Source organism: Prionailurus bengalensis, chromosome B1 (genome assembly GCF_016509475.1).
Source record: "Prionailurus bengalensis isolate Pbe53 chromosome B1, Fcat_Pben_1.1_paternal_pri, whole genome shotgun sequence".
Classification (NCBI taxonomy): Eukaryota; Metazoa; Chordata; class Mammalia; order Carnivora; family Felidae; genus Prionailurus; species Prionailurus bengalensis.
Genome location: NC_057344.1, coordinates 206179864 through 206287812, shown reverse-complemented (window position 1 = coordinate 206287812; position 107949 = coordinate 206179864). Strand labels below are relative to the sequence as shown.

The window sequence follows — 107949 nt, the reverse complement described above, 5'->3', positions numbered from 1 at the left end:
CTCAAGTTCCAGAGACAAGGGGGACCCCTGCCAGGAACACCGGGGACCCACTTTCCTGAGGAGTTGGCCCAGGGTCTGGGCTCGGAGCACCGTGATGGCTCCTGCCCCATCTGCCTACACTCTGCTCCGCTTCACACCCCAGCCCCCTGATGCTGTCCGCCTTCCCCGACAGGGCCCCAACCCCCGCCCGGGTTGCCTCCCTCCCCAGCTCCGTGCCCATGTGGCCTTGACCAGCACCTTCCCTTCCAGGCTCCTGTCATTACTCCAACAGCCCCGGCACAGGGGTCCGGCAGATTGGGGGGGGGGGGGCTTTGAGTCACCTGCAGGGTATCGTGTCAGAGAGGGGAAGGCATGCCTTTCAGAGATGCTCAGAGAAGTGGGCAGTGCAGGGGCGGAGGGAAAGCAAGGAGGGGTCAGCAGCGGCTGTGAGGCACCCCCCACCCCGCTCCTCGCCTTGAGCAGCCCCTCTGTGCTCCAGTGTAAAAATACACGGGCTTGGAGATGGGGTTTCAGCCTCTCACTGGCTGCTGTGGCGCAGCGGCTGCACGGAGGTGCTGGGACAGCCCCGAGGGGGTGTAGGCAGGCGTGAGGGACGGGAGGCATGGGGGAAGATGAGGCAGGGGTGAGTTTGCTCTCAGGGAGGCTGTGCTTCAGAAGCACAGCCTCCCTGAGAGCTCTGTCCTCTGGACACCCAGGCCTCCAGCAGGGCCCCTGTGGGCTGGGCCCAGGCACTCTCGGGTGGCCCTGGGTTAAGCTTGTCTGTGCCTGTCACACCGGGGTCTCTTCCACAGTCATGAGCAAGATGGACCCTGAAACAAAAGGAATGTCCAGGCTGGGTGAATGCCCTGGGGCATCTCTATGTCTTGGGGGACATCTGGCCACATCCACTGCAGTGTAGTGTAACATCCATGCGAGTGCCCACCCGGCGCTCGGAGCCCGACTTTCTCTCTGATGCATGGTCACTCCCCAGAACCTGTCATGTGACCCTGAGCTGCAGACCAGACATCCTTGCTCTGGGAATGTCCCCACCCCCACCCCCACCCCCGCCCCACCAGCCAGGTGCTCCTGCCCACCCCCTCCCCACCTCAGTCACTCTGTTCCACCCCAGTGGCCTCCTCCACCTTCCAAGAAGCCACTGCACTTGCCTTGGGGACCAAGCTCACTGGGTCCCCCCTTTTTTTAATAGTTATTTTTGACAGAGAGAGTTAGGGAGGAGCAGAGAGAGAGGGAAAGAGAGAATCCCAAGCAGACTCCACGCTGTCAGTGCAGAGCCGGACTGTGTCACGAATTGTGACATCATGACCTGAGCCGAAGTCAAGAGTTGGGTACTTAGCTGACTGAGCCACCGAGGTGCCCCCCCCCCCCAGCGGGTCCCTTTAACAGAATCTTCTGCCGCACTGCATTCCCAGCCCTGCCCTGAGGCCAGATTCAGCACCTAGACACAGGACGCCAGGCTGTGCAGGCACAGGAGTGAGCCACAACGCGGGGGTGCTGAGAGGGCCCGGGGGTGTTCCCAGGGCCCCCTGGAGTCTTGGTGGGGCAGCTCGAGAGGCCTGGATTCCTTCAGACAGTGACCCTGATCCAGCCAGGACTCAGTCAGCCAACAACATTGCTGACCCTTGGAGGAGGGCTTCAGGGTGGAGATTCAGGTGCCAGAGGGAAGCTCTGTGTCACTGGCGGGGCTGCCCAGGGACTGAGGGACCCAGATGCTGTGGTCACCACCCAGGAGTGATTCCCCCTCTTCCCAGGAACACCCACAGTAAGGTGAGGCCTGTGTGGGTACCGCTGGGATGCTTCGTGCCGAGGACACACTTACTGGCTCACTTGGGGAGAGGTACGGGTCTTATCTGGATCCTCCTTGCCTCCTGGGCCTTGACCTTCTGGCTGTGCTTTGGTCCAGGAGGTGGGAAGGTCAGGTGGCTAATTCAGTCCCGGCAGGGCCCCTGTGGGCCCCGCTCTAGGGTGTGGCCCAAGGCCCTGGGGGGTGGGGTGCAGGGGCAGCTCCTTCTTAGCCAGGGTTGGAGGCCTGCCCCAGGGCACCCAGAGGTCTCTGCAGCCAGGCCTGTGCACAGCGAGTGCACCCCACTGAAGACGGGGGTTCGGCATTCCGTAACTTCACGTCGGCGGCTGGCAGCCAGCCTGAGTTGGGAGCACATCCACCACAGCGAGCGCCAAAACCAGGCTTTCTTTCCTTTGTTGTTTTTCTCCCCTGTCAGCTCACCGCTGCTTCCAAGGGCTCCCGCTTGGGCTGGGAGTGAACACAGAGGCTCTTGCAGAGGACAGCCTGGGTCATATCCACGGCCTGCAGGAACCTTGGACCCGCCAGCGAGGGGATGAGGACGAGGACCGCCCCTCGACGGCAGAGGCCAAGCCATCCTCTGCCCCTCCGTCTGGCCACGGGACCAGCCCCAGGCAGGCCAGCCCTGCCTGCGCACCCACGCGCTAGCTGAAGTTGTTTCCAGCCTCGGTTCTGGGCGTCACGACAGGTGCTGAGAGGAAGGACGCAAGGCTGCGTGCTCACCCAGCTTCTGCTCCAGGAGGGAGCCGATGCCCAGGAGACAGCAGATGGCAGCAAGTGCTGTGCGGAGACCAGCACACAGACAAGTGACAGAGACCCAAGGGTTTCGTTAGCGGATGTCTAAGCCAGGCCTCCGGGGGTATGTGGGCTTCGGGCTGAATTGGCCCCGTGTCATCCTGACGAGTGCTGGGAAAGCTGGGTGGGGGGCTGCATCCCCAGCAGAATGGAAATACTCCCGAGTCCAGTGTGGGGGAGGGCCGGGCGCACCAGCGCACCTGTCGGGGCAGCATGACGCACACAGTGGCCACGTTACTAGTGGGTGAGTGTGGGGCGGGCCCGTGTGCTGAGGTCAGGAGATTTGGGGAGGACTCAGGCTGGGGGCCTGTAGGAGCCTCACCTGGGGGAGGCTATGACCTGGTGGGGAGCCAGAGTTTGGACAGGGTGGGGCACACTGGGCAGCTAAGGGGCCGCTGGACGAGAGTCCTGTTTATGGGGGCCACCTGCCCCGGCCCCAGGCCCTGACCTACGCTCGCGTCTGCTGGCCACTTGGGGTTGGGGCAGGGCCTGTGTAGGCTCATCTTCCTGGATGGTAGGAGGAGTAGATGGTTCCAGATCCTCAGCCAGGCCCAGGGCGGTGGTTCTGAGCCCCCCCCCCCCCCCCCCCGCCACTGCCAGCAGCAGGGACGGCACCAAGGTTTCCAGGCCATCCCATCACCTAAGGCAAGGCACTGTCCACCTGGACCAGGTGCCACCTGGACCAGGGCAGACCCCTTGGTTGGCTCTTCCACGGGGTCCCAGTGGATACAGCCCCGCCCTCCCCCATGTGGCCTGCCCGCTGGTCTGGGAAGGCACCAGCCCCTGGGCGGCTGAGGGTGATGGGTTACTTGATTCAGGTTCCTCTCTGGAGGCGGAGCCTGCTCCCCTTGGTTCAGGACGCCTTCAGATTTTACTGCCATTTTCTTTCCTGCATACAATGCTGCAATTATGATGTGATTTCTGGAACTGCTTCCCTCCCCAGGTCTGAAATCAGGGCTTTGCCAGTCTCCTCCTCCTTCTGGAGAGGGGTGTCCGGGTCCCTAGGTCTCCCGCCTACGCGCAGACCTAAGCGTGCACGATCCTGACCTGCCCAGGGCCCGTCTGCTTAGAAGCCCTAGGTTTAGGGCCAGGGCTGTGAGGTTGTGTGTGGGGGTCTCCCTCTCTGGGCCACACCACGCTCACCTGGAGCACAGGGAGGGAGTCACAGCTTCCAGATGCTCACCGGGCACCTGATGGGTGGTACGGGGACGCGAGGACGTGTGCTGGTGCGCCCAGCCCTCCCCCACGCTGGACTCGGGAGTATTTCCATTCTGCTGGGAATGCAGCCCCCCACCCAGCACCTGTCAGGATGACACTGGATCAATTCAGCCTGAAGCCCACATACCCCCTGAGGTCTGGCTTAGACATCCGCTAACGAAACCCTTGGGTCTCTGTCGGCCGGAGCAGGTCAAACAGTGGACATGACCGTGTCCCCAAACAGCTCCTTCCTCGTGTCTTTGCCCCCATCTCCCTTCTCCCCACCCTGGCAGACCCTAGGCCTTCTCCCGCTGCTGGGAAGGGGTGAGCGGTGCCCAAGAGGCACGTGTGATCCGCCTGCTCGCACAGAGAGGCCTGGCCAGCGCTGGCCAGGAGGCGGGTGTGGGTGGGGACGTGTGTGGCCTCACCTTGCTGCCAGTGTTGATGAGCTTGTTGTGGAAGGGGCTAACCCCCACCCCATCTCCTTGGGGCGGCCAGGTGCCTGCTGGCTTGGGGACTGTCAGTTGGGAGTCTGCTCTTCAGAGAACAGCCGATGGAGACTTCACACAGACATCCGTTTTGGATTTCTGGCCTGAGACCAAAGTGGCCAAATGTGTGAGCGGTGGCAGGGGCCGCTGGGCTGCACCTGGCTCAGCCTCCAGCCGGTGACAACCTCGTACAGCAGAGCCACTGCCCTTCAGGACAGGCATCTACTTTGCACTGACTGTCGGCCCCTGGCCGGCGCTGGCCCCGAAGCCCCTGCAGGGGAGCCCAGAGTGGAGGTGTGTGGCTCACACAGGGTGTGGTGGGCAGGGAGCCCGTAGTGCAGTTGGGGCAGGGGACTGAACGGAGGGCCAGACTCTGACGCTGATCTCTGCCCTTGTGGGCAGCTGATGGGCAGCCATCCACTTGGCCCCCTGCCCTGACCCTGTGCCCTCGACACCCTAGAGGACCCTTGTCAGCCCTCACCGATTCCCCAGGGCAGGCGGCACAGGGGCCGTGGCTGGACCAGTGTCCACTAGGGTCAGCCCCACCTGGACATGGGTGTGGACGCTGTGCCCTGGCTATGGGCCAGGCAGAACCAGGGCTGATGGTGCAGCTCAGGGCTGGGGGACAACAGAGCCAAGGGACCCTGCTTGTGGAGCCTGGGAAGCAGACAGAGGCCCCAGGGAGGCAGCCCAGCTGAAGCCGAAGGTGTGGACGGGTCAACCCAGAGGGAAAGAGGCCAAGAGAGGCTGGTGGGGCCGTCAGAAGTGCTGTGCTGGCCATGGCTGGACACCCCCTCCCCACCAGCCTGGGGCCCAGGACAGCTTGCCCAGAGCTGGGTGGCAGGGTGGGGGGGGGGGGAAGGGGGGGCTTCTGAAGAAAGTCCTTGGGACCATGGCAGCAGGGGCAGTCCCTCTGTTTCCGAGGCTGCTGTCTGGGCCAAGCCTGAGCAGGAGGAGGGTCTGCGTGTGGACCAGCTCTCTGCTCCGATGGTGCCTCTGAAGGTCTGCATGTGTGAAGGGCGCAGCAGAGCCTGGGGACTCAGCACCAGAGCCCTCCTGCCGTCCAAGGAGCAGTGGCACCAAATGCTCTGAGCGCGCCCTCAGGAGCCCCAATCCCCAAGGAAAGGCCTCTGTCCCGCTCTCATGTGGGTGCCCAGCAGAACGTGTTGGGTGGGCGGATGGCACGTGAACGCATGTGTGAGCCCACCTGCACCCTGGCAAGGAGCCCGTGTTCAAACCAACAGGGTACACGGGCCACAGAGAGGCTGGCGACTCCTCGGGGGGTGACTCCAGGGGGCCCAGAACCCTGCTCCCAGGGACATATCCAAAGCCTGAAAAACGTGTCCAAACATGAACGTGTGCCCACATCCGGGGCAACGGCATCACAACAGCCACAGAGCCAAGCAGCCCGACTCCCCTTGATGATGAATAAAGGTGTTTGTCCAAACAACGGTATCATCAGCCCTAAAAAGGAGCCAAGTCCTGGTACTCCTACAACGTGGATCAGCCTGACGTCCTCCTGACCAGAAGACACCTTCTCCTGCACTGAGGGGTGGTGCTGTGCACCCCTGCCCTGGGGGTCACCGGTGAGCTCGGTCCGGACAACTGGACCTGGTTCCTCCCGGAGAGAGTCCAGTCTGTCCACCTCCAAGACCACGTCCGACCTGGAGAAACCCGTGTTGCACCCTGACTCGTGCAATAAACAAAGGAGTTACTTGTGAGAGCTGAGAAGCCCCGACGCGCCAACTACAAGCTGTCAGAGGCTCTCAGCGTTTCCGCACAGCTGGGTCGAGCTGGGCTGTGGCCACACCTCAGGCCACCTCCTGGGGCCCCCATGCCACCTGACCCAGCCACGCTGAAAAAGGCCTCCCACCGCTTGGGGGGTCGGGGAGTCTTCCTCCCCAAGGGGCCCCATCCAGCAGGGGTGGACAGGGCGGGTGCCAGGCAGCAGGATGGGATCCTGTCCAGGCCTTACTCACCACCCAGGAGATGCTCCTGGCCTGAGTGCGTGGGCCACAGAGCTTGGCTGGACACCACGTGGTAACAGAGCCAACACCAGACACGCGTGTACAAGAGTCCTTGTGTGTACACGTCTTTGCTCTGCCCTCCTGGTGGCCAAGGTACTCCCCTTCCAGCCTGCCTGCCCCGGAAGCTGCCTTGTGCAGGGAAGACAACTTGACCACTGGTCACAGCTTAGCCAGCCACGGTCACCAAGACCAGCAGCACGGTCTGGGCGGTTCCTGGGGTTAGGGGGCTGCAGAGCAACCCTGCTGGGCTCCAAGCTGGCAGTAGTGACAGGACGGAAGGGGTTCTCAAGCCCACGGTCCTGGGTGGGGGTGCATCCACAGACCCAGGGACACAGGCCCGAGGCTCCGACGGTCACCCTGTGGGCTGCAGGGACAGGGTGGCATCTCAGAAGGTCTTTGAGGGAGACCCTAGAATGAGTGGACTTGGCCTCGTGGCAGCCGGGCCAGGAAGGTGAGGCTGAGCCTTGGGGATCCACAGCAAAGCAGGGACCCCTTGTCACTCGAGGGCCCTATAAGCCCCGTGGGATCTACCCTACAACCCCCACAAGGCTTGAACTGGGCCTTTGTTTCAGGGGCCCCAGGCAGAGAGGCCAGGGCAGGTGGGAAAGCTGGAGGCGGCACGCGGCTGAGCTAGACGCCCCCCTCGTTAAAGCCCCCAACTCGGCCACACAGCGGTGGGCTCTAAGTATTCGCTGAACAAATGAGTATTTATTTCTCACAAATAGGCATTTGCCAGGAATCAGGCTGGGGCAGGATTTAAGGCTGCTGGGAGCCAAGAACATAGGCCACGCTGCCAGAGGGTGTGCCCAGCCTTGGAAAGGGCCCCGTGGCCACCTGTACTGCTGGGAACCGCAGAGACACCAACCGCAAAAAAGATACAGCAGGTGCTGGCAGGAACAAGAACGTGTCACTAGGCACAGAAATGAAATTACTTTCTCAAGACGCTGCACCTGCCACACTGGCCAGGACCCCAGAGACGGGCAATGCCTGGTGTCAGGGAGCAGGCAGGGAGGGGCGAGGCGGCTGGGGCCGGCGTGGGGATGTACTGTGTGGGTCACGTACCCAGCAGTCATGTCCCTCCATGACCCCTGAGGACGCTGGTCACTGAGGCCATCATAGGCATGCTGGGTGTGGAGGCGTCCTCTGTAGACCCTGGAGAGTGCGATGGGGTCCTGGGTTTGCAGATGGGGGCAGCCTGGGAACCCTGTGGCAGCGGCCAGAGTGGCTCCCCCGCCCCGCCCCTGGGGCCCACAGAGGTCTGGCTCCCGACTATACTCATCACTGCGGCCCCACAGTCAGCAGACACGCCAGGTCACTGGAGCAGGCCCCACACTGGGCCCACGGCCTGTAGGGTCAGAGCTTTGTGGCCAGGCCACGTGGGAACCTCTGGAATGTCACCCCAAGACAGTAAATTAGGGCCGGTGCCAAAGGCAGAGGGGGCGTCAGCCCGGAGGCCGGGGGGGTGGGGGGTGGGGGCTCTGGATCCAAAGCAACTCTGATGTGAAATCTCTAAAGCTATTTAGGGAGCTCGTTATTTAAGGGAGTCGGAGGCTGAAAATAGCAGCAAACGCATAACAACGGCGGACCCCTTATTCTCCAAACACCGGGACGCTGTCTGCACAGGCCTGCAGCAGTCAATCAGCGCTGAGGGCTCCATGCTCCGTGGCAGACGGTCACCTCCACAGACGGACGGCGGCCGAGCCCGGGGGTCAGAGGGCAGGGCGGATCACAGCTCCTGGTGAGGTCCTGCTGGCTGCAGGGTCGAAGGCCAGAGCCTCCCCCCCCTGCACCCTCAGAGCCCGGCCCTCCCAGCCCCCTGGGCCCCACGCTCCGCCCACGCCCACAGGGGCTCCCAGCCGCAGTGACAACAGTGGTGGCCAGTTTAGGACAACATGGTCACGGGCAGTCGAAGGTGGGCTCTGAGCTTCAGGGCAGAGCATCCAACTATCTGAGGACATTGGGGCTGGGCTCCCAGCAGCCCCAACGCGGCCCCTCCAGTGGTGTTTACAGGCTCACACGGAGGCCTCTGTGACCAGGAAGCCAAGTCCACACCAACTCGCACGTCCCATCCAAGAGACGGGTGTGGGACAGGGGCTGCCCCCTCTCCGGTCCACACCCCTCCCATGACAGGTCCTGCAACGGTCCTCAATTCTACCCAGCATCACACTGGACTCCGGAACTCACGTCAGGTAAAGAAGGGGGTGCACACAAACTCCGAGGCCTGCGGTGCTGACCTGGATGGAGGGGCGCCGCGGCAGGAGCAGGATGACCCCGGGAGCCTGGAAAGTCTCTTCTGACCAAAGCTTCATGCTGATGTGCGCCACCCCCTAAGACCGCACGCCACGGCGACCGGCCTGTGCGGTCGTGGCAGCCACGTCTCTGCCACGTGACACTGGGCACCTGGCTCTTCTCCAACAGGCTTTTCGTGAAAAGAGAGCGATGGTTCTCAATTCCCTACGCGACGGCATCCGAAGGCCCCATGCCCGTCCCACTGCGAGAAGGGAGCCAGCAGGACACGGCGGATGGGGGTGGGGTCACACGCCAGGGCTGACGCATCCGCACCACGGCCTTCTGTCTTGGCCCCGAGCCGTGCCCAGGGCGAGGCCCGCCGGGCGGGGTTCCCGCACTCCATCTCTGGGGTCAGAGCTGAGACCGACCGGAGGCGGCACAGCTGCAGAGGGGTCACGAGGCGCCAAGACAAGCGTCATCAGAAAATAGTTTAATTATGTACAAGCGGCTGCCGGGCTGGTCACGCACAGGAGGAGTCAGCGTCCACGAGTGGGATTCGGGGCGGGCCAGCTGAGCAGCGCGCTCTCGAGGCAACGGCCGCTGGACAAAATGAAACAAATCACAAACCGTGACAACCGCTGGGGGAATGTCATCAACACGTTTCCTTCGGGACCAGAAAACGAAAAGGAGACTCGGAGGCTCTGGAATGCTTTCTCTCCTCGCGCCGCGGAGTGGGGAGCGGCGTCTGCTACGCACCCTCCGGGGGTGGTGCCCACAACGGTGCGGGTGCGGCCACGTGAGCCCACGCCACGACGGCCACAGACAGGCCCCTCCAGGTGGAGCCCAGCAGTTTCTGGCTCCACGAGCCACACGCGGAGCCTCAACCGCCGTGGGCTTAGAAGAGGGGCCGGGAGCCCTGGCTCTCGAACTCGGCCCAAGCGTCACTCAGCTCCATGAAGATCATCCTGGCGAGCTGCTCGTATGGCTGGCCTGCGGCCTGAAGGACCGGACCAGGGGGTGAGGGGGCCTTGAACCTGCTCCCAGCCGCCCCCCCACCGCCGACCTGCTCACGTGCCCCCCGCCCGGCGCTCACCTTGTCCGGGTGGACCGCCAGCACAGCACGGCGGTACTGTTTTTTCACCTGCCCGGGGGTCACCAGGTCGGCCATGCCCACAGGGGTCCAGCGGCTCTCCCCGTCCCATAGCACGGTGTGGAGGGTGGACAGCAGTGCACGGATGTTCCTCTCCTTGCCCTCCGTCCACTCCAGGAGCTGCGGGGCGGGATGCTCAGGTGCTGCCAAGCACAGGTCGGGGCCTCTGCCCTCTCTGCCCGCCAAGCCACTGGCCATCATCCCCGGGGCTCCATGCACGATCCACCGCATGGGGCAAGGCTCTACCGTGAGTTGTTAGGACCAGACGCTGACCCAATGCCCCAGGACGATCAACAGTACTCCAGGGGCCTGACTACACATCACACAGAGACCAGGGGCCTGGCTGTCAGCGGGACATTCAGAGACACCCTCCCACCGTGGCCCTGCCTGCCCCAGGATCCCAATGTCCAATGAGGACAAGAGGCCTGGCTCCTGGGCAGGGGGGGGGGGGGGGTTTCAGATGACCCCCAAGGCCACATCAGCCCTGGCGGGGGGGGCTTTCAGAGCTGCCCAGTGAACTGTCCTGCACAGAGAACACGCCCTGACCTGCCCCCCCCACCCCCCCGCCCCGTCCCCTCAGCAGCGCTGCATCTCACAGCCAGCCATGCCCGGCAGATGGCCCTTGTCACCCCAGGTGCCCTGAGCGGCTCTCCCCTGGGCCAGGCTTGGCGCTGGGCCGGCTCACTGGCCTGATGGCACCGGGGACGGGTCCCACTGGTCAGGTCTCCAGAGGGGTGAGGCACAAAATCATCACCCCAAAACGCTTCTGGCACGTCAACCAGGCCGAAACAGCAGCTGCCAGCTCTGCGAGCACCTTGGACCAAAGACCTTTTGCGTCCGAGAGGCTCAGGGTGAAGGCCAATCACGTCCGCAGCCCTGGGGTGCCCAGGCCGCCCTCACCTTCAGCTTGAGTGGGTCTGCGTCTCTGGCCTGCTCCTGCCTCCGCATCTCTGCCATGGTCCTGGGCCCCTTCCTGTCAGACTTGGAGGAGAACCCCTGATCGGACAGCAGGTCCTCAAAGTCGCTCTCGGACACTCTCGGCTTCTGACCTAGGGGAGAACAGAGGCTTGGCAGACGGATGCAGCGCCGCGGGCCCTGGCCGTGCGTGCACACCGGGGGAGACCCTCCGTGGAGGGCGCGGTGCTGCCCCCACACTTCGGGAGAAGCGCAGCGAAGACGGTTCTGTCCCTCAGGAACGGGCCCCACATACAGAGCCCGCAGCCTGCACCACCATTTCTGGCTCAACGACCCTGAGGGCTCCAAGGACAGCCACCTCCGTCACCTCCTGGAGTCAACGTGGATGTGCCGTCTCCACGACAGACATGGCAGCCAGGCCCAGGCTAGAAGGCTCCCGGACAGCGTGGGCCTGGCCGCTGCGTCCTGGCCCTGTGACCATGGCCTCCCCGAAGGCTGCCTGGCCCATGCCGGCCCGGGAACGAGAGGAACACACCGTGGACACGGTCCCCCCACAGCAGCCGCCCCCCCACGTCCCCCTCCCCCGAACACTCTTTCCCGGGACGAGCTGTTAGTTGGAGAAAACAAAGCAGATTTTGCTGTAACTACTTCCCAGCAAACCAGGCAAAGCCTCACATGGGAGGGGGAGCGCAAACTCACCAAAGCTAGGGGTGCGGAAACCCCTCTCCTCTCGGCCGCCGATCACACTTAGGTTGGCGGTGTAGTTAGGCCTTGGCTGTGCACAGGCTTTGGGGGGTGGCTTGGCCTGCGGGGGCCATGGGGCGCTCTGGGCCGGGGGCCGACTGGTCTGCTGCCAGGAGCTGCCGCCTGAGGGAGGGGGGGCGGTTTTAGGGCCGAAACCTCCAGGAGCAAATCCAGCAGGCGAGCCTGGGGAGACAGTTCACAGTGGGCGAGTGTCAGACGCGACAGCTGCTCAGTCCCCGAAGTTCCCAGCACTCAAGCCCGCACACATGCTGGAAACGGACACTCAGCTCAGAGGCCAGGACGGGGCAGGCGTCAAGGTGGCCCCCGCAGCTGGACGGTCCCCAAGGGCTAGGGGACAGTGGGGACAAGTGCTGCTTCTTTAACTTTTGACTTGGAACCAGGTGGAACCAGACTGCCGGGAGGCCGCACGACGGGCTCCAGGGCCCCCAGGCCCGGCTCACGCAACGCGGGCTGTGCCAGACCAGCCACCCAGCACCTGCCAGCTGGAGGACACACCGGCGTGTGCGCGTGGTTAGCACGTGCACGCATCAGGACGCTCCTCTGCTCTCCATCTCCGGGACTGTCAGTTCAAGAATGTTCTAGAAATGGAATCAGAGAGCAGGTGAGCTCTGCAGTGGGTGCCCTGTGCTCAGGACCTGTTCCTGCTCATTGCTGAGGAGCGTCCCATAGTAGTGATACCCGGCGGGAGGTCTGTTCGATCACTGGCCCTTGGGAGGGCCTCACTGCTGGCTCCGGTTTTCGGCAGTTCCGAACGAGGCTGCTTCGAACCCTGTGCACAAAATCCTGTCCTTTCTCTGGGATGAATGGTGGCCACACATCTACTTTCTTGAGAAACCGACGGACTCTTTTCTGGAGCGGCCGTGTTGTTTCACGTTCCCACCAGCCACACGGGTGAGACTGTTCCCCCCGATCCCCATCAGCGCCTCGTGCTGCTAGTGATTTCACCGTGGCCACGTGCTCGGGGCACCCCCGCAGCCTTCCAGTGGCTACCGCGTCACGACCCACCCATTTTTCTAAGTGGGTTTTTGTTTTCACCGTTCTCGTGTACCCTCGCTGTGAGTTCTAGGTCAGACACACGGCCCAAGAATGCTCCTCCTACGTCTGCAGTTCATCTTTCTTTCAGCAAAGACTTCGTTCTGATGAAGTCCAAGGTTATTTTCTATGTCGCGGTTCATGGCCTAGGGGACAGGTAAACTGAGCTCTAGGCCCCAGAGATATTCCCCTACGTTTTCTCCTACGGGCTCTGTCATCTCTCACATTCACGCTTAAATCTATGACCGGCTCTGAGCCCCCTGGCACGGGGACGTGAGGTTTAGGGTGTGTTTCTGCCTGCGGGTGGCCGGGCACCTCTGTCGAAAACCGGCTGGGCCCGCACGTGTGGGTCCACGTGTGGGTCCCGCTGCGTTCGGCTGACACCAGGCGGTGCCGACTTCAGCAGCTACAGACTAAGCCTGAAGCCGGGGGGAGGGACGCCTCCCACACCATCCTTCCATTACAGAAATACTCCCGTCACCCAGGGCCTCCGACTCTCCACACAAGTGTTACTACGAGCTCGCCCGTGGCTCCAGAAACCCTCACTGGGCTTCCTGGTAGGAAAGCTTGTGCTCAAGCCACAGGCCCGTGAGCGCTGTCTGCCCCTCCCCGTGCCCCCGCCAGCCCCGGAACACAAGCCCACGACGTTTACCACCAATAGCCTCTCCTACACCGTTGACGGGGTCGAGGACGGCTCCTGCCTGGCCCGGGACAGGGTGGACTCTGTTAACTAGCCGTGGAATGGGGAACAGCCTCGCGTTCCTGGAACAAACCCTCCACGGTTGTGGGGCACAGCTCGTTCTGAGCGACGACAAATTCTCTTTGCCTCAGCTGTGCTGCAGATGTCTGCATCTGCATTCATGAGGGACACTGGCCCCACGGGCGTCTTTTCTCGTACGGACCCTCGATTTGGGGGTCAGGGTAACACCGGCTCCCCAAGACCACTTGGAAGGCATCTGTCCTCTTCCCGTTTCCTGGAAGACGCCATGTGGACCGGTTCGAATTCTTTAAGCATTTGGTAAAACACCCCTTGTGGGGTCCTGTCGACTCTGAACTCGTTCCCGTCACGGTCACGGGGCTGCCCCAGGGATGGACTCTGCGCCGGCTGGGTTCTGCTGGTGGCCGGCGCCCAGGAGTCCGGGTGTCCCTCGTCACCCTCCAGAGCCTCTAGGTCTGCAGGCACCCCCCCCCCCCCCCCGCCGCCACCTCACTCCCGATGTTGTCCTTCCCAAGTGGTTTTAATAGAGCTTCGTCTTTTTGTCTATTTTACGGGTTTCTGACTTCTCTTCGTCCTTTCAAAGAATGAGGTTTTGTTTCTGTTTCACAGATCCAGGCGCTTTTCCCATCTCCCTTCTTTTTGCTTGGGGTTTATCTTGCTGTCTTTCCAAACACCCGTGGGGTGGGTCACGACACGGCTCAGAGGGTCCCTGGTGCCTGGAGCCCACGTGCTGCCCTGTGCCCGCTCAGCCCCGCCAGGGCCGCGGCCCCTCACTTCGGGATCCCACGCCGCTTCCTTCTGCCCCGCACGCTGCCCCATCTCCTAACGGCCTGTGTGTGCCCGGCGTGTAAGCGTCTGAAGACCGAACGCTCCCCTTGCTGTTGCCGGTTTCCGGTCCGTGTGGTCAGGGAACCACCACGGTCTTGGTGATGTCGCCCCTTCAAACGTGCCGAGCTTTGCTTACCAAGGCCCAGATGCGCCTGGGGAGAGTGTGTGCTCTGTGCTGTTGGAGCCGAGCACCGGGAGCGTCACGGGGCCCTCCCGGCCAGGGACGCCTCCAGCTGTGCTGACCTCACGTCCTGCGCCTCTGTCATTTGTCGAGAGGGATTTGATGGCTGCAACTAGAGTCTGACTTCGCCGGTTTCTCCTTTCCATCTGTCAGCTCTCCCAGGACTCCCTGCTTCCTGAGCGTGTGTGACGAAGGATCTGGGGTCACAGTGCAGACCTGAACGCCAGCCTCCATCCCAAGAATGGGTCACTCGGGACCCGAGACCAAGAGGTCCTTCCCCCCAGCACCCCAACAGGACTTGGGGCCAACAGCCTGGCACCACACAGGAGGCTCTGGGCAGCCCACCCCTCGCGTGAGTGGCCTGGGACACAGGCCACACAGGGGGAGACGGCCAAGGGCAAACTCAAACTCCCAGGAATGCCCTCAGAGAGACAACGCAACCTGGAACACAGGAACATACGAGAACAAAACTACTCAAAGAAGAAGAGCCACAGGGACCCAACAAGACAGACGCAGAATGAGCCCCAATATGGCAGAGACGTGGGCGGCGGGGGTGGGGGGCGTCCAGTAGACCCAACGGGCGTCACAAGAAGGGAGCAAGGAAGTACAAGCGCGTCAGAGGCACAGCGGTTTGTCCGGCACCGAGGAACATCAGGCCCCAAACCACACCGATGCTGTGCCAGGCGCCATGCGGGCTGCAGGGAACACCCACTATGCTCCAGGAGGAGGACGGCACGGTCCTGAGGCCCCACTGCCAAGCAGACATTATCTCCAGTGCCAGCCAACCGGCAAGGGATAAGGACCGCTCACTCATGGTCCCAATGCCCCCACACATCTGGAGGAGCCAGAGGGACCCCGAGGACACGCGTCCCTGGGACAGATGCTGGGGGGGGGGGGGCGTCTTGTGCACACATCCACTGCTCCCAGCCAAGTCCCTGCTCCCTAGATGGCCCACCCGTGTCAGTGGGTTAGCTTGGTTCACAAGCAGCTGCTACGAGAGCACGGCCAGGGACAGACGGCCTGCGCCCTCCTGGGAGAGGTGCTCCTCCAGCGCCCCAGCCCCCTCACACCCAATGGGGCGGGCACGTCACCTTGGAGGCCAGAACTGAGGTCACCGAGGTCTGCAAACGGGTCCAGGCTCTGAGACTTGGTCCAGCTGGCCGAGGGGCCGGGAGGGGCGGGCTGCCCTCCAGCAGAGAAGAAAGGACCTGGAGAAGGGCAGAGAGAGCATGAGAAGGTGCACCCACGGGGTGCTCCTGAGGCCACGCCCAGCCAGTGGCAGCACCCACGCCAGCTCAAGACACAGCCCTGCGCGCAGCCACAGCTGCTCCTTAAGCAGCTAAGGAGATTCCTACCACTCTGACCCTGTAACCCCACTTCCCAGAACGCACGTGAAGTGTGACCGTGCTGGACGACAACCCTCACAACAGTCACAGCGGAAGATGTTCTACCTGAGACGCTGCGGTATCTGAAGCAGTTACCCCCATAAACCCCACAAGGGAATGTCACACGGTCATTACGAATGACGGCTGTTCGTATACAAAGAGTTCGTACAAATTAAAAAAAAAAAAACACCACTAAAAACATGCAAAATAACAGTCGATTTCCTTCAAAATGAAAAAATGCAAATTAAGAGAACTATGTATCAAATTAGCAACCCTGGTGAGAACCTCAGGCTTGGGACTGCTCCCAGGTGAACAGATGGCCCCCGAAAGGGGACACGGGGCACAGGCTCTCGACAGCAACTCGCTACTGGAACGTTCCCAACAAGACAGGATCCCAGACATACAAAAAGAAAGATGCACAGAAAGGGTGGGGCACCGCCCCTGCGCTGGCCACGCGCCTTCAGGAGGCAAAGGAGCCACGCAGACAGGACGCCACCAGGAAGCGCTACAGGGACTCCTCGCAGCACGAGCCGTGAGCAGGCAGAGCCTCCCGCAAGCCCACCCCCCCGCCCCAGCCCACAGGCGTGGGGGAGCGGGGTCCCAGTCCCATCCCATACCAGACACAGAGATACCAGAGCCTGGCGGGGGCCCGCCTGAGAACTGGTCTCCACAGGGCTGGGCTCGTACCTTCACTAGCAGGAGCAGGGGCCGGAGCCTCGGCCCAGGCCTCCCACCCTCCCAGCAGATCCGGGTGGCTGGCCGAGGCGGTCATCTTGCTGGGCTCTGCTGGTATATCCCCTGGAAAGATAGCAACGCTGTCTGGGGCGCCCCCTGGTCGGGGCAGGCAGTCACAAGCCCCCTCTCTGGGAGGCTGGGAGGGCACCCTCTGTCCCCCCTCACGTGTGAGCAGCAGGCTGGGAACAGAGCAGCCCCCGAGGCACTCCTGGCCGACCCCCAGGGTCCCCGGGGAGCCGCACTGGGCTCGGTCCACACCGACCGGCTTCTTGCTTCTCCGGAGTCTCGAGGACACATCATGTGGTCACTGAACTTGCCAACTGGACAACGGGGTCAGCAGCTCACAGAGCAACGACAGTAGGTCTTCAAAGGCCTCCCCACCCTGTGGCCATGTGTCCTCCCAGATGTGTGCTGATGCCCCCAGAATATGCCTTCACCAGTCCCCTGAGGCCCTGCCCCGTGCACGGGCTGGACACCCGCAGGCTGTCACCTTTCCAGGGGAGAGGGGAGCTGTGGCAACTCAGGGACCACAGCAAGGGACGTCGCTGCCCACCCTCCAGGCCTCGACCTTGGCACTTACCCAGGTGCAGGAAGTCGGTGTTGCAGGCTGGGGGCGGGGCGCTGTGGGTGGAGGGGAAAGAGGTGGAAGCAGCAGGAGGTTCTGGATTAAGAAATTCGCCAAAGAGGTCAGGCTTGGAGCAGGGCTGGGTGTCTGGACCAGATGGCAGGAGGAGAGGATCAAATGGGTCGGCTGCAGAAGGACACCCAAAAAGCAGGTGGAGGTGAGGCTGTGCGTGAGTGCCTTTGGCCCAAAACATCAGGCACGAGGCTAAGTCCCAGCCAGCGCAATGGCCCCTCAGACCCAGGCTGAGGCCACAGCATCCTCTGTAAGAAGGCACCGAACAGCCTGATGCCCTCGCCTTAGACTTTTCGTGGAGAGGCAGCCCGTGGGGGAAGGGCTGGCAGTTCCTGGGATGGACGGGAGTGTCAGGGGGGCCTCGGGAATCTGACCCTCAGAGCAGCCGCCTCGGGGCATCGCGCCCTGGGCTGCCCTGCCCACCCCCCCAACCCCCAAGTGGGTGGCCGAAGGGCAGGGCACTGAGCTCCTCCCAGGTAATTTTGATGGCGAGGCCAGACAACTAAAGCCTTAGTATCCTCTACTCCCCACGGGACGGATCCACGTACCGGCCACGGCCGGCCCTTCTCGGGGTGGGCTCTGTGCACTCAGGGGCGGAGCCGGGCTTGTGAAGAGCAGGGGGGCATCGCCGCCCAGCAGGTCGCCCGGGGGGACTTCCGGGGCAGTGTCAGGCGCCCCCAGGAGGCGGCTGAGCAGGTCGGTGTTACTGGGGACCACCCCGCAGGCCTGCACTGGGGGTGCCGGCCCCGTCCCAGAGTGCAGCCCCAGGAGGTCGACGCTGTCCTCCTGCGACGCAGGCTCGCGTGGCGTGGCCGGTGTGGCCGTGTCAAAATCGACTCTTGCTCTTGCGCCCTCCCCGCTGGGCCCGGTGTGTCCTCCTCAGCTGCGTCCCTGCTCTCGGCTGACAGCGTGGCCACCTCCTCGTCGGACAGCTCACTCCCGCCCGCATCCGCGGCCGGGGCTGGCACACTCTCCTTGGCGACATTGCTTTCTGGGCCCGTCTCTGTGTCTTTCTCCTCTGAAAAGAAAACCACAGGCTGCCGTGGCCGGAAGGCAGGGCACACGTGACGGCAGGGTGAGGCCACGTCAGAAGCCCAGGAGCGAGGCGGGGGGGGGGGGTCTGGAAATAGCCGCGTGCACCCTGCCAGATGCCTCTGGGTGCCCCGCACCCACCGTGCCAGTCCAGCGTGTGGAGGAAGTGGCTGGTGTCTGTGCCGCTGCTCTGTGGTGAATCAGACTCCGTGGGCTCGGCATCGGGAGACCCCGCCTCGGCGTCGTACTGAGCGGTGGAGCCGGGCTGCCTGGGGAGCTCTGGCTTCCCTGCCGGGGCGGAGGTGCGTCAGGAACCCCGCCCACAGGGTCGGCCGCCCAATTCCAAACCCCTGGGAGCCCTGCACCGACGAACCACGGAGGGCCCGGTCGGCTCAGACGCGCACACCACACGTGCAGACACCCCCGCCTCTCAGGGACACAGCTGTCCTCGTCAGGAGGACGGAAAGCACGCGGCACGGGGACCGAAGACCACCGTGCTGGAGTCAGCAGCCGAGACCACGGGCCCGGCCGCTGGAGGACCGCCTGTACCCGTACCGCCCGCGGGTGCTGAGCACAGCCTGGACTTTTTCCAGGTACATTTAAAACGATGCACGTCCAGAAAACTAACCCTCCCTCAACGAGCAAGCGACTCAAACCTGCCCCTCCCAGCGGGGCCGTGATGACTCCTCGGGCAGGGCTGCCTAGGGCCCCGGGGGGGGTCTGGGAGCAGCCGTGGCTGCGTGAGTCCCCCCATGTCGGACGTTCAGGCTGCCGTCGGGGAGGGTCTCAGGTGGGGGCTCTGGGCCTCCCTACGCCGTGCCCACAGCCTGACACGGGGATGGGGCAGGCCCGGCCCCTCAGGGTTTCTCGAGGCTGCAGGTGTCAAAACGGCATCACTGACCGTGTGTTTGGAAAACAAGGATCTCACCAAATTTAGACAGAATATCTTGCTGCTCCTCTCGGCTGGAAAACAGGATTTTGGGGTTTAGCCCCCTCATGCTGGTGCTCTCCCAGGGGGGGGCCTCCCGGTTGGGCCTGTCTCTGGGCTCCACCTCCACCTCCAGGTTCACTTGGAATAAATCCGGGTACTTCTCCTGAATGTCACACGCGTCCAGGTCATACCTGCAGTTGGAAGGCCAGATGCCAGTTTAAGAAGACCTTCATGGGTCAGTCGCTCCACATTCACCAGAAAGTGAGCACAGAAAGGCCCGTGTGCTCACCCCTCAGGTCCCGGGGTCCAGCTCGCGCACTACAGGGATCTTAAACGCGTGTTTCCGTAACACAAGGCCGTCCACCCTGGCAAAAGCCCCCAACAGTTAACAGGTGCCAGTAAACAAGCCCTCAGGAGTGCCTGCAGAGTGGGGAGGGTGGCAAGGGAAAGGCACACAGGGCTCACGGCCAGTGGGAGGGGTGCTCCCGTGGGGTCTGTGGCTGCCAGGTCACTGAACTCCCGTGGGCTCTGTGTCTCCCTAGGGAACTCCGGCATCTCTCTCCGTATTCCAAGAGACTGTGACTGACCACATTTCCACAGACTGCGTGGGGAAGCCCTGGTCTCCAGCTGGGCAGCAGGCTCCCAGCTCCGTCTGACCTCACCGGGCACCCACGTGCACGGCCGACGGTCCAACTTTATCAAAACAACACAATGACAAACACCCCACGGAACACAGAAGAGGGCAGAGGTTCCCGGCCCATGCTGTGGAGGGAGGGGCCCTGTGGTCCTCTGCGGCATCCGTGTGACACCTACGGCCCCAAACGAAACACAGCCACCGGGCAGAAGGACTGGGGACACGAGGGCAATGTGGTCGGTTTGGGTGCAAAACCCGTGGCAGACTTTAAGTCTTACTCCCATGGAATAAACTAAGTAAGCAGGTGGGACGCTGACCCTTCCCACCTTGGCGTGAGGGGAGGCAGCACAGTGGCGTGGCAGTGCTGGCGGGGACAGCCCTGCCCTGAAGACACCACTCCTCCTGCAGGAGCCACGTGGGCACAGGAGACTGGCCGCAGCACCCTCTGTCCACTCGTCCGCTTGTCCTGGCCCGGGCCCCCCACACGCACGCTTCCTTCCTCTGTAAGTCGGGCCACGACAAGGAGACGTGGGCCACCGTGCGGCCAGGCAGGACCAGCTAGTGTGGGGACCGCAGTGGTGAGCCCGAAGCAGTGAAGCCAGCAAGGACCAGGGGAGACCTAGACCCCCAGCCACAAGGAAGGGAGGAAGGAGCGAGGTGGGGGCCCCACAAAGAAGAACACGACTTCTGCAGGCTCAGCTCCTGGGGTAACAGGGCCTTGCAGGCAGCTCTGGGTGCCACACTGTGGCCACCCCATCTCCCCACCTCCCCACCCTGGCGGGCCCCCGGAGACGACCTCAGGGCCGGGGCCTGCCCTGCCCACACAGCAGGCCAGTGAGGGAACAATGAGGGTCTGTGAGCAGGGCCACGACCCCCAGGGGCCCTGCTCTTCAGGAGGCACGGGTCAGCCCCGGGGCCCGACGTGCTCGCTGACTCGTGTCCTGCCCCCTCAAGCACACTGGGGACCCTCCGTTAGTCACAGGGGCCTCCTCGAGGACAGACCCAGACCCAGTCAGGCGTTATCTGACAGTGGGTCCACTAACACCAGTCCAAATTCTTTCCCCAAACGGTCCTGCTTCAGCCAGCCTCTCTGCAAAATGAACGCTACCACAGAAGACACACGCCTTCCTGCACCAACCGGACGACTTGAGAATTCTCTCCTTATTTATTTTTGGAAGCACGACACACACAGTGAGGCACAGATCTGAGTGCAGCTCAGTGAAGCTCTGTGCCCAAATACCAGGACTGTCCAGTCTCCAAGGAGGTCCCTACGCCTCTCCACCCTCAGAGGGAGCCACTCTCTGGTCCCCCGGCACCCAGAGCGGCACCCAGAGTGTCAGAGCCGACTCCTCCCCAGAGGGGGGGGGGGGGCAGGTCCTAGTACTCCCCTGTTCGCTGGGTAGGAAACAGGCACAGGACGTGGGCTGCGGCAGGCGGAGGTTTCCAGAGACCCCCTCCGCTCCCCTCACCCTGGAGTGGCACCTGTGTGTGCGTGTGGGCGTGCCTCCGTGCGAGACAAAGGGGAAAACACGAGCTGCAACCAAGATGCCCACCGTGCAGACCGTCCAACTGCCTGAACGCCCCTGCCCCCAATAGAAGCCCTGACGCCCGCCGCGCGCTGGGGGCAGGTCAGAAAGCACAACGAACTATGTAGAGCCCCGGATGAGGCAAGAGAATCATCCCCGACTGTACGTGCTTCTGTTCTCGTCTCTCACCCCAGACGACGACCTTCTCTCAACGCCCTCTGCCCTCCGTGCGGATCACAGCGTCAGGGACCCCACGTGTGGAAGAGCAACACACACCTGTTCACCTGGCTGTCCCACATCCGGTGCGCGAACGGCTGCGTTCTAACAGGAACTGCACCGGGCTAGTCCCCAGCCAGAGGCGCACAGCGGCAGCCACCGTGGCCCCCAAATGAGGGGCCACACACCGGACGCCGGGCCACGCTCAGAGTGGGGGCGAGACCCGAGACTGGAGCTCAGTGCAGCGACCCGGCCACGCACGAACCACGTCACTCTGCCCGTGTCCAGTGCGTGGAGTTCACTGCTGTGGGGCGCAAAGCGGGGCGGGGAGGCACCGTGCACGTGACTGTCCTGACCCCTCCCCACGTGAGACACCACATACTTTGCAAATTTCACGGTAGCTGCGTTCCGAGGCACAAACCCGGTGTGGAACTGGACCTGGAACATCTTCATGGACGCCACCTGCAGAAGGGACACAGACAGGGGACCCTGGAGCTGGGAAGGGGACCCAGACAGGGGACCCTGGAGCTGGGGAGGGGACACCAGACCCTCAGGTTGCAGACGGACATTTCACAGTTCCTGGGCTCTGAGAATCCGGTGCACGCCTCCAGGTGCTGTGGCCACACGGACGGTGGGACAGCAGCCTCTCAAGTGGCTCCTCGGGTCTGTGACGGGGCAGCCCCAAAGCCGCAGCCCAGACTCCCCGCGCAGACGGCGCCCCGCAATGGGGCACTCGGGGAACTCGGGTGTTCCGAGCTCACGGCCCCTCTGCCTCGTGCCCCACAGGCTGACGGCCCAGGGGGCCCGAGCCCCCGCGCACCTTGGCCTGAAGTCTTCCACCCAGCGTGGACCTCGCGTGGTAGATTACGATGAGCACGTCTCCCTGCACGGTTATGCCCAGGGGAATGACTGCCTTGCCATCCTCGATTTTAAAATCCCTGAAGAACAGGACGAGAAAAGGTTCACTTCCGCCAAAAAGACAGCTTGCCAGCCAAGAACAGCCAAGGGAGCGTGGGGCGCGAGCCCCGGGCTCTCCTAAAGCACCAACACTTCGAGCCACACCTTCTTCTGCTACTGGGCGCTTCTGGGAGGGGGCAGCGCCGAAATGGACTTCCGGGGAGCTGGCCCTCAGCGCGCTGGCCCGGACCCGCCCACCCCCGGCCGCCGCCCGCGCCCGCTCCCGGGGGTTCCCAGAGGAAGGAGGGGCCGGGAGAGCCCCGCGCTCACCGCATCTTGTCGTACTCCTGAGACGTGGTGGTGACTCGCTCGTCCCCCACATACACCTCGCAGAAGGGCCTACAGCCGTTTCTCTGCTTGCTGAACAGAGGCACGGGCGTCATGACCACGGCTTTCACCAGGATGGGCTTGCTGTGGGGCGTGATGGGTTCCTCGGCCACCATGTCACACACGTACTCGATGTACCTGCGGGGGCCGGAGGCACACCTCGTCCCACACGTGCTCGCCACACGTGCTGCACCCCCGGGGCTCTGGTCTGCTCGCCACACTTTTTTCCAACAGATACGAGTATTTAATGCTATGTTCGACTTTATCTCATAAATCTGATATATTTTCATTTGTTTTAAAATATTTTTAAACTCTCCCTGAGATTTTTTTTTGACTCACGGGTAATTTACCAGTGGGTTAATTTCAAAACATTTAGGGATTCTTCCAGTTTTCTTTGCTATCAATTTCTTTCTTTTTTCTTTTCTCTTTTTCTCTTTAAGATTTCTTTGATTTCTTACGGTAACGCCTAAACCCCCAACGGGGCTCAAACTCACGACCCCAAGCAAGAGTTGTGTGCTCACGACTGAGCCAGCCAAGTGCCCCCATCTGTTACCAATACCTAGCGTAATTCTATTATAAACACAGTTTGTGTGAGTTTGCCGCAGTTTAATGGCCAGAACATCTTTCCCACTGAATGGCCCATGACCACTCAAAAGACCTTGTCTTTTCCAGTTGCTGGGTAGAAGGTTCTCGAGAGATCATCCAGCTGGTTGCCGGCGACGTTCCGTTCCAAACCGACCATCCGTGTGCTAGTTCCATCCGCTGCCGAGGTGGGAACGCCGACGCCACGGTGAACACCCATCTCCGCCAACGGGTTTTCGGCTCTGCAAGCTTGATTTCTGCTCTCGGGACACTCACGCCTCCAACTCTCCCGGATGGTTTTCTCGGTGCCCCCGAGGTGCACACACCAGGCGCGTGTCCCTGCCCTTGTGTGACCCCGTCCCCTCGAGATGGGGAAGGAGTGGTGACTGGCTTCCCAGCAGAGGGAGAGAAGGGAGGCCGCTTCTGAACGTGAGGCTCACACTGCATTGCGCTAGCATATCTGTGCAGGGGACTCGTCCCCATGCCACAGGAGACCCGGACGCCCACACCACATCTCCCATCCACACGAGTGAGTCCCGTCAACACCCTGAGCGAGCTTGGACATGGGCTGGAGGAGGAAGCAGCAGACGTTCTCTGCGAGGTTCGTGCCACAGCACAGCCTGGCCGCACCCCGACGGCAGACTTGGGAGGTGCAAGCCGGGCCGGGACCCCCTGACCTGCAGAGGCAGAGGGCGCGTGCGGACGGCTGAAGCCACCGGGCCGGTGGCGAGGAATCAGGCGGCAGCTGTACGGCCACCCTTCCCTGTCCTGACGGCAGAGGCGGGGCCCCCGCAGCCAGCGCATCGCTGGTCCCGCTTGTATCCGGTCAGACAGTCCCCGAGGCTGGCACACGCAGACCCTTCACGCTCGGCTCCTGCTGCGGCCGTGTTCCAGTCACCATCTTGCTGGCTGTTCTCTGTTCTTGACTTCTTCTTCGTTGGTCTTTTCTTGAGGCGAGTGAGCATTTTTTCTAATCCGTTTATTCCCTCTGCTGACCTGCTGACTCCAGTTTGTGAAACCGTCTGTCCCGGCTGCCCCGGGCGTCCGACGAGGACAGCAGCGTGGTCTGTGCCTTCTCCCTCTGGTGACCTCGAGACCTCGAGACCTCTGCGTGTGGTCTCCAGCGGACGGGGCGTGCTGAGCCTGAGTCGGCTTCCCGCCTGCCTGTTTTGCATCCTCTGACCTCTGGACATTTGGCGACTCATTAATTCGGGGAACTTCTCGGCTACTGCTTCTGCACGTTGCCTTCCTGCTCTGCCTCCCGCAGCCACTCGACACGGCCTGGCAGGCCCGGCTGCTCAGCCCCTCATCCGTGGTCTGTCTTTGGGCTCTGGCCTCCGTGACGCCACCTGTCCTGCCTTCCAGAGGCCGAGGCTCCTCCCTCAGCTGCCAGGACGCAGCCTTCCTCAGGTCCAGAACTTGCGTTCGACTTCTTCTCACAGTTCCCATCTCTGAAGTGACCACGTACTCCTGTGTCTTACCCATCTCCTTCCTCGGTACTCTCAACACATTAAACACTTGCTTTAAATTCCCGTCAGATACTTTCGGGCCTTGTCCCGAAGCCACTCAGACTCCCGCCTGTCCCACAGGGGGACACCCTGTGTCCCTGCGGAAGCCAGCCAAGATTCAGGAGGGCACAGGCTCCCCCAGCTTGCGTGGCCTTGCCCACTCCTGCACAAGGGCCCTCAAGTCTCCCCACCTCTCAACACCCTCGGCTACGACCTGCCCGAGGGTGACACCTGTACGACACCCCCAAGGTGGGACACCGGTACCTTTTGTGAGACGGCCAGATGCCTGGCGGGCAGCGCTTCATGCTGAACATGTACACGGCGGCCTCTGCGGTGCTGAAGAGCCGGCAGAAGCACAGGAAGGAGCAGACGGCCACAGCAGAGGCAGCTCTCCCGTCCTAGGACAAGCGGCACAGGCCGGGCTCGTGCGGCCGCAGCTGCAGGAAGGCAGGCTCCCTAATCCCACACTTCCCCGCAGAACCACCACAGGGCCTCCCCCTGGCTGGGGACGTAGGAAGACACCCCTGCCGGGGCAAGAACTCAGAATCCAGAAAGATAGGGGCTCTTTAACAAGAAGCACATGATGGCCTGCCCCTCCAGCTGGACACTGCTCACCACCGCGGTCCCCAAGCGGGCCTCACGCTCACCGCCACCCCTCTGTACTCGCTCTCTTCATCATGCCTCCCGGGAGGACCTTTATCAACACCAGAATCGCAGCACTAACCTCTGGGGCCCATTGTGGCAAGCATCCCGCTTTCTGTGACACCCAGAAACCTAACCCCCACTGTGCAGGTGGGAAACTGGAAATTACTGTCCTCAGCCACGGTAAGGAGGGGCAGAGACGGGGGTCCTATGAAGCAGAGTGGCCTCAGGGCACAGGGAGATGACAGAGTGACACACGGAGAGACCCCTCATGTTCTGTAAAGAAGGGTATGGGGACCACCTGTGTGGGCTCGCTGCCCACGTGCGACAGTCGGCCACCGCTCCCTCCAGGGTCTACCTTGAAACGACAGGGACCGTGCCAGGGCACCCGGGCCTGGGGCCACCGGCTGCAGACACCAGGACAGAACCCGCTCCTCACACGACCTGCCCCAAGTCCCAGTGCTAGCCCAGGACGTCCCAAACAGACCCTGGCTTTCAGGAAGCCAACAGGCAGCTGACGTTTGGTAGCACACTCGACACTGGACAAGGAGGCTTCCCCCCGCGAGTGGTCACTGCAGGTGACCCACGTCCTGCCAGGGCTGGGCCGTTACTGGTTAAGGCCTGTAACTGTGCAGCGGAAAACAGCGCCCTGCCTGGACCTCAGCTCAGCTCATCTTCACCGGCATTCAGGACACCCAGCCGCCCCACCGGCCCCCCCTGCTCAGCATTCTGGACTTCACTCCTGCTCTCTGTCCCCTCAACGGGTCATGAGCTTCCCCGAAGTAGGGATTACTCCCCCTGGTTTATGTTTTCTTCCCAGGTGCGCCCCCAACATCAAGGGCAGGGATGAGGCAGCCTCCCACTCACCACACAGTGCACAACACAGACGTTCTTGTGGTCCTGCCTGAGCCACGAGTGCATGTTCCTGCAAACGCTGTACAGGCTGCGAAGGTTCGGGGCCCGCCGGGCCGCCCAGCCACACTCGGAAACCTATGGGCAGAGGGCTCGGTTCGGCCTGGGTTCCCCGCACCAGTTGGGGGCACAAGCACAGGGAGCCCCACCACGGGTGCCCACTCTGGACAAACGCTGCCTCACGCACACCTCCCTCCCTCCCTTGCCCACGGACGTCTGCAGGCCTCCTGCCCCTGAGTTCTGTGCTCCAGAATATGTACCAAGCTTTGCAGACTTGGCAAAAAAGAACGGAGAACCTGTCCTTTCCCATGCTCGGGTCAGGAAGCCGCACCTGTGTCCCATGTGTGGCCTCACATGTGCCTCACTGGCAAGGAACAGTGAGGCATCGCTGATTTTTAGCCATCCTTTGGTGACCGTCACAGTTCACGTTCTGGAGTCTTCTGCGAGAATAGCCCTGCCCCCGCAGCCTACTGCACATGGGCCCCGAGTCACCGTACCCCAGCCCCCCAGCGCCAGGGACCTGGGCTCCGCTGGCTGCCACGGCTGCCGCTGGGGACTGTCAGAGGCCAGCCCGCTGCCACAGCTGGGTGTGAGGGCCGACAGTAAGAGAACCGCACGCAGTGGAGGCAAGCGCCCAGGCCACCCACCCGGTTATGAAACTTGGAGGGCCGATACGTCCTTGGGGAGAGGTTGTAGACCGCATAATGTCCTGGGTGCTTGGAGTCCAAAAACAACCGGACGTCTTCTATGTTGTTCTTGATAGCCGACTCCACACCTTCTGCTGGGAATGACATCACTGAAAGAGAGCAGCCCACGTCAGCCACAACGGGGCGGGACACGTGGCCTGTGTGTGGCAGCCTCACCGGCCAGTGGCAAGACAGCCGGCCACCCAGGCCCCTGCTCCTCACCCGCCGCCCCCCCCCGCCTCCAGCTGCTGACTGAGGAGTACAGGGCATGTCAAGAACGGAGGGAGCACAGACCCCCACCCCCTCCAATGCCTGCCATTTACAAGCAAGACCCTCTGGGATCTCCAGACAGTGCCTCTGGGACAGAAGTTCAGTCAGAGGGCCTGCCACAGAGCAGCGTCTCCAAGGGTCGAGATTTGGGTGTGGGTTTGGTCGGGAGACCCAAGTTTCAAATGTGCCTTGCATCATTCCCCTTATGACCTCAGAGTTCCAGGAAGTTCCAGACCAGGGGGAGAAACTGGATCGACACTGGCACTGTCCACTGCAGGTGCCCCAGACCACATCCTGCACGTTCTGCCTGACACTGAAGCAAGGGATATGCTGGAGGCCAGCGTCCCACGAGTTGTCCTCAGGAGGGAATGAGAAGCACGTCCTATGGTCAACAGTGACAAACATACCAGCAATTCTGGATGTGATGTAAGATATGTCCAAGTCTCCCTTCGCATAACTGGAATTAGAAAGAAGAGCGCTTGGTTAATCCCAGAAATTTCTACAGTTAAGTCACAAGAGCTTAAACTGGAGCAGGTCCTGGAGAGGCTGTGGGGGATCTCGCCGTCCAGGCCGCAGCGCACGGGAAACGTTGTGTGCGCATGGGTGCATGTATACGTGTGAGTGTGCTCCAGCCGTGTGCATGGAGCTGACGTCTAAGAGACGGAGAGGCAGAGACCCGGTAGAAACCTACTGCGCTTCTATTCTGAAGAGGCGTGACTGCAGAGGCTGGCTTTAAAAGGAGACAGTAACAAAAACGGAAGAGAGTTTTTTTGGCCCAGCACATCATGTCTGGCTCACGAGAAAAGTTACAAGGCCCACAGTTTCAAGAGACAGAGAAAACATCAGAACCAGACATGGCAGGGACACTGGAACTGTCAGACCAGGAACTTAACCAACTATGACTAATATGCTAAGGGCTCTAACTGATAAAGTAGACAGCACGTAAGAACAGAGATAAAAATTCTAAGAAAGAACCAAAAAGAAATGCCGGAGATACGAAACGCGGTGGCAGAAATAACACAGGCCTTTGATGGGCTGATTAGGCTGAACATGGCCGAGGAAAAAGTCTCTGAGCTAGAGGATCTATCAATAGAATCCTTAAAAAATGAAAAGCAAAGGGAACAAAGACTGAAAAAACCCAGAACAAAATCACCGGCAACGTGGAACCACAAAAGGTGTATCGTACATTTAACGGGAACACCAGAAGGAGAAAAGAGAGCAGGTACAGAAGAAAGGTCTGAAACACCAAGGACTGAGAATTTCCCTCAAATCATGTCAGACGCGAAACCACGATCCAGGAAGCTCAGAGAACACGAGGCAGGATAAATACCGAGTCGCCTACACTCAGGCATCTCATCTTCAAACTGCAGAAAACCAAAGGAAAAAAACGTGGAAAGGGGACAGAGGGATAAAACACCTTACCTGCACAGAAACAAAGACAGGAAGTGCACCTGTCCGCTCTCCAGAAGCCACGTGAGCAAGGACACAGTGAAATATTTAGTATTGAGAGAAACACCCACCAGCCCAGACCTCCATCCCCTGGGAATCACCCTCCAGAGGTGACCCAAACACTGGGAGAAAATGCTGCCAGGAGACCTGCCTGGAAGGAAATGCTCTTCAGAGAGAAGGAGAATGATTCGGTCGGAAACGGGGTCTACACAAAAGAACTCCAAAGAAGCGACAGTGAAATGAACACTTTTATGTTTCTTGCTCTTGATGGAGTCAGGAGAAAACTGCTTGTTCAAACTCGCCACGGCAACGACACGCCCACCTGTGCACTTGCCGCATCAACGACTCGCATACTCGCGTGCGTTTGTGCGGGTAAAGCGAATGCTAGCACGAGCACAGCGATGGGGCGCAGTGCCATCGTGGGGTGACAGAGGGTTGGGGGGCTGGTGCGGGCTGCCTGTGTAGACGTGGGTCAGCTGTAAACATGTACTGCGAACTCCAGAGCAACTAGTAAAAAAGCTGTTACTTTTTTTAAAAATAGGGATAACCGATATGATAAGAAAGGAAAAAGGGACCCTATGAAATGCCCAGTTAAAGCCACAGAAGGCCGGGCAACGAGCAGGAAATGGAGCAGACGTGGTAGGCGCCCACCCAGGACACCAAGAATCCACGTGACTATCAGTCAGAAGACACAGACGGTCACAGTGGACCAGACAAGACTCCTGTACGTGATGCCTACAAAATAATAATGCAGCTGAGCATCTCCTAAGAGTTTATTCATGGTTTGGCCACTGCTAGTCGCCTCTGTGCCTTTTTTTTTTTTTTTTTTGCCTACTAGTTTGCATAACTCACTGCACGTAATAGGTACCATTCTTTTGTCAGTTATGTGGTTTAAACGTATTTACTCCCAGTCACTGCCATAGCTTTTTGGAAATTTATTTTTTACTTTTTTTTTTTTTAACGTTTAATTTTTGAGAGAGAGAGAGAGAGATAGAGCATGAACGGGGTGGGTCAGAGAGAGAGGGAGACACAGAATCTGAAACAGGCTCCGGGCTCCGAGCTGTCAGCACAGAGCCCGACGCGGGGCTCGAACCCACAAACCACGAGATCGTGACCTGAGCCGAAGTCGGACGCTTAGCCGACTGAGCCACCCAGGCGCCCCTATTTTTACTTTTTACAAAAATGTTTATGTTTTGAGAAGGAGGGAGAGAGCACGTGCACGTGCAAGCAAGCGAGCAAGGGAAGGACAGAGGGAGGCAGACAGAGAATCCGAAGCAGGCGCTGTACTCAGAGCCCAACGCGGGGCCCAATCCCACAAACCGTGATATGACCTGAGCTGAAATCAAGAGCCGGATATTTAACCGGATGACCCACCCAGGTGAAACTCTTTTTGGAAATTTAAAAGAAATGTGATTTTGAGGAACATTAGATTTTTATTTTAAGTTTATAATCATTCTTTCCACGGCTGCATATTATGCAATTTTTGTTAGAGTTAAGAAATCTACCTTACTCCACTGTTATAAAAACGCTCCCTCTGTATTTTTATTTTCCCTAAAAAATTGCTATTGACAATTAGACCTTCTAATTAATCAGGATTAATGTATTTAGCTGTTACTGGATAAAGATCCAATTTTTTCATAGATACCTATGGTCTCAGCACCACTCGATAAGTATCCCGTGACTTTCTTCCAGACTTCTGGGTTTCATTAGTTTTACATGAGTCCCACATAGCTGGGTACTAGTTAGTGGTCTGCTCACTTCACCTACACCAGCACAGTACCCGTGTTTGAAGAAAAGTGACACAGAATGGGTTTGTCCCCTATTCTCATTAAAAAAAATATATTGCTGGCAATTCTGGGTAACTTACATACAAATTTTAAGATCAAAATCTGTAAAAACACCAGGATTTTTTATTTATAGTGCAATGAATTTACAGACTGAGCGATACCATCTAAAAATTAGCTCTCCTGGAGCACGTGGGTGGCTCAGTTGAGTGTCCGACTTTGGCTCAGGTCATGATCTCACAGTTCATGGGTTCAAGCCCTGCATCAGTCTCTACACTGACAGCTCAGAGCCTGCAGCCTACTTCGGATTCTGTATGTCCCTCTGTCTTTGCCCCTCTCCCCACTCGTGCCCTGTCTCTCAAAAATAAACATTAGAAAACATTAAAAAAAAAAAAAACCTCTCTCAGGGGCGCCTGGGTGGCTCAGTCAGTTGAGCACCGATTTCTGATTTCGGCTCAGGTCATGATCTTGAGGTTCGTGGCACAGAGCCCTGCGTCGAGCTCTGTGCCAACAGTGCAGAGCCTGCTTGGGACTCTCTTCCTCCTTCTCTGTCCCTCCCCCACTCGTGCGTGTGCACTCTCTCCCTCAAAATAAACACTTAAAAACAGAACGTACAATACCAATAAAACAAAAACTTCAATCAGGCAGGTCACAGAAATAGAAACACGTGCGAGCAGACGTGCACATCCACGGGCCCACGGGCCACACACACTCTGGGACACGGAGCGGCCGTGGGCACACGCTTGCTGCGTGTGCTGGGTCTGCGTGCACAGGGAGGCCCTCCTCCAGGGAGAGGCCTCCCAGGACTCCGGGGCCCACGCGCCCTATGAAAGGGCTCCGGCTGTACCAGAGAGGGGCTGGGCTGCTCAATGGCCCCGGAGAGTCAGTTAATGCCCGATGCCACCTGCACCAAGGCCTTACTTAACTGGGCCCTCCTGTGGCACGTGGAGCCGTGCGGTGGCCACAGAACCCACAGGGGACCCAAACGGAGAACTCTTGGTGGACACGGCTGGCGGGCCCGGTGAGGGACAGAGCATGGCTGCCGGGCCCTGGTGGTCACGCGCACAGACGTCACCGCTACTGGTCACATCTGAGGAAAGGGCCAGCACCAGCGTCTTCTGCCATTCCCCCGTCCGAGGCTCTGGCTGTCTGCGTGCTGGCTAGACAGATGGCCCGTCAGGGTCAGCCCCGGGTTTGTCTGCTTCACCGTAAGCTCCCGAGTCTGTCGGTATCCGAGGCGTCTGCAGCCCGGGAGGAAGACAGTTACGCAGGCCGAGCCGCTCACCCTGAGAGGCCTGCTTGCAAGTTGGTCCTCGGCTGCGGCTGCCGGTTCAGGAGGGTCCTCGCTGCTCCCAGACCTGGCAGGAGTGGCCCCTGTGCCCAGACTGCTTGCACCAAGACGTGCTTATGCTCACACCTGCTTTCCCTCTAGAGTCCGGAGGCTGGTGTGTGCTCAGCGGAGGGTGCCCGAGAGCAGCCGCAACCCACACCCTGGGTGACAACGCTTCTTCACCTGTGCTGCAGCGGCTCGGGCGGGGAATCAAGCACCTCCCACGTGACGCCACGGCCGAGGACTCGGGAAGCCCCGCCTGTTCCCTCACACTTCGTGCCGGGAGCCTTTTCCCAGCGCTGATCTGCTGACCCGCGTCCTATCTCTGAGGAAAATCCCAGCTGTGAGGACGACTCCGCGCCCAGTCTCGGGTGTCCTTCGGCAAACCTTCCACCCTGGGGATGGTCCCGGGACCCTGACACGTATCCTCTTTCTCTTGTTCTAGAAACCTTTGACCCTGAGGACACCGGGTGATACCCTGTTTCATCCTCGTCTGCGCTCCGATTTCACCATCGCGCCGGGATGACCCCGAGCAGCCTCCCAGACTTGTGCGCCCGCGCCCCGAGGCACATCTGCTAACATCCCCAGGCCGCCACCCGAGGCACAGACCGCATTCTGCTCGTGCCGCCCGGCGGAGGTGCGCTGTTAGGGTTATTACTTTTCGTTAATATTCCACTTGAGGGTGGAAGAGAGCTGCACAAACCCAGAGTCAGTCGCAACAGCAGCTAAATCCGGAAGCGAACCACCACCACCTCTAGCCTGACACGCAACGGGGGCCCCTGGGGTGCAGCCGGTGGAGCGTGCGACTCTCGGTTTCAGCTCAAGTCGCGATCGCACGGTTCGTGAGTTCAAGCCCCATGTGGGCCGATAGCAGGGAGCCTGCCTGGGCTTCTCTCCCTCTCTGCCCCTTCCCTGCTCACACGCTTACTCTCAAAATTAAAAAAACGTTAAAAGAGAAACACACACACAAGCAACGATTTTACGTTCCTTCGTTTCTCAAAGCTGCTTTCGAGAGCAGTGCACGAGTGCACGAGCACGTGGCACCAAGCCCTCCCCCTCCGGCCGCACTGCCTCCCAGCCCTGGCTTCTCGGGGCGCCGGCATCCTGGTCGCACGGCAGGCCACGGGCACCCAGCCCCCGCACCCACCCTGGAGAGGCTGGCAGCCGAGGCCTGTCTGCTCTCTCCCTGCACCTCAGCGGAGAGGCCGGGAAATGCCGGACCCGCCTCACGCCTGAGGCCCAGCAAGAAACAGGGCTTCCGCACAGCTGGTGCGCCTTTTTCAGAGAGACTCGAGTAGTTTCTCCCGCGTTCGGGAACCTCCCGCTCATCGTCGTCAGGGGCTATGGCTCCAGAGCCCTCCGGTCCCAGAAGCCAGCCCCAAGACCCCTGCAACGTCACCTGCCGGGATGAGACCTGCCGCCCGCCCTGCCGGTGCCGCGGCCGCACGACACGCAGAGGATGACGGCCCGCGAGGCGAGCCACGTGGAGGGGCCCACGACACGGCAGCACCGTGTGAGGTCGCCCCTCATTGGAGGCGCGAGCGGAGAAGCGCCGGCAGACAGCAGGCGAGCCTGCAGGCCACAGGCGGCCCCGCCTGTCCTGTCTGGGCCCCCCAACCAGAACGTGAGCCACAGCAGCCGGACGGCTCCCGACCCCAGGGACAGACCCGGAGAGCTCCTTCGACAAGGCGTGGCCTGGGACACTGATCCACAGCCAGTAGAAATCAAGTCTCTCGTCGTTACATAAAGTCACATCGGAGACTGCGTGCGCGCTGCTATATAACACAGTGCTCACACATGCACCACTCACACAGGTGTGCGCGTGCTCACGCAACGTGTGTGCGACTTTACCCGTGTCGTCCGCGGCTGGTGTGCGCACGCACAAGAACAGGGAAAGCCGAGGAGCCTCCACGCAATCAGACACACGTGGTAACTACAGAGAACAAGGGTCCCGACCCCCTGCCTGAGAACCAGCTCCCACGGATCATCCCCTGAAACCATCGGCACAGAGAAGCAGAGCCTCACGTGGACGCTGACACCCCTCAGCTGGCCTGCGGGGGGCAGCGTGCCGGAGACCCGGGCCTGTGAGGCTCCCGGGGAGCTCCCTAGGCATAGTGGAGATGCCTCCGGAGGACCTGGCAAACGCAGGCCATGTGTGCTGGCCACGAGGGCCTCGGGCCGGTGTCCAGGATGAGAGGGTAGCCCCCAATTGTGCACATGTGCACTCCCCTCAACAACCTGCTCACAAAGCGACTTGATTTACCCACACGCTCAAACCCAAGCAGCCCAGGTGGGCCTGCGGTCGTGAGGTGTCCTGGGCCCCTCCACTGTCCCCCTGGCTCCACGCCACGGAGGAGAAACCACACAAATGCGAGGGGCACTGTCCCGGAGCAAGGGAGGCGCTGAGGCTGGCGGCTCAGGTTCTCCATGGAAAAGACCTCCCGGGGGCGAGAGTGGCAGGGCCCCGTGGCTTCGGGCACTCCCATGTGCCCCTCCGCGGCAGGGGTGGGAACGGGTGGCCGAGGCACCCCCATCGGGCAGCGCCACCCCCCCTGCCTGGGCCCACGAGGCTGATGGCACAGCCAGTGCCGATGGCATCACACGCTCACCAGCAGCCTCAAGTGCAGGTCCTGCCAGGTTTGGAGGCGGGACAGAGCCCAAAGGTCGGGAAACCCCTACTACAAAGAGATCACGTGCTGTCACTGTCATCTAGACGCCGTGCCCACGTGCCCTCACTCACTTGGCAACGGACTGGATGACCTTGGAGGAGGTGTCCTTGATGTTTATGAAGAGGCGCTCGGTGCCCCCCCGCAGGATATCCAGGAGCCCGCCATAGGGCTGGTCGTACTCGGCAAGCGCCAGGCCTGGAAGCAAAGACAAGTCGGCTCAAGTCACAGCACGGCCTGGGGCTGGAGGCGGGGCCGCGAGAGGCGTAGGTGGGAGCCAGCTCCTGGGGAGACGGGAGAACCAGAACGGGCAGGGAGCCCTGCTTCCTGTCAAGCCCGACCATCAGCGCACAGTATCCGGGCACAGGAACGAAACCAGCCAAATGCTGCCTGAGCCTGGGGGGGAGCCCCGCCCTGCCCGGCACCCACAAAGTGCCGAGCCAGCTGCTCTGTCCCCAGGGCAGGAGCTGGGCCCCGTGAAGAGGAGCTGGTCCCTCTGGGCACACGTGGCCCTCCATTCCCGTCTCGGTGATGTCCCACCAGACCATTCCCAGCATGCACTGGATGCCAGCTGGGACTCTCCGGTGCACTAACTCGCGCTGAGGGGACCAGCGAAGGGGAGGCAGCCTGGTGGACACAGACACCACAGACGCTTAGCGGGGGAAAGGGTGGGGAAGGATGAGGGGGGAGAACGCGGGGTGGGCCGGACAGGGGGGAGGCCCGGTCACCCCAAGCCAGGCCACAGGCCACATGGTAGACCTTGGGCATGCCTGGGGCACGATTCTATCTTTTGCAGGGACAGGGCTGCTGGCATAGAGCCCAGGCTCCTGACCACAGCTCCAAACGGGGGGCACCTGCAGGACACGGCGGCCTGGATGAGAACAGGGTGGTAGCAAAAGAAGGCAGTCCCTGAAACCCCAGGGCCTCAACGGTGGGGTCATCAAAGGGGGCTCGGCGGGAGACGCCGGTGCGAAGAGACGAGCACGATCTACGACTGCATCTGTGCCGCGGGGGCCTCTCCGGCAGCCTCTGGGCGTGAAGCAGCAGCACCAGCTGCCAGACGGCCGGCCCGCGGCTGGGACGAGGCTGGACGACATGGCCCACACGTGAGATGTTCCTGTTGGTTTGTCACTAGGCAGTAGCTGGCCCAGCCCTGGCCAGGCACCACCGCTCGTGTGGTGTGAGCACATGTGCGGCCGGGTCGTCCCTTGGGGCCTTGAGAACCACCCCCCCCCCCCCCCCCCGCCGCCCCCCACCATGGCAGATGAGGCAGCCCCACACACGGGACACTCAGGGAGGCACCCGGGGCCCAATGTGCACGGATATGGAGCGCCTAGGGCACGGGCCCTGTTGGCTGGCGGGGACAGCTGAAGGACCCAGGACTCCACGCCCCGAAGAATGAGAGGTGGGGGATGAGCACGGGGGCCCGTGGCAGAGAAGCACGTCCTGGCATGGCCTTCCAGAGCTTTCCAAGGCATGGCCACACAGAGCTCAGGCTGAGGGCTTCTGTGGGGACACAGTTATGCCACTGCTGGGTACCCAACCCATCCTGATACACACTGGCCGAGGGGAGTAGAGGTCGCTCACCACACGTGACCTGAGCTATAGAAGGCCGCCGGCCTCACCTCCACTGCTGCCAGAGCCGACCCTCCGCCACCCCCGTCTGAGTCCCCACTTGGAGCCCTCCAGCCCCCCAGATCCTACCACGGCCGCTCTATTCCCCACACCCTCCTTCTGACGTACTTGTCCTCCTCGCTACTCTCTGCCCTTCAAGGCACGCCCTCCTCTACACGCCAAGAAGTGACTTACAGAGCGGCTGTGGGCCTCCGAGGCGGAGTGAGCCACGCGGGTGGGTGGCAGTGCCCGTGTGGCCACCGCCAGTTGTCACTCCATGCTACAGAGGACCGGTACCGCCCTGATGGTGTCGGGAGAGGACAGCTGATGCTCACGCCTCTTCCCCTGTCCCCTGTGGTCCTGAGTGTGTCAGTTCCATTGAGTCCTGGCGGTTCCGGGGAATCTGAACCTGAGGGTGGTCCTGGGGGCCCTGAACACATAGCCTGTGTTTTGCTGTCAGGTGCGCTGCACACAGCGGGAGCATGGTAACCCCAGGGGCAAACGGGGGGGGGGGCACAAGGCAGGGGGCACTCACCTCCACTGTAGCCACTGCTGCTGGAGCCCCCGAGGTGGGGAGGCCCTCGAGACGGGACAGCATTCCCATAGCCCCCATTCTGCTCTAGGAGCTGCAATGATTCCAAATGCAAATAATCAATCTCCAGAGGCCGGGGCCAGGGTTCAGGTGGCTCCTCCCCAAACAGAAAACCTTCAGATGCTGGCACAAGGTGCCTGTGGGCCCCAGGTACGCTGGCCACCCAGTTAACCTAGCTCTCTCTACCTGACTTACTAAAACATCCAAGAGAACTTCCCGGACTCTGAACAGCCCAGCTGAACCAAAAGGCAGACCACACTGACAAGTGACCTGCCCATGTGCTGTTCTGGAGCCGACGTGCTCGGGCACACACCTAACACAGAGGAGGCAGCCGTGAACCTGCCCAGCTCTGCAAGTGCTCCCTGCACGCCCACCGCACGCCAAGGCTCCACGGCGACGCAGGGCAGACGGCAGACCCTCGGGGCTGAGGCATCTTGTGTGGGGAGGTGCACCCAGACTCAGTCGGCTCGCGCCCTCTGGCTGCCACAGGAGCGGGGCAGCGGGCTGTGCACAGTGAGGCTCTTTCGCGAGCTGAGCCCGAGGCCAGTGTGGGGCTGGAGCCTCGAAGAGATTCGTGCAGCCCGGAGGCAAGGCGCTCGGCGCAGGCCTCCTGCCCAGCCCCCTTGGGGCGGCCTCAGCCTTGCTCAGCCTTCCTCAGTCTCAGGGAAGATGCAGTTTCTGCCGGTTACTTGTTTTATAAGTCACTCGGTAGTGTGCTTTAGGGTTTTTGGTGAAGCTTTACAAAATACGACCATCGAGGTGGAGTTTTACCACGTTAAACTCAGGAAATGAGGTACACGTGCTATCGTTTCTACTGAACGTGACGCCATCTTGTCTTTCTTAGTGACCTAGGAGGGAATCGGTATTAACATCCTACAAGTTCCTGAAAACAACACACGTGCCGCCAAGTGGTAGGCAACTACCACTGTTAGGCCACGTCTCCTCTTCGCAAATTCTCTATTTGCTTCATCAATTTCTGGAAGAAACAGAACATCCCCTACCGTGACGACTCCCTGTAAACTAACGAATGCTGCTCGGTATCTCAGACACTGTGTTGTTACAGGCAGGTGAATGATACCCGCTTTCCTTTTAAAGTTCCTTTTCACAGCATCCTATTAAACCACACAGCCGAACACTTCGCAAGCCTCCACTCTTGGGTTTCAGACTCGATTCCTACTCCCCCTCTCGAGGGGCTCTGTCTGCTGCGTGCGGCCCTGTGTGGCGGGCTGCCTTCCCGTGGGGAGGACGGCCTCGCTGCACACTCGGCCCCTACATAAGAGATTTAAGGTTTGCACGCGTGGGGCACAGGTCTCAGAAGCACTAGCATCAGGACACGCGCAGCAGTGGACCCACCAGGAGCTGCGTCTGTCCACGGGGAGCTCCCCAGGGGTGCGCACGCAGGCAGGCCTGCCCACCGATCAGACACCTCCCCATGCCGCCCGGGGCCCCTGCTCGCCTTTGGGGACGAGCACGTTTTCTGCGGGGCTACGTGGGCACTCTGGGCCGACTTGCTTTAGCGCCAGACTGCTCCCAGGCTCTCTCTGGACCGAACCCACTGCCCCCCCCCCCACCCCCGACGTTCCGTGGCCTTCTCCCCCTCACCCCGCTGTGACCTTCCGTGGCCTCCTCCTCACCTGTGCTCCTCACCACCTCTCGCCCTGGCCCCTGGGATGCAGGGAACCAGCCCAGGAGGTTAAGCACTGAGCACCAGGGCCCCACGCCCGGTTTACTCCCCCGGCTCCTATGATCAGGTGGGACGTTTCCCCTGTCACCCCGGCCTGTGGAGGCTCCATGGCACTCGTGAGCCCCCTCGGGGAGCCGTGTCTCTTGCCCTAGAGCAGGTGCGGCCTCTCACGGAAACGTCCTGAAAACACCCGTCAAGGCCCCTACCTCAGTGATGGGCGACTTGGGGTTCACATTCCTGGCGGCTGCAATCTCCTGGAGCTGGTTGACCAGTTCTGTGATGGACAGCCGCTCCTCGGGGTTGACCTTGAGCGTAGCGCCTAGGGCAGAGGCAGCTGAGCTCAGGTCACGGTCTGAGGTCAGCAGTGCCCACCCTCCCCGAGATCACAGACCCGAGGCCCCTCATTCCACTTACAGCACTGATTTCGCTTACAAGCGCGAGAGGGAAACATGACGAGAGAGCCACAGCGAAAACGGCACAAAGTTACCAGAACCGGCCACTCAAAGCACCGAGAATTCACAAGGGGCTGAGCGCTAAGAAAAGCCCTGAGCAGAGCGGCTGCCACACAGCCATGAGGGGCAGGGGACAGCCGGGGCCCTGGATGTGACACAGGTCCCCGCACGCGGGACTTACGGATGAGGTCATGGAACACAGAGTACTGGGTGTCATCAGGAGGGATTGAGAACTTCCCGTTGACTATTCTAAGCTTTGCTCCGTCTTCAAATGGGTGCTGCCTGAAGCACAGCAGGTACAAGATGCAGCCCAGGGCCTGCAGGGGACAGGGGGCGTGGTGGGGGTGGGGGCTAGGAGGGGGTGTGGGGGAGGGGGCTGAGAAGCTAGGGGAGGGGGTTGGAGGGAGGGGTTGAGAGGGTGGGGGAGGGGGCTGAGGGGGGAGGGGGCTGAGGAGGTGGGGGCTGAGAGGGTGGGGGAGGGGGCGGGGCCCATCCAGCCAAAGGTCAAGGAGCTGGAGCCACACCCTGGTCTGAGTTCCAGGCACACCCAGCCCACTCTCTGCCCTCATCAGGCACAAACTATGGAGATCAGAGGAAGAACAAACAACAACAATCTTATTTTCTCAGCAAGAGGTCCTTTCAAAGGGAAAAGTTCCCACATTCAGTCACTTGGGACCCAGCAGGGCAGCTCTAGAGACCACTAGGGCAGAAAGGCAGGGAGCAGGCCTGCGGGTCCTGAGGGTCTGCCACTGCCGGCTAGCCCTGTGGCCTCCGATGCGGGCACACTCGTGGCCCAGACCGAGCAGGGCACTCAGGACCCAGGGGAGGCCACGCCCTCGGCACCCAACGTCAGTCCCCCCATCAACCAACCGCCTGTGTGTGCGTACGAGTGTCCCCCAGCCGACCGTGCTGAGGAGCACCTACTGGGGTGGAAAGGAGATGCGCGGTGAGTTTGACACCACAGGCTGCCACCATCCCAAGAAAAGGCTCCAGCGTGCAAATCCTACCGATTCACACGTTTTAGACGGGGTGGAGCCCGTCACACCCACGGCAAGGTCAGCACTGGAGGCGGCCTGGGAGGTCTGGGGCTGTCCCTGCTCGGAGAGGCCAGGGAAGGGGCAGGGTGCCTCCGCACTGGCGAGCGCAGCCCCGGGCCGCTCAGAGCTGCGCTCCCCAAGTTCCACACCCTGATGCTGGACGAAGGGGTCAGCGGACCCCAGGAGGAGCGCTACACCAGGCAGGAATGGCCACAGGGTTTCAGAAAGGTGAAGGGAGCGGGGTCGCCTAGGCGTCGGGGCCCGGCCCTCACTCTGGCCATGGCCAGACCGGCAAAAAGACCCAAGGCTGGGACTGGTCAGGCCGCACGAAGCCCCGGCTTCTCTGAAGGGGCTCTGCGCAGGGGGAGCTCAGGCCCAGGCCTGCAGGCGGCAGACGGGTCCGGGCACAAGGTGCCACCCCGGGACTCTGCAGCACGTGGACACTCCACCCAACTTACGCTTGGTTCCGCTCCACTAAGGGCAATCACGGTGGTTCTTGTGACAAGGAAAGGAGAAGAAAAAGAAGAAGGGTGGCCAGAGGGACGGGGAGCGGAGTGGGCAGGCCAGAACCCCCGCCCAGAGGCACGGCTGCCCGGGCACACAGCCGTGCCGCCTCACCCAAATGTCTTGCTTTTCGCCGATGGGGAAGTTCGAGTACAAGTCCACGATCTCTGGCGTCCTATACATGGGTGTGGTGTTCCTGGTGATCTGAAGGACAGACACAGACGTCTCAAAGGAAAGGCCACTCGTGAGCACCACTCGTCCTGCGTCGATGTCGTGCTACTTCCCCAAATACCCCGCAGGACGTCTGTGAACGACGCTCACTCACACCCCGTTGTGTCCCACACAGGCGGCAGGCTGTTCAACTCCCTCCTCACCCCCACTGCCGCCCGTCTCCCGAGCGCCTCTGGTGCTCCTGATGCAGCCACGCACGCCAAGCGTTCACTGCGGGCACCCTAGCTCGTGTGGGTGTGAGGAGAAGCAGGTGTCACCCCCAGGAAGTCTGTCCAGAGCCGTGAACTGGGTCGCTCGTGTCTCCGAGAGGAAGTGCTATTCTGAAAGAAGCCTCCTGACGGGATCTTGTGGACAAAGAACCTTCTCCAACGGGAGAGAGAACTAAACCAAATTTAGCTGGTTGGTTCAGGTTTTCACACGCAAGATCCTGAGACCCACGTATACAGGGCAGGACACGGGACCGAGGACGGGCTGGCAGCACAGCCCGGGGGGAGAGCCACAGCCCACGGCGTGCGTCGCCGCACACGGCACACATGAACACCAGCCACGGGGCTACAGATTCCGCTGCCACGACCTCAGCCGGACAAGGAAACACAAACACGTGGCAAGTGTGACGGGCTGTTCTCCACCTGAAGCTGTTACTCCACGGCAACCCTCTGAAGAGGCCACGGGAGGGGTTTAGGTGAGGCCCGGGGTCAGAGCGCGTAAATCCTCGGGCGGACGCACCCGGCATGCCGCGAGGGAGGTGAAGCTGGGGGCACCACGCAGCCCAGACGTGGGGCGACAGGGACACCCACGCGGGACAAGTCGCCAAGCCGCACACTTAGGGTTCTGCGCCGCGGTGCCCGTCCGGCAAGCTCCCGTGGAAAGCCCTATTCTACGCCGGATTTGTTCACAGACCGGCCGCTGCGATCCAAGCTCACACCCTGAGGAGACACGAGAACCCACGTGCGGGCCGCTCGGCATGCTGCCGCCTGTAAGCGTGCAGACGACAGGACACCGGACACGGCCTGACCGTGAGTACGCGGCACTGGCCAAAGAGACCCAGGTGCAGAGGGACCCATGCTCCTGACCCAGCACAGCCCACAAAGCATGAAAAGCAAACAGAAGCCAGGAGAGCGTGTGCAGCGTGAGGGGCGGGGAGCTGGGAGACGCGCGTCCGCGGGCCTATCCCTTCAGAAGAGACACGGCACCGCTTGCAGCTCAATTCTCCCGGAAGCCGGCAACCGCTCAAAAAGTCAAGTCAAGTCATTAAAAAGTAAGATGCAATCAAACGAGTAACTAAACCCCTTGGAAGGAGAGAGCGCAGATGCGAGGACTCGTCTACACAGCATCTGGGAGCACGTGCCTGGTCTGGGCTGTAGATCGGGGGAGGGGGACACCCGAGGGCCACAGATCCACCCTGACTTCCTTCTGGGACATTCACGCTCTCTGGTGACACCAGAACTCTCGGACGTGCGCTGGAGTGGAGCGCAGGTGCACGTGGTGACGCTACTGGGCCCCTCGCTGGGAGAGGGGGACACACAGATGTGGGGTGGGGGGGCAAGAAGCCCACCGGACACACCAGAGCGGAGGCACTGGCACAGACGCGCGACTTGCCACAGGACATGCGTGGAGGTGTGCCCACACAGGCACGCACGCCCCGAGTGGTCTCCGGTGCCTCCCCCTCCCCCCGACCCCGAGCCGGCGGCTCTCCTCCAAGGTGGGCACGCACACGGCAGGGTCGGCCGGGCAGGCACCTGCTCAGCCCAGAACGCCCTCCTGCCCCGGCAAGTGGGCAGGGCTCCCAAGGGATGGGAGCCCGACAAAGAACGTAGGGTCAAGTGGGAAGCGAATCTGGGGCATTTGAGGACACACCACGAACCCTGAAAAAGACGGCACCCACAAGTTCTCATAAAGAATAATCACAGGAGGTGCGGGGGGGCTCCTGCCAGGGTAGTGGGGCACACATGCCACCAGGGCACACAGCAGAGGCGGGAGGAGGCACAGGACAGGAAGCCAGAGCAAGCAGCTCGCCCCCCCATGCCCCCGCCCGGGAGACGGAGGCAACCAAGCAACCATCACCCAAAAACAGGTGTGCGTGAGACACAGTGGGTGTTCGCACACCTCCAAGGACCCACTGAGACCAGTGATGGAGACAGGACTCAGAGCCCATGAGGCGGTTACAAAACCACCCACCACACAGGACCGAGGGGCCCCCTCCCACGCTGCTATGCTGTTCCGTTCTGCCAGCCGAGCAACTGAAGGAGAGCGTTAAACGTATTCTTTTTGCCGGGAATGACTTCCTTAGGAACGCTCTCACGCACAAGCAGGAATGTGCTGGGTTGGGGTGATCCGACGTGCGTCCGATTCAGTAATGGAGCACAGTCAGTTCTAGGAACAGCCAGCAAGTCAGGAGCACCTGTGCTTTGACCCATGACACCCGGCCCAGGGACGGACTCCGTCCAGACAAGAGGTGCCCCGCTGGCCCACATCCCGTCCCCGACTCCTTCACGGCAGGCTTCCTCAGTGTCCCCGGCAGAGCACGGATGCAGCACCTGCCCTCCCCCGTCATTCTGTGTGGCTTCCTGTCTCCTGTGTTTGGCTTGTGTGGTTTCTGTGAGCTGCTTATCTAAGTACGAGCCCCTAGGGGAACGGCTCGGGGTGTCCAGCGGAGGGCGCACCAAAGAGCGCCCCAGGCCCCTCCCCCAGGCTGCACAGTCACATGTGCACGGGCTCTGTCCTGCTCTGGGCTGCCTGCTACCCACACGTGCTCAGGACAAACCTACCAATCTCCTGTGGGGTCTCCTGTGGGACCCGTGAGGGAGAGTTTTCAGTGATTTTTGATTTTTTTTTTTAATAACCACATTTGGGACGGTGAGAAAGTTCTGTGGATGGACAGTGGGGATGGCTGACCGATGACGAATGTAGTTAATGCCACTGGAACGTGCACTTAAAAATGGTTAAATTAAATAAGATGGTAAATTTTATGTTGCGTGTTTTTTATCACAATACAAAAAAAACCCGCAATTAACAAAGGCCGTAAGAAGGTCTGGGATGAAGTGAGGGACGGAGACATGAGTAAGCCTCAAATTCGGCGTCTCCCGGCCCACACACGAGCCCGGGAGGCGAACGCCGGGATGTGGGACGGGCAGGCCGCGCGGCCGCAGCCAGAGCATCGGCGACTGCGGAGACCCAGGCCAAGCAGACCACAAAGGGCACCACGTGCCACACGACTCACCTCTTCTTCCACCAGGGCCCGCCTCTGGGCGCTCCAGCTGTAGTCCGGGTAATGCGAGATGGTCGTAGCACTGCCAAAGTCACACAGCTTGATGGTCCCCTGGTTACTGAGCAACAAGTTCTCCACCTGCAGAATCCCAGAGGGCAGTCAGGGGCTCGGGTGCTGAGACCCAGGCCTGGGGGCGCCTTCCTCCCGCAAAGGGGAAGAAACAGTATTTTAACCTCTCTCTGATCGAAGTCAGCACGTGTACCTTTGAAAACGGGGAACTCAGAAAAATAAAGTCACGACCAACCATAAATCAAAGACAACTCTAATCGATCATGTAAGGTATACAAACACACAAAAAACCTTTATAAAAGTCAGTTAGGGGCGCCTGGGGGGGCTCAGTCGGCTGAGTGAGCAACTCTTCATCTTGGCTCAGGTCTTGATCTCACAGTTCATGGTATCGAGCCCCGACAAGTCAGGCGCTGTGCTGATGGCACAAGGCCTGCTTTGGATTCTCCCTCTCTCTCCCTCTCTCTCTCTCTCTCTCTGCCCCTCCTGGCTTGCACATGCATGCTCTCTCAAAATAAAGAAACTACAAAAAAAAAAAAAAAAAGAGGTGCCTGGGTGGTTTAGTTGGTTAAGCATCTGACTTCGGCTCAGCATGATCTCTCACAGTCTGTGAGTTCGAGCCCCACATCAGCTCTCCGCTTGTCGGCACAGAGCCCACTTCAGATCCTCCGTCCCCTACCTCTCTGTGCCTCTCTGCCACTTGCACACATTCTCAAGAAAAAAATTTAAATAAATTTAAAAAGTCAGTTAATTGGGTGCCTGGGTGGCTCAGTCAGTTGAGCCTCCGACTTCAGCTCAGGTCATGATCTCGTGGTTCATGAGTTCAAGCCCTATGTCGGGCTCTGTGCTGACAGCTCAGAGCCTGGAGCCTGTTTCAGATTCTGTGTCTCCCTCTCTGTCTGCCCCTTCTGTTCATGCTGTTTCTCTCAAAAATAAATAAACACTAAAAAACATTTTAAAGATAATAAATCAGTTAAAAAATGAAAAAACTTAACACACCACTTCAAAATTACCAAATACATCAAGAACCTAGGAAAAAATTGAACAAAAGACACACAAAACACTTCCTATTCAAAAAACTCTAATTTTAAAGATTTCTTTTCTTATTTTAGAGAGAGAACCTGTGTGTATACACGAGAGTGGCAGGGGAGGGGGCCGAGGGAGGGGAAGGGTGGGGAGAGAGAGAAGAATCTTAGCAGGCTCCAAGATCAGCCCACAGCCCAGCCCGGGGCTCGATCCCACAACCCTGGGATCACGACCTGGGCAGAAATCGAGAGTCAGACACTTGACTGACTGAGCCACCCAGACACCCCTGGAAAATTATAAAAATTTAGACAAACTCTTAAAATCCAAACAGACAAGGGATCAGACCACACTCCTGACACGAAAGGCACGGGTGTGCGCAGCCACTCTAGAGCAGGCTCCCCAGCCATGGTCCAGCCCCGCCTACCTCGACACAGCCCGCAAACTAAGAAAGGCTCTTACATATTTAAACGGTTGGTGGAAGAATCGAAAAAGACTGACATCTCCTAACACGGGTCCAGAAGCAGCTTTAGGGGCGTGGCCGCGCCTGGCTGTCCGTAGGGCTGCCTGCGCTGTTCAGGAAGGTTGGTGTGCAAAGCTGAAATGTTTGAAGTCGGGCCTTTTATAGGAAGTCTGTCAACTCACGCTCTGGGGGTGAGGTGGGGTGGGGGTGGGGAACAGTCAAGGCAACTCACCAAATTCCAGAAAGTTTTTTGGGAGGAACCTAATTCAAAAAGTCACGTGGAGACGCAAAGAGCCAAAAAGAGCCACATGATCCCTAAGAAGTCAGGCCTTACCGTTAAGCTCTGTTAAAGAAGGCAAAGGAGCACAGGGTCCAGGACCAACCAACAGCCCCACAGGACACCCGGCGAGTGCCAGGCCCGTGGCAAGGCGGCGCTGAGGGAACAGGACGGCCATCCAGGCAAGGTGTTGGGAGAGCCAGGGGGCCACCCACGATGCGCCGAGGAAGACCCGCCCCTACGGGCAAAGGTGGACGCCAGGTCCCCCGGACAGCAAGCCTGGCAAGACGCCTCGGCAAGACACGGAAGCTCCACTGAAACCAGAGCATCCCATCGGAGACGCTGTGCAGAGGGTGATGGTGCGAGCCACAGCGTGACCAGCGCGGGCTCTGATGAGCCAAAGTGAAAGGGACCCTTCCACAGGCGCCCCCACGGAGAACGTCCAAAGTACAACACGCTTGAAAAGATGCTCAACTTTGTTAGCAGAAGGAAAATCCAACTAGGACCACTTAAGCCACATCCACATGACCTGGGTCACGTAGCAAAGTGCGGGCACAGGGGCCGCCATGCGCTGCTGGTGAGGACTTCCAACAGAGGTGCAAGCGTCCACGGGCCAAAGCACAGACAAGGGCATCGGGGTTCAGAACAGCTCAGGAAGCGGACATCAGCCAAGTGCACAAGCACGAGCACACGCGTCCCCACGTGAGACGGACGGACCTGCAAACCATAATGCGAGCGAACAGCCCGGCACCGGCTACACTCCACAGCCCGCAGGCTTGGAAGGAGCCATGCACAGGAGCAGAACAAGAAGGGCACGCGTCCCCATGGTCTCTGCCATCCCCCGTGTCCCGCCTGCCCCTCCGCAGGGCGCCACACGGTGAGGTCCACGCACCGGCCACAGGGACACCTGCAGGGGGTCCCAGCACTGGGCGAACAGAGGGCGCTGAGAAGACAAGGGACGTCCAACCCGGGTTAAGCTCACAAGCGCTGATCCTTTACTGATTCTACCCTTCTAGATATCCCTTCCCTTAAAACAACTACGGACACACAAGCACCCGCATTAACACACAAAGCATGGGTCTTGATGCCCCGAAACAATCCACCAGCCCCCAGTCAGCTGAGGAAGGCCCATGCAGACAGCAGGGAAGGGCCGGCTGGTGTGCAGGGCAGCCGCGGCCCAGGCCCCTCCAGACACACCCCTGCAGCCCTGTGAGCGGGGTCCAGGGCGGTGGCCCCCACCTCACAGACCTTCTGTAACGGGGGCGCACGTGCCGACCACTCGGGCTGAGGGACAAAAGGAAAAGGTCAGGCTCGCCCAAGGTCAAATCTAAACAGAGACATCATTGCACAGACAGGGCGCCAGGGCCTCCGTGGGCACACGGCCCTGAGGAGGAGAGGGCGCTGTCCCAGACCAGCCGGGTCGGAGGCACGCTTTCCTCATACCTGAAAGCTGGCCACAGACAAGAGAGAACGCTAAGGGACTGTAAGGTTCTCCGGCAAAAACAACCTGTGCCAGCAAATAGGACACAGCGGGGGCCACCGCTCCCCCAAGAAGCGGTCGGAGTCAGGGTGTGAGCTTCGTGGACGTCAGGCAAATCTCACAAAGTCTTGAGTTTCCAAAGACACAACAGGGGAAATAGAAACTAGGCCATTAAGCAGGAGAAGGCATTCGCAGCACAGACAACATGAAAAAGGCCGCCGTAAGAACAGAGGGAGGAGCTCCCGCTAACCAACAACCTGATGGACAGAAAACAGGAAAAAAAGCAAAAAGCAAGTTAACTGAAGAATAAGGCACTGACTGCAAACACCGCAAAAACCGTCTATCTCACGAGTCACCAGGAAAAGGGAGAATCGGGACCGCGGTGCCCCTCGTCCCCAGCAGGCGGGCGGCGGCGAGTACGGCAGCCCCACGGTGCCCGGCCAAGGCACGTCCGCACTCCTCATGGTCCCGCGGCGGCACCGGCTGCCGCGGGACAGCGAGCCCTGTGGTGTCACGCCTGGGGACGGATGACCACAGGGCGAGGGCACGGACGACCCCGAGGGGCGGCAGCCTCCTCCCGGCTCCTGGGGGCGGACGGAAGGGAGCCTCAGCCGAGAGCATCCCCGGGCCGGCCGAAGGGCCGGCAGGGGGCATGATGGCCAAGCAGGTGGCATGAAACCACAGGACCAGGCCGCAGGAGGCCACAAAGCCAAATGACACAGAGAGAGGGCTCGGCGCCGCTTCAGGGGAGAAACTTCCAGAAACCCAGTTTGGCGTTAAGAAGCTCCTCCTTCTCTGGAAAAGCCATCGCACACTTCACTGCTGGCAAGCTGGCCATCCTGACCGGGGGCAGCGGGGCAGGCCCGCGAGACGGACCGGAGGCGGTACCTTGAGGTCTCTGTGGATGATGGGCGGCTTTTGTCTGTGCATGTGCTGCACGGCTCTGCACGTCTGATAGAATATCTTCAGAACAGTATCGCACGAGAGCGGACCTCTAGATTCAATTTTCTTTAAAAATTCCACCAGCTGCCCTAAAAGAGACAATTAAATTCACATCACCATGGAGCCAGAAACGCTACACCCACCCCGGGCGGCCCCCCGGAGCCCACCGTGGCACTCGCGGGCGAGCGTCCGCCGCTCGGGCCCGGACACCGGGAAATCCCGCGGAGGGACGTGAGGTTCAGGGACCGCCACCGGGATGCAACGAACTTACAGAGCCTCCGTGGGAACACCGCCGGCCGCGGCCACGTGGAACAACGGCCAGCGGTGCGCGCGGTACAAGGCAGCCCCCAAATTCACCACGGACCGCGTACCCCGCGCAGCCGGGCGCCGAGCGGCAGCTACAAGAGGAACGGCCCCAAACGTGTACGCGGAGCTCTCTCAACCACATCTAGCGAAGCGGCCACCCCGCTTCCTCAGGCAACAGGTCACCTGTCTGTGAGCACCACGTCCCAGTAAACGCACAGACTGCGTGTGGACGGCGGGTGGGGGGGGGGGGGGAGGAGAAGGAGGCCACAGGCAGGCACGAGGTACTGGGCCGCACCCCAGTCCCAGACAGAGCCCTCCCTGGGCCGTTCCTCCCCGTCTCTGTAGCCCAGACACCTGCAGTCCTTGGACCCGGCACAGTGAAGCCGGGAAACTCCGGTGCGGGGCCAGCCGGCTCAGTCGCACGCGGGGTGAGAGCTTTCTCCGTGAGCACAGGCCATCTCCTCCCCGTCCCGCACGGAGCACCCACGTTCATGCCTCTGGCGCCTGCCTCCACAAGCTGCCCACACACCACATGCCTCGTATCCTACCCCTCCAACCCCATTCCCACCTGTGGCCCCTTCCCTGGAGCCTCTTCCGGAAGCCCACCCTCTCCTGGGCCCTGCACTGCTCCCTCCCTGCTCCAGGCCCCAGGCTGTCTCTCAGCCTTGTAGCTCCTTCAGTCTGCCGGCACACTGTTGAAGCAGAAGCAAGGTCGTTACCACCCCTATAGGCCTTACCTCTTGTGACATCCCCACACAGACTCCCCTCCAGCCACATGCCTCCTTTCTGTCCTGCCCCAGGACCTTCGCACATGCTGCACCCTCAGCTGGGACGGTTTTCCCGTCTCACCTCCTTTAGCTCCCGGTCTGCGCCATCACACCCTTTCCCTGGCCTCTTTCCTCAGTTTCACACGGGACTACCCAACCATCACTGAGGACTTTGGTTAGGGTCTATTTGCTTTATCTGCTTGAGTCACTGAACCCCCGTGCCTGCATACAGTAGTGCCAACAGACACGATTCTCAACATGAACTAGATTCTAACTGCTCTGAACAGGCACAGCGCCTGGGGAGAAGTGTGGACTTCGTACACTCCCAAGGGGTTTGGATTCTTTTCATAACTGCATCACCTTTGCAACTTTCAGAACAGGGAATCACGGCTCAGGACCCGCACGTTCTTGCCCACTGACCCATCTGCCGTGGAGCCTCCACTCTGGTGATCCAGCCACGATTCCCCACACACGTCTGACCCTGCCCTGCCGGGGCCACCTCTGCTGTGGCTCTGCAAGGATCTGCCCTCTTTCCAGACCTGCACACCAGCCCGCCTGGCCCTCACTCCACCAGACCACCCCAGCATTCCCCTCTCCCCCTGCCACACCTGCCTCCCACCCGCACCCTCAGGAGGGATGGGGTGCCCTCCCTGTGATGCAGACAGGGCAGGCAGGGCACGGGCCCCACGAGGCATCGCAGAGGGTCCAAAGCAAGGGTGACACGTTGACCACCAAGCCGCCTGGAGTTATGGGAATGAGCCAGCCTGTGGCGGTGGGGATGGTGGGGGGGGGGAGGGTGTCACAACGTCAGTTCACAGTTCACTGGCCTCTGGGACCAGCAAGAATTTAAAGGAAACTTTTTAAAAGTAACAATCCCCAATGTGGCAGGACAGCTGGAGAGGACACAGTGGAGGACGAGCGTGGGGAGCGAGGACCAGCGATGGGTGGGGGCTCGGTGAGCACGCATCCATGCCCTCCCTCAGTGGGGCTGGCACCCACACCCCTCCCTGAGATCCCCTCCGCCCTCCGCCCCACCCTGCAAGCACCCCCAGCCTCTCACACTGCTCCCAGGCTGGCGGCCCATGCAGCACCACACCGAGGGCTGCACTCTGTGGGTTTGCCCCATCTTGGAACCACGCTGCCACCACCAGGCCCCACACCTGCTGCCTCTCATGGGAGGGACACTGGCGCTGGTGAACCCACAGCCTTCTAACACCCAGAATGAAAGTGACCCAGAAGCACTGAGCGCCCTGAAGATGAACAGAGGACTCGGTAAGCGAACCAGACGTGCCAGCTGTGGAACGCAGGACGAGGCACGGCCAGCATCAGCAGCGGGGCCCCCGGGGCAGAGGGAAGCTGCGTGCAGCCTCACGCGTACTGACTGGGGGTTCCACGTGGCACCCCCTACTCCACAACCCCGACCACAGGATCGCCGAGCTCGCAGCAGCTCCGTGCACCAACATCTGTGGTCAAGAAACGGTATGTATCACAAAGGGGGTGCTGGTTGGGACGTTGCGGGATGGACCCAGGAGGCCCAGCAGAGCCTTCAGGAGAGAACAAGTAGGTGTTTGGGCGCGAGAAGATGCCCGATGCAGGAAGCCGCAAACCGCCATTTTTAGGAAAACCTCACTCCCCTACGCTTGAACAGGGACGTCCTGCCCCCGGATGGTTCCTCACCCTGGCTCCTGGCCACTGCTGGCCGTGCACACCGCGCTCAACGCCTCTGCCCTCACGCCAGCTACAGCGCCCGCCTTCTCCTCTTGCATCTCCACTCCTCCCCGCGCCTATGCTCACAGCCCCCGCCGTTCCCTTCCGTGAGTGCTCCTCTCGGCGCTCCTCTCGTGGGCACGGCGCTCGGCTGGGCCGCTTGCTCCCCTTGGCCTGTGGCCACGGGGCTGAGGCCTCTTGTCTCCCAGCACGCACTAGCGGTGACTAACAGGCAAGCGCACCCTGCTTATGACAGCCCATGGCTCCCGCCTCTGGCTCCAGACAGTCCTGGCCAGGCGTCCGCACCCACCCGGCCCCACAAGTCCCGCCTCCACTCTTCTCGGACAACTTGTGCTGTCTGGCGTCGCACATCAAGACCGTGAGCTCCACCGGGCAGGCACTCGCCGGGCTCACTGCCGCCTCACCCACAGAGCAGACGCTCCACGAGGGCGGGAGTCCTGACCCTCCCCGGGGCAGAGAGACTGCGCCCTGCCTGGGGGATCAGGCACGCCCCTCGCCCGCGCTCCCTTGGCACCATCCGCACACACTCACACGGCCACTCTGCCCCTACAGCTCTCTGGAAGGCGCCTGGGTCCCTCCTACTCCTGTGACGGAACTCAGGAGTCTAAGAACACGAGGAGTGCTTGACCTAGCAGGTCACGTGCCCTCAAAGGCCACGGCCGCAACCCCACCCTGTCCGTTACACCTGACCGCTCAACCATGTGACAATACTGCAGTCCAGACTCCAAGGAAACGTTACCTTTGCAGAGCTCGGTGAGCAGCAGGAACTCGGCCTGCCCCGTGTCCGACTCCTCCTTTCCTATGGATGCTGCAGAACAAAACTGGACAATATTGGGGTGGCCAGAAAGTTTTTTCTGCAGGTGTCTTGTTAAAGGAGAATGCGTAAGTCTGCACGTTTAAAAACAAATATACATGTGACATTAAGACACTAAAGTCAAAGTGTGGAATGAAATTACCTTACAGTCCCAGCACATCGGAGCAGAAAGACGGAGGGCAGTGGGGGGGGGGGGGGGGTGGCGAGAAAGGCAGGCGGCAGGGAGGAGGGAACGGAGAGGGAAGGTGGGGGTGAAAACCGCCACCACGCTGGCCACACGCACCTGACCACGGGCCAGGCAGGACAGCAGACAGAGGGCACGTGCGGGTGCAGGAGGCCACGGGTGTGAATGAGCCCGCCAAACCTCTGCAAGGCGAGAGCCCGCAGGCTCACGGTACACAGAGCTTCGAGAGAGAAAAGAGAACACATTCTGACAGCAGAGGGCAAGAGCCCAGCTGAGGGAGAACATGTGCCAGAGCTGAGAGCCCGCAAGAGAAGCGCCACAGACCCACGAGCCGTGCACAGAAACCTGACAGCCTGACTGCCGGGGGGAGGGGGAGGGACAGAGGGGCTGCTGACCAGGAGGGACACGGAGGCCCACTAGAACCAGGCCCAGCAAGGGTCCTGGCAAGAGCCGGAGCAGCGGGGCACGCCACGCTCACTAAGGGGAAGACGGAAGGGCGGAGAGCAGGAAACAAATCCTGCGTGAGCACGGAGACCTCCCGGGCCGCAAAGCCACTGAACCTCTGACTGTTACCCTGGGAGCGAAGGAGGAGGAAGGAAACCTCCTACCAATACTCTACAGGCAGGTCCAGTGAAGGCGGGAGGCCAATTTTAGCGTGTCCGAAAGAGCAAGAGAGCGGCCCGGCGGCGGCGGGCGGCCACAACTCGACGCAGGCCTCCCCGCGTGACCGCACGTGCTCTCGTCCCGGGAAAAGGATACCATGAAACAAACTTCCTGAATGATGGCTCTGTTCTTTTCCTCTTCGTTAGACAATAACCTCTGTATCGGGAAATAAACACAAAGATTAAGGAGTGTTTATCTTTCTATTCTACACCCAGGAGAATAAATGCAACGCATCTAAAAGCTTAACCTGCTTACCTGTATTTTAACATCTGGCCTGTGTAAAAATTTGACAGAAGGTTAAGACCCTTGAAAATGGTCTTTTATGACCCAAGGACACAAGAAAAATGAAAAATAGGAGGCTTTCTCCAAAGAGGCTACGGCAAAGTTAGAAAATCAAGGAAAATGGGAGAAGACGCCGGCAGAGAAGCGGGCCTCTGTTCCGAACCTCCAAAGTCAGGCAGCCCCTCAGCAGCAGCCCTGGCACCGGCACCTGCATGGCCCCAGGAGGCCCCCGCCCCCCAAGCTGTGGACACAGAGTTCACAGCAGTGACTTTCAACCCCCTGCTATCTGTGGAACCCTCCTTCTGGCAGTCGGCACCGAGGTCGCCCCTCGCCACGAAGTCGGAAGCCACAGCTTAAAGTGTTCTGCAGCTGCTGATGGCCTCACCCTCAGAGGGAAAAAACAGGACAGACTATTTAAAAAAAAAAAAGCAAACTAAATACTAGGGATGAATCTCCGGAAACTTAGAGATCTACTTAAAATGGCCCAAACCCCACACAAATGCCGCCCTCGTTACCTTCAAGGCGTACTCTCTGCCACTTCCCAGGTCTTGAGCCTCATACACAAACGCAAACCCTCCTGAAAATTAGAAAGACGTACAGGTCAGTTCAGTGCTCTGACTTCCCTTGACATTAAGCTTCAAAAATACGTTCACTAAGTGAAATACAAACCGGGCTTGTGGCCAGCAATTTGCTGCAGAAACGACCCTCATTTATATGACGCTGTCTTTTAAATATCCCGCTTCGGGGACAGGAAGGAAATCAACACAGGAACAGAGATCAGTGGGGGAAAGAATGGAGAAAATCAACAACACCAAAGCTTCTGAAAGCCCACATTCTCTGAAAACAAGAAAATGAAACTGATAAATTCTAGATAAACTGATCACCGAGAGAGTGAGAGCAAGAAAGGAAAAATTAACACAGGAGCAACTACCCCCAGAACAGAAGGCCAGCACTGCCTTAATGCCCCAAAACGACTTTAAAGCACATCCGATATCACATGAACACAAAAAGTCCTTTTTTAAAATGTTTATTTATTTGGGGGGTGGGGGGTAAACGAGCAGGAAGGGGCAGAGAAGGGGACAGAGAATCCAAAGTGGGCTCCGTGCTGACAGCGCAGAGCCCGACGTGGGGCTCGAACTCAAACCAGGAGATCGTGACCTGAGCTAAAGTCAGAGGCTTAACCAACTGAGCCACCCAGACGTCCCAACAAATTTTTAATTCTGGGTAAAGTAAAATTTCAGCGTATCAAACCCAACGATATATGAAGATAACACACTGCGACTAAGTAAGAGTTGATTAAACATTTGAAAATCCCTGTAGTTCTCTTGTTTTTAGGTTTCATTTGCTTAGCTTCTTCTAGCTCCCCACGGTGGAAAATTACATCATGACACTAAGAGCTATGAGCAGACACCCTATGATGCAGCAACTGCACTACAAGGTATTTATCCAAGGGATACAGGGATGCTGTTCCGAAGGGACACATGCACCCCAAGGTTTATAGCAGCACTACCGGCAATAGCCAAAGTATAGAAAGAGCCCAAGTGTCCATCGATGGATGAACGGATAAAGAAGATGTGGTATATATACATACATATATATATATATATATATATATATACACACACACACAACGGAGTATTACTAGGCAATCAAAAAGAATGAAATCTTGCCATTTCCAACTACGTGGATGGAACGGGAGGGCATCGTGCTAAGTGAAATTAGTCAAAGAAGGACACAAATAGTGACATCACTCATATGAGGACTTTAAGAGACAAAACAGATGAACATAAGGGAAGGGAAGCAAAAATCACATAAAAACACGGAGGGGAACAAAACAGAAGAGACTCATAAATATGGAGAAGAAACTGAGACTTGCTGGAGGGGTTGTGGGTGGGGGGATGGGCTAAATGGGGGATGGGCATTAAGGAGGGCACTTGCTGGGATGAGCACTGGGTGTTATATGTAGGGGATGAATCACTGGAATCTACTCCTGAAATCAATGTCGCACTATACGCTAACTAACTTGGATGTAAATTAAAAAATTTTTTTTAAATTTTTTAAATAATAAAATAAAATAAGCAAAAGACACACAGAGACATTCCGCCCATGCAGGTGCATGGTCATCCTCCAGGAAGGTGCACCTGAAGGCACAATAAGGTATCAGTACACACCTGCTCGAATGATCAAATCAGAACACAGCACAAAACATTGGCAAGGCCACGGAGACACTGGGTGACTCTTTGTGGCCACAGACTCCACACGTTGAGCCCTAGCTCCCAGTGTCACTGGATGAGCAGACAGGGCGTTCAGGGACGCAATTAAAGAAATGAGGTCATCATAGTGGGGCCCTGACCCAGCAGGACTGGGGTCTCTCTCCACCCACGTGCACAGACAAGGTGCCATCTGCCGGCCAAGGGGACAGGCTGCCCGGGAAACCAACGCTGCCAGTGCCATGATCTGGGACAGGAGCCTCCGGAACTGAAACATAAATTCTTGTCGTTTATGCCTTGAAACTGTGCTGCTGTGCCATGGCGGCCTGAGCAGACTACCACACTCGTCTGCTGCTGGTCAGAAGTGTAAGAGGACACAGCCGCTCTGGAAACAGGCTGGCAGGTCTAGACAACAAGGTCTGCAGCTACCGCACAAGTTGGTCATCTGCACTCTTAGCCACTCACTCCAGAAAAATAAGAACCTGAACACAAGTGTTTACAGCATCTTTATTTCTAACAGCCAAAACACATCTGGAAACAACCCAGACGTCCTTCAGTGGGGGAACGGTTAAAGAGACGGAGCCACCCACACCACGAATACCCTTCACCAATAAAAATGAGATCATGGACACAACCACCTGGGTGGATCTCCAGACACTAATAGCGAAAAGGGCCAATTCCGAAAGGATACACACACAATGTCAAAACTGTAGAGACAGAGACCTGATTAGTGGCTCCCAGCGTTAAGAACATAGGTTTTAAGGGGATGGAAACTTCTGTGTTTTTGACTCTACTGATGTCAAGACGCTGGTGGAGACACTGACTAGTTTTTCAAGTTGTTACCACTGAGGGAAATGGGCAAAATATGCTGGTGCCATTTCCTAAAACTACAAATAAATAAACCCACACTTTTCTCAAAATTGAAAGTTTTCATAAAAATATTACTGCTGAATAAAACATCTCGAGAAACGAAAGGGCAGGCATTGCTAAGACGCTGCTGTATGCATTCATTCTGAGTATGTTCTGGAATTGAGAGACAGGCACAGGTACCTCAACTGTCAGGGCCAGACCCTTGCCCCTCGAAGGCAGGCTGGCCAGGGACGGCAGCGACCCCATCCATGGCTTCCCTCCTCCTCCCCACATGCGTGCACGCATGTCTGTTATATAAAATGCACGACTTGCATCTGGAATAAAAAGCTCCCACAACTCCTGCCTGATGGAAAATGGACAAGACTTAGGCATTTCACACACACACACACACACACACACACACACACACACACAGATGTGTGACTGGTTAACAAGCAGGAGAAAAGTGTTCACACTATCATCAGATAAGTGTAAATCCCGTGCCAAGTAGACACCAGTGCACACACCTGTGGACACACACCAGTGCGCGCAGAGCTGAGGACAGGCACGCACACCCGAGGACACGCACCAGTGCGCACACACCCGAGGACGGGCACCAGCGCACGCACAGCCGAGGACGGGCACGCACACCCGAGGACACGCACCAGCGCGCACACACCCGAGGACGGGCACCAGCACGCGCACAGCCGAGGACAGGCACGCACACCCGAGGACACGCACCAGCCCGTGCACACCCGAGGACGGGCACCAGAGCGCACATCGAGAACAGACAGAAAGAACTGAAATGACGTTAAAGAACACTGGCGAGGGTGTGGAGACGGGAGCCCGGGGCCTGCCGGCCAGAGTGCAAATTGGCGCAGCCCTGCTGGAAAGCGTTAGCCGTGTGCACGTAAAGTTCATCCTACATCCAACCCATACCCAAAGATCCCCCTCCTGGGCACTTTACACACTGCAGGCGAGTCAACAAACCTCAGAACCACACAGCTGGCCCAGAGGGGGCGCTCGAGGTGTGACGCCATGTGCATGACACTCTGGCAGAGAGGGGACTTGGAGCCAGTGGCTGGCTGGAGGCGGGGAAGGGGGCTGGGGGCCATGAGAGGCTTCCTGGGGTCACTCAGCTCTTCTCTATCTCTTCAGGTGGCTGGCTACACGGGTGTAAGCCTTCACCAAAGCAGTTCCATTCTGTAGATTTTTCTGCATGCCAATAATTTAAGTCGTTAGTTAAAAGAAACATAGGCATAGGACATCGATGCACCATTCCAGAAGAGGAACCCGAGTAAGCTAATAAGCACCGAAAAATGCACCAACTCGTAAATCAGAGAAAGGCAAATCCACACAAGCCCACACGGTGTCTGCCCATCACCATGAGGATGGTGTGGGGACACTGGGGTGTGGCAGGCCTCCATGTAAGGTGGCGAACTGGCGGGGAAGACCGTGAGCACCAGGAAAAGATACGACGGCACGAGGAACAATCCGGGAGATTCACCACGTTTTGTCAGCACTGTTTCTAAGAAACACTTTCACAAAAGGAACAGAATCCTGTTACCCACGTCACATCCTCACATCGGCACCACACATCTTCGGGGTACGTGACTATGCAGAAATGACCGTGCAGACGGCGGGAGTCCACAGAGAGGAAGAGGCCGAGCCATGGAGAGACAGACAGCAGCCTTTCCCAAGGCAACCTCCCCTCCCCGGGTGACCTTCGGGGAGGGTGACCTCCTCCCACAATAGCCCCCCCCCGCCGTGACCCCTCCACCATGACTTCCCCCCAAGGTAACCCCTCCCACAGTGACCGCCCCCATGATGTCCCACTCCAGCCACCTGCACCTCAACAGAAAGAAACTGGAGAAGTTACACACGTCTGCTGCTGCAGTCGCCCGAGACACGGAGCAAAGGGCCTTGGCACTCGGCTCCCATCCTGGCTCCACAGCACCGCCCACTTCCATCTGCCTCAGACAGGTGCACTGCCCTTGCTTCCTTGACCTTGACGTCCTCCACGCCTCTCTCCCTTCAGGATGCACTCCACAGGCTGACCTGGGCCAACATGCAGGTGACCAGACACACTCGAGCAGATGCCAAGGAGGCCAGCCTCCCAGGGGCTCCCGGGCCCAAGTCCACCACTCACTGGCCAGAGGCTCTGGGAAGCTACTCCGGCCTTAGCTCAGCCACTGTCAGGCTCGCAGTCCATGTGAAGCACCGGGCACGGTGTCCACCAAATAGAGCTCCGTAAACAGTGTTACGCTGGTTATTATCATTTCACACTAGGTGTTCGTCACCATGGCTAAGGGGCTGATGACAAAGTCACGAAGTCGCAGGTGAGGAGGGTGCGGTAAGGGGAGCTGGGAGAGGGCGACTGATCAGACGCAAAATCGGACGACACCACCCTGAATACTAGCATCAGTGCCCAAGCTCTCACGGCAAAGACCTGGCCCCTCAGCACCCCTCCCCGGGTGAGAGTAGCCGTGGTGGGCGATGGAGAAGATGACCTGGAAGAAGGCCACCAAGCCGCAGGGCTCGGGGATCAGGCACGCTTCCTATGTGAAAAGAGCGACGAGCGATAAATGAATGTGCTGTGACCACTGATCGTCTTTTAAGGTCAAGGAAAACGTCTTCTGCCGTGGACGCCTGTAGAGCGTGTCCTGACCCAACAAGCGCTCCTCTCCCTCCATCACGCCAACCTCAGTGGTTCCTGACACCCCCAACCAAGAGTCCTGTCGCACAGCCCCATGACCGTCCCTGTGCCCTGCCGGTCCCCACACCGGCTGCAGACAAGGAGGCAGAGGAGTGGAGGGCTCACGGTGAGCGCGCACTGTGCCCTCACGGCTTCTCAAGCCAGCACTGACCCCAGAGAACACAAGGGACCCACGTTAGGTTTATCAAAGACCACTGATACCACGCGTGGCACACAGCGTTCCAGCAAACAGATGCTGACTGAAATTTCACGTAACATCCAACCAAACACACGTGACTAATTACGCATAAATGGCGGGGCGGCTCTGTGGCCTGGTTTCATCTTCAGAAGAGAAGCCCACACACCACCTCGTGTACCTCACTAGCAGTGCAGCCAGAGTGAAGCAGTCACGGGAGAGGTGGGCTCACCTTGCATGACAAAACCCTTGTCTTGGCTGTAGCCATCACCTCTGTTACCTCTCTTTTTTAAATTCAATTTTTAATTTTTAGAGACAGAAAGAGAGAAAGCAAAAAGAGGGTACGTGAGCAGGGGAGAGAGAGGGAGAGGGCGGGAGAGAGGGGGAAGAGGGGGGGCAGGGGGGAGGGGGAGAGAGAGGGAGGGGGGAGAGAGGGAGGGAGGGAGAAAGGGAGGGAGGGGGAGAGAGAGGGAGGGAGGGGGAGAGAGAGGGAGGGAGGGAGAGAGAGGGGAGGGGGAGAGAGGGGAGGGGGAGAGAGAGGGAGGGGGGGAGAGAGAGGGAGGGGGGGAGAGAGAGGGAGGGGGGGAGAGAGAGGAGGGAGACAATCTCAAGCAGACTCCTCACTCAGCACAGAGCCCAACACAGGGCTTGATCCCATGGCCCCTAGAGTCAAAATCAAGAGTTGGATGCTCAACCGACTGAGACACCCAGGTGCCCCGTTACCTCTTCTAACCGCAGGAAGCAAGCAAGAATGTGCAAAATCCAAAACAGGAGAACATAAAGATTGTATTCTAGAATCTGCTTGGACTCAGCATCTCTGACGCGGGTGTCATTCCCACTAACTTGTTTTATTGTTTTTTTTAAATGAAAACTTAAAACCAACTTTCGAAAGGTTAGGAAGCTATCTGGCTCCAAGTTCTGTCCACAACCCATTTCATATCACAGATGCAAAAAACAATGCTTTCTTCCTAAACCATTGACAGCAAAATGTGATGTACCGTAAATTCACCTGGGCAACACCTGACACGAACTGATATAGGGCTATTTAAAGACTTAATCCCCCACAGTGAGGATACTTATCTAAGTACAAACATCTGATTTGATTATTATTAAACACATTCCCAACTCCTGTAGAAATATACAGGATATACAGGATGTCTATTATCTTCTGAACCCTAAACAATTCTAAAGTTGTCAACATCTGTACCCAAGGGACTGAGTTTGGAACTCCCCACGTTTACACAGGACAGCAAGAACTCCCGTGTTCCAAGGCTGATGTTTTACATGAAAGACTTGACACGAGTTTCTCAACATTTCAGTTCCGAAAGAGGCTTCACAACTTTAAAGGCTACACGCCAGCTGTTACATGTATAAAAAGGAAATCTACAGCTCGTAATTGTACTGGTTATGTTTATCTCCCGACTTGTCTAGATAGCAAAGGGAGTGCGTTCTTTTGCACAACCACATCGGCTGGTCCCATTTCCTTATTCTGCGTCCCGGTGTTAAACAACTTAAATGGTGACAGCTTCCTGCTCCACAAGACCCACCTCCCAGCTCTGATTACCCCTCCCCCTCCCCCACCTCCACCCCCACGGCACATTCTCTCCCCTCTCACCTCAGTTTGGCCCTCTGGACCCCTCACCACTGCCTGTCCTGTCCCAACAATCCTCCAGGGCTCTGCGGTCCTGTCATTAGAGGGTGTGTCTAATTTTAAGTTCCAGGAGGCAAAAACCACCTACTGTCCACTATGGATTTCTTAAAAAACAAGACAATTGTCTGGTATTTTCAGAATAAATGAATGGATGTGAGGGAACTCTCATTCTAACAGATAGCACCCCTCAGAATGTTAATAGAGGTTCTGGCCTCATCTCTGAAGACCTCGGGTTGCTGTTTTTTTTGTTTGCTTTTTTTTTTTTTTTTTTACCAAATCACACCCAAAATCTGTTGCTTTTTTTACCCACGTGGAAAAACAGCGTGTGCTGATGCTGCAGCCAGAACATCCCCTCAGGCCTTTAGGAATAAGGTGAACGGTCAGCTGGTGTGGTTTCCTACCTCAAACTGAGCATAAACGGAAGTAGGGGTGGCCACGTGACAAGCTGAACCTGAGGTCCCGAGAGCTACCGGACAGGTGGGCTCTCTCACCCTGTACCACTCCCTCGCCCCGTGTTAATTCAGGGAAATGCCGTTCTGTTTCAGTACCAGCCCCAAAGACAACTGTGTTTAGCCATTAAGCATCCCAGCTAGCAAAATGTGACATACCCCTGTGGGCGCCCCCGACAAAATGTAAGGAAAATCCAGAAGAGAGAATGGGATCACATCGACGTTGGCAATAGTCTCTGTGTGAGGAAGAGAAAGGACATCAGGAAGCTGGAAACCGCAGGCAGAAACAAAGATGACTAAAGAATGGCCCGGAAATCTCTCCGTGCCTGACGAGTCCAGCCTGCAAGGTTCCATACAGCTCACAACTGCTGGCATGCCCGAGTTTACACGGACTCACAAACAGAGATCAGGGCAAAGTGAAGCTCAGGTGGCAAGAGGAGGGAGCTAGGCTGTGGGTCACAGCACCGTCTACGCCAACATCCAAGGAAGTCAGGACTGCAGCCATCCTCACCAAGCTGCACGAGCACCCACGCCCAGGACCCTGAGAATCGAGGGGAGCTGGCCCGATGTCCGGAGATCCAGTGCTGTTCCGCCGCCCCCCGCCCAATGGCCCAAGATGTGGAGGGAAGGGCCATGACTCCCATGGGTTCCCTTCCTTCTGCCTCCACTGTGGCCCCTCACCTGCTCACCACCCCCTCCCCGCTGCCACGGCCTTAACTCGGGCCGCAGGCCAGCCCCACACCTGCTCTGACTGCCACGCCTCCCACAAGGAAGTGCCCGGCCCTACGCCGGGCCTCACTCACCTTCCGCAGTTGCTCCGGGTCGGCCTCACCCTCTCCCCCCGCGGCGACCCTCCCCCATCCCCCGCCGCGCCGGGCCGACCCGCACCGGAATCAGCCTGACCCCGCCCCCTCCGGGCCGGCCCCGCGCCCGTCCGCCCCCACGCTGCCCCCCCCCCGCCCCGGCGCCGGGCGCCCGCGCCCCCCGGCCCGGGCCTCACCCTCGGCCAGGACCCGCCGCACCCGCAGCCGCAGTTCGCCCAGCTCCACCGTCTGCCCCACGAAGTCGGTCTGGTCGCGGCCGGCAGCACCGCCCAGAGAGCCCGGGCCCGCCAGGAAGTCCAGCGCAGACTGCAGCAGCGACATGGCTACGGCCCCGCGGCGGGCGCCGGAGCGGGGAGCTCGGGGTGCAGCTGCGTCCGGGTCCGCTCAGCAACCGCCGGCCCCGAGCCGCACCATCTTCCGCCCCGACGCCGTGACGTAGGCCCGCGGGGGGGCGCGTCGCGGCCCGGAAAGACGCCAGCGCCTCACTTCCGCCGCGCCGGGCGCCGGCGCGCGCGCGCGCGGAGCGCTGGTGGCAGAGCGCGCCTGCGCGGCGCCGCGGGTCTCGTGAGGGGCCGGCGGCCGTCCGGCTCGGGCGCCTCGCCGACCGGAGCGCAGACGCGCGTGACCGTGGCCGCGGCGACCGAGCGCAGGTAGTCCGGCTGCGGGCCCGGGCCCTGACGGTTCCCCACTCCCACGCGGTCGTTTCTGCGGAGGCTGCTTCTCAGGGCGCCCTGGCTTGAGTGAGCGCGGCCGCCCCCTGGGTGGCCAGTCCCGTGGGGGTGCGCGGCGCGCGCGAGGGGCTTGCGGGCCGCGGGCGGGTGTCGGGAACGCTCGAGCGACGTTTCGTTCTGCCTCTTGGAGGTGGAAATCTCCCGCGGCGTGTCGTGAGTACGATTGCGAGCCCCGGGCACGCTCCCGGCTGGCCGTGGCGGGGAGTCCACAGTAAGTGTCTTTTTTTTTTTAAATGAGGTGGTTGCTACCAGAAGACTGAAAAACTTAAGTTAAACACACGCACACGCGCGCGCGCAACAGTTTGCCAGCTTCTGTAGGCAAATCCGGTCTGGCAGCCTTGGACCCAGACCCCGAGTGTCACCACTCACCCAGAGCTGCCCCCTGAGGTAAGACACCAGCGTTTGCCTGGCCCGCTTGGCTCTTTGTGTCACCTGGCTGGTTCGTGGAGGCGTTGAAGGTTGCAGCCCCCTCTGTGTTCATCGTCAGCCTGGAAGCCGCGTCTCCGTTCTCTGCGATTTCAAGTTACTAAAATTGTGTTTCCAGACGAACGGGGCTCAGGGGCTTAGTTCACACCGTGCCGGCCTGTACGTAGTGGCTTATTTTTTGTTTGTTTGTTTGTTTTTTTAATGTTTACTTGTTTTTGAGACAGAGACAGAGCATGAGCAGGGAAGGGGCAGAGAGAGAGAGAGAGAGAGACAGAATGTGAAGCAGGCTCCAGGCCCCGAGCTGTCAGCACAGAGCCCGACGTGGGGCTCGAACTCACGAACTGTGAGATCACGACCTGAGCCGAAGTCGGCCGCTTAACCGACTGAGCCACCCAGGCGCCCCTGTAGTGGCTTATTTTAACGCTCCTGCGGGACCTCGGACAAGAAGGCACCACATGGTCGCTCCCCGCCCTGCGGCCTGTTTCTGGGCACGGGAAACATGCCCGACGGTATCGTTACTTGGCCAAGGCCGACGGGTGTTGCCGCTAGGATTCCACCCACGTCGTGGCTTTTCCACCCAGGGCGTTTGTCTGGTGGCGGATCGCGAGGGTCGGGCTCAGGAAAGCAACCTCGCGAGGGACAGGTGCTGGGACGTCCTCGGCTCGTCGCTGGCAGTTGGCGGTCTTAAGAGCTGAAGGGAGCAGAGCCGTAGGCAGGGAGAAAGGTGTTAGAACATTCAGAGCACAGACCAGCCTGTGGGCAAGGAGCCGCCAGGGACGCGGGGAGAAAACCGCAGGCAGGAGCGTTGTGTCATGGGAGTCACGGAAAGACGTCTCCAGGGGCAAAAAGCCATTTAAAAGTCAAATAGAAAAACACAAGACTTCCACCGGGTTTAGCAACGATGAGGTGATCTTGGTGATGGTGTCAGGAATGGCTTCGGTGGACTGTTGGGGTGGAAGCTGCAGGTCACGATAGGTGCAGGAAAAAAGAAACGAGCGAGGTGAAGAGGGGTGGAGAGTGGAGGCGACTCCAGAAGTGGGGGTGGGGGGCCTTCAGATGGGAGACCCTCGAGCTGCTGGAAGCTGGCGGGAGGGAGTCAGCGGAGGAAGTTTGCTGGTGCAGAGGAAGGGGAATAATGAAGAAAGCCCTCCGGAAGGTAGGAGGGGAAGGACGTCCGGAACGTAGGGCCGTAAGAAGACACTTTGCATTGTGGACACAGGTGACGGCGTAGGTGATAAACGCTACGTGTTTGTCGCCAGTGAAGGGATTCTCCGATGGCTTCTGTTCTCATGAACGAGGAAGACTAGACGCCTACGGAAAAGGAGAAGGGAGGTGAGAGAGCTGAGGTTTGAGCAGCGTGGAAAAGATCCAGCAGAGCTGCTGGGGTAACCCTAGGACACAAGTCACTGGAAAGCTGAGAGTTCGAGGGTTCCTTTGAATTTGGAGGCCATGAGTCGATCCTCACGTGACCTAGGATCAGGTGGAGATTTCTAGATGATGGAATTGCCCTGGAGACCACCGTTTGCTCAGACTGGTTATTTCGGGATTTCTTGCAGAGCACCTCGATACACTGACACTGCACAGGCACTGTAGTGACAACAGTTAACCTGTCTCCACGCCACGCTTCCCTCCTGGGCTCTCAGGCACCTGTCGCTCCACATCTCCCCTCACACCCGTGTCTAAAACTGAATTTGTGTCTTCATCTGCAAGCCTATTTCTCTGTAGATTTCACAACAAAGAATACTGTCCGAAATCAAGAGGATCATTTCATGGGGCTCCTGGGTGTCTCAGTCAGTTGAGCGTCCGACTTTGGCTCAGGTCAGGGTCTTACGGTTTGTGGGTTTGAGTCCCGCGTCGGGCTCTGTGCTGACAGCTCAGAGCCTGGAGTCTGCTTCCGATTCTGTGTCTCCCTCTCTCTCGGCCCCCTCCCCCACTCACTCTCTGTCTCTCTCTCAAAAATAAACATTAAAAAAAGAACTCTTTTGGGGCTCCTGGGTGGCTCAGTCGGTTGAGCGTCCGACTTCAGCTCAGGTCATGATCTCACGGTTTGTGAGTTCGGGCCCCTCCTCAAGCTCGCTGCTGTCAGCTTGTCAGCACAGAGCCCGCCTCGGATCCTCTGTCCCCCTCTCTCTGCCCCTTCCCTGCTTGCGCTGTCCCAGACTAAATAAATATTAAGAAAAAAAAACTCTTTAAAAAAAGAGGATCGTGTCATAATGATGAACTGGTACATTCATCAAAAAGACATAATAACCCTAAACAGTTCTGCATCTAATAATAAAACTTTACTTGAAGCAAAACCAGATTTTTTTTTTAACAAAACCCAACTGTAAATTTAAGTTGTAGATTGTAGCTGGCGATTTCAATACCCTTATCTTAATAAATGATAGAACAAGTACCAGAAAATCACCAAGGATATAGTTGAATGATACCATCAGCCAACTCGACCTAATGGACATTTGTAGAACACTTTACACAATACCAGCAAAATATACATTTTCAAGTGTGTATGTGAAGAACATTTACCAAGATGGATAATATTCTGGGCTACAAAACAAGTATGTTCTGGGGCACCTGGGTGGCTCAGTCGGTTCAGCATCTGACTTCAGCTCAGGTCATGATCTCACAGTTTGTGAGTTCAAGCCTCACATCGGGCTCGCTGCTGTCAGCCTGTCAGCTCAGAGCCCACTTCAGATCCTCTGTCCCCGCCCCCCACTTGTACTCTCCTCCAAAATACTTTAAAAAAGAAATTATGTTCTATGACCACAATGAAATTAAGTTAGACATCAGTAATAGATATCTGGAAAACCTGAATATTTAGAAGCTAATAACTCATTTCTAAATTACCCATGGGTCAAAGGAGAAATCAGAAGGAAAATTAGAATTTTGAAGTGAATGAAAATAAACGTGCAGCATTTTAAAATTTGTGGAATGTGGCCAAACCGCGACTAGAAGATAGTTCTCAAACCAATACTTTCAGCATTCATCTTAAAAAACAGGAATAATAAGCAAACGAAATCCAAAGCAAGTACAAAAAGGGAAATAATAAATGTCAGAGTGGAAACCAATGAAATAGAAAACAAAAACAGAGAAAATCACTGAAAGCAAAAGCTGATTATTTGAGAAGATCAACACAATAGAGAAATCCCTGGTCATATGGAACCAGAAAAAGAACAGACAAATATTAATAGCGTGAATAAGAGAAACGATGACAGAGGAGCTCCTGGGTGGCTGAGCTCCTGGGTGGCTCAGTTGCTTAAGCATCTGACTTCAGCTCAGGTCATGATCTCACGCTTTATGACTTCGAGCCCCTGCTTCGGGGAGTAACAGAAAGACGGAGAGGGAATCCCAAGCGGGCTCTGCACTGTCAGTGCGGACGCCGATGTGGGGCTCAAACTCACAAACATGACCCGAGCCAAAACCAAGAGTCAGACGCTTAACTGACTGAGCTGCCCAGGTGCCCCTTAAAACACTTTGTAGCACTGGGTCATGATCTCACCATTTGTGAGACTGAGCCCCACATCAGACTCTGAGCTGACAGAGTGGAACCTGCTTGGGATTCTCTCTCTCCCTTTCTGCCCTTCCCTGCTTGTGTGTATACTCTCTTGAGCAGGTGTTCTATCTCAAACTTAATAAAACATTTTTTAGCAAGTTGAATCCCAACACTATGAAAAGAATATTGCATCGTGACTAAGTGAGGTTTTTCCCAGGAATGCAAAGTTAGCTTAGCATTTGGAGATTGATCAATATAATTTACACTATGAACAGTTAAAAAGACTACATGGATCATCTTAATAGACACAGAATAAAACATGATAAAACCCAACATCCATTCCGGTTTAAAAAAAAAAAAAACCTGCTAGCATACTAGGAATGAAATGAAACTTCCTCAACGTAATAAAAGCAGTTATGAAAAACCTACGGCTGGTGTATAGAATGATGGAAGACTGGACCCGAACAAGCCAAAGTTCTCAGGTCTCACCACTTCTGTTCAATATCGTGCTAGATATTCTAGCCAGCGTATTGGAGCAAGAAAAAGCTTCCAGACTGAAAATAATGAGTAAGTTTATTTAGGAAGGTGACACGATCATTCACATTCACTTGCCAACCTTGGTACTATTGACAGATGATTCCTTGTTGGGGTGAAGATGTGCCATTGTCTAGTGCATTGTTGGACATTTAGCAGCACCCTATCTCTATCCCCTAGATACCATTAATACACGGCACTCGTCACAACCAGAGATGCTTCCAGACATTGCCAAATGTTCCTTGAGGGGCACTGTCACCCTCAGGAGGGTGGGATCTACAGAAAGCTACTAGAACTAGTGAGTTCAGCAAGGTTGCAGGGTGCAAGATTAATATGCAAAAGATAAGTCACGTTATTTCTAGATAACTGGCAACAAATATGGGAAGTTGAAGTTAGGGGGAAATGCCATTTACAACAGCATCAAAAAATACTAAATGCTGGGGTTCCTGGCTGGCTCAGTCAGAAGAGAGTGCGACTCTTCATCTCAGGGTCATGGGTTTGAGCCCAATTTTGAGTATAGAGATTACTTAAGTAAATAATATTAAAAGTATATTAAACTTTAGAAAATGTATTAAATGCTTGGGATAAATCTGAAAAAAGATACACAAGACTTGTGCACTGAAAACTAAAAAACTTGACTGAGAAAGACCTTAATAAATGGAGAGTATACCATATTCATAAACTGGGAGATTCAGTATTGTTCAGACTGATTCTTCTCAGATTGATTATAGATTCAGTGTAATTGCTGTCGGAATCCCATCAGACTTCTTGTAAAGATTGGCACACTGCTTCTAAAATTCATTTGGAACTGCAGAGGAGGGAGAATAGTCAAGTTTGAACCTTTGTTCAAATCTTGTGACTTTTTTTTTTAATGTTTTTATTTTTGAGAGACAGAGCATGAGCAGGGGAGGGGCAGAGAGAGAGAGGGAGACACAGAATCCGAAGCAGGCTCCAGGCTCTCAGCTGGCAGCACAGAGCCCGATGCGGGGCTTTGAAACCCATGAACCACGAGATCATGACCTGAGCCAAAGTCAGATGCTTTAACCGACTGAGCCACCCAAGCGCCCCTCAAATCATGTGACTTTCATTGCCTAACTTCAATACTGTTTATAAAGCCACAGTAATCAAAGTAGTGTGGTGTTAAGATACGTAAGTAGGTCAGGGGCGCCTGGGTGGCTCAGTCGGTTGAGCGTCCGACTTCGGCTCAGGTCACGATCTCGCGGTCCGCAAGTTCGAGCCCCGCGTCGGGCTCTGGGCTGATGGCTCAGAGCCTGGAGCTTGCTTCCGATTCTGTGTCTCCCTCTCTCTCTGCCCCTCCCCCGTTCACGCTGTCTCTCTCTCTGTCTCAAAAATAAATAAACGTTAAAAAAAAAAAATTAAAAAAAAAAAGATACGTAAGTAGGTCAATGCAACAGAATAGTCAGAAATTGGCCCACAAGTGTATATAAGGTCGATTGATTTTTTAAGATGTTTATTTATTTTGAAGGGAGAGGGGCAGAGAGCAAATCTCAAGGAGGCTTCCTGCTCCACGCAGGGCTCCACACGGGGCTCGATCTCATGACTACGAGATGACAACCTGAGCCAATATCAAGTTGGATGCTCAACTGACAAAGCCCCCCAGGTGCCCCAAGGTCAATTGATTTTTGATAAAGGAATAAAAGTAATTGAAGGAAAGGGAGTCTTTTCAAAAAATGATGCTGAAAAACTTGGATATTGTATGTTAAAAATTGTTAATCCGTTATCTTGCATTATGCAAAAATTAACTCAAAGCGTCATAAATCTAAATGTAAAACCTGAAACCATGAAATTTCTAAAAAGATGTATGAGAATTTTTATACGATACTAAAGCACAGTTGAAACAGTTAACCTGGACTTAATCAAAATTAAAAAGTTCAAAATATAGTGAAGACGTTCTTAAGTAGGTGAACGCAGTCAGACTGAGAAGGCCCCACAGTGTATGGTTCCAACTACAGGACACTCTGGAAAAGGGAAAACTATGGGGACAAAAAAGATGAGTGGTTGCCAGGGGCTTCTGGGGCAGGGAGGGATGACTGGGGCAGGACAGGATTTCCAGGGCAGTGAAGCTTCTGAATGGTGCTATAATGGTGGATACAAGTCCTATGTGGTCAAAACCCGTAGAACTGCGACCCGAAGTGAGCCCCATTGTGAGGGATGCACTTAGGCTGCTGGGGTGTCAGTATCGGCTCATCAGCTGCACCAGCTGCACCGCGCGAATGGGAGATGTTAATAACGGGAAACTGGAGGGGGGGTGATGAGGGCATATATGGGAACTCTGCTCTCCGCTCAGCTTCTCTACAAATCTAAAACTACTCAAAAACACAGCCCATGAGGAGCACCCAGCTGGCTCAGTCTGTGGAGCCTGTGACTCTTGATCTTAGGGTCGTGAGTTCAAGCCCCACATTGCATGTGGAGTGTACTTAAATATGTTTTTAAGTAACCTATAAATTTAATACATATATGTAAACATATATAAATACATGTATGTGTGGATAGTGTCATGAGAGTGAAAAGACCACCCAGAACGGAGAAAGTATTTACAAATCACAGAATGGACTTGCATCCGGAATGCATAAACTTTACCTACATCTTGCATACGTGCGTGCATACGTGTGGATATACCCAGAGCGTATATATACAGCAGACATATAAGGAAAGCACATATTCTGTGCATAATCTTCACGGTAATTTCTGCACTCCTGAACAGGCACACACGAGTCTGGGATTTAGTCCTAACGTACTTCAGGTGCTTCTTCTAGTTTGAGTTTGGTGCTCCAACCTTACCAAACTCTGCACTTGGCTGCACACCAAGCTGTCCCCCGTTCCTTTTTGTCTTTCAATAATTCTTACAGCATTGTTTGAGGATTAAAAGCTTCTACATACAAAGTACATGGGACAAGTCTTGGCACATAGTAATTGATAAATGTCACTTACTCTCATTGTTGTCATTTGTCATCAATATTTGCAGACTCAGCTCTAGCATGTCCCATTCTGCGAGCTTTCCCAGACTTCATGCTCCCATGGCACCCTAATGTGCTCGTCTCCTGCCCTGTTGGCTGATTGTCCTTTTTATCTCTGCCTGCAGCGCTTAGCACAGTGCATAATGCCCTACAGGGCTGTAAGCCTTCAGTTACCTCCTATCACATGAAATTTCAGCTTCTCCTCCTATTCCCATAGGATTTTAAAATTCTTTAGTCTTTTCTGTCTTAAAAAAAAATTCATGGGGGCGCCTGGGTGGCTCAGTCAGTTGATCTCAGGATCATGAGTTCAAGCCTCACGTTGGGCTCCACACTGGGAGTGAAGCCTACTTAAAAAAAAAAATCCCTCAACTCCATGCTCCTCTGCTTTGTCTTGTATTTTTTCTTTTATTATCAGGAGTCTTAAAAACTTGCGTGTGACGAAAGTAACATGTTTTGAGCACTTATGCTAGGCACTAGTTTTTTTTTTTAACCTTGGTAAAATACACATGATAAAATTTACCATCTTAACCATTTGTAAGTGTACAGTTCAGTGAAATTAAGTACATCCACATGGTTGTGCAACTATCCCCACCATCCATGCATAGAATTCTTCATCTTGCCAAACAGAAACTGTTCCTATTAAACGGTAACTATCTTCCTCCTGCCCCACCCAGCCTCTGGCAATCACCATTCCACTTTGTCTCTATGAATCTGACTACTCTAGACTTTGTGTAAGCAGGATCTCACATCCTTTTGTGAGTGACTTATTTCTCTTAGCATAATGTCAAGCCTCATCCATATTGTAAGATGAGAATTTCTTTCATTTTTAAGGCTGAGTAATATTGTGTTGTATGTGCGGATATACCACATTGCGTTTAGATGCTCATTGTAGATAAGCACTTGGGTTGCTTCTGCCTTTTGACTGTTGCAAATACACTGCTATAAACGTTGGTGTACAAACGTATGTTCAAGTCTCTGCCTTTAATTCTTTTGAGCATATACTCAGAAGTGGAATCACTGAATCATATGCTAATTCTATGTTTAAGTTTTGGAGGAACCAGACTATTTTCCATAGCGGCTGCACCATTTTACATTCCCAACACAAGTATGCAGAGGTTCCAGTGTCACCACATCCTCCCAGCCCTTCTTAACTTTCATTATTTATTTTTATTATAGCCATCCTAGAGGATGATTATCTCATGACTTTGATTTACTTTTCTCTACTACAACCTACTAATGTTGAACATCTTTTCATGTTCTTATTGGCTAGTATATCCTCTTTGGAGAAATGTGTATTCACATCCTTTGCCCATTTTTTGAATTGGGTTGTCTTTTTTTTTTTTAATTTTTTTTTTTCAACGTTTATTTATTTTTGGGACAGAGAGAGACAGAGCATGAACGGGGGAGGGGCAGAGAGAGAGGGAGACACAGAATCGGAAACAGGCTCCAGGCTCTGAGCCATCAGCCCAGAGCCTGACGCGGGGCTCGAACTCGCGGACCGCGAGATCGTGACCTGGCTGAAGTCGGACGCTTAACCGACTGCGCCACCCAGGCGCCCCTTGGGTTGTCTTTTTACTGTTGAAATTTAAGGGTTCTTTATATATTTTAGATGCTAAACTTTTATCAAATATATGATTTGTAAATATTTTTTCCCATTCTGTGGATCATCTTTTCAATTTATTTTTTGGGTTTTTTTTTTTAACGTTTATTTATTTTTGAGAGAGAGAGACAGAGTGTGAGCAGGGAGGGGCAGAGAGAGAGGGAGACAAAGAATCCGAAGCAGGCTCCAGGCTCTGAGCTGTCAGCACAGAGCCCGATGCGGGGCTCAAACTCACAGACCGCGAGATCATGACCTGAGTGGAAGTTGGACGCTTAACCAACTGAGCCACCCAGGCGCCACTCATCTTTTTGATTTCTTAATAGTGTCCTTTGAGGCAGAAAAGTAAAAATTTTGATGAACTCCAATTTCTATTTTTCTTGTTGTTTGTACTTTTTGTGTCATATTTAAGAGTCCTTTGCCAAGTGCAAGGCCATGAAGATTTTCTCTCCAGGTTTTAGCTCTTATATTAAGGTCTTTGATTCATTTTTAATTAATTTGTGTGTGTGGTATGAGGTAGGATCCAAATTCATTCTTTCACATGTGGATATCCAGTTATCCCAGCACTGTTTGTTGAAAAGATTGTTCTTTCCCCATTGAGTGGTCTTGACAGCCTTATCAAACACCAGTTGACCATAAATGGAGTGGTTTATTTCTGAACTCTCAGCTCTGCCCATTAATCTGTGTTCTATGCCGGTTCTGCCCCGTGTTGATTACCAGAGCTTTGTACTAAGTTTTGAAATTGAGAATGGGAGCCCTCCAACTTTATTCTTCTTGTTTTGGCTATTCCATAAATAGCTAAAGGTTCCTCAAATTTCCATGTGAATTTTAAGGTCAGCTTGTCAATTCCGTGTAGAAGGTAGTTGGAATTTTGGTAGGGACTGCAATTAATCTGTATATCAATTTGAGATGTATTGCCATCTTAACAATATTAAGTCTTCCAGTCCATGAACAGAGGATCTATTTCTATTTATTTAAGTTTTCTTTAATCTCTTTCAACAATATTCTGTGCTTCCTTTGTTCATTTCTTTACTATTTTTGATGCTATTATAAATGTAATTGTTTTCTTAAGTTTATTCTCAGACTGGTTGTATACATTTCTAGTGTGTAGAAATGCAGTTGGTATTTGTATATTGTTTGCTGTAACCTTGCTGAAGCCATTTATTTGATCTAATAGTTTTCTTGTAGGGATTCCTTAGGATTTTCTTTGTGCAAAATCATACCCTCTGCAAATAGAGATAGTTTTGCTTCTTCCTTCCCAGTGTATATGCCTTCTATTTCATTTTCTTGCCTAAGAAATGGCTCGAACCTTGGCAGCATTCTGTTGAACCATGTTGTCTCGTCCCTGATTGCGGGCAGGCCGTGGTCAGTCTTCCGCTGTTGAGTGTGATGTTAACTGCGGGTTTTCTGGAGATGCCATCTATTAGGTTGACAGAGTTTACTTCCATTCCTAATTTGTTGAATGTTTTTATCATGAAGAGGTGTTGGATTTTGTCAAATGCTTTTTCTGCATCTATTGAGATGATTGTGTAGTTTTTGTCTTTGGTTCCTTTGGTGCAGTCATTAATTTTATATTGTAAACCAACCTTGCATTCTTGGAATAAATCCCACTTGGTCATGGTACATAATCCTTTTAATACATTGCTGGGTTCCATTTGTTCACATTTTGTTGAGAATTTTTGTGTCTATATTCAATATTTACTGGTTTTTAAAAAAATATTTGAGAAAATTTAAACATACAAAAATATCTAAAAAACAATGTAATGGACATGTTTCCCAAAATTAGTGCCTAAAGAAACACATGTTACTTTTTCTCTTATTTTTTCAGCACAGATTTTTCTCCTTGCCAACCCCCCTTCCTCTGCCCTCTCCTCTTTCTTCCCCCTCCCTTTTGAAAAGTAAGGTGTTAAGAGTTCAGTGCTGGCCGTGACAGAATAAGCCACCTACAGGCTTTCTCTCCTGCTGATTACAGGTAAAAACCTGGACAAAATACTAAAAGAAAAACTATGGAGTGCAGATAGATTGGTGAGGGTAGTTGAAACTTGGAGCAGTGACCCACACAAGTGTGAGTTTTCTACTTTTCAGTCTCTTTTCCCCATGGCTTTGGCCCTAGGCCGGCCACCCGCTGTTGGGCTGTGCTGTGAGAGTTGCTGCTGCTGCATAGACAGCAAACACTCGGAGAAACTGCCATCTTTTTGCCTAGAGGAACCGTGAAAAGGGGCCCAGTGAGCAGAAGCATGTGAACGAAAGAGAACTAAAATATCAGAACAATTTTGAAAAAGAAGACCAAAGCTGGAAGACTCACTCTACCAGATTTGAAGATTTAATATGAAGCTGGGGGCTCCTGGGGGGCTCAGTCGGTTAAGCATCTGACTTCGGCCCAGGTCATGATCTCATGGTTTGTGAGTTCAAGGTCTGCTTGGGATCTTCTCCCTCCTTCTCTCTCTCTGCCCCTGCCCCACTCGTGCTTTCTCTCTGTCTCAAAATATATAATTAAACTTGAAAAATATTAACCCCAAATCTGTCGTACACTGAAATTAAAACCTAAAACACTAAAACTTCTAGAAGAAATAAGGAAATCTTTGTCATCTTGAGTTAAGCAAAGCATTATTAGATATGACATCAAAAGAATGATCCATGAAACAATTGATGAATTGGACTTTATCAAAATACAAAAATTCTGTTTTAAAAATTGGTAAGGGAATGGAAGACAAGCCACAGGCCGTGAACAAATATTTGCCAATTACATATCTAACAAAGAACTTTTAACCAGAATGTATAAAGAACTCTCGGGGCGCCTGGGTGGCTCAGTCGGTTAAGCGTCCGACTTCAGCTCAGGTCACGATCTCGCGGTCCGTGAGTTCGAGCCCCGCATCAGGCTCTGGGCTGATGGCTCAGAGCCTGGAGCCCGCTTCCGATTCTGTGTCTCCCTCTCTCTCTGCCCCTCCCCCATTCATGCTCTGTCTCTCTCTGTCCCCAAAATAAATAAACGTTAAAAAAAAAAAAATTAAAAAAAAAAGAACTCTCAAAACTCAATACTAACACAAATAACTTCCCCCAAAAATGAACAAAAGATTCTAACAAAATATATACAGATAAAAGGCACATGAAAATGCCCAATTAGTAGGAAAATGCCACACAAGGTATAATACACATTTTTAGTACAACTAAAATAAAAGGTTTTAAAATTTTTTAATGTTTATTTTTGAGAGAGAGCATGGGAGCGCACGTGAGTGGGGGAGGGGTGGAGAGAGGGAAAGGGAAACACAGAATCCAAAGCAGTCTCCAGGCATAGAGCCCGACATGGGGCTGGAGCTCGGGAATGACAAGATCATGACCTAGGCCGAAGTCGGACGCCCAACCAACTGAGCCACCCAAGAGCTTAATTTTTTTTTAATCCTACCAAACTAGGGGTGCTTGGGTGGCTTAGTTGAGTGTCCAACTCTTGATTTCGGCTCAGGTCATGATCCCAGGGTCGTGGGATCGAGCTCTGTGTCAGGCTCTGCGCTGAGTGTAGCCTGCTTGGGATTTTGGCTCCTCTGCCTCTCTCCCCCATGCTCGCGTGTGCTGGCTCTCTCTTTCTCTCTCTAATTTAAAAAAAAAAAAAAAAAAAAAGTTAAAAAAATAATGAAATAAAAACTACCAAACTAAGCGCTGGGGAGAATGAGGACAAGTTGCAGTTTCATGTGCTGCCAGTAGGGGTGCAAATGGTACAGCCTCTCGGTTTACCCAGCAGACACATTCTGAGGTGCTTACTCAAGAGAAATAAAAACATGTTTCGCAAATGGCTCTGTGCAAATATTTACAGTGCCTTTGTGCATAGCCACCCCAAACTGGAAATAACCCACGTTTCTAGCTAGTGATTGGATGAACAGAGGGGTCTATCCATACAGTAGCATTAACTACACAGCAATAAAAAAAATGTCAGTGCTCCCCCAAAACGGGTGAATCCCAAGTGCATCATGCTAAGTGAAAGAAGCCAGACTCCCAAGATTCCGTGGATTGTGAGTCTGTTTATGGGACAGTCTGGAAAGGGCAGATTATTGTCCCATTACTGGGTCACTACTGCTGACGGTAGCAGGAAGCACAGTGGTGGCCGGGGTTTGGGGTGGAGGAAAGGAAGGCTGGACCGCAGAAGGCCTGCTTGGGGACAGAGCTGCTTTGTGATTGAGGCCCTGGTTACACACCTGTGTGCAGTTGTCAACGGTTGGTAGAACTGCACCCCAGAAGGGGTGCCCTCGACTGTGTGTAAGCTGTAAGCAGCGAGTAAAGCGACAGATGCCTTCCTGATGCGGCTGCGGCCCCGTTCCCAGCCCAGCCCCCCGCGATCCCACCCCCCACCCCCGCCCAGGTGACCACAGGGCTGTCCTGAGCTGGTGAGTGCTGTTATTGCGTATGTTTTCATCGTCTTACTGTGCGTGTGCGTGATCACAAGGGGAGCAGATGGTCTGTGTGTTTTAAACGTTTACATAAGTGGTATAATAGTAAGTGTGTCTTCTTGCGGCATCATTTATTCCTCTCAACATCGTGTTTCTGAGTTTTATACACGTAGCTTTGTTTCACTTCACTTCCTGTGTCGGTCGCTCGGGCCGCCCTCACAAAAGCCCACGGGCTGGGGCCTTACACGACGGACATTTCGTTCTCACGGTTCTGGAGGCTGGAAGTCTGAGGTCAAGGTGGCTGCCTGCAGACGGCCGCCTTCTCGCTGTGTCCTCACAGAAGACAGAGACACCTGTCCCCTCTCCCCCACATCTGTGAGGACACCCGTGGCATCTCGGGGCCCCACCCTCATGACCTCATCTAACCTCATCCCCGCCAAAGGCCCCCCTGCTGGCGCCACCCCATGGGGTGGGTAGGGCTTCCACATAGGGCTTTGGGGGACACAAACGTTCAGTTCGTAGCACTTTTTAACAATTCGTTTAGCGTTCAATAATAGGCTGGGTGACACATTAAACTACACACCGGCACACTCGTGTGCATCCGTTTCCTAGAGGCTACACCTAGAAATGCAGCTGCCACCTTGTGGGTGTACATGTCGCGGTGTGGTCTCCACCCCTGCCCAAGCCTGTGTCCCCATGGCCTCGCCACTCTTGGTGGACTTCTGCGGACCTTAGTGGTACCTCATTGTTCTCACTTGCCTTTCCCCGGTTGATAATGAAGCTGAATATCCTTTCTGTTTATTCACACTTTGTTTCTCCTGCCCAGAAATTGCCAGTGAGCCTTCTTTATCTGGTTCTGGGGGTGGGGTGTGTTTTTGTTCTGTCTTGTCATGGTGAGGGCTGGCACTTTGTCTCAGTGCAAGCCTCAGGGACTTGGTCCCATAGAACATCCTGCGTTTGGCCTACGGCCATACCACCCCGAACGTACCCAGTCTCGCCTGGTCTCGGAAGCTAAGCAGGGTTGGGTCTGGTTGGTACTTAGATGGGAGAACAGCCCATGTTTAGGACGAAAGTGTCTAACGGCACGGTGTCTGGTGTTGGGTCAGGGGTTTCAGGCGGGGACACAGCGGATGGAACACCCATCGTGTGTGTGTGCCTTCTCGTTTCTCCCACTTCCGGGGGGGGGGGGGGGACAGGCACAGAGCATGGCTCCCAGATGACAGTGCTCAGCAGTGAGGAGGTGCTCTTCCTGCCAGCTGGAAATACCGGGGTTCCTGGGAGAGGACAGCATGGCAGGGACCCTTCCTGCCCCTCGGGGTGGGTCCTTCCGGCCACGGGTCCGCCCTGTGTCTGCCACCACTGAAGCTGGCAGGGGTAGGCCCCCCAGGAGCACTCTGGCCTGCTCAGACCTGTGCTTCTTCCCAGGCCCCACCATGTCCGGGCCGCAGACCCCAGAGCCGGCCCGCCGCACGCAGGGAGACTCCCCCACAGGCACAGGGGGCGAGGACACCGCCGACGGGATCCAGCACTCACAACGCATGCTCAGCTTCAGTGATGCGCTGCTGTCCATCATCGCCACTGTGATGGTCCGTGTGCCGCGCCCCCCCACCCCCAAGCCTCCTCTCCCATCAGGGCCCCTGACCACACCCTCTCCAGACAGCCTTCTGGTAGAGCTCAGCCCAGCATAGACCCTGCCCTGTCTTGGCAGTGTCCTGGGGTCCGTCAGCCATTTGGGCAGCTGGACGGGTGGGGGAAGCAGTCCAGCACTGGCCCGAGTCCCCGACACCACGTCATTCAAGGGGTGGTCTCTGCACAGCCCAAGCAATGTCCCATGGCCCTTTTTGTGTGTTTGCTCTCGTAGATCCTGCCTGTGACCCACACGGAGATCTCCCCAGAACAGGTACTTGGGAACGGTGGTCTGCGGCATCGAGGGTGAGCTTACAGAAGACTCGGTCCACGAGCCCGCTTCTAGGCTCCACCCAAGATGTGCCTGGCTGGGAGGGGTGGGACCAGGTCTTCTTCCCTCAGCAGCCCTGGTTGGCCCCAACCTTGGCCTGCAGACAGAGGCAGTGCCCTTGAAGTGAGCTTAGGGGTCGGCTGAGGACGGAAGGTCCGGCAGCCCAACAAGCTTCTGGTTGGCATGGAGACCTGTACCCTGTCACCCCCGGAGCGTCCCTCCTACACGTTCAGGGGGCAAGGGGAGATGCTCCCAGCCGGGCCTCCCTGAAGCACAGGGACACGGGGTTTTTCTCATGAAGTAAGTGGGAAACAGGTTCTCTGAAGCAGTTTCCCCTTTATAGCCAACTTGGAACATCTCTGTCCTGTAAGTTAGGTGGTGGCGTATTCCCTCAGATTTGGGAAGATGCCTGAAAGTCCCTGGGCATCATGCGTGCGCCAGTGTGCCTCGCTCAGCCCCTCAGTGGACGGGGGTGTTGTTCAGTCTCAGGGGACGGAGGATGTGAGGTGCTGGGTCTGTCAGGCCCCGCACCACAGCTGGGCGCTGGACTCCGGGGTTGGCCCGCTTAGCCGGGGTGCTGTTGGGAGTCAAAAGAGCCGCATCATGTGTGGGAAGGCGACGGCACCCCTGGTAGGGTCTTGAGGAGAAGGAAATGGGAATGCGGGTCTAGCCTGGAACCAGCAGCCAGCACCCAGCCAGCAGCTGGGGGGAGGGAGGGCCGGGGCACCCGCCTGACTGCACCAGCTCCAGAACCCCTCTGGAGGACACTCGTGCCAGGTCGGAGACCTCAGTGCTGCCACTGTCACAAAGGGTATGGCTGTGCGAGCAGGAGATGCCGGGAGGTGACACGGGGAGGTGTCTGGACAAACTGTCCCCAGTTGTCTGCACTGGGCCTGTCTTCTTGGAGAGCGGCACCTTGTTGTGAGGTCTGCGTGTGCACGAATCGAGCCAGAAGGTGGTGCGGTGGTCCGGGGACTCCTTCTGGGAGCCCAGGGCTGTAAGGAGGTGTCAGCCAGCAGGCGCTCCTCCCCATGTGGAGGGAAAGACTAGTCAAGGGCGGGAAACCCAGCAAGTCAAAAGCTGTGAGTCCTTGGTGAGATAGTGGGGTCCTGGGTGAGACCCCCTGATGCAAGTAGAAAACCAGCGAAAGTGGTGACACGGTCAGTTTTCCACTTTGAGCTTTTGCTGACAAAGCATCGCATCCCATCTTGCGATTCCAAGGGTCCCAGCTTTGTGTTGAGCCCGGTTCTGTTTCCCCACTGCACCTGCGAGTCCCTTCTGACCAGGGCGAGGCGCACCGTGACCTCACCAGGCTTCACAGCTGTTTCAGAATTGGTTACCTGCAGTGCGCTTGGCGCCCTGTGCTGGCCCGGGAGTGCCCGGCAAAGACTCTCTGCCCCAAGAGCTGGTGCGTCGGAAGCTCCACACCAGGTCCCCAGATACGCACAGCGGGATGCGGGGCATCCCCCGATACGCACGACGGGACACGGGGCATTGGTGCTGTGCAGCGGGGAGGCGGGGAGGCTACCCAGAAGAGGAACCTCAGGGTGGGCTGGGGTAGAGGCTGAACCAGAAGGGGAGGTGGGAACCGCCAGACCCTTCAGAGGCCCTGGGGACTCGGCACCTTGGACGCGGCCGCCGGCTGCCATGGACTGAAGTGGTCTCTGATGGTGATGCTTTTCTGTTCCTCCAGTTTGACAAAAGTATACAGAGACTTCTAGCAACCAGGATTGCTGTCTACCTGATGACGTTTCTCATTGTGACTGTGGCCTGGGCAGCACATACAAGGTACAGAGTCAGGCTGGGGGCTTTTTCTGGGCTGAGGTCCACATGTCTGTGGCTCACTCAGTGCGTGTGCCCAGAGGGTGCAGGCCCCAACCTGTCCGGGGTCAGCATGGCAGCAGGCGTGTGCTCAGGGCACCAATAAGACGCCCATTCTCAGGGTGTCTGATGGCCCCTCCCTCATTTCCTGGGTCAGCAGGCCCCACTTCACCCCAGATTCTGGCTGCAGGCCTCTGCACCCTCCTCTCCACGTGACAACAGGGACTGGGATGATGACACAGGATAACACACTTGCGTGGGCACGCACACAGGACCGGGCAGGGAAACGACTGCAAGCTGACTGCCCCGTGCACCCCTGCAACGCCGCAGCACTGTGCTCAGGTCCCTCTGCCTGGTCCTGGGGCTCTGGCAAGGAGGAAGAGGCTGCAGGGTGCACACTCCCAAGCCAGAGCTTTCTCTTAAGAAGGAGAAGGTTCCAGGGGCGCCTGGGTGGCGCAGTCGGTTAAGCGTCCGACTTCAGCCAGGTCACGATCTCACGGTCCGTGAGTTCGAGCCCCGCGTCGGGCTCTGGGCTGACGGCTCAGAGCCTGGAGCCTGTTTCCGATTCTGTGTCTCCCTCTCTCTCTGCCCCTCCCCCGTTCATGCTCTGTCTCTCTCTGTCCCAAAAATAAATAAATGTTGAAAAAAAAATTAAAAAAAAAAAAAAAAAAGGAGAAGGTTCCTGAGGGTCTGACAGGAACAGGGCCCCAAGCTGCAGGGGACCCCTGACCCCCAACCCAGGCAGGCAGGCAGGCTCCCGGGGAGAGGGTTGGGGTACGGTGCGAGCCCTTGCTGAGGAAATGCCCCTGCTTGGGGGACGGTGGGTACACAGGGAGAGCTGGGAGCTGTCCACACACTGGCGCTGGCAGTAAAAACGTCTGACATTTTAGGGGCGCCTGGACGGCTCAGTCGGTTGAGCGTCTAGCTCTTGATTTCAGCTCAGGTCACGATCTCACGGTTCATGAGTTTGAGCCCCGAGTCACGCTCACGCTGACAGCACAGAGTCTGCTTGGGATTCTCTGTGCCTCTCCCTCTCTGTCTGCCCTTCCCCTGCTCATGTTCTCTCAAAATAAATAAACGTTTAAAAAACATTTTTTTTAATGTTACGTTACACACCTGCTTTTAGCAAAATGACCGTTTCTGGTAGGGACGGTTGGCCCTTTGTAAAGGCTTAGGGGCTCCCCTGTCCACGCAGAGTGAAGAGGGGGGCCACGGCCACTCTCTGCCTGGTCCTGCTTGTGGCCGATATGGCTGAGCTCCCTGTCACTCCAGCGGCACACACAGGGCCACACAGCACCTTGTTTGTGCACTGGCTCGTCAAAGGCCACATCCTGCTGCCAGAGTTCCCAGAGTGGGCACAGATCCACCTAGGACCCTGGTGGCTGGGCCCATCTCCCCCAGGCTCAGTGGGTTGCCGGCGGGGCTGCTGTCCATGGGGGATATGACCCCTTTCTCTGACTGTAGGGGAGTGCAGGACCCCAGAGCCAGCCCTGGCCAGATGCAGATCTCCCATGTGGGGGGAATGAGGCCCACTGAGCCCTGCCCAGGAGAAGGCCTTGTCCTCTGACCCCTCGGAGGGGGACTCCACGGAGGGCAAGGAGAGCAGGGAAAAAGATTTTTGTTTCTAGCTCCTGCATTGACCCTTGGTGAGCTCTGCTCATGTTCTCTGTGTTTAGTTTTCTGCTCATGATTTCCTGCCTTGAAATAAGAACCATCTGTCTGTTAATTAGGCTGTTTCAGTAGGTTAAGTGTATAACATCCTTGGAAGGATTTCCTTTTTTAAAAGTGGCCTTTGGGCACAAGACCAGAAGAAGGACTCCCCTGCCGGTTTCCAGTCTCCCAGGCAGCCAAGGGACACCCCAGAGCACTTGGGACACCTCCTGGGGGGGGGGGTGCGTCCTCTGCTCCACAGGCTCCGAAGACACTGTCCCCAGAGCCACCACGTGCCTCGTTGGTTTCTACACAGTGATCCCAGCTCTGAAGCCATGCGCGTCGACTCAGAAGAGTTCGTGGAAATGCGAACAGTGTGATTTCTAGGGGACTTGGGTTTTCTTCTTTGTATTTTCAGTCTCTTCCAAACTTTGTACGCTGGATAGTATCTTAAATTCGATTAAAAATGACATTTTTAATGATGTTTCTAATCCTCAAATGCTGGAACGTGTGATGCTATTAGAGCCACCTGATTGATGGCCCGTCTTTCTGTTTTCCTTACGTTGTTTAGATTGTTCCAGGTTGTTGGGAAGATAGACGACACACTTGCCTTGCTCAACCTGGTGAGTCGTTTTCATTTCTTGAGAAACGATTATGTTTGTAATCCTGTGTTCCCCGGAGAAGGGAAAGAAGTGCTCAGCCTCTGGAGCCTCTGGTGTTGAGAGCCTGGGCACCCCCCCGCCCCCCACTCCTGGACTCCTCACACATCCTCCCACAGACACTGCCGACAGATGGGCCCCCTCCCCTCTTGGTTCCGCCGTGAGGGCATGAGCTGAGCTTCCTTGGGGCCTAGGAGTCGTACAGTGATCCGCCTCTGGGGCGGCAGCACTGCCAGAGGTCCCCCTGGGCGGCAGGGCCTGCAGGACACCTGGGGCGGCCTGCCTGCCTTCCCTCCTCAACCCTCAGCTCTCTCCTTCCTCCTCCTTCCTAGGCCTGCATGATGACCATCACTTTCCTACCTTTCACTGTAAGTACCTGCAGTCGCCCCCTGGGTCCGGCCTGCCCTCCCCTGGCCAAGGGGACTCAACCCGGGATGCTCCCTCCTCAGAAACTCTCAGACCGGCCGGGTGGCCCGAGGCCCGACCACAGAGTTGCAAAGAGGAGAGAAAGTTCCAGGGGAGCCAGTGGCAGTCGGGTCTGCCCTAGGGGTGGGACACACCTGGGGTCTCCAGGCCGTTTGAAGGGGGAGAGGCTTCCAGGGGCCCCCAGCAGGGACTACGATGGCAGAGACACCTCTGAGGGTCCAGCGAGCGGCATCGCGTCCACACCCGTCCCCACCCCTGCCCCCGGCCCCTGCACGGCCCCCACCTCACCGCCTCCTGCCGTCCCGGGTTCCTCCCCGACTTGCGGCCCCCACATCGCCTCCCCCAGGGGCTCTTCCACAGCCTGGCCTCCCCCTGTTCGCGCCTGCCCGCACTCCCTGTCAGTGCTGACGGAACAGTGGTCTGGGCATGCAGGGCCGTGCGTCAGAGCATCCTTCGTGAAAGTGAGAACGTTGCAGCTTTAAAGGCTCAAAGCATTCTGTGGGTTGCTCCGGGTCTGCCACCACCCCGGACCGCTCTGTCACTGAGTGCACGGCGCGCCTCAGGCACAGCAGGGCCCTGCACAGCCTGGTTTTGTCTTGTCTCTCTGGCTGCAGTTTTCCTTAATGGTGACCTTCCCGGAGGTGCCTCTGGGCATCTTCTTGTTCTGTATGTGTGTGATCGCCATCGGGGCCGTGCAGGTAGGACACCCCAGCCCGCCTCCCCCTCCCCATACACTTGTTTTCCTGGAGCACACACTGTGCACACGTGTAGGATGTGGCGTGTCGGCCGCAGTGAGAGCCGTGCAGAGCGGCTGCCAGACACCCCCAGCCGCAGGCTGCAGCAGGACGGATCCAGGGGCTTTTCGAGCCCGGACTCCCGTAGCGACATGGAGGGAGAGAGGCATGGGGCCGCCCGGTGTCCTGAGGCACTCGTCTGGTGGGGCAGGGTCCCGGAGACCCCCACACACGGCCCCAGGAGCAGAGCAAGGGCTCCTGTCCCCTCTCCCCACCCTCTGGGACACCCCGTGGGGAGCCTCCCAGCCGAACCTTCTTCTCTGGGGTCCCCACCCCTGAGGCACCTGTTCATGTCCACGGGTGGGAGGGGTTACTGGCCAGAAGCCTCTGCCCAGGCCCTGCATCCTGCCGCTCCCACAGGCGCTGATCGTGGTGTACGCGTTCCACTTCCCCCACCTCCTGAACCCCCAGATAGAGAGCTCCACCCACAGGACCCTGTATCGGCAGCACATCCTGGGCATCGTCCTCAGGGGCCCGGCCTTGTGTTTCGCTGCTGCTGGCTTCTCCCTGTTTTTCTACCCCTTGGTGAGTGGGGGAAGCAGGGGGGTGGGCAGGGGTGACATCTCACTGAGCAGATGGCCACCAGAGGGTGGGGCGGGGGAGGCACCACCAGGGAGGGGTACAGAGCTGTGCAAAAGTCTCCAGGGGCACCGGGCAGCACGTGGCCTGGTGCCCAGGGTGTCAGGGAACGTAGCTGGAGGGAAGGGCCCTCCCCCCGCTCCCCCCTGCTGCGGGGACTTGCTCTGCAGGTGAACGTGCACCACAGTCAGAGCCAGGCCTGGTCAGATGGGGGCAGCTGGTGGGCCATGCCTCACCCACATTTTCCCCAAGTGGGCAGAGCTTTAAGACCAGAGGCGAGAGACACAGGTGCCCGGAGTCTGGGCTGTGCTTGTTCTCTTGGTGAGTACGGAGTCTGCACAAAGCTGCCAGGGCAGCCAACACTGCCCCGGCCGGGGCGGGGGAGGGGGGGTTTCCTAGCAGTGTTGCCATGACGGCAGGCAAGAAGCACCTTAGGAAAAACATTGATGAACTCGAGTGAGCGCGTGGGAGAGTGGACAGAGCTGTGCCTGTCCTAAAGACATGCGTGGAGGGTATGAGCCACCCAAAGAAAAAGCAAAGAAAGAAAATTCCTGAACTAAAGGAAACTGAAAAGTGGAAAAAAACAGAGGCGAAGCTGTTGGCAGAAGGAGCCCCATTGTGCAGCCCGGCTGAGGAGAGCCAGGGTCCCAGGTGGGGACTGGCTACCGAGTCTCAGGAAAACCCAGGTGTGGTCAGAGGTCAGGATGCTTCACACGGACATCTCTGGTTCAGTCTTCGGTGCTCTCCACTCCGCACCCTACACTTCAGGGGATGCGAGAACTTGGAGCTGTTTCAGCCAAGTCACAGAAATCAAGGTTGGCGAGTGCCTTTTACCTGTCAGCTAATTTTTTTTAACGTTTATTTATTTTGAGAGAGAGAGACAGAGTGTGTGCAGGGGAGGGGCAGAGAGAGGGAGACACAGAATCCGAAGCAGGCTCCAGGCGTTGACCTGTCGGCACAGAGCCCGACGTGGGGCTCGAACCCACGCATCGTGAGATCATGACCTGAGCAGAAGTCAGATGCTCAACCGACCGAGCCACCCAGGTGCCCCTCGGCTAATTTTTTTTTTTAATGTATATTTTGAGAGAGAGTGAGTCCCAAGCAGGCTCCGTGCTGTCCGTGCAGAGCCCGACGCGGGCTCTGTCCCACGAACTGCAAGATCAGGAGTCGGCCACTCAACCAGCTGAGCCCCCGGTGCCCGTAGCCATCAGCCAGCTTAATAGGAATATTGTTCTAGCAACGCTTCGTCTTCCAGAAATTGAGGGAAATCCTGACAAGCAGCTGTTTCAGAGTTGATGGTGGAAGCTTCTGCACGGTTCCCGCCTTTCCCCGAGCGCTCGTGAAGGCGAGGTTTCAGAACCAGAGCGTCGTAAATATGAAGAAATGGTTGATGTTCTAGATGTCTAGTGCACATTTCAAGAGAATTCCAAGTTTGAAACAAATAGGCAGGCAAGGGCCACTGCAGAGCGTTGTCTGCGTGCTGGGGGTGGGGGCTAAGCGTCCCAGGCGCCCTGAGGTCAGGTCCAGGCAGGCCGGGTGGGGGAGGGGTACGCCAGTGTGCAAGCAGGCAGGCAGGCAGGCAGGTGTGGGGGGGTGAGGGCAGGCCTCAGGCTTCTGCTTGGTCTCCTTAGTCTTGAGCATGTTTAAATTGAAGGGGGTGCTGGTGGGAGGGGTGCGTGGAGTCAGGCAGGGCGTTCTTGGCTGTGGCCTGCAGTGGGGTGGCTCCTGGTGGGCAGGGCAGGGCCAGCAAGGGGGACGCACTGGACAGGAGTAAGGGGCAGCTGGCCCGAGGCCGCGTACACGTCCTGGGGGGCAGCCTCTCCCGGCTGTGCATTCATGGTGGCCGACAGCGGGTGTTGGTTGGACAAAGTCAGGGGCTGAGGATGATGGAGGTCATTGCATGGAGCATGGAGGGACAGCTGGGGTGTGGTATGGGCAGTCGGGACGAGCAGAGCTGAGGACCAGGGCAGGCCGTGCCCACTGCCAGGGCCTGGACCAGGAGCCTGGGCTGAGTGGGCAGCGTCCATTGGGTCCATGAGGAGCCTAGACAGTGACCTTGCCCTGATGCCGTGATGACAGTGGGGGAGGGGCACCTCAGCCACCAAACAGGAAATGGAGGGCTGGGGGGGCCCAAGTGACCAGCGGGTCCAGTGGCCTCCGAGGGTAGGCTCAGGCCATGGCGCTCTGTGATGGAACAGTCCGCTGTCAGTCCGCCCCCACCCACCTGCCCATCAGCCTTCCTCTTGTTGCCTTCTTCCCTCTTCCCCTGCCGTGTGGCTCCGATCCTTTGCCCTCTCCCCTCCTCACCTGGAGCCCCAATGCCCGCCACCACCTGTGACACGACACATGCAAGCTTCCTGCCCCCCAGGAAGCCCGTGGTCTCCATCCTCCTAGACATCCTTGCCACCCCCTCCCTCAGCCAGACGCTGTGCTGGATTCACCTTCTAGATCCAGCCCTTCTTACCACCCTGGCCCGGGCCATCCCGGTGTGGCTACCTTCCTGCAGCGGTGATGTTCTGGGGCCTCTGCATTGGGCCTCTCATGCCAGCATCTAGTAGAAGCCACTTGTGTTATTTCTCTGTCCCCTCCCCCCCCTCCCCCCAGATTGGGATTCCTCCTCCCCTGTGGCTCCCTCCCGCTGATCCTGCAGGGCCTGCCCACCGATTGGCCTCCTCCCACCTGCTTCACACCCGGGAGGCCCGTCCCTCAGTGTGTCTGCTCAGTGATGTGGTCGGGGCTGTAAACAGATCTGTGATGCTGGCCTTCGTCATCTGTCTGCAGTGTGCCACTGTCTCCCTGATTGTACTCCCCACGTCAGGTGACCCTGAAGTACTTGGCTTGCAGGACAGAAGGGGCGGGAGCCCCCCGTTGAGCGCAGGCCTGGAATGGGGCAGCGGTGGCAGGAGGAGGCGCCTCACTGCAGGGGTGTCGGCTGTGTGGGTACCACAGCCGCAGGGTGAGCAGAGCCCTTGTGGGACCTGCCGGTCTGCCCCAGCCTTGAGGGCTCGAGCTGCCAGAGCCCAGAACACGCCACCTGGCCCTACGGCCTTTCTTGTTCAAATTACGGGGTGTGTGTGCAGTGAAGCCCACGCCACTGTGTCCTGTAAACACCATCCAGCGGCAACGATGGAGTGCACATCGCGTGTAGCCGCCACCTCCACCTCCTTCTGGAATGTTTCCCACACCCCCCCCTGCTGCCTGGAAGCCACCAGTCGACTTTCCGTCTCTCTCTGTGGATCTGCCTGTGCTGGGTAATTCATGTAAATGGAATCATAAAACACGAGGCTTTTATGTCTGGCTTCTTTCGTTCAGCATAACGTCTTCAAGGTTGGTTCACGTCGCCCCAAGTGTCAGGACTTCCTCTCGTTGGCTGGACCACGTTTTCTCACCCGCGCGTCTGTCGACGGACTCTGGGTTCTTGCTCGTCTTAGCTGATGGGAACAGTGCTGCTGTGAACGTGGGGTGCACACACCTCTTGGAGACCCTGCTCTCCGTTCTTCTGGGTGCACACCCGGGCCAGACGTGGGCTTACTGGATGGCAGGGGGAGGAGGGTGTGGGCTTGCTGGATCGCAGGGAGAGGCAGGCGTGGGCTTACTGGATGGCAGGGGGAGGTGGGCGTGGGCTTACTGGGTCGCAGGGGGAGGTGAGCATGGGCTTACTGGATGGCAGGGGGAGGCGGGTGTGGGCTTACTGGGTCGCAGGGGGAGGCGGGCGTGGGCTTGCTGGATCACAGGGGGAGGCAGGCGTGGGCTTGCTGAATCACAGGGGGAGGCAGGCGTGGGCTTACTGGATGGCAAGGTGAGGCAGGCGTGGGCTTACTGGGTCGCAGGGGGAGGTAGGCGTGGGCTTGCTGGATCGCAGGGGGAGGCGGGCGTGGGCTTGCTGGATCGCAGGGGGAGGCGGGCGTGGGCTTACTGGATGGCAGGGGGAGGCGGGCGTGGGCTTACTGGGTCACAGGGGGAGGCGGGCGTGGGCTTACTGGGTCGCAGGGGGAGGCGGGCGTGGGCTTACTGGATGGCAGGCGGAGGCAGGCGTGGGCTTGCTGGGTCACGGGGCGGCGGGCGTGGGCTTACTGGATGGCAGGGGGAGGCGGGCCTGGGCTTGCTGGGTCGCAGGGGGCGGCAGGTGTGGGCTTACTGGGTCGCAGGGGGAGGCGGGCGTGGGCTTACCGGATCACAGGGGCTCCCTGTTTGATTTTGGGGGGACCTGCCACATTGTTTTCCATGGCGGCTGCACCAGTTTACGTCCCCACCGACAGCGCGGGCTCCCAGTTTCCCCACACCCTCGCCAAGGCCCGTGGACCCGCTTTTCTGAGGGCCGTCTTCCCCCGGGGTGTGACGTGGGGTCTCCTGGTTCCGCTCTGCATTTCCCTGAGGCTCGGTGACGCCGAGCACCTTTCCGTTCGCGGGTCGGCCACGGCGTCTTCTTTGGAGAAATGTCTGCTCCAGCCCTTTTCCTTGGGTGTCGTCTCTGTGCCGTGGAGGCGAGGAGTTTCCACCTGCGCTGGGCGCCAGGTCCTCCTCTGCCACGCGGGCTGCCGTGTGCTCTCCCGTTGTGTGAGAAGTGCTCTTGGATGCACGCACGGCTTTCAGCCTGATGAGGTATAATTCACCTGTTTCTTAGGTTGCGGGTGCTGCCATCCCTTTGGAGCGGGTGGCTTCTGGGTGGGATTTCTGGTGCAGCGTCACCTCCTGACATGTCTGTGTCTCATACAGTCGTACCTGCTGATGGCGACGGTCATCTTCCTCCCCTACGTCAGCAAGGCCTGCAGCTGGTGCAAGGGCAGGCTTGTGGGTAGGTGTGCGGGCAGGCTGGTGTGTGGGGCCTCGGCACTGCTCCCCAAGGCCTGTGGAGCATGGGAAGGGCCCAGGCGCCCGTGACGGCCAGGCATCCCTGCAGAGTCCCCTCCCCTGGCCAGCTCCTCCCTCCTGGCACATCCACAGGCCCCCAAGAGCCCCCAGCTCACAGTGTGGAGTTCTTCACATTTGACCTGCATGAGCCTCTCAGCAAGGAGCGGGTGGAGGCCTTCAGCGACGGGGTCTATGCCATCGTGGCCACACTCCTCATCCTGGACATCTGGTAAGGACCCAGGTCTGAGGAGGGGGTCCGTGGCATGCCTGTCTAGAGGGTCTCTCTTCATCCAGCCCTACGCAGGCGGGTGCTGCGGCCTCCCGCTGCCACCCTCCCTGTGGAACGAGTCCCACCCTGGCCGGAGCCCCCTCCAGAACTCAGGGTCTCCGTGGGAGAGCACGGGTGGAGGCAGGGAGCACCAGGGCCACACGCAGGACTCCTCATGTCACTCCTCCCTTCCCCAAGCTGGCAGATTGGGGGCAGGCGGGCTCCCCCCACCTCCATTCTCTCCTCCCCCTTTGGCTCCACCCCCAGGCCAACCGCCCCTTCCCCTGCCATCCCCCATCCCCCATGCCAGTCCTCCCCCCACCCCTGTCCCCTGTGCCCACCCCCGGGGCTCCTCCCCCCGCACCCTCTGTTCTCATTTTTCCCTTCACTGTGCTCCACCTGATCTGCCTCTTCATTCTGTCAAAGTTCGAATTTTCGTTCCTGCATTTTTGTGTTTTGTCTGCTCCCCCCCCCCCCCGGAAATTTTTCATTCTCTTTTAGACCCTTTTGTTTCTTTGGCCTTATTTCAATACATCCTTATTTTGTTGGACGTGTTACAACACTGTGATTTTACATTTTGTATCTGGTAAACTCTTCATTTTCCTCATCCTCTCTTGATAGCTTTTTCCTACTGTAACTCGTGAATTTTTTAGAAATAGGGAGCAAGTGTTCACTGGTAATCAATCTCCGAGGCCTAGACCTCAGGTTCCAGAATGATGTGGCTTTGCTCCTGCCCTGTGGCCAGGGCCATGCTAGCCCCAGTTCCCTTGCTGAGTGGAGGCACGGGCCGGCTGAGGCTGGGGGCCCAGGGGGCTGTGTTCCTTCCTCCACTCAAAGCCACCGTCCCAAGGACCTGGGGCAGTACCCCTGGCTCTGTCTCTTGCCCCTACCTGCAGATCCTGCAGCTCCCTCCAAACCCCCAAACACACTTGTAGCTTCCCACTGTGAGGGCGGCAGGTTCTCTGGGCTGTGCGATTGGGGACATCTGTGGAGGGGAGAATCCTGAGACATGCCTTACAGTTACTCCTTACAATAAAGTGCAGCCCAGATCTGAGAGCCATAGAGGCTAACTGCCCCCCCCCCTCAGATCTGCGGGACTGCTGCCCGAGTTGATTGGACGGCCACAGGAGAATGGACAGACCTCACGAGCACCCACCTGTGGAGGCCAGGGGGGGCTGTAGGCTTGGGACCAGGGCTGCTCACCAGCCCGGGGCTGTCAGCAAAGTGCAGGCTGGAGTTAAATTTGAACTTCAGATGAACGTGTAATTGCTTAGTATACTAAGTGTGCATGTAGGATACAACAAAAGCTGTCTGTGCCCTTTAAGTGAAATTCAAGTGTGCCTGGGAGCTAGGTGTAGCCCGCCCGACGGGGCTCGGGATGGGGTGGGGGCTGTAGCCCGGACCCGACGCCCTGCGTTGAGGCTGTTATAAATGCTGTGTGTTGACCATCCTCAGCGAGGACAACATCCCGGACTCCAAGGACGTGAAGGAGAAGTTCCACGGCAGCCTGGTGGCGGCACTGAGCGTGTACGGGCCACATTTCCTGGCGTATTTTGGCTCCTTCGCCACGGTGGGCCTGCTCTGGTTTGCCCACCACTCGCTCTTCCTGCACATCCGCAAAGCCACGCAGTCCATGGGGCTGCTCAACACACTGTCGCTGGCCTTTGTGGGCGGCCTCCCGCTGGCCTACCAGCAGACCTCGGCCTTCGCCCAGCAGCCCCACGACGAGCTCGAGAGCGTGCGCGTCAGCTGCGCCATCATCTTCTTCGCCAGCATCTTCCAGTTTGCCATCTGGACCACGGCCTTGCTGCGCGAGGAGGAGACGCTGCAGCCCTCGGCACGGTTCGGGGGCCGGGAGCACGCGTTCATGTTCGCCAAGCTCGCGCTGTACCCCTGCGCCAGCCTGCTGGCCTTCGCCTCCACCTGCTTCCTCAGCAGGTTCAGCACAGCCATCTTCCACCTCACACAGATCGCCGTGCCGTTCAGCTTCCTGCTGCTGCGTCTCCTCGTGCGCCTGGCCCTGGCCCTGCTGCGGGCCCTGCGGGGCCTCCCCCTGCCGGCACCAGGGGGCCAGGACGACGCGCGGTCCCCGCTCCTCCCGTCTCCCTAGTAAGTTCCACGTTCTCCCTGCCCCAGCCTGCAGCCGGCCCACCGGGGCTTTATTTTCATCGTCCTCTTCTGGCGCCCTCGGGAGGGTTTCCACTTGGCAGAGTCTGGCAGCAAGTTCGCTCCGTATTGTGCGCGCCTGTGCCCGTTTCGGTCCTAGGCCCGCGTTCTCCGTCAAGCCGACCCACACGGACGCTGGTAGTCGGCTGGCTCCAGGGGCAGCTGGGGGACCACAGCCTCAGCCCTGGAGGGGGCGTGGGTCCCCACCCTGGCCACCCTCCTGCAGGCAGAGCTCCCTGGCAGCTGCTGGGCAGCCCACCCTGGTCACTAGGCACAGAAAACACAAGAGCAGGTCAGCAACGCCCAGACTGTATTTATCCTGGGTATAAATTATGATTACATTCAGGTAGTGACAGGTACACACAGGCCCTTGGTGCCAGGCCCACACTGCCCCATTTGGGCACACAGACGCACTTAAATACAGAAGGACGGACTCACCCTGACCACCACATACAACCGCAGACCAAAACCAACACCAAGGCCTGCAAAGCAAAATAATCACACCAACAGGGACACAACACACGGCTGTGTGCTGGAGGCACATGACACGAATGTTCCGCTACAAACGGCCACTACAGTGCATTTGTGCAGTTTTGGCAGAAGCTTGGGGGACGTGGCTGGCAGGGCCGAGCCAGGACAAGAGGGACAGAGGGGGTTCATGGGCCTTCCTGGAGGACTCAGGAGACACTCCTCCTGGGGCCAGAGGCCGGACTCCACGGGCCGTCTGAACTCTGCTTGGTGGAAGAACGCCGCAGTGGTCTGCCCGGCAGGCCTGCCCCACGCCCCCCCTGCCACGTCTCTGCCGCCACGAGCAGCAGCAAGGGGACCCACGAGCCCAGTCAGCTGAACAGATACTGGGACTGATTGTTGACAAACAGGTGATTAAAGCTGGCTCTTCCCACTTCATGCTTTGTAAACTTTCTCTGGGTCTCCCGGCCCAGGCCTGCCTGGATGTGCTTCCGGTCCCTTGCAGGCACGTTCTGCCCCACCCCTGTGAGGGCCCAGCTCCCCTGCTCTGCTGCTTCCTGGGCACCACACCACCATCTTCAGGCTGTTGGCCAAGCCCATCTGGTCTCAGGGCCCTCTCTGGAGGTGCAGCCCAAGCAGCTCATACAGTGATGGGGCCAGGAGACAAGGCACCTTCCCCAAGACATAGCAGGGGCCCCTGCCCAGCCCTCGGTGGCCAGGGCATCCCAGGTCTGTACCGGGTGCACCCAGGACCCACAGAGCTGGCTGTCCTATAGGAGCATCCAGGGAGATGGCTTGAGATTCAGTGCTGCCCACCTCAACAGGCTCGGGGCGGGGCGGGGGGGGGGGGCGGCGGCAGTGAATGCAAAGGGAGAAGTGCCTGTGCTACCCAGGGTGGTGATGGTGGCCTGGACCCCAAGAGGCGAGAGCATTGGCCAGCCAAAGCCCCGCGCCCACCCTGTCACTGGACCAGAGGCCAGGGGAGGAAACACCTGCCACCCACCCAGCAGCTTCCACGTGTCACAGGGATGAGGGGGAGACACCCCACAGTCAGAGCTATGGGCAAGTCCATCCGTGGCTGGCTGGCTGGCTGCTGCTGGATACACAGACCGTTCCAGGGCTCTCTGCTACTTGGGGTCCCCTTCGGGGACAGGCACCCCATCTGCTCGGGCATCCTTGGGGGTCCCAGCCTTCCTGGGTTTCTGCTTGGTCTTCCTGAGCATGTGGACCTGTCCCAGGACCAGTCAGGACAAAGGGCTGGGTGATACTGCAGGCGCTATCTCAGCCCGCTTCCCGATAGCTTCGGTCTGTTGAGCCCAGGGGGCCTCAGCGTGCAGGCCTCCCGGTGTTCCGGGACAACTGGCTGCTGCAGCAGGCACTCGGTTGGCCACGGCCTTCCAGCACCACACCCGCCTGCTCAGGCCCCGCCCAGCCCACCCCGGTCCCTACCTTCGGCCCCGCAGCTGAGATGATCATGTGCCCCGGAGCCTGGATCCAGGGCTCGCCGTCTACCTGCACGGGCGTGGCCTTCAGGAGAGTCACCCGGAAGTAGGAGCCCTGGGCGATGCGGATGCCCGAGCGCAGCCCGCCCTGGACCTGGCCCTGGGAGAGGAGAGGGCCGCCTGGGCTCAGCGGCCCGAGGGGCCACACCGGGGCCCACCCGGCCTGCCCGCACTCACCATGTGCATGACGCCCGTCACCCCCACCACCTCCAGCAGCCCGTCATCCATGCGCGGCTTCTCGAACCTCGAGTCGCTGTCCGAGCCCCACAGATCGGCCCCCGAGCCCCAGCTGCACCGAGGGAAGGGTGCACAGGTAAGAGGGGCGGGGCCGCGCGAGGGCCTGGAGCCCCACCTGCGGCCAGAGCCCCAGCCACTGGCACCTGGGGATGTTGATGAAGATGAGACCCTCGATGCTGGGCAGCTCCACCTCCCGCTGCTCCACCTGGAGCCGAATCTCCCTGTGTAAGCCGCGTGAGTGGCTGATCTTCTGCAGCCCGACCCGCACGTACACGCCCTTGTTGTGGAGCCTGCGGGGGTGCGCACCTGTCAAGGCAGCGCCCTCGCCCTGCCCAAAACGGCCCCCAGGTTCCAGCCCCTACCCGCCAGTTCCCGCTGGCCAACCCCAGGAAGGGTGCCGTCGCCAGGGGGCGGCCCAGACCAGTCCCGGCCCCCCTCCTTGCCCCTCCAGCACCTGCTGGTGAACTTGCCAGGCTCCTCCTCCCGTGCGTGGTGGAAGTCCAGGCTTAGCTCTGCGTCGATGCCAATGCCGCAGTAGTTACTCATCTGCACAATCTGGGGACAAGACAGTCTCGCGTGGCCCTGGTCAGCCCCCACTGGCTGCTCTCCACCTTCCCCCAGCTGGGTCCAGCCTCCTCGTCTCCAACCCAACTCTGTCCCTGTTGTTAGGGCTGCTTCTGTCCAGTGACTGCCCTGCCCGGTGACCACCAGCACCTAGGAGGAGGTAGGCATGGCACGTGGTGCCCACGAGGATCACAGCTGGCCTGGGATGTCCCCAACAAGTCACTGCTCTGACAGGGCCTCAGCTTTCCCAGTAACCGGGATGGCACTCGCACCTACCCCAGGTGGTGGCAGGGACGGGCATGAACCTCCCAGCCTGCAGGGGGCCCAACGGATGCTACACTCTCACCAGGGCACACGGATACCTTGGGAGGCTCCACATCTGCCATGCTGTTCTCTGCACCTCCAGCCTCCTGAGCATCCAGCAGGATGGTCCAGCGGTCCATAAGCACGGCATCAGCTTCGTCCACCGACACCAACACGGAGAACGGGTCCTCCCCACTGTAGCCCGCTCCCCAGCGGAGGACCCGGCCAAGGTCATTCCCTGGGACACAGGCAAGAGAAGACTGACTCTCCACACCCACCTACCCACCACCACCCCCAGGCCTTGACTGAAGCATGGGATGTGCTGGCCGAGCCCACCTGTGCCCAGGGGCAGGATGGCCACAGAAGGCTCTGGGCAGGCCAGATGGCGCCGCGTCTCCTCCAGGGCAGCGAGCACCCAACCCACAGTGCCATCCCCACCGCATACCAGCACCCGGAAGCAGGGCACCTGGGAGAACACGTGGAACCTGGCAACAGGGAAACAAGAGGTGCTCTTGCAGCCATTCCTATGCAGGTGCACAGCTGGTGGGAGCAGGAAGTGGAGACCCGGGGGCAGAAGGGGGCTGCAGTTCATCCCCCACACACGATGGCCTGGAGGGTTCTGACACGGAACCCCAACCTGTTCCCTTTGGCCTCTCAACGGGTGTGTGCAGGCACCCCTCCCGGAGCTTGCCAGACTGAGCAGCGCAGCGGGGGACCACTAGACTCACCCAGGAAGAGGCCCCCCATTGGTCAGCTCAAAGACCTGGTGAGGGTTCAGCAGCTTCCGGAAACTGCAGAGCAGGTCGCGGCCCTTGAGGCCTCCACTCTTGGGGTTCACAAACACGAGGAGGGGGCAGCAGTCTGGGGGCAGGTTCGTGTGCTGACAGATGGGGCGCTGGGTTAGGGCAGGTTCCCAAGGCCACCCCACGAAGGCAGTGCCTGGTGTCCCCCATGGCACTGTCCGGGCAGTGACAGTCCTCCAACCTGGGGCCAGCCCCCTCCCAAGGAAGGCGCACAGAGGTCCAGGAGGCCACACGGCCACTCCCACCTTGCCGCTGACTGCTCAGGGCACCCCGTGCGGCAGAGGCACCCATAGTCGCTGGCCAGCAGAACAGAGATGACGCCCGCCAGCCTGGAGCTCTGAGCACAAAGGCGGCGCCACGCCAACTGTGACACTTGTCCCCAGACCATGCCCGCTGCCTGATCCACGTAGCCCAGAGGCCCAGCCTGGACCCCCACGTGGGACTCTATCTGCCCCCCCGGAGCCATGAGGCGCACACCCCAGGAGGAATGCAGCTCCCAGGGCCCCCACCGACCCACACGGCAGCCAAGAGCAGCAGCCGGGTTCACAGAGTGGCCCCGTGCCTCCCAGTGTGGGAGTCCACCTCCCAACAAACCACCCTCAAAATACAGTGTCTGGAGACAGTGGTGGGGGGCTGAGGTCCCCATGATGGGGAGGATAGGGGGGCTGAGGTCCCCACAATGGGGAATATGGGGGGCTAGGGTCCCCACAACGGGGAGGATGAAGGGCTAGGGTCCCCACGATGGGGAGGATGAGGGGGCTAGGGTCCCGACAGTGGCGAGGATGGTGAGGGCACTGGGGTCCCTGCAGTGGGTCTGGGGTCCCCACAGTGGGAGGTCCTGGGTAACAGGCACAGGATTGGCCATGGCTGAAGGCCAGGACATACTTGGAGTGACCCACAGGGCAGAGCTGCTCGGTCACCCCTCACCCGCTCACCCAAAGCAGGCAGCTGCCGGGAGGCAGAAGGTGTGTCGGCATTTCCCGCCTGGCTGACAGCTGTCAGAGACCCTGACCTGCACACGCTGCACCCTCGTCAGGACAGTGGGACAGCACCGGGTTCCGACCCAGCTCAGGGTAGGAGAGGGCAGCCAGGACCAGTCACCCACCCGGTCACAGACACCGAAGTCACTCTGCCCTAATTCTGCTTCACCGGGTCAGGGGTCAGGAGTTAGGGCTCAGGGACAGAGCAGCCACAAACCTCTGGTGGGATCCTGGGGACCAGCAGGGCTGTGGACCAGAGGGTACTGCAAAGGCACAGAGCGTAGGGCGGGACCTGGGGCTCCGGCCCCTCACCCTGCCCTGCCCTGCGTGATGCCCACCCTGGCCCTGCACTCACCCCCAGCTCGCTCTTCTGGACACAGCCTCCAAAGTCAGGGAGCCCCACCTACTGGCCGGAGGTGGCCCAGGGTGATGGCAGGGGTCCGCAGGCCTCCCAAGCAGGGGGTATGGGGCCAGGGCCCAGTGACCCCACAGAAGGCAAGGGCCTGGCAGGGTGTCTGCACACACACAGCCTTTGGGAGGCAGCCGCCAAAGGCGCTGCGTCCTGTGGTCCTCACGCAGGCCTCTCACCCTTGGACCTCAGGCTCCTCCCTTGGTGTGAATTTGGCCACCACCCTGCATGATGGACAAACCGGTGGTGGGAGCCACGCCTCCCCAGGTGTCCCCCCAGAGCACCCACTCACCAACACATCTGGAAGCACCAGGGCAGTGAGCGGCCGGCCATGCACAGCCGTGTCCCTGACCAACATGTACAGTCGCTCCGCCTCTGCAAAGCAGGTCACGTCCAGCACCACTGCACCTGTAGCAGATGCACTGTAAGCTCAGGCCAGAGCCTCACCTTATCCCGCAGCCAGAAGGGACCCTGGCTGTGCCATCTGATGGCATCCACATGACCAGGACCACCTTTCTGTGGAGCCTTTAAAGACGGCGAGGCTCAGAGACAGGACGTAGTAGGTGGGTGCAGGTAAGGCCACCAGGAGGTGGGATGGAGTGGCTGGGGACACTCTGATCCCTGGCCCACTGAGCCTGCTGGGACCTGTGGTTTGGGGCGGGGGGGGGGGGGCACCCGCAAGAATGGAGAACAATGATACTACTACTGAGGGCACACAGAAGGGACATGGGGCTCGTGGTAATGAATCCTCCCACTTTTGGGTAGATTTGAAGTTTCCATAAAAGAAGGTGCAAACCAAAGGGCAGAACAGGTTTTGGAGAATACGTTCTCTGCACATCAGTCACGTTTTAGCTAAAGTGTTACAGCCCTGAGGCAGAGAAAAAAACAAACACCCTTGCCCATGGTTCCCCAAGAAAAAGGTCAGGTTCTAAACAAAGCGAAACACAAAAACGAGGACAGGCCTTTCCATCTAACTCTAGGGAATGACCTTTGGCCAAGTCTGGCCACGGCTCACGGAGGCGGCTCACCTTGGGAGGAGTAGACGTGGCTCACAGACACCAGTCCAGCTGCAAAGACAGGCTGTCATCAGGGGAGAGCCCTGCCCCCCGGGGTGCATCCGCCCCCCCCCCCGGGCACGTCCACCTCAGCACGGCCACCCCAGGCAGCCCCACCCTGCCCCTCAGGCCAATGCTGCTGCCACTTCGCTCGCAGGCAGGTTCCCAGTGAGTCCCTCCCCAAGTCAGAGCCAAGGGCAGAAAAGGCAGAGGCTGGAGCTCAGGAGTCTCAGAAACTCCTTGGCAGAGGTAAGCAGTCTGGGCCCTCGAGGTGAGACCAGAGGCCCACTGAATGGGAATCAGCTCGGCGAACGCTCAGACAGCAAGTGGCAGGGGAGGGGGGGCATAGCAGCCCCCACGGCCTGCTCTCTGAACCCCTGTTTGCCAGCAGCCAGTAGCCCCAGGTCAGGCCGGGCAGTCACACCTTTGGTGGCCACAGCCTCGTCCAGTAGGCTGCCATACTCCTGGGCAGACAGGCCAGGAGGCAGGCCACCAACAAACAGGCGGACGTGCGGGGCCACAGCTCTGCTCTCAGCCACGTAGAACCGCATCTGGTTCATCTGCCGTAGGGACGTCTGCAGGAAGGGGGCGGGACGCTGAGCCGGAGCACAAGGGGACAGCACCAGCGCCCAGCCCCTCCACCCCCCTCATCCAGGAAAGGGGCCCTTGAAAAGATCCCACAGGATAAACAGAAAAGGAAAGGAAGAACACACAGGCTTCCTTCCTTGGGACAAGCCACTCAACTCCCCCGGGGGAGGGGGGGTGGAGGAGGGGGAAGAGGGCAGGGTCTGTGGCTCTAAGCCCCACCTTCCAGAACAGGTGACATTAGGATGCGGACAGACCCACCAGGCCCGGGGCGGGGGGGGGGGGTGGCACTGCCAGCCAGGAGGGACATGGTGTCCTGGGGGCAGACCCTCACTATGAGGTAGAGGCCACGGCCAAAGCCTGGCAGCTCCTTGGGGACCAGCATTCACCCCCAATGACCTGCCGGATGTCACGAAGCCGGTGGAGCAAGGGCTCTTCATCCGCCAGCACCGTCCGCTGGACTGCAAGGGTGAGAGGCGAGGCCTGTGAGCACCAGGCACCAGGCCCACCTCTGCGAACAGGCCTTGGGGCGCCGAATGGCCGGTCGGTGGAGACAGCGACGACAGGCCGATCACTCACCTTGCCTGCTACCCATGAGCACCTCCACCAGCTGGAAGCTCTCAGGACCCTCGGCCTGTTGGGGGGAGGGGGGGCAGAGTTTGGGGGCCTCAGGCCTGGACCGCCCACTCCCCCAGGACACTCACACGGGGCAGCCGGCCCGCACGCACCTGGCGCCCGAGCAGCGGCAGGACCTCCTGCACCACAGTCCGGGCGGTGCTCTGTGCGGTCACGCGGATGGACACGTAGGCCACACCCACCCTGCAGGGAACAAGCTCAGGAGCCTGGGTCCCACGGCCCCCACCCCTCCCAGCTCCCGCTGGCGGACCCTGGGCCTCGGGCCTGGGTCTCACTTGAGCCAGGCAGGGTAGATCTTCAGGACCTCCTGGGTGCGGGGCAGAGCACGGATGATGCAGGCCTCGGGCACGGCCTCTCGGGCCCCCGGGCCCCGGCCGCCCTCCTCCTCTGCAACCCCACCGCTCCAGGGTCTTCCCCGCGCCCCAGTGTCAGCGTCGTGCACAGGCTGGGGGAGCGCCTGCAGCTCAAAGTCCCGAGGGTCCTCGGCGACGTAGTAAGCCCGCAGCGCTGCCTCCTGCGGGGGAGGGGGGGGGGGCAGATGTGGACACGAGCCAGGGCGTGTGCCCAGAAGCACTCCTGGGAAGGGGCCCTGCTGCGGCCGCTGGGGGGGGGGGGGGGGGGGGCTCTTACCAGCACCTCCTCGCTCCTGGCCAGGCGGGGGACAGTGATTACTCGAAAGTGGTTTCGCTGCAGGGCATCGTTCCCATCAAAGACCTTCAGCGTATGCTTGCCTGCGCCAGAGAGAAGTGCTTACGAGTCTCCGGAGTGCGGGACGGGATGGCAATGGGGCAGGACGGGGCTGGGCACAGGACAGGTGATGGCATGAGGTCGGGGGGGGGGGGGGGGCAGGCAGCAGCTAAGAGGCACTTACTGGACTCCGGTGGCAGCACCTCTCGGCCCAGGCTGGCGGGGGAGCTTCCTTCCGCGCCATCGTCCCCCTCACCTGGCTCGGGGGCCGGGCTCTCAGAGATGCGGAAGCAGTGCATCTTACTGAAGTTGCGGGACAGCAGGCGCACGCACGCGGGGGGCAGCACCATGGTGTGCAAGCGCCCAAACGTGCACTCGGGGGCGAGCGCGGTGGAGCAGACGGAGTGGGCCTGGGGGGCGGGGCGCGGACGGCCCTCAGCCATTCTGCGGGGGCCCGCGCTGGACACTCGGGCGGGCAGCGCCACCCTCGGACCAGACGGGTCCCCCGCCCCCAACCGAGTGCGAGGCAGACGGGCGAGGATGGAAAGGAGACACCCCCACATCCCCCAGAACCCGGCCCCACAGGCCCCGCCCACCGCACCCCTCAGGACCCCCGCCGCACCCCACCTGCACACCGCACCACTCGCAGCGCACGCCCGCCAGCACGTCGGAGGAGCCGCACGTCTTCCTGCACACCTCGCAGCGCGCACCCGAGGGCAGGTTCCCCTCCCGCCAGTGGTGGTGGTGTGTGTCCTGCAGAGGGGACCGTCAGTGGCTCGGCCGGCCCCCAGCTCACGCCCCCCGCCTGCCCCCAGGTTTGGGAGATCCGGCCCTGCACACTCACGTGGTCCCGGTGCCCGTCCCGGTGGCACTGGCGGCAGTCGCTGCAGGCGAAGGGCACACAGTCGGGGTGAACGTGCAGCTCACACACTGGGGGGTGGGCAGGGTTAAGGGCCTCTCGCCGCTCCCCACGGGCCCTGCCCCCTTCTGGCGAGCATCTCTGACAAGGCTGGATCCAGACCACATGCTCTGGATCCGCTTCCTTTAAGCTTCCTCACTGCTGGGCAGGGGCCGTACCCCCCCCACCCCCAGACGGCTGGAACCAGCGTGTCCTCCTATCTCCCTGCCTGGCCCCCTGCACCTGCCTTCCTGTGCAGGCAGCTCTAGTTTCCACGAACACCGCCCCCTCCCCCCCCCCACCATCAGTGCCCAGGACCCCGCCCCACCTCCTGCCCACCACCTCCACCAGCCACCTGGCCCAGGGGAGAACAGGAGCCTGGTGACCGGCTCAGTCGAGAGGGCAGCCAGGCAGGCTCCGCCGTACCTTCGCAGCGGAGGGCGGGTGCCTCCAGGCCCTTACGGCACACGGCGCAGAACTTGCGCTTGTAGAGCCCCCGCAGGCCGAAGCAGTGGGCCACAGGGACCTAGAGGGAGCAGAGCTCCACCTCAGCCTGGGGCCTGCCCGCCAGCACCCTCACCTCCAATCCAGGCCCCCAGGCCTAGACCTCTGCATCCCAGAGAGCCCCCATGGCCACCCACACCACCTGCCTGACCCCTGCAGTCCCCCCAGATCCGCCCCAGCCCCTCTGTGCCCCCCAGGGGTCCTGTTGGAACCCATTGCCCGGCATGCCCACCTCTCCGCTCCCCCCGTGGTCCTTGCAGGACCAAGCGTGGGCCGCTCCCAGCGGCCCCGAGGTCAGGCAGCCCCGTCTGCAGAGAGCAGCCCTGCTGGTCCGGCCCAGGCCTGATTCAGCTGTACTGCGCAGGAAGCCTGGGCCCTGGCTGCTTCCTCCAGGCCTGTTCCCCCGCCCCCATGATATATTTGGGGCAACTGGGATGAAGTGCATGCGAACAGAGGCCCACCAACAGGCAGGAGGAGCAGGGCCGGGTGCCAGGGACCTCAGGTGAGGGGCAGGGCGGAGGGTCACAGCCGGCGGGAAGTGAGGCCCGGCTGGTGCCCCGGGAGGGACTCGCGACAGGAATGCGGTCAGCATCCTCGGGGCCCAAACCAGCGCAAAGGAACAGTCCCACCCCATCCAACCAGCCAGCCTGCCTCCCGGCCCAGGACCCGCCACCCGCGGCCTCCCCAGGCCGCCACCCGCGCTCCCCGCAAGTCTGCTAGCCCACACACTCGTACGCACTCGGACCAGGCTGGGCGCCACGCTCGAACAGGGCGTCTTCACGTGCTTCAGGCACTTCTCGTGGGACATAAAGTTGCAGACTGTGGGATGAGAGCTGCGTGAGTCGGCCCCCGACCCACCGGGAATCGAGAGACCCCAGGGCCTGGCATGCAAAAGGGAGGCCTTGGCAAGCAGAACCACCGAGGGCCAGGGCAGTGCACCGACCTCAACGGGCCCACTCTGCCGGAGCTGAAGGGGGGTCGGTACGGGCTGAGTCACCGCAGCCCTGAACGATGGCGCAAGCAGGTCCCACCATCTCCACTGTCTCGGGGGCATGACAACAGCCTCACCCCCAGAAGCGCCATGGACACCCTGACCCTCTGCCCCACCCCACCTCTCATCCCCAGAGAGCCCAGAGCCGGGATGACGGCGTGTCTTAGAATCCTGAGAGTGGCCCCTGCCCCTTGCACCAGGCCAGCTCTCCTTCCAATCTGTGGGTCCTGAGGCGCAGGCAGGAGAGCGGGCGTCTCTGCACATCCCCCCAGACCAGCTTCACCAAGGACATCCTTCCCCCACCCCCAACTCTAAATATCCCTAACTCCCCTTCCCACCCGTCACGTGTCTGCTGAGACCAGAGCTAGCCCTGTGACGGGCCAGGAGCCCGAGGCAGGCGGGTGACCAGCCAAGCCACAGCTGCCCTTGCCCCTGCCCAGAGGCTCCAAAGGCAGTGAGTGCTCAGACCTGTGCTGTGCCCCCGAGGGCCACCCATCCTGGGGAGGCCGCGGAGGCCACTAAGACAGGAGGCCCAGAGAGCCCAGCCAGATTAAGGCCCGGAGATGGACAGGGTGAGGGGGCAGTGCAAGAGAAAGGGGCCTCTGGCACGCATGCAGCGGTGAGGGGGTGGGGCGGGGCTGGGCCCCCTGGGCTAGGACAGGATGGACAAGGTTGTTGGGGGCTGGGAAGTGAGCAGGTGGCAGAGGGACTCCCCAACACCACCTTTAGTGAAAAGTGTGACCACAGGGGCCATGAGACAACCCGTCCCACCCAATCCCCAGAAGGACGCAGACAAGGCCCCCCACGGGCCAGCAAGGGCAGCCCTCAGTCCCGGCTTCAGAAAAGCCACAGCAGGCTGGGGTCAGAGAGGAGTGGGGAGGCAGAGGCGGGGTGAGCACCCCAGCTGGCTTCCCCTCCGGGGCGCGCAGACCAGCTCTGTCCTGGGCTGGGCTGGGCAAGTGGCACCCAGCCCCCTCCTCTGGCCGGCAGAGATAGCACCTGATCACCCCACATCCCACATCCTGGGTGCTCCCTGGCAGGGGAGGAGGCTCTTCCTCCCACACCCTCATCTGGTCCCTCTGCTTACCCAAATTACCAGCCCGTTCTCCACAGAGGCGGGGAGAACGTCCACGCGGCTGCCCAGTGAAGGCTTCACATCGTCCCCAAGCCCCGCTTCTTTCCCCGAACTGCTTCACCCCTTATTCCCAGAGCCCCACTTATGAGAGGCCACAGCCATGAGGGGGACCCTGGGTCTAGCCTCAGACCTGGAGCTGACTCAGCTGCACATGCAGGTCTCCCACCTCAGCGAGTCTCTGGCATGGGAGAAGGTAGGGCGCTAAATGTCTCTGATATGAGAGAAACCAGCGGTGACTCCCCCCATGCCAGCTGGCCAGGCCACCTGGTGCAGCACTGGGGGATCAGGACAAACATGCCATTTTCTTTGGCAGAAGGCCCAGCCGCCTCCACCTGGTCGAGCCTTCTCTGTAAACCTTAAGTGGTCCCTCTGTCCCCAGAGCCAGAAGCCCCAGAAGCCTGTCTTCCTGAGTGGAGCAAAGGCTCTCCACCTGCCACTCTCCACACCGCTGGGCAGCTGTGGTCCTCGGGGCCCGCCCACCTGCCCTGCTGCGGGGAGCAGGACCCCGAGAGAACAGACCCTGGAAGCTTGCACCCTTGCTGCCCGAGAGTCAGAGGAGGGACGGCCGCCTCGCCCAGCCAGCCAGCTTGGCAGCTAGGTGGGAGTCCTGTTGGGGCATGCTGCCCTTGGCCCCCGTGGGCAGCAGTGTGTATGCAGGGCAAGAAAGGCCCAGCACTGAGGCACAGGAGCCAGTGGCCCAGATCAGCCCTGCCTGTCCACACTGCTGCCCTTGCTGCCCCAGCTGATGGCAGTGAGGAGCCCAGAGCAGCCCCACCTGCTCAGGGTGAACTGGCCTCATCCCCCAGTCACTGCACCTGCCCCACGTAGCCCACAGTGCTCTTCTCCCACTGAATCCCAACCCAAGTGAGAAAGCCCAGGGAGCACAATTTTCCTGAGACCCACAGCCCTGGGGAAGGGGCCGCGACCACCTGACACTCCCGAGCCCCTGGAACTGCCAGTCCTTATCACCTCCATGGAGAGGTTCTGGGGCCAGCACGATCCTGCCCCGTAGGGTAGGCGGCTCTGTCCAGAAGAGGCTATCGCTGGGAATACACTGGTCAGAGGTGAGGAGCCCATTCTGGGCCCGGGGCGGGGGGAGGAGGGGGACCGGGGTCTGTGATGGGGTCGCGGGCGCTCACCGTCGCACAGGAAGCCGGCCAACCCCCAGATGAAGTCGGAGCAGAGGTGGCAGAAGGTGGGCTTGGTTAGCGTCACCTTCCGGAAGCTGTGGCCAGTCGCGGCGGGGCCTGGGGGCCTGGCGCCCGCCCGCTCCGGGCCCGACCCCGACCCGGGTCCCGGCCCCGGCCCCGGCCCCGGCCGCGCGCGGCCTCTGCCGCCTAGCTCCGGGCTGGAGGCCGGGCTGCCCGGGCGCGGCGAGCTGCCGCCGAGCCAGGCGCGAGCCCGGGGCTCGGCCGCCGCCGCCATCCTTGCCCAGGGCGGCCCGACCCCCGGCGGCGGGCGAGAGCCGGGTCCGAGCTGCGGGCGAGAGGGGCCGCCACCTCCCCGCCGACCTCGCCGTCCGAGCCGGTCTTCCGACTGCGCCCGCAGCCACCGCGCAGGCGCGAGCCCGGGAGGCGGGGCCAAGTCGGCGGGGGCGGGGCCCGGGGCTAGGGATGGGTGGGGCGGTGGGCCTGCTGGGGCGGGGCTTGGAGAGGCGGAGCCGGGAGGTGGGGCCCGCGGGGCGGGGCGGAGACGGGAGAGGGGAGCTGGACGGCCTCCGGGGCAGGGTCCGAGCCCGGGTGGAGGGGGACCGCGTGGGGAGGCCCGGAGGGCAAGGGGCTGGGGGTGGGCTCCGGCCTGCGCCCGAGCCGGGACCGGGTTCCACGCACGCAGCCTCCCCACGACGCCGACGCGGGGCTTTTGCACCTGCGGCGCCCGGACCCGCGCCTGCGCAGGCGGACATCTCCCACGCGACACCCGGATCCCGCCAGTGGTTCGCAGTTGCGCGGGGCGGCCGGGCGAGCGCGCGGCAGTTCTCAGGGGCCCGAGGGTGGGGTTGGGAACCAAGGCCTTCCTCCCCTGGGTGTCTCCGCCAGCCGTGCGTGGCCGACCCCATTTGCTGTGTCTTCGCACGCGTGGGCCCTGCCTCACCCGGAGTACCCACAGGCCCCGGCCCCTGCCCCTGCCCTGAGCTCAGATGGGGACCTCATGAGGGTCCGGGCCAGCAATAGCCACTGCCTGCACGACCCCCTCCCCATGCTGACGTTGCTGCCCTGCCTGTTCGCAGATGGCGCCCGCTCCCATCAGCTCCCCAGTGGGAAGCCTGAGGGGCCAGCATCCCTCCCTCTGGGCCCTGGCCTCTTGCTCCCGTTGGGGGGGGGGGAGCTTTCGTGACCGCTCAGAGGCCTCCTGGACTCCTTCCTGGTAGGAAAGACCCGCCCCTACCGCACTCCCAGGGAAAGGAATGAGTTCCACCCGCCAGCCCTGCTGGGACGTCCTGCTGGGGACGAAGGGGCATCCCCAGCACGCACAGCTTTGTTTTGTCCAGGTGGCGCTGGGGACGTGTAGGGGACGTGTCCATGAAGGTCGCCCTGACCCCATTTCCTGCCAGCACTCCGGGGTCCTTCTTCTGTGGGCCTGACCGCAGACTGCAATGCCCACGGCCGAGCTGGCAGCTGTGGGCCAAGGGGCTTCTTGGGGGGCCCACCTGGTCCGCACCATGCCTTCCTGGGCGGTTCTCCAGCCAGGCACCCACCCGGGCAGGATAAGAATGAGCTGCAGGGAGGGACTGGCCAGGGGTGTAGGGAAGAGTAGAGCCCCAGGGTCCCAGAGGAGCAGAAAAACAGGCCGGGGGAGAATAATGTCCCAGGAGAGGGCGTAGTGACCACAAATGCTACGAAGGAAACGGCTGGATGTGTGCAGGGCTTGTGGAGGGAGGGACAGAGAGGGTTACACTGCCCTGGTTGGCTGAGGGGGTCCAGGTGCAGACAGCAGAGGGAGAGGGAGGGCAGTGCCAGAGTCGGGGTCCTGAGAAGGCAGAGGATGCCGGCCCTCAATCCCAGGAGGGGGCTTCATTTGTCCAGAAACTTCACAGAGCACCCGCTGCACACCCCGAGCACTGGGCTGGCATGTCTGCCCTCCTGGAGCTGAGTTCTGGGGGGGGACCGACAACAACCTGAAAAATAGCCTGGAAATGCCGGTTTGTGTCTTGGTGCCACCTGTGGTCGGAGGGAGCCAGGACTGAGTGCCCGGGAGGGGCAGGCCTGGGGGGGCAGGAAGGCGCCCCAGCAGAGGAAACAAAGGGCTCACAGGCCCTGGTCCTCTCCTGGTCTCCTCGTCCCCCCGGTTCTGGCTTCAGCCCACCCAGCTCCCCAAACCGGCCCTCAGCCAGGTGGCAGGTCATAGGTGAGGGCCGGGCCAGAGAGCCAGGCCCCAGAACCGACCTGCCTCTTGGCGCCGAGGGGACTACGACCCACGTGCCTGTGAGAAGGCGGAGATTTCTACGGAAGACCGCTCCACGGGAGACCGCTCCACGGGATCCAGAGTACCGCTGACTTCTCAGGAAACAGGACTGAAGGATATATCTCTCTCCGTTCGTGACAAAGTGGAGGGCGGGGGCAACACTGTGAGAAAGGAAATCGCGTGTGTCCGGGTCTGCAGAGCCACAACTGTGCTCTCTGACACAGCGTGTCTGTGAACGTGGCAGACACACGCTTCCACCAACCCTGCCCCCAGCCTCTTGGAACACCTTCAAAATAGTTGCCAGCTTGTGGCTGACGCTGAAACAGTCTCTTCCTGGAACAGGGTGCCCCTGGAGGATCTGGGGGGCCCACTCCACGTCCATGCTCCTGGGGATAGCTTCGGGTCCACAGGCTGTCTCTCTCCCCTCCCCCCCCCCCCCCCCCCCCCCCCCCGCTGGCTTGGTCGGCTCAGGCACCTAGCACAACACCACGGGCTCGGGGGTTCCAACAGCACACTTGACTTTTCATGGTTCTGGAGGCTGGAGGTCCAAGACCGGGGGCCGCGCGGTCAGGTCCTGGTGAAGGCTCTCTTCCTGACATGCAGACTGTGGCCTTCCCACCGTGACTCCCTACGTGGCAGGAGACAGAGTGCAAGCATGCTGCCCGGTGTCTATAAGGGCACTTAACCCCATCCCACGTGATTCACCCTCAGAGGCCCTGCCTCCAAATACCAACCCATGGGGGTTGGAGTTTTGACACGCGAATTCTCTCCCTGGAGAACAACCGTCTGCTGTCGAAGCCACCCAGCTTGTGGGGCTGTTACAGGAACCCCGTCAAGCCAGGCACAGAAATGGGCCAGCTGCACGTTATTTGGTGACCGCCTTCTAAACCTGTTTTATTTTGAGCTCCGCTCGTGGGCCTCCTTGTTGCTGGTGCACACTCGCACAGAAACGGCTGTCCTACTGCAGCTGTCACGGTGCCTTGTCTCTGCTGCTAACGGGCTTGCGCACTGGTGCCAGACCTCGGCTGCTGTGTGAGATCCCTGCAGGAGCTCCGATCCACGGGTTTGAGTGCCACGGGTACACACGCCCGCGGGAATGACACTGCTCGGCCGTGAGACGTGCCATGTTCACCTTGGAAGATAATCCTGGACAAGAATAAGTCTGCACATAAGTAAAAACGTCCAGGTCCGCCAGCGGGCAGATTTCTCCGTGTTGCCCGTTTGTGACAACCCCAGACACTAACGGCTTCCACCGTCTCCACCTTTCTGGGAGGAGTGCAGAGGAACCGGCTGGTTTTCGCTCCTGCCCTTGGTGGTGAGGAAGGCCTTTCCCTCGTCCCGGACTCCTCCGCCCCCGCAGCCCTGCTCTTCAGTATCCTGATCATTGTGTTTTGCGCACCTTCTTCTTATTGGCTCGTAGTTCTTCACATGTTTATTATTTTGCCGGCTACAGTCCGTTGGTGGCGTCCGCGGCCGCCGGGCTCCGTCCACGCGGGAACACCGGCTCCCGGGGAAACGCAGGGTCGGCTCCCTGGGAGCGTCGGCTCACGTTTTCATCCGCGGCTCAGCACGGAGCCGTGTCCGGTGCGGACTTCCGTCTGAAGACACGTGGTCGATCCGTTCACACAGAGTCCCCACGCCGGCGTCAGCGGACCTCGCGCCCCGACGGAGCCCACCTGGCACGGGGTCTCCTCCGCGGGCACATCTCGGCCTCTGGGGGCACTTGAGCGGCACGCGGCAGGGGCGGGGGGCCGTGTGAAGCCGTGGAGTCACCAACAGAAAGCACAAAACTGCGGGAGACGTCGCGCTACACGGACAGCAAAAAGGACCCGCGTTTACAGCGTGAGCCGAAGCGAGGAGACGGGGCGTGGCCTCCTGCCGCCTCCGTCCGGGACGGACGCCTGTCCCACGCCTGTCCCGCGCCTGTCCCGCGCCTGTCCCGACACTGATTCCTCGCTGCT

General features: G+C 58.9%; 3 protein-coding genes across 6 annotated transcripts; 1 reads left to right on the top strand and 2 right to left on the bottom strand.

Annotated features, from left to right (window-relative positions):
- Positions 1-9009: 9009 nt before the first annotated feature.
- GAK (cyclin G associated kinase) lies at positions 9010-61959 on the bottom strand. The gene is given in 29 exon segments (XM_043573221.1): positions 9010-9531; positions 9628-9804; positions 10585-10733; positions 11299-11526; positions 15215-15331; positions 16196-16306; positions 16824-16994; positions 17429-17713; positions 17716-17898; positions 18054-18200; positions 18841-19034; positions 21602-21681; positions 22040-22157; positions 22447-22641; positions 24858-24991; positions 26103-26225; positions 26795-26943; positions 27511-27560; positions 34407-34530; positions 36482-36572; positions 38429-38541; positions 38856-38991; positions 40330-40419; positions 43667-43792; positions 47852-47994; positions 51446-51560; positions 52464-52523; positions 53165-53226; positions 61700-61959. Coding segments are annotated over 29 exon segments (3918 nt in total). The 5' UTR covers positions 61845-61959; the 3' UTR covers positions 9010-9429.
- Positions 61960-62012: 53 nt separating this feature from the next.
- Positions 62013-91735, top strand: TMEM175 (transmembrane protein 175). 4 transcript variants are annotated; one of them, XM_043573223.1, is made up of 11 exons: positions 62013-62173; positions 77084-77244; positions 77520-77558; positions 79309-79403; positions 81658-81709; positions 82078-82113; positions 82786-82869; positions 83326-83490; positions 88261-88339; positions 88489-88624; positions 90119-91735. In XM_043573223.1, exons 2-11 carry the CDS (start codon positions 77092-77094, stop codon positions 90771-90773), a joined length of 1494 nt encoding a protein of 497 aa, XP_043429158.1. In that variant the 5' UTR covers positions 62013-62173; positions 77084-77091; the 3' UTR covers positions 90774-91735. The 4 variants fall into 4 exon arrangements, with proteins under 4 accessions (XP_043429158.1, XP_043429160.1, XP_043429161.1 ...); XM_043573225.1 differs by lacking the exon at positions 82786-82869 and having other exon boundaries at positions 62044-62173; XM_043573226.1 differs by lacking the exons at positions 88261-88339; positions 88489-88624; positions 90119-91735 and adding an exon at positions 86149-86835 and having other exon boundaries at positions 62044-62173.
- On the bottom strand, positions 91123-104116 carry DGKQ (diacylglycerol kinase theta). Its single transcript, XM_043573222.1, has 22 exons — positions 103726-104116; positions 101200-101279; positions 100383-100482; positions 99903-99988; positions 99686-99811; positions 99243-99468; positions 99002-99102; positions 98647-98885; positions 98464-98554; positions 98315-98369; positions 98135-98196; positions 97575-97725; positions 97124-97162; positions 96388-96503; positions 94632-94783; positions 94240-94388; positions 93963-94141; positions 93491-93591; positions 93180-93326; positions 92977-93088; positions 92747-92899; positions 91123-92526 (listed from the first exon to the last, which is right to left on the bottom strand). Exons 1-22 carry the CDS (start codon positions 104009-104011, stop codon positions 92425-92427), a joined length of 2853 nt encoding a protein of 950 aa, XP_043429157.1. The 5' UTR covers positions 104012-104116; the 3' UTR covers positions 91123-92424.
- Between the last annotated feature and the right edge of the window lie 3833 nt (positions 104117-107949).

Coding starts and splice junctions, on each gene's coding strand:
- TMEM175 (XM_043573223.1), top strand. CDS start 77,092: ATGTCCGGGCCGCAGACCCCAGAGCCGGCCCGCCGCACGCAGGGAGAC. Junction 81,710..82,077: donor CACTTGCCTTGCTCAACCTG/GTGAGTCGTTTT, acceptor CCTCCTTCCTAG/GCCTGCATGATGACCATCAC. Junction 83,491..88,260: donor CCCTGTTTTTCTACCCCTTG/GTGAGTGGGGGA, acceptor TGTCTCATACAG/TCGTACCTGCTGATGGCGAC.
- DGKQ (XM_043573222.1), bottom strand. CDS start 104,011: ATGGCGGCGGCGGCCGAGCCCCGGGCTCGCGCCTGGCTCGGCGGCAGC. Junction 98,370..98,463: donor TGCCGCTGCTCGGGCGCCAG/GTGCGTGCGGGC, acceptor TCCCCCCAACAG/GCCGAGGGTCCTGAGAGCTT. Junction 96,504..97,123: donor CCACGTCTACTCCTCCCAAG/GTGAGCCGCCTC, acceptor CATCTGCTACAG/GTGCAGTGGTGCTGGACGTG.